Source organism: Antedon mediterranea, chromosome 1 (genome assembly GCF_964355755.1).
Source record: "Antedon mediterranea chromosome 1, ecAntMedi1.1, whole genome shotgun sequence".
NCBI lineage: Eukaryota > Metazoa > Echinodermata > Crinoidea > Comatulida > Antedonidae > Antedon > Antedon mediterranea.
Window position 1 is genome coordinate 34325515 of NC_092670.1, and position 144179 is coordinate 34469693.

Here is a 144179-nt window from a genome sequence, read left to right on the forward strand (position 1 = left end):
TAAATACGACTTTGGACAGTCCGAGTTTTATTGATTGAACGTCTTGATGCGCTCGATGATGGATGATGTCATTCAAATGCGCACGGACGTGCGTGGTGGTGCACAAGGAAGTAGGGCGTACCTCCGGCCATACTCTAACTGTAATCCAAACCATTTCAATTAACAATAGTGGGATTTTGTATCAATGAATAGAGTGATAAATAGTGTTATGCTTCACAAGTTTTTCGTAAGCCAAAATGAAAATGGATTTTAAAAATATACAATTCTGCATGATTCGGCAATTCAGGAGACAATGTTTTTGACATGAACACATAGGATGTATTGTACTATTAACGAGTAAGATCCAATATAATATGCAAAAGATTCATTAAACTCTGGAAGTCTGATAGGCCTATACCAATGTGTTACCTGAAATTGTAAGTATCCACGGAGGTTGGCACAGGCCCTAAAGTTAGTCGAATTATTTCTGTCTTCACCTGTAGGAGTCGCGTTCAGGTCAAAACAAAAAGATCAGAATGGCTTAGGTGTTATAGAAAGTCTGCTAGACCTACTGTTGGATTTGTTTTCATCAATGAAACACGAATGATTGGGTACGTATGTATTTGAATTAGACCTATGCTTGGTTCTATTAGACGCAAACGAAGTCATTTTTACGAAGCATCACACAAAGTAAAGTTCGATAATCATTATCTTTGCGTTGGAAATTCGAACCAAGCTTTTTACAATCACGGAAATGGTGGAAGGAACTGTTCCCTCCCCACACTAGTGTATCCCAAAAGGGACACCCCTGAGTTCATTCCATTTCACCTATTCCCTATCACCGCGCCTAAGTTATTGTTTGCTTGCGCAAAGGCTTAATGGAGGCCTTTTAGTCTCTATAGAAAACTTTAGGAAACATTAATTGTGTTTACAAACTTTGAGTTGGTCGTGTCAACCAAAGTTTGCTAGTGCAGAGCCTAGTCAGAGGAGCTTTAGCAAACTTCTTTTGATTGAAAGTTGGTAGTGATGCGACTTCTGCAAACTTGTTTTCTGCGGTTCGTTCCCAAAGTTTGTCAACTATTTAGTAAACTTTGGAAAACATTTCTTGTCAAACTTACCGTCACCAAAAATTTGCCAAGTACAATGAAAAAACTTTTCTTTTTTTTTTTACATAGAGATGTCTGAACTTGTTGTGGTCTTGGTGGTAGTTGGTAGCGCATCTGTGATTGCTACTATATTAGTCATTTTGTTCTTTAACAAATGTTGGTGGCCGTTTGTGAGGCAACGCCGCTGTGCAAGACCAGAACCACGTCAGGTTGGTAGAAATGTGTCTGTGCAGGACGACATAGTACTTGTACAAGATGTAAGGCTACACTCAGGTCATGGGATTTGGATAATGACATTGGATAATATATGTGATAGTAACGTAGTTGACTTACCATCTTTATCAGCCGAACAATCATTACATACAAATTCTAATTATATACAACACAATGGAGGCGTTGAATTCGATAGACAAGACATTGCTGGACCACCCAGTTACTCACCCTCAGTACCAGCCGAACAATCATTAGACCTATATACAAATCATAGTCAAAGCAGTGAAGAATTTGGGAGCCAAGATATTGCTGAACCCCCCAGTTTTACCGGTGATTCGTATGTTGAAAACTTACAGAGTGAAGATTCACCGTATGAAGGACCACCCCCTCCGTACACCCCACGTAATGTGCTTGCGCCGCCCCAAGATACATGGAGCATTTCGGTACCTACTTATGAAGAGTCGTTGCATCACACCATTCCATACAATAACGATTTTGTTTGAAACTTTTAAATATTCTATCACCATGGATTGTTTATGAATATATAATATATTAAGGAAAGTTGTAATTAAGTTGGCAGCCCAACAAATTCATAGGAACTTGTTTCTGACCCGAAGCAAGATTGCATTAGTCAAAAACAAAAGTTGTAATTTCTATATAAGGAAATAAAACAGTATATATAGTCTTGATTCAATTCCCGTCGATATAGGAGGCCTACCAGTGGTATCATGAGCGACTAAAAATGAAGTTATCGCGTCTAACAGCAAAGTTAATGTACTGTAGATAAAGCTTTTCTTCAAAAGCATTATGTCAACGCTTTACTACCGTACTATTCATCAAACTTTTCGGCCTGCACCACCAAAGTCCATACATTTTTTTTTAACGGAGAAAAATCACTGTTTTAACCAAAAAACTCCAAAATGTAGAGTTGTCTACAGTTGAATTATGGGAAGGGCTAATAAAATAATCAAGTTCAGCCCCTAAATGTGTACCAACAATTCGAGATAAATTATCTACCTGTGTAGTTTAGACCAAGTAACGCAAAAAAATGCCAACAAATTACCTGTAGTGTCAGACAATGGGTTTTAAATTTGAAGCCGTGAAATTGCTTATTCAAAGTCCGATTTTATTAACCTTTATTTCCATGTCTTTGAGGGATTGTAATTAAACATTACATCTTTAAAGATATTTTATCTCCTTAACAAAATGCCATTTTAATGTCACATAATAGTTATTTACCAAAACTGGATCGAAAAAAAAAATATTTACCTTGAAAAAAATGTAACTTTAAAGCAAAAAAATACTTAAATTGACAGACAATGGTTTTTGGTTAAAATTAAACGTTTATTTTGTCTTTTTATAGGCCTAAGTAAAATTTTCTTTTGTGTTTTTTGTTTACAGAAGTGACTCACTTTATTAAAACTGCAAAATGGCCAATTTAAAGTCTGATTTGATTAATCTACATTGAGCTCATTATATATGTGTTAACCACCAATAAATGGTGTACTTATATTATTATAGTTGTTGTCTGGCCGTTTATTACTCGTTCATGCTGTAGTCTGCACCCGTAACACCCGTTTTGCCGATTAATATGAGGTTGTCATATTACACATTCTATTCTACAGCTCACTATGTTGGTCAGTCGGTCGGTTGGTCGGTCGGTTGGTCGGTAAACACTAACTTTAGCGACTGCAGCCATGTATATGGCCTTGTTCCACATCAGCTTGACTGTAGTTTTTATTCTGTTAAATTAAAAATGTACAATTAGATTTTTTTTAACGGAAAGACAGGAAAACTTGAAGTAGAGTTACTAAGAATGTATTTTTAAAAAAACAATATTTGATATCAGTATACTCCGTTTTAATGAATTATTAAGTATTTTAAAAAAGGCTGTGGTACGAAATTGTTACATTATTATATAGGGCTATAACAATGGAATGAAAATTATAGCGTATTATTTCACTGAATCAAACACTTTCAAAATGTTGAGGAGGTCGATGATTAACGATTGCGAAATGTAGCCTCTATAGTCGGAGATAATTTTCGCAATTACAGTAGCTCATCATGAGAGAGAAGCCCAGAAATAAGTGCGCTTGTTGTCTTACCAGACACGCTTATTTCTTGGCTTCTCTCCAATTTCGAGTTATAACCATTTTGACTTACCCTCTGGATGCGCAGTAGTTTGTTAAAAAATGTAACTTTTGACAAATTAATTGTGATGTACGGCTGCAATGTGTCTTTTACAGTTTTTACTACACATTGCCTTTAGCTTCTGGATTTGTGTTTATTTGGTAATTTCCACAGGAATAATATAGGCCCTAATTATACATCGATATATTAAAAGGCAACCTTGAAATAGGAAAGATGTTTTGTGGCATCTGTGATGCAATGCATGTCTTAAATCGACAGACTAGGAAAAGGCAGTCTAATTTTCCTTTAAGCATGAAAAAACACCTGGTTTCGGGTATAACGGTACATCATGACATAATGTCACACAAAAAAAAGTGAAATATGAATATTATTTCGACCGGTAGGGCCTATACCGTAAAATCATCGATGATAGAATAGCCAGACTTTTTTTTTTCACGATATGCTATATTTTTTTAACCATTTATTGAAAGTAGGCCTCTAGCCTAGTCAGCGCTTGATTTCTAAATCACGCGACGTTCCCGAAAAACACTCTTGGAATAGGGCCTAGGATACTTTCATTTAACCATAAACAATGCATGCGCTTTTTAAATCATTTATTGAAAGTATAGTTCCCGAAAACGCTCTTTTTTTTTGGCTTTTGTCCATTATTTACTTTATTTCACCTTAGAGAGTATATGTTCAGACTCACGGCGTTAAGGTGGCGTTATGTAAGCGGCGTGCAAGTAGTAAGTAGTAAGAACAAATCAGTATATTTTGACTAGTTAACATTGTTAATAAAAATAGCAAAAAAACAACTTTAAGTAATGCGTTTGTCATGAATGTATGCATATAGTTCTATCTGCACTGTACGCCTTGCGTTGTAGATAACAAACCTAACGCCGTGAGTCTGAACATAGGCGCACCCTTAAACAAGTCATGCGCTTAAGTACGTTCACACGTACGGCGTAAGAGTGGTGTGGCTTACGCAAGCGGTAAGGTAATCCACGGATTAATGATCATGTTTTCACACGTACGGCGTTCGTTATATTAATGATTGGCGTTAAACAAAGAAGTTCAAGTACAACATTTACCTTTTTAAAAGTTAAACCCTTGTTTTTTTTTAAATAGATTTTACACTGTCTTGATGACAATCTTTTGTTTTTTTAAAAAAAAACCATTTCAGCACTTGATTTCTAAATCAATTCTTAGTCCCGAAAAACACACTGCTTTTGGCCATTTTTACTTTTATCCCTAAAAAGCATGCGCGTTAGATCGAAGAGTAGAGAGCAGCTAAATAGTTTGTTTTTATATTAGCAATACATTTACAGTAAAAAACAAGCATTAATTGGTAAATAGCTTGTTTTTATATCAGCAATAATGTACAGTAAATAACAAAATAACAAGCATTTTTGGTAAACTCGGCGATCGGGACGTGTTCACGTGAGTCCCGACCAATAAAAACCGATCAGGCCCGTGACAAAATTACTCTGATGTTCAATTATTTATCTGTAAGGTAAGGGTTTTTGGACATAAAATGAGAGGCGAGTGTAAAAAACCATAGAGTTTAGAGATAGGCCATGGTAAAACTAAAACGGCCGGAAAATCAAAATGGTCCGTTTAGTAGCCTACATAAATAGACTATGGTAGATAGTTTAGCTATCTACACTTTTGTGACTGTAGACCTGTATTTTTATTTAGTTTTAATTAACGAACAAATACAATTTTTATATTTTACCAGGGAAGAGTGAAATTAAATTTCACTCTTCCCTGATTTTACTGACAGGAATCAATATTGCCATTTATAAAAAAAAAGTAAATTATCTTATTAAAATGACGTATTAATTATATATTATTGTACTTCGTCCAGTGGCCTACATACTGTTGAATAAATGAATTAATTATTATTAATAATATTATAATTTATTGAGAAAGATAGTGGATATTATACCATTTAGTACTAATAGCATAGAGTTTCTCTTTCCTTTTAGTTTTGCTTTTCATCACATTATAAAAAAGAATGTCGCGGAAGAATATTTGATAAGTATTCAACTTATTCTTAAACGTTATACACTGATTGTAAAGGCTATTTATAACAAACACGTGACACATAGATTGTCTTATTTATTAATAGAGAATTTTAAATGTTTAGTTTTGATTAAATCCAACATATTTTCTTAAAATAGATCTACTTTTTCACTGCGTAATTGAGTGATTCACCTTATTTTGAAAGAGGGCAAATTGGGCGGGAAGTGAAAGGACGCCATCTTCTAGCGTCCAGAGAGCCTACGAAGCGAGATAAGTAGTTTCGTGAACGTACGGAATCTGTAAATTTGCACTTATTTTTACATGTATTTTGTGCATAGTTTGTACCAAACAAAATAGTATCGATAAAGGTTTGTGTTTTAGTTTTAATTTAGTAAATAATTACGTACAAAATGTGCTTTAAAAATCTGGTATTTGATTTGTTACGTAGGCTAACCAGGCTAGTCTCAACCTTCTGTCTGTGCTTTCTTTTTACTTCAAATGATGCGGTGATCACACTGTGCTAAAGGGGGCACTGTTCTTCCACTGTGAAAAGTGGATGGCGCTGGTCAAAATTGATTGTAATTAATTATTTATAATGTTCATATAAATATTTTATTTTTATGTAGGGCCTAGGCCTACCCTACCTAGGCCTAGGCCTATATATAAACCATGATTATTTACAATTAATGTAGGCCTAGACTATTAACAACTTAAAACAAGAAGTAGGCTAGGCTAAGAAAGCCAGTCATTTTTAACTGAGTGATCTGCTGTGTGTGTGGGTTGGGAAAAAGACCCAGCTTTGGCTACTTATACTAAAAAGTAATATATTATAGTATTTAGGCCCTAAGTACAAACATTCTGTTTCTTGTTATTGTAATATGTTCATTTTTAATGTAAAAAAACTGTCAAAATACCGATTAGGCCTAGGTTTATTCCGACACTTAAATGAAGACTTCTCAGTCTCTCCAACAAAACAGCAAATGAGTAAATTCGTGGACCCACTGTGTGAAAACTTGTTTCTGGAAAGAAACATATTTATTAAGTTAAATTTACCACTAGACTTGAGCATGTTAAAGACACCTTCCCTACAATTTGTGACGTTTTGTAAAAATAATATATATATATATTACTTTAAAAACATTAAACCAGGTCATTCCTTGTCATAAAGTTACGTTTTATGGTAAATTATGATAAAAAGTGAGAAACAGTGCACTACAGTATCTCACGGTGAATGACCTCTCGTGGAAGGTCTTTAGGCCTAGCTAGGCTGGCTGGTAAACATCGGTAACGTACGAACATTGTACGCTAGCTATATACCCAGCCGGACGTTGACATTGACATTAATTGTCTTTCTATTTTTGCTAGACTCCGGTAATACAAATTGGGGAAAACATGGTATTTTAGCTGAAAAGTTAGGAGTCTTTCATTTGTTTTGACCTCACGATTGATCGAAAAGTGGGTGAATTACAGAAGAAAAACAAAAATATCAATCTGCGCGCAATGCATTTTGGGATTTATAGCGGGCCACTATAATTATTAGAATCGACTTATTTTTAACCATTTAAAGACGGAAAAACTTATCGCAATAGGACCATATTATAGTATTAATTTTACATTAAATATAGTTTGTGAGCATAAATTAGATCTAAAAAATGTAGGGAAGGTGTCTTTAAATATCATTTTATATCATAAAACCCTAATAACGAGTGTAGATTAGTATGACCGCTAGCTAGTAGTCGCTACTACTAACCTACCCAGGGATGTCACCAGCTTTTTGGAGTGCCGGTCGGCAAATTTCCCGGGGGGTTTGTCGTTATTTCAGCGAAACATAAAGAATTATGAAAATAAATAACAACAAATTGCGTCAGGTTTAGGCCTAACCTTGTACCACCGGGGAGTCGCCGTTATTATTCGCGAAAACAAAAAAACGCTCACGAAATGAATAGCAATAGATCGCGTCAGGCTTAGGCCTAGCCTTGTAGACACTACGACCACTAGGCCTAGCCAAGGCTTATAGATAGATGCCCCAAAACCTGAATTCCACAAAAACGGGCGCTTCTTTATTTAGGCCTAATCCCTAATCAAATAATGTAGATAAATTATTAGCCTAGACCTTACTACTTGTTGCTCGATATAATGTTCGTGTTCTTTTGCGCGAGAGTTTTTTAGCGTATTCGCGAATTCCGGATTTTTTGTTTCGCAACTGTGCGGCAAGCATGTAGTGCATGGCCGGCAAGAACAGAGACACGTGTTTATGGGTTAACTGAAGTTCAGCAACCTGAAGTTATCCCAGGGACGTGTAATTATTGTACCATGCTCGGCGATCATAAACGAACGAACTTGCCCGGTCTCACTGAACCATGCGCATGTTTTTTTATTTTTTTTAATAGTTCGTAGAGTACAAAAATGTAAAACTAGTAACATAATATAATTAAAGCAGGGTGACAAAACATTCAGCAATTAAAAATGATTTTGTTTGGGTCTATGTAGTTATACATTTTTAATTACTGCGTACTTGTTTGTATTTTTAATCTGTGCAAAATAAAACGCTTGAATGGTCGCTATGTGAACTTTAAACTTGTACACTATGTGCTGTGTAGCACGTTGTTCGCCATGACTCACAAGCTGTAACAATGAATACCAGGGCAGGGTAGGCCTGGTAAAGTAACGTACGTAACCACGGAAACATTTGCTGTAGTCTTTTGTCTTATCTATATGAGGCTAGCTTGTCTGTTATTAACGATGTGCTAGGTAAAATGTTTTAGTACGAATTTTAGTTAGGCCTAGGCCTAATATAAATATCGTAATAATTAATAAATAATAGTGGTGGTCGGCAGCCTGTAAATCCTGGTCGGAAATGTTGAGTGCTGGTCGGGGCCGACCAGCGTGGTGACATCCCTGCCTACCCTACAGTAGTCCTACTCAAATCTTCTATGGCTAGCCAAATCATAAAGGGCCTAATTTTTGTATCTACCTTTCGTGTAATGACATTAAACAACTTTTATTTTAAATAATAAAATGTAATAAGGTATGCAAAAAACTTGTGACTGTTGATATTTCTAATTAGCCTCATTGTGCTACAGGAGCTAAAAATGGTATTTTAATGAATAAAAATAAACAAACTTGGTTCCATTCTTACATAGTGAGTACTATATAGTGTTATAATTACATATACAGTACAGTATGCTCTCCTCAATTTCCTATGCAATAATGAGACAATCAATTTTTTGCAGAGGGGAAACCTATAACCATCGACAACTATGTTTTATGCCCATTTTGTGTTGAGTAAGAAGGGGCCTTTGGCCCGTATCTGGTTGGCAGCTCATTGGGACAAGAAGCTGAGCAAGGCTCATGTCTTTGAAACTGATGTTGAAGACTGCTGTGATAGCATTATTCACCCGAAGGTATGATTTTTAATATAATTGTATTTTAACAGAAGTATAGTACTAATTTGCCATGTAGAATGATTATAAAGATATTATAGATTTTAAGCTATTCAGACTTAGTCATGTTTAGTTTTTTTATGTAAATTGTAAAAAAAAGTATTTGACTTTTAGGGGTGAAAAATGGATAGTTCAGTGCACCTGTTCCTAGTCTAGTAAAGAATTTATATGTTTTATCATCTTATTGTGTATACAAGCTAATCTTCAAATTGATAATGTTACTGTGTAGGTGAAAATGGCACTACGAACAACAGGCCATTTGCTTTTGGGTGTGGTACGAATTCATAGCAGAAAGGCCAAGTATTTGCTAGCTGATTGTAATGAAGCGTTTGTTAAGATCAAGATGGCGTTCAGGCCTGGTGTGGTTGATCTACCGGAAGAAAACAGAGAAGCGGCATTTGCTGCTATCACACTCCCAGAAGTCTTTCATGACTTTGATTCAGCAATGCCTGAAATAAAGTAAGTTATTTTTCCTTTGTAAACCTGGCCATCATAGAATACAATGTATTTCTTTTATTCTATAGTGATGTGATGTTTATTTAAAAGTTTGAAACATCAAGAAACACTCTTGTTAGTAGATAACAACCAAATCGTTTCTGGATCGACTGGACGTTTTAGTTTTAGAAGTTGGCCTAAGCCTATACTACTAATAATAGTTCATTGTGGTTCACCGTGTGATGACATCATCTACCGTGGCAAATTTCTATTTATTTATATATTTGCCGTCGATTAAATAAAATACACCATGAAGAAAACGATTATGATTAATAATATTTATTAATAAATGCTTCCGGGTAATTTACAACTTGGTCCTCCATCAGTCAAAATTGACTCATTAACTTTGCACACACATCACAAAAAACATTGTTATGCATTTTGTCTGACCTTATTATAAAATGCGTGGGTTTGGTGGAGTAGTCTGGTGACATCTGTTTGGGGACATCACACTTTCTTTTTGTCAAACTAGTTTGATAGTGTAGACAGAGCTTTACTGACAAGTTTAATTGTGCAGGTAAAGTAATTGTTCATATCTTTTGTTTTTAGTGATGCCGAAGTTCAGAAACAGTTTACATTGAACCAGAGTCGTGTTGAAGAAATTACAATGAAGGAAGACCTGGGTAATATAACGTTAGGTCATGACGATGGCTTTGGCATGGGTATGTATCTGATATGGGACGTACTTTGGTTAAAGCTACAAACTAGATATCAACTAGAACTATCAACTAAAAGTTTAATATGCCCAAATATGGTAGTGATACGTCATCATGTACGTATATGGGCACATCACATTTTTTATCACACAACTTAGTCCTCCATCAGTCAAAATTGACTCATTAATGCGTGGGTTTGGTGGAGTAGCCTGGTGACATCCCTGTTTGAGGACATCACATTTTTTGTCACATAAAGTTTGATATTGTAGACAGAGCTTAAGGATAGATTAGTGTGTTACACTTTCAATTAAAGATATATTGTCCCCTGAAAAAATAATTGAGGAAAATATGTTGAAGAGACAATTTTAATGCTAACATAATAAATAAAGTAGATAACAGTTTTTAAAGATAAAAAAGTCAACAAGAAGCTCATTTAGTTTCTGGTTAAATTTAACTTTTATTTTGTCCCTTTTATAAGCTAAATCATTATTTTTTATTCATCTTTATTTTTTGGGAGACAATGCACTTTAGCTAACTCAATTTTGCATACATACAGTAAATAATATATAGAAGAACTATAATCTTTTAAATACTTCAATGCCAAATGGTATTTAAAATAATAATTGTTATTTTAAAAAAAACATTTCTACTACTGAATTAAAAAAATAGAAAATGTTATTATGTAGGGGATCTTGGTTTTGATCATTCTGTTATGCGTGATGCTGGAAGCGGAGAAGACAGCCTGTACAAACATGGTCACGATAGCACATTGCTGGACGTCAGCAAGAAGGGCAGTGTTATTGACACATCCCTCGAAAAACAAATGGACATAGATCTTGATCAACCAATCAGATATGACGGATTTGGCGGACAAATTGGCACTGGGGATCCTCTCTTAGGTGAGAAACTTTCTATTGATTTGTTATATAAAGGTAAGATATTTCAACATGAGTGTTTTTTTATGTATTTATTTTTTTCTTTGTTTCCTTTAGCCAATACATAAGTATTAATTGTTCCATTTAATTTATTTCATTATTTGTTTTAAATCAATAGCGTTAATGAAATGATCATTGATTGCTATCTTTCATAAACCTAATACAAGCTTTCCTAATAATAAATTCATTCCATTGGAATTTTCCTAAACAATATCGTTATATAACAAGAGCAATCCGAGAGTTGTAACCTCCACCATAAGTTAAAGATCTGTCCTGTAGTTTTTATGTATGGCCTAAAATTACTATAATGAAAGTTGTCCAGAATTGAGATCGTTGTTCGGATTGTCTCCAATGGTCCTCCTGGTCGAAATTAAATTGAGAACCCACACCAATTTTGCATAATATTGAAAAGAATATTTATGTGGTTTTTCCTTTTTAAATTCACAGGAGATGGGTTCATGACAGGAGCCAGTGACCTTTTTGATGAGCAGCCTGAAATTCCTGCTCAAGAAATTTCACTTCGACCTGACGATGCGATGTCGACAACAAGCTCTGTTGGAAAAAGAGATGATGAACAAAAAGACAGAGAAGCAACCATTGCAGAAAGTATGTATCTTTCTATAATATCTATTTGTGATGATACTGTTCATAGGCTTTCACTCAATGCCAGACTTTCTGAAAACCATTTCCAAAAGGTCCCAAATTCTTTTTTACAATTAAAAACACTTACCAAATACCAGACATATTTGGCTAGCCCAAAGCTGTTTGGTATTGTAAGAGTTTTGTATTATATATGTTTTTATAAATCAATTTAATTTAATTTTTTAATTTTATTCAACGATTAAGTTGATGGAATATTGTGAAATATAAATCATCTACAATGATCTTGCACTAATAATAATATTTCTTTAGACTTCAAATTCTTTGCTGCTATTTTAAAATAAATATTGAAAATATTTTTGGACCAGTTAAAGGAACTGAGAGATTTTTCCTGTATATATTTTTGCTTTCTACTAATTATGATGAGGTATTTTTTACTTTAATAGTTGATAGTCAGGAGTCATCTGCAAACAAAGCTACTAGTGAAGAAACGGCTGAACAACATCAGCCAAATGCACCTGTAGATCAGACCACACTTGTTGCCAATGAGGAAGAAGCATTTGCGCTGGAACCTCTTGATGTTACAGGTATGTATAGTTAAATACATTGTTCAGCATTCTTCCTAAACATGTTAAAGAAATGCCATAGGGTTTGGCAACATCGCCACTCTTGATGTAATTTGTTAACCTGCCCTGTCAATGATAATAATGCGACATTTATATAGCGATATTTCGTAAAGATCAGAGCGGTTTCAATTAGGGATTATATTAAAATACGGATTAAGCTTAACTTTTTTTTCCAAGGATTCATCCTTTAGAGTAGGGTTCCCAATAGGATGCAAAGCAAAGACATAAGAGTGATGTAAGTTGACCAATAAAGATTTGACATATTATCCAAACTATTGCTTGTGATTGGTCAACTCATTTGCATTGTCTACATTATTGTGCCCAAGTGGAAACGAATGAATTGAGGCTGGATAATGTGTTCATAGACATTCTGTCCTCCAAATGTTTCCATTTTGAGGAAGGTTTAAAGTCAAAATTGTTATGTGAATTTTGATTTTTGATTTTTATAGGTGTTAAGGAAACAAGGCATAGAAGAAAACGAAAGTTAATTGTTGACGAAGTAAAAGAATTAGCTGGTGACATCATCAAAGCACAACTCAAGGACACGTCGGACATTGTCACCACTTTAGATTTAGCCCCACCCACCAAGAAGCTTATGTTATGGAAAGAGACAGGCGGAGCAGAGAAACTCTTTGTTCTACCTGGTAGATTACACGCTGTAGAAACTATATTGAGGGTAAGGCAACCATACAAAAGGGTCTTTCGCACTTGTTTCGGTCCGGCAAATCAACTCGAACCTCAAACCAGCTATGGGCATATAGATAGTGTGCATAGCCGTGTGGAGCGTTGTGAAAACGAAACATCAGCATTTGATTTGCCAGTGCCGGAACGAGTGTGAAAAAACCCTTAATACAGTCAACTCTCTTAATACGGGACACCTGTTGCTGGCATACTATGTCTGGTTTTGCTGGAAAGTCTGGTATTCGCAATGTTTTTAATGGTAGAAATGAAATTGGGACCTTTTGAGCCTCAAGTTTTCAGAGAGTTCGGTAATGGGAGAGTTGACTGTAACATATTTACCATGTGAATATGGTGTATAATTTCTTACATTTATAGTACAATCAAATATTTTGAATTACAATCTATGAAAGGCCTGTGCCACTGTAATTTTTTTATCCACATTGACACTAATGTGAGATCAAGTATTCTATAGTAAATAGAAAATATTTGTGTTTAAAAAAAAAAAAATTGATTATTATAAAATAACATAATATCAATAACAAATTCCAATTTGTTGCTAATGTTTTATGTTTTTCAATCGACTTTAGTGCTATACAAAAAATTTAACTGCTGAGATCCCGAAAGACTTGCCAAAGAGTGTAACTGATCAACACCATATGGACCTTGAAGAACCGCACATTCCTCGACAAAAGAGGAAACACAGTGAAATAGGTGAGTATATTATGCATTGATTTAAAGCCAATGACACGCGAGACCTCCATTTAAGATTTTTAAACTTGAACATTCTCTCAAATAGTGTCTCTCAAGCCTTATTTAGATTTGTTTTTTAAATTTAATTTAGGTATTATTGTAAATTAGTCATTTATTTTATTTTTTTTTATATATTTTATTATATTATATTTTTTTTGGCTATGATATAATCGGTATCCATTAAAATAAATCAGAATAACAATAATCTATGCTGTAAAGTAGACGGTCTCCAAATGTTTTCCCAAATGAGCGTAAAAACAGTACTAGATATGTCCAACTAGCGTTCATTTTACCAGCTGATCATGAAGAGGTTAATCTGTGGCTGCTAGAATTGACCCTACATCCTTCTAATATGAAAATAATGTTTAAAATGCTTCCCATTTTGTTTGTCCTCACCAGACATTGCACCCAGAGAATCCCTGCCACCTGCAGTAGAAATCATCGAACCACCACAGCCAGTACCAGAGCCTGAACTACCAAGCACATCGAACATGGGTGATCTGTCGTTTGCACATGGTAGGAGGCCGTCGTCTGACGATGACGATGGTGGATTCGGTTTTGGCGGTTACGAGGATGACGACGACGATGATGATGTGCCAGCGTTTGCGCCTTCGGTCCTACCACCAGTTACTCTTGTGGATGAAGCAGAATTACTAGAAGAGAAAGAAGAATCTTCATCAGACGAAGAGGTTAGTTTGACCTTCTGCTTTTGTTTATTAGCAACATTTATAATTTGGAGTATAAATCTGGCTGACTGGCTACTTTTCTTGAGTTGATACAAGTATATAGCAAAGTAAACAGAATGCTTACAATTATTCTAAAGCTTTGTCTACACTATCAAATGTGATCACTGCACCATGTTTGGGCATATATCGCCACCATATTTGGGAACATCAACATTTTTTTGTCAAACTAGTTTAATAGTGTAGACAAAGCAAACGATCACTCTATATTTAAACATATTTATCTATCTATATCAATTTAAATTGTTTATAATAATTATGTTAATGGTATATTATGGTATTTTAACTTGTTTCTCATAATGGTTTTTCTCATCTATGTATTGCTTGGATATATGGCGCATTATAAATGCATTTGTTATTATTATATACATCTAAACATTCTCATTGTCTCAACTAACAGTACTAGTAATTTTATCGTCACACCTGGTATTTACGCAAATTACTATGGACCATACCATTAAGCAGGATTACATAATCTGTGCCGTTGTACAGGGGATTAGAAAGATACACAGCAATTGTTCAACCCATTTTGGCATAAATTACTATCCAATCAAATTTAATAAAAAATAACCTACATTTTTAGGACGACGAAGAAACAACTGAAGAAAGGACGGAACGAAAATTAAACAAACGAGCAACACAGATGCTGAACACAATCAAGAAACAGCTTGAGAAAGAGGAATATTCATACTTTGGAGATCTTGTACGAAACAATAACAAAAAGCAAGTGGCTGCCAAGTTTTACTCATTACTAGTGTTAAAGAAACAACAAGATATTAGTGTTGAACAGATTGAACCTTTTGCAGATATCAGGATATCAAGAGGACCTGGATCACAACTAGTATTTTAAGAAAATGTTTTTATATATTATATAAAAGGTAAATTACTTGCAGCTGTTCCTGTAGCCCTCCGTGCATGAGTGGTCACGTGAACTTTGACACAATGGGAGAGTAATTGTCATGGGGTAGGCTTATAACCAAGTCAGTATGGTAAAGGCTTAACAACATCTATTTTTGTACATACTGTTGTGGTTTATACCTTGTTTGTACAATCTGGTCTATGATCCATGATGCCGATTCACACTGAATTCAAATTTAAACCAATTGGTGTTATGTTAAATTTTAATTTAGCACTGGTGTGAACCCAAACTTAGCCCTTACAGTTTGTTCACTAGCTTGATATTTGCACTGTTGCCTTATTTAACATTAACTCTATATTGGTTTTTTATAGACTTAAAATAACATTACAAAAATCAAATTGTATACAATGTTAAGATGTATTATAGTGGTGAACAATGAATGATTCGTACCACTAAATAGGCATAGTCTATTTCTTCCAGTATAGATTTTATATGTTTACATCATTAACAAAAATGTTATATAAAAAGCTGATGCTGATTCAAAAATTGCCAAAATTTGTCAGTTTCATAGCATTTTATTGTTAAAATGGAAAATACAGTATTTGTAAGTGTATTTGCAATGTTCATTATCTCATACCAGGTGCCCTGATAACTTAAAATTCTCTTCAAACAAAAAGATCCCAAATTACTGCTATTTAAATTTGACTCTGAAGAGTTCACTAAAAAGGTCTTCATGACATTTAAAATGAAATTAGAAGGATGTTTTTTTTATTCAGTAAAGTTAGGCCTACTGATAAGAAGTTGTGAGTGCCTTTTGATGGTACAGTATAAGGAACAGCTATTTGAGTGGATTGTAAAAAAGTATAAATTATTTAACAAGGTTTGTTATCCAAAGTAGTTGGTTTCTCTGTATTTCTGTAATGTAGATGTTTTATATTTTCCTTTTTGTTGTCTTGTTCCATGTTTAGGCTGGCCCAACTCAAGATATATGTTTTCTCGAGTATTACGCCCTTTTCCTTCTGAAGTTTACTTACAGTATAGTTCATTTTTTAATGCCATTTATTTCTCAGCAGAAAGGAAGTACGTAACATAAACGTTGATTGATTTGATAGTATATTTGTTATTGCATCGATAGTATTATAGTACTAAGTGTATAGCTTATCACGTTCCAAATGTACGGTGTAGATTTATCAATTTCTCTTTAGTTGGAGGTTACTCCAATTTGTGTGTGAGTGTACACTGTTAATGACTAAATACTCAAACAAGATATCCGTTTTTTTTTTCAAACCAGATATGTCTATTATTAAAGTATTAAGTGAGGGCTTAGTATAGTAATTGATATATTCAGGACGTCAAACTTGTACAGGTTAAAGAAACAATTTATTATGTTTTTAACATTAAAATGTTATTAAAAATTCCAGAAATGAAAGTTTCTTTACTTGTGCCATTAACCAAAGCCTGTTTATTACTTGCACCATTAAATTTCATTGGATTCTATCACTGTACATCCTCCAACAGAATTCTTATTATTGAACTAAAACTGTAAATGTGAACTCATAGAAGATAATTAATATTTGTACAAAATATATGTTAAAAATCGTAGAAATATATGCGAATTGATATAGCATTATCGTTAGGTATGTAACACATTTTCTGAAGTAAATACAACAATGCTGTTTTTGCTGCATTCATATCATTTATCTCAAAATTATTGCTTTTTAAAATTAATTATATATCACTATTTACAAACCACCTGATTATTTGAACTGTATCTCCACATGACATAATTTTGTCCAGTATTATAGGAAAAGTTTTTTTTTTATGCAGTGTTACATATCACAAGTGGTGCCTGTACTGTATTAAGGTTAGGCTTATTACCTAGGATACAGGCATATGTTGCACTGTATTTCAGAATTAGCCTAGGATACTGGGAAAATTATACATACATACAGTACAGAGAATCTGCTAAACAAACTAACCCAAATTATTTTAAACTGATTGATAAACTTTTTTTTCCAATGTGAACAAACTTTTTTGAAAAAAGTAATATACAAGTGCAATGTTTTTTATATAAATACAATTTTAAAACTACCATGCACTTTTATAATGGGTTATTTGTAAAAGAAATTATTTGTAGTTTACACTAGTTAATCATTTTAATATTTTGATCTAGTTATAATAATAAAACGGTTTGTGTTTTCTTCCTATGATTTAATACCTGGTCATTTAAAAATCTCAATTATTATTATAAATCAATTAAATGATAATTAAACTTTTAATCTCACAGTAGAACCTCTTAGGAACCCAATAAACTGTGCTCCTATTACTAATAGGGATTTAGCTTGAATAGGGGATGGTGGTAGTGTTACAACATAGTTCCCTTGTCAGGAGTGTCCCCTTAATAGAAGTATCCACTCACTAGAGGTTGACCATAGTGACATAGTTCCCCTTGTGTGTGTTTCACAGGAAAATGTCCCCTTAATAGGAGTATCTACTCAATAGGGTTGGTTATAATGTTAAATTTCCCTATGTTTATTTATGTTCCGGTAATAGTTTTACTGCCATTGTAAAATTCTATGACTTGATCTGTTAATTATCGACTTGATAATCCTGTATTAAACATGTATGTTTGCTTAGGGACCAAAAAAAATTATTAATATAGAAAATAAATGAACTAAAATATGTACAAAATTACATAAAATTTAAAAACTTTGTTGCACCCAAATGTTTAAGTTAGATTTTACTGTGCCTATGTGGAGGTTAAAGTTATAAATAAAAATGTACATAAAATTCCATTTATACTTTGCCAAGCCTGAACTATTTCAATGTACACACTGTTATCAATGTATACTTTTCATGCTCTAAATTTGAATTCTTCAAAATTCCATCAAACCTTAGCCAGTTATATTAATGTGCACATATTTTGTAGCCAAGGTTAATCATTTTTTTCTTTATTGAGATGTGTAAATAAAAGTCAGAAAATATTTACCACTCAGTATATGAGTGTGGATATTACCTAGAATTGATTGTCTTAATAAAATGTTTTATGGAAAATATTCTTTGTTAGTTGATTTTTTTGCAGTCTGTTTGTTAATACCAAAACATGACACAAAGAGCAAAATCAGTAAACAAAAATAGAAAAAAAATTGATTTTATTTTAAGATGTTATTATTCTTTTTAAATAATTAAACATAATATTTACTGGACACATAATTTTCAATAGTAAGTTGACCATGTACAAATTCAAGGCTCACAATTGTGTTTAAAAAAAAGTTTACTGTATAGAGAATAAGATCAAATACATTTCACAAACATCTGAAAAAGAAAACACACAATTTATACCAAATATATATCAAAGCTAAGCCTCTTTGCTTGGTCTAACAACCTTATTAACGATGTATTGTCCCTTGAAACACAAAAAATGAAGGTCAAAATATTCTAAATTTAAATTGGCCATATCAAAGAGCTAAATTAATTTGATTACATTTCGTCTGGATAATCGTCCCGAGCGAAAGTAAACAAAGATTTCAAACCATGAGTATACATTATGCATGATGCTAATTAGGATTGTTTACAACTCGTCACGGATGAGAAGGTGTTTTCACACAGATCGCGAGGAAGTTTTATGATTATGCATACAGAGTAGCCAAATAAGCGTGTTGCATTACGAGATATGTTTTGATAGAAAACTTTGACTGAAAGTCAAGTTATTTTTTGAACCAAAAAACGTCTGTATTTCATTGAAATCATTTTCGACTCATTTTTGGTGAAAATCAATTACTACAGGTATTATAATACTTCAAAATGACCCACTTTTTTCGAAATCTTTTTTTTTTTTTTTTTGGAATTTGACAAAGGGACAATACATCTTTAAGGCCCATTCACACTAGGACGATAACGATCGACGATAAATATATAAGCATGACTTTTTTTAACATAAAACAAAAGAAATTAGAAAGGGTTTCGTTCTAGGACTATAGGATAATCATTTATGCTGTCTTTGATAAAAATAATATTTTTTAAATTCCAATCAAATGACGTCATGATACATAAAAACAATAAAATCGTTGTATTGTCACGATATTATTGCTCTTACTAATCATGACGTCATTTGATTGGACGTGTGAAAATATAATTTTCATCAAAGGAAGCATAGATGGTTATTCTATAGTTCTAGAGTGAAAAGGTTTTATATTTCTTTTATTTTATGTATGAAAAATGCAAATTATTGTCTATTATCGTCGATCGTTATCGTCCTAGTGTGAATGGGCCTTTAAGCTTTGTACATTAATGGGTTACAACTACAAATTATTTCATCTGTAACTTTTGTAGTTATTCACAAAACATGTACAGTATTCCTACTGAATACACTGTACTGTGTTGTGTGAGATTATACTATAGTAGTACTGTACAATTTATATTCATGCTACCAAAACAAAAACACAGTTTATGTCCACTGCTGCTTTGACGAATTTCTATTTTAGACAATGTACAGTAGAAACTGTCCCGTAGAACCACCTTTACTTTCCTGTGAAACGAAACGAAGGGCAACCCCTATTCAGTGGAAAACGCTATTACTGTATTTTAAAATTAAATGTATATTTATTTTAATATATACATGCCCCACTGACATTACCAGAGCATCTTAATCTCAATTTAATTTATATATTGGCTCAATTTTGTCAAGGTATCTAAACAGGAATGTAAATATACTGTAATGAAAATATATTTCTTAATTATTTGCCATACTTTACTAAATATGGGTAGGCTTCTAAATTACAGTAAAAAATTATACACACAATTAAATCTTCTAAATAAAAATATGTATTCGTTTATAGAATCCACTATATTACAACAAATATTGTGAAACAAGGTATAAAATGGTTATTTAAAATGGGTTTAAATTCGTTAACAGTTAAACGCATAGAGCGTAATTACATAGCCATAACATTGGCAACGGTTCAATGCTCACTCGCTTCATGGTTCTGGTAGTAGAACAAATCTTCTCGGATAAGGACTATAAACCGTAGGTCCAGTGTACACATCTAGCTCAGGTGCACTTTAAAAAACCTAGTACATCCTTCGAGACGAGAGGGTTACCCTGGTGTAAGCTAGTACACTCACAGGCAATGTCACTCACACAGCTACTGATCATAACTGGCCCTCTGGAAGACCAGTCTTTGGCTGAAGAGGTCACCCAGTATAAATAAATAATAAAATAAATACACAACAAGAGGTATTACTCCACAATTACAGCTCAAAAACTGGACAGGGACCACCTCAATCTGTCAATCAGATATATATGCCAGTTTGATGATACGCCTACTTCTCAGTCACGCATCACTACATCTGCGTTTCTGCATGTTGAGCACATCAACACAAGCATATTTTTATCAGTGACCCAATGTATTGGACAATGTACAACTACTACAAAGTCATTGATTTCATTGCCATAATAACAAACTAGTTTCGATGTGGTTTTATTCTATCAAATCGACCACACCCACTCTTTGACGTTTATCACCTCTCATCGTCAGACGATTCTAGGTAAACCGTTGTCCATGCTTGAGTTGGGAATAGATTTTTAGCTGTGGAATTAATATCACTAACAGGTTAAAATCATATATAACATTAAAGATGTATTGTCCCCCTGAAAAAATAATTCTTAAAAAATCTTTTGTTGAATATGCCATTTTAATGCCACCTTATAGTTATCCACTTTGACCAAAAATTGGATCGAAGTTTTTTACGGAAGTGATTAACTTTATTAAAACTACAAAATAATATATTAAAAGTCTGATTTTATTAAAGGCCAGGTGTGGGCAAAAAATTTCTATTGATCATACATTCCAATAATTATCTATCTATAGTTTCCCCTATGTTTCATAATTTTTGGGATTTTATTTGTGTTACACAAGCTTGTTGAAAATAAGCACTTTCTTATCAGTGGTGGGATAGTTCAAATTACACAGTAAAATCTCTATTCTTTTGTACACAAATTTTGTAAATAGAGAGGCATTTTAAAAAGCTATGAAAAATAAACAGTGTGGTAAAAAATGTTATCAGATGACTAAATATAGGTAATATAACTTGAATATTACATTTCTGATATTTTTATTCAACTTCAGCTTTTTATTTTCATGCTATAGCAAAAATTATCCACTGTATATCCACCATTTTTTTTCACTGTCTAGGGAGTCACCAGACATAATATTACATTAGGTTAACTACCTAACTACTGTACTGAAAAAAAGTCTTTCTGTTTTTTATGGAAGAATTTTGCAAAATTTTGTATTTGACCATATTAAGGGAAATTCATGTTTTTTCGTCTCGATTTCTGTTACAAATATTTGATTTATGTACAATTAACCAAATATTATATTTAAAATTCATGCCTGTACCTGAGCTTTAATCTTTATTTTTTTGGGGGACAATATATCAAATAAACTCGCCCGGAGGAAGAGCTAGTGTTGCCCGAAAGCTCTGAAATTTATTTCTGGCTGTTTTATTTGACCATTTTGATTTAGCTTTTTGCTTATTTTATTTGTATCTTTATTGAGATCTAGCCACTGATACCCATAGCATTGTCATTTTTCAGTAATTTTCTTTTGGAATTAAATAAATGATACATACACACTGAGTGAATACTAGAATGAATTAAACAAGGAACTATATTGTAGGCTGTAGCAGGCATAGTGGTGCTTTTCAACGTCTCAATCAGTGTCTCCACCAACAAAATTATTTCTTTGTAAACTCTTTACATTTTGAGAGAATCTATGTAAAGCCTTGTCTACACTATCAAACTTTATGTGACAAAAAAGGTATATATATATATATAAATGGACATGATGATGTCATATCACTACCATTTGGGCACATCACACTTTTTTTGACAAACAAGTTTGATACCGTAGACAGAGTTTTTACATACCTGGCGGGTGCCTTTCTGTTCGTGTGACTGCCGTTGATGAAGGGACTGGCTTAATGATAGGTGCTGGTCTGCCTACACTAGTACTTAGATCAGTGGACTGGTAAGGGTTGGCTTCTGAGCTTCTTGCCCAATCTGGACGGCCATCAACGTCACTAACGTTCTGAAATGTAATGCAATCAATCTTACTAAATGGTCTAGCATATAAACTTTCTGTGACAATAAAATGTGATGTGCCCATATATGAAAATGATGATGTGATATCACTACCATATTTGGGTGCATCATACTTTTTTTGACAAACTAGTTTGATAGTGTAGACAGAGCTCTGGTGCAAGCCTTTTACAATCAATAACTCTACACTTACCGATGCTGATCTTGCTTTCTTTAATTTGTAGGACATGCTGGCAGACATTGGTCTAGCCTGCTGATGGTTAGCTGTTTGCTCCATGTCAGTAATTGACCCACTTTTCTTCAATCTTGTATTACCTCTCTTTTCCATCCTTTTCTGCCTATTAATACAATGATATCCTAGTTAATAATATTTAAACTCAGCACTCTTATATTTAACATTTTAAAAAGAAGTATATGTTATGAAAGTACGACAACTGTAGTACGTCCATATTCATAAATAAACTTTGAAAATTACGCAGAATTCAACAAAATATAACAACACAAGAGGACACTTTCCTTTGCTTTTACGTGCATTTCTTGTCGTCTATCGGTAAAACACATGTTTTCTGTTACAATACTTTTACGTTTGTGCACAGATTTGTTTGTTGGTCTTGTTTGTACATATCTTGGTACAGTATTACATAGTAATTGCATACTACCATTAAGCTATAAGCTCCATTGCATACTATTATATTACATAACATTTACACTAATTACACAGAGCTTCACAGTCACAGTATATTATTTTAATTTTATTCAATCGAAACCAACAGCGATAATTACCGCCACTAACCGATAGTTTGATTCAAACAAAGCCAGGACCTTGATTGGTCCTAACATTGATCAAGGGCTTCTCTCGTCCAGTGCCCACCTTGACCAGAGGAAAGGCATAAGCCAATACGTCTGAGTCAGATACTAGATGCAGGAGCTGCCATAAGAGCCAGCAGTGCTGATTTCAAATGCCTAACGGGACCCCAGCTTCATATACAGCACCCGATATTCCCAGATGGTCTCCTATCCAATCTCTAACCAGGCCCAACGTTGCTTAACTTCGGTGATCTGACGATAACCGGTGTTTCAACGTAGTAAAGCCGTATATACTGCATTAATTACCTTGCTTTTAGAATCTCATCTTCATTATCTAAGTAATTGTTCCTCATTGTGTCGGTGGTCTTTGGATCTGACCCCCTCCAGGGTTTATGCTCCAGCGGTTTTGATGAGGTTGCTGACCTAGGCCTTGGTGGCTTTCTGGCACTGGTTCCACTTTTAGCATGTTTTTGCTCACCGTTCACAGGGGAAGCAGAAGCAGTCTTTGGTGAAGGGGAATTCTAAATTGTTTGTAAAATATTGTTTAACACAGTAGTACAGTTTGGGTAGAATATTTAAATATTGTTTTAAATAGCAATATTGGATGTTAATAGAACACAGGTCAATATTTTTCATACATTTCAGCATTTACTTTTCCACCATGGGGTGCAACTGGATTGGAACAACTGGAGTTTTTTTCTAGGAAGTTATTATCATCAGCTTTTTCTTATTTAAATCTGTCGATCTCTCTCTATATTTTTTTCATTTTAAAGAGGGGACCCTAGGATATCAGCTTGCCTGCAGGTTCAGCTGAAAGGGTTACACTCTCTAAATAAAAGTTGAAATAAATAAATAAAAGAAATAAGAAATCTGTGTGGAGATCCTTTGTCTGAATAGCAAGTTTATAAAATATATTCTCTATACATCTCTTACTAGAGCTTAGTTGAGAGTGTACTCACAGTCTTGCTGGCCATAACATAGTAACACTATTAATTAAACCTACCTTTGGTGGTAAATAGTGTAAGCTCCTGACATTCTCAAGGTAAAGCCTTTTCCACACACCAGTTTCAAATGGGCTTGGTTGGAAAGTGAGATGCCAGTTCAGTTTCAAGGCCTTAGGCATCCACACCTGATCAGCCTCACATAAAAACTTCCAATACCAACATACCTGATGATAACAATTATCAAAATAATGCAAAATATTGTACAATACATATTCATATACTGTATGTATTTTGATGTTTAATTTGTTTTTTTATGACCTATAGCAGTACTTTTTAAAAAGTATTTTTAACCAATTTTATACATTTGTAAATTGAAACGAAATCAGCATTTTTGCTGCCATGTTTTAATCTTTTTTGAATAAATAATACAACAAACAGTTTATCTGATTTCCTTGCCCAGTAATTAATGATGATTAATTTTACAGTACAATTACAATACAAGCTATTTTTTATATTTTAAGGGTACAGTAACTGAAAGGGGCCTTAGTACAATATTTGGAGAGGTCCCATGGTATATTATACTCATATTGCTTTAAAGCTCAGGTACAGGCATGAATTTTAAATACAATATCTGGTTAATTGTACATAAATACAATATTTGTAACAGAAATCAAGACAGAAAAACATTTCCCTGAAAATGGTCAAATACAAAATTTGGCAAAATTCTGCTATAAAAACGATGAAGACTTTTTTCAGTAGTTTAACCTAATGTAAAAACATGTCTGGTGACTCCCTAGAAGGTGAAAAAAGATGGTGGATATACGGTGGATAATTTTTTTTTGCTATAGTATGAAAATAAAACTCTGAAGTTGAATAAAAAAAAACGTAAAATTCAAGTTATATTACCTATATTTAGTCATCCCCCCACTGATAAGAAAGTGCTTATTTTCAACAGGCTCGTGTAACACAAATAAAATCCAAAAAAATTATGAAACATAGGGGAAACTATAGATCGATAATTATTGGAATGCATGATCAATAGAAATTATTTTTTGTCCGCACCTGAATGAAATCATACCCAGTCACATACAGTATGAATATGAAACTAACCTGAGCGCACCGACATAGACTTCTGGGATCCAAAAAAGAAAAGATGTAAATAGATAATACACGTGGTAAGGCCCTCGTAAAGTCTTCTTTTCTTACAGGAACTTGCAGAGATACCACTCCTTTAACAAACTCAAGTTGATTGAGGTTACTTTGACCCAGAACATGCTCCAATGCTATTTTCTTCTGTGAGTTTGTCCATTTATCAAACTAGAAAAATGTAATTAAAATATAGTTATATAGTATAGTAAAGTTGAGTATAAACATTATCAATGAAATGAGCACTGAAACTGTCAGGTCAGTACCTAATTTTGGTTTGTCAAAATAGAATTTGTTGCATTTATAAAGAGTGATATCCGGGGTAGAGGCAACATGGTGGATATATTGTAGAGCACATGTGTTGATATCTGAATAAAGAATGTTGTTAATAATCATTGTCGTATGAAGTCTTCAATCATAATAATAATAATAATAATAATAAAAAAAAAATAAATAAAAAAAATAGAAATTGTGTTCATATTGAGATGTTATTTGGTTTATATTTATTTGTTACGAGTATAAGTTAACTCGCTTGTTTGGTCAGAGTTAAGAGAACATAACTTTTGTTTGTCTTTGAAATAAAGGAAAGATGTTGCGCATGTATAAAGAGTGATATCGCCCTCTATCCGGGGTAGAGGCAACATGGTGGATTATATTGTAGAGCACATGTGTTGATATCTGAATAAAGAATGTTGTTAATAATCATTGTCGTATGAAGTCTTCAATCATAAAAACAATACATAAAACAGAATTTAAAATAAATTATCTGTCCAGATACTAGAAAACAGAAGTTACTGTACATTCATTTGTGTCTGCACGTGTTTATAGTGGACATTTATAATTTACTGTTTGTAATTCAATTTTCAGGTGAAAATGTGAAAAGCAAATGTTTGTCAGACCAAGAAACAAGTAAAGACTAATGCGGAATGTTGGCATGTACAGTATGATGATCTATGATCATTTTATTTTATCAAATTACTTTTACTTTTATTGTTTTCTATTAATAGAATACATAATAATAATAATCAAATAAAACATTTAAATGAAATTATTATTATTACATTAATATAACTTAATTTTTTAAATAACTTAATTGTAATTGAATTTTCAATTTGTTTTGTGTACTTTATTTTTAGTTATTCAATTCATGTTTATTTCTGAACAAGTCCATATCAAAAAACAAACAATAAATAAATACAAAAATAATACTTGAAATAAATGGTTGCACAAAAAGATTAGATTACAAAAAGTTACATGTTTGCTCAAGAAGGATTCATTGGTTTCAGGGATCGGCTAAAAAAATTGGATAAGATTGAATATGATACAATGATACTTACAGTATAGAAGGAGATCCGTATAGAATAAATAGTATGCAAAACAACAGAATTAAAATTGGTTTTCTTACCCATTTGTGAAGAATTTCTAGTCTTTCTTCAAACACCTAAAAAAAATAATAAATTATTATCATTTATTATTAATTATACAATTAAAAGAGAGAGAGACGATAGAGAGGTGGCCAATCCCTCCTATCAAGCCCTGACCACCTGAAGAAGAAAGGCTAGCCTAGCTAGTAGTAAGCTCTAGGCTTAGCCTAGCCCTAGGTAGACTGGAAGGCGTACTACTACTAAGCCTCTCTACTAGCCTAGCTAGCTAGGCCTACTAGCTAGCTAGCCTACTAGCTAGGCTAGGCTGCCTTGCCTAGGGCCAGGCCTAGCCTAGTATATAGAAAATCTTACCTTATCATTTGTAGGTTGGTGGTTCATAGGCGTCCATGTGCTAAACCTTGCTTTTGAATCAAGATTTCTTCTTTTGTTATCTAAACGCTTTTGGTCGCCAGACCAAGCCATGTTTTTGTTGATTAAAATTTCAAAACATTGAAAAATTTTGGAGTAAATTCTATTTAGCCGTTATTGCGTTCATCGATTTAAAGACATGTATAACAGATTTCTACACAACCAAGGTTGTACAATATCCACGGCAGTCGTTTAATCAACAACATTGATGCAGGCATAACGAACAAATTGTCAATTATACTTTCATAATTAGCTTTTAAAATATATGTAATAAATTTTCTTTAAAAAAAAGTAACTGAAATATATAAAATAATTTAAAATAAAGTATATTTGAAAGCAAATTGTTATGAAGTTATGTTTGTTTAAGTTTATTTATAAAATGTGTGAGTTTTTTTATTTCGTCGGCAACAAATTATCATATGGCTATATAACCGACGAGGTGGGGAATCGAAAAAGGACAGCGTGACTTGATTCGAGGATATAAAAACTTCTGGCATTTTCTTTCGAGTTTGCCATTCCCAGCCTTCACAATTTCACTATAAACGAAGGTTAGGGAGTGCTGCACACTTGGTTACAAGGTTTTGATACCTAAACGTTAAAAGGTGAGTTTTTAAAATTGAAAAAATGAGATTGAAACAAAAGGCTTGACCCGGCCATCCTTCTTCTGATCCTCTCCTCCACCCTACCGTTCATTTAGTATAGCCGGTATTCGCATAGCCTACCATTCTTCTATATCTAGCCTAGCTAGGCCTAGGTAAAACTATCCATCAATTTAGACTAAATAACAAATCTTGTATACTCCATCCTTCGATGTGTAACATGATGTAGGTAGCCTAGGCCCTAGTCATTTGTTTATAACTTAGCGCCGTGAAGTTGGTTACTTATTCCTTATTCGACATTCGTCAATGGAAGTTGGTTCCTTATTCGACGTTCGACATTCGCTAGGCTAGGCCAAAATTTCGAAAATGATAATTTCCCAGCGGTAAATATGCCGTGCGCCACCAACCAATCTCCTGCTGTTACTTATTCCCTATTCGACATTCATTCGTGAAGTTGGTTCCTTATTCGACGTTCGCTAGGCCGCGGCCGACCGGCTGGCCCAAATTCGTACCAAAGTAGACCTAGTGTAGATGTACCTATTTTATCACAGATTTACATTTTTTAGTTCCGATATTACGACCATACCAACGCCTCGGGCCGGGTTCACAATAGTATAGATTGACGTAGTATGGTCCTGGAATTCCAGAAATGTGCCACTTGCCCCGACCCAGATGATCGGGCAAGTACGGATTTTAAAGCAATTTAAAATGCGTATTTTTAGCATTAATTTAGTAAACACCACTTTTAAAGTGGCCATATGACCACACACCGACGCCTCGCGTCGGGTACACAATAGTATAGATTGACGTAGTATGGTCCTGGCATTCCAGAAATGTGCCACCTGCCCCAGCCCAGTGCGGGCAAGTACGTGTTTTAAAGCAATTTCAAATGCGTATTTTAGCAATAATTTACTAAGAATTAATAGCACCACTTTTAAAGTGGCCATATGACCACACCCCGACGCCTCGGGCCGAGTACACAATAGTATAGATTGACGTAGTGTGGTCCTGACTTTCCAGAAATGTGCCACTTGCCCCGGCCCAGTGCGGGCAAGTACGGGTTTTAAAGCAATTTAAAATGCGTATTTTTAGTGTTATTTTACTAAGTATTAATAGCACCACTTTTAAAGTGGCAATATGACCACACCCCGACGCCTCGGGCCGGGTACACAATAGTATAGATTGACTTAGTATGGTCCTGGCTTTCCAGAAATGTGCCACTTGCCCCGGCCCAGTGCGGGCAAGTAAATGTTTAAAAGCAATTTCAAATGCGTATTTTTAGCATTAATTTACTAAGAATTAATAGCACCACATTTAAAGTGGCCATATGACCACACCCCGACGCCTCGGGCCGGGAACACAATAGTATAGATTGACGTAGTATGGTCCTAGCATTCCAGAAATATGCCACTTGCCCCGGCCCAGTGCGGGCAAGTACGGATTTTAAAGCAATTTAAAATGCGTATTTTTAGAATTAATTTAGTAAACACCACTTTTAAAGTGGCCATATGACCACACCCCGACGCCTCGGGCCGGGTACACAATAGTATAGATTGACGTAGTGTGGTCCTGACTTTCCAGAAATGTGCCACTTGCCCCGGCCCAGTGCGGGCAAGTACGTGTTTAAAAGCAATTTCAAATGCGTATTTTTAGCATTAATTTAGTAAACACCACTTTTAAAGTGGCCATATGACCACACCCCGACGCCTCGGGCCGGGTACACAATAGTATAGATTGACTTAGTATGGTCCTGGCTTTCCAGAAATGTGCCACTTGCCCCGGCCCAGTGCGGGCAAGTACGTGTTTAAAAGCAATTTCAAATGCGTATTTTTAGCATTAATTTACTAAGAATTAATAGCACCACATTTAAAGTGGCCATATGACCACACCCCGACGCCTCGGGCCGGGAACACAATAGTATAGATTAACGTAGTATGGTCCTGGCATTCCAGAAATATGCCACTTGCCCCGGCCCAGTGCGGGCAAGTACGGATTTTAAAGCAATTTAAAATGCGTATTTTTAGCATTAATTTAGTAAACACCACTTTTAAAGTGGCCATATGACCACACCCCGACGCCTCGGGCCGGGTACACAATAGTATGGATTGACGTAGAATGGTCCGGACATTCCAGAAATGTGCCACTTGCCCCGGCCCAGTGCGGGCAAGTACGTGTTTTAAAGCAATTTAAAATGTGTATTTTTAGTCTTATTTTACTAAGTATTAATAGCACCACTTTTAAAGTGGCCATATGACCACACCCCGACGCCTCGGGGCGGGTACACAATAATATAGATTGACGTAATTTGGTCCTGGCATTCCAGAAATGTGCCACTTGCCCAGGCCCAGTGCGGGCAAGTATGGGTTTTAAAGCAATTTAAAATGCGTATTTTTAGTGTTATTTTACTAAGTATTAAAAGCACCACTTTTAAAGTGGCAATATGACCACACACCGACGCCTCGGGTCGGGTTCACGATAGTATAGATTGACGTAGTATGGTCCTGGCATTCAAGAAATGTACCACTTGCCCCGGCCCAGTGCGGGCAAGTACGTGTTTTAAAGCAATTTAAAATGCGTATTTTTAGCATTAATTTAGTAAACACCACTTTCAAAGTGGCCATATGACCGCACCCCAACGCCTCAGGTCGGGTACACAATAGTATAGATTGACGTAGTATGGTCCTGGCATTCCAGAAATGTACCACTTGCCCCGGCCCAGTGCGGGCAAGTACGTGTTTAAAAGCAATTTCAAATGTGTATTTTTAGCATTAATTTACTAAGAATTAATAGCACCACTTTTAAAGTGGCCATATGATCACACCCCAACGCCTCGGGCCGGGAACACAATAGTATAGATTGACGTAGAATGGTCCTGGCATTCCAGAAATGTGCCACTTGCCCCGGCCCAGTGCGGGCAAGTACGGATTTTAAAGCAATTTAAAATGCGTATTTTTAGCATTAATTTAGTAAACACCATTTTTAAGTGGCCATATGACCACACCCCGACGCCTCGGGTCGGGTTCACAATAGTATAGATTGATGTAGAATGGTCCTGGCATTCCATAAATGTGCCACTTGCCCCGGCCCAGTGCGGGCAAGTACGTGTTTAAAAGCAATTTCAAATGCGTATTTTTAGCATTAATTTACTAAGAATTAATAGCACCACATTTAAAGTGGCCATATGACCACACCCCGACGCCTCGGGCCGGGAACACAATAGTATAGATTAACGTAGTATTGTCCTGGCATTCCAGAAATATGCCACTTGCCCCGGCCCAGTGCGGACAAGTACGGATTTTAAAGCAATTTAAAATGCGTATTTTTAGCATTAATTTAGTAAACACCACTTTTAAAGTGGCCATATGACCACACCCCGACGCCTCGGGCCGGGTACACAATAGTATAGATTGACGTAGTATGGTCCTGGCTTTCCAGAAATGTGCCACTTGCCCCGGCCCAGTGCGGGCAAGTACGGATTTTAAAGCAATTTAAAATGCGTGTTTTTAGTGTTATTTTACTAAGTATTAATAGCACCAATTTTAAAGTGGCAATATGACCACACCCCGACGCCTCGGGCCGGGTACACAATAGTATGGATTGACGTAGAATGGTCCGGACATTTCAGAAATGTGCCACTTGCCCCGGCCCAGTGCAGGCAAGTACGTGTTTTAAAGCAATTTAAAATGCGTATTTTTAGTGTTATTTTACTAAATATTAATAGCACCACATTTAAAGTGGCCATATGACCACACCCCGACGCCTCGGGCCGGGTACACAATAATATAGATTGACGTAGTATGGTCCTGGCATTCCAGAAATGTGCCACTTGCCCCGGCCCAGTGCGGGCAAGTACGGGTTTTAAAGCAATTTAAAATGCGTATTTTTAGCATTAATTTAGTAAACACCACTTTTAAAGTGGCCATATGACCACACCCCAACGCCTCAGGTCGGGTACACAATAGTATAGATTGACGTAGTATGGTCCTGGCATTCCAGAAATGTACCACTTGCCCCGGCCCAGTGCGGGCAAGTACGTGTTTAAAAGCAATTTCAAATGTGTATTTTTAGCATTAATTTACTAAGAATTAATAGCACCACTTTTAAAGTGGCCATATGACCACACCCCGACGCTTCGGGTCGGGTTCATAATAGTATAGATTGATGTAGAATGGTCCTGGCATTCCATAAATGTGCCACTTGCCCCGGCCCAGTACGGGCAAGTAAGTGTTTAAAAGCAATTTCAAATGCGTATTTTTAGCATTTATTTACTAAGAATTAATAGCACCACATTTAAAGTGGCCATATGACCACACCCCGACGCCTCGGGCCGGGAACACAATAGTATAGATTGACGTAGTATGGTCCTGGCATTCCAGAAATATGCCACTTGCCCCGGCCCAGTGCGAGCAAGGACGGATTTTAAAGCAATTTAAAATGCGTATTTTTAGCATTAATTTAGGAAACACCACTTATAAAGTGGCCATATGACCACACCCCGACGCCTCGGGCCGGGTACACAATAGTATAGATTGACTTAGTATGGTCTTGGCTTTCCAGAAATGTGCCACTTGCCCCGGCCCAGTGCGGGCAAGTACGTGTTTAAAAGCAATTTCAAATGCGTATTTTTAGCATTAATTTACTAAGAATTAATAGCACCACATTTAAAGTGGCCATATGACCAAACCCCGACGCCTCGGGCCGGGAACACAATAGTATAGATTAACGTAGTATGGTCCTGGCATTCCAGAAATATGCCGCTTGCCCCGGCCCAGTGCGGGCAAGTACGGATTTTAAAGCAATTTAAAATGCGTATTTTTAGCATTAATTTAGTAAACACGACTTTTAAAGTGGCCATATGACCACACCCCGACGCCTCGGGCCGGGTACACAATAGTATAGATTGACGTAGTATGGTCCTGGCTTTCCAGAAATGTGCCACTTGCCCCGGCCCAGTGCGGGCAAGTACGGATTTTAAAGCAATTTAAAATGCGTGTTTTTAGTGTTATTTTACTAAGTATTAATAGCACCAATTTTAAAGTGGCAATATGACCACACCCCGACGCCTCGGGCCGGGTACACAATAGTATGGATTGACGTAGAATGGTCCGGACATTTCAGAAATGTGCCACTTGCCCCGGCCCAGTGCGGGCAAGTACGTGTTTTAAAGCAATTTAAAATGCGTATTTTTAGTGTTATTTTACTAAATATTAATAGCACCACATTTAAAGTGGCCATATGACCACACCCCGACGCCTCGGGCCGGGTACACAATAATATAGATTGACGTAGTATGGTCCTGGCATTCCAGAAATGTGCCACTTGCCCCGGCCCAGTGCGGGCAAGTACGGGTTTTAAAGCAATTTAAAATGCGTATTTTTAGTGTTATTTTACTAAGTATTAATAGCACCACTTTTAAAGTGGCAATATGACCACACCCCGACGCCTCGGGCCGGGTACACAATAGTATAGATTGACGTAGTATGGTCCTGGCATTCCAGAAATGTGCCACTTGCCCCGGCCCAGTGCGGGCAAGTACGGGTTTTAAAGCAATTTAAAATGCGTATTTTTAGCATTAATTTAGTAAACACCACTTTTAAAGTGGCCATATGACCACACCCCAACGCCTCAGGTCGGGTACACAATAGTATAGATTGACGTAGTATGGTCCTGGCATTCAAGAAATGTACCACTTGCCCCGGCCCAGTGCGGGCAAGTACGTGTTTTAAAGCAATTTAAAATGCGTATTTTTAGCATTAATTTAGTAAACACCACTTTTAAAGTGGCCATATGACCACACCCCAACGCCTCAGGTCGGGTACACAATAGTATAGATTGACGTAGTATGGTCCTGGCATTCCAGAAATGTACCACTTGCCCCGGCCCAGTGCGGGCAAGTACGTGTTTAAAAGCAATTTCAAATGTGTATTTTTAGCATTAATTTACTAAGAATTAATAGCACCACTTTTAAAGTGGCCATATGACCACACCCCGACGCTTCGGGTCGGGTTCATAATAGTATAGATTGATGTAGAATGGTCCTGGCATTCCATAAATGTGCCACTTGCCCCGGCCCAGTACGGGCAAGTAAGTGTTTAAAAGCAATTTCAAATGCGTATTTTTAGCATTAATTTACTAAGAATTAATAGCACCACATTTAAAGTGGCCATATGACCACACCCCGACGCCTCGGGCCGGGAACACAATAGTATAGATTAACGTAGTATGGTCCTGGCATTCCAGAAATATGCCACTTGCCCCGGCCCAGTGCGGGCAAGTACGGATTTTAAAGCAATTTAAAATGCGTATTTTTAGCATTAATTTAGTAAACACGACTTTTAAAGTGGCCATATGACCAAACCCCGACGCCTCGGGCCGGGTACACAATAGTATAGATTGACGTAGTATGGCCCTGGCTTTCCAGAAATGTGCCACTTGCCCCGGCCCAGTGCGGGCAAGTGCGGATTTTAAAGCAATTTAAAATGCGTGTTTTTAGTGTTATTTTACTAAGTATTAATAGCACCAATTTTAAAGTGGCAATATGACCACACCCCGACGCCTCGGGCCGGGTACACAATAGTATGGATTGACGTAGAATGGTCCGGACATTTCAGAAATGTGCCACTTGCCCCGGCCCAGTGCGGGCAAGTACGTGTTTTAAAGCAATTTAAAATGCGTATTTTTAGTGTTATTTTACTAAATATTAATAGCACCACATTTAAAGTGGCCATACGACCACACCCCGACGCCTCGGGCCGGGAACACAATAGTATAGATTAACGTAGTATGGTCCTGGCATTCCAGAAATATGCCACTTGCCCCGGCCCAGTGCGGGCAAGTACGGATTTTAAAGCAATTTAAAATGCGTATTTTTAGCATTAATTTAGTAAACACGACTTTTAAAGTGGCCATATGACCACACCCCGACGCCTCGGGCCGGGTACACAATAGTATAGATTGACGTAGTATGATCCTGGCTTTCCAGAAATGTGCCACTTGCCCCGGCCCAGTGCGGGCAAGTGCGGATTTTAAAGCAATTTAAAATGCGTGTTTTTAGTGTTATTTTACTAAGTATTAATAGCACCAATTTTAAAGTGGCAATATGACCACACCCCGACGCCTCGGGCCGGGTACACAATAGTATGGATTGACGTAGAATGGTCCGGACATTTCAGAAATGTGCCACTTGCCCCGGCCCAGTGCGGGCAAGTACGTGTTTTAAAGCATTTTAAAATGCGTATTTTTAGTGTTATTTTACTAAATATTAATAGCACCACATTTAAAGTGGCCATATGACCACACCCCGACGCCTCGGGCCGGGTACACAATAATATAGATTGACGTAGTATGGTTCTGGCATTCCAGAAATGTGCCACTTGCCCCGGCCCAGTGCGGGCAAGTACGGGTTTTAAAGCAATTTAAAATGCGTATTTTTAGTGTTATTTTACTAAGTATTAATAGCACCACTTTTAAAGTGGCAATATGACCACACCCCGACGCCTCGGGCCGGGTACACAATAGTATAGATTGACGTAGTATGGTCCTGGCTTTCCAGAAATGTGCCACTTGCCCCGGCCCAGTGCGTGCAAGTACGTGTTTTAAAGCAATTTCAAATGCGTATTTTTAGCAAAAATTTACTAAGAATTAATAGCACCACTTTTAAAGTGGCCATATGACCACACCCCGACGCCTCGGGTCGGGTTCACAATAGTATAGATTGATGTAGAATGGTCCTGGCATTCCATAAATGTGCCACTTGCCCCGGCCCAGTACGGGCAAGTAAGTGTTTAAAAGCAATTTCAAATGCGTATTTTTAGCATTAATTTACTAAGAATTAATAGCACCACATTTAAAGTGGCCATATGACCACACCCCGACGCCTCGGGCCGGGAACACAATAGTATAGATTGACGTAGTATGGTCCTGGCATTTCAGAAATGTGCCACTTGCCCCGGCCCAGTGCGGGCAAGTACGGATTTTAAAGCAATTTAAAATGCGTATTTTTAGCATTAATTTAGTAAACATGACTTTTAAAGTGGCCATATGACCACACCCCGACGCCTCGGGCCGGGTACACAATAGTATAGATTGACGTAGTATGGTCCTGGCTTTCCAGAAATGTGCCACTTGCCCCGGCCCAGTGCGGGCAAGTACGGATTTTAAAGCAATTTAAAATGCGTGTTTTTAGTGTTATTTTACTAAGTATTAATAGCACCAATTTTAAAGTGGCAATATGACCACACCCCGACGCCTCGGGCCGGGTACACAATAGTATGGATTGACGTAGAATGGTCCGGACATTTCAGAAATGTGCCACTTGCCCCGGCCCAGTGCGGGCAAGTACGTGTTTTAAAGCAATTTAAAATGCGTATTTTTAGTGTTATTTTACTAAATATTAATAGCACCACATTTAAAGTGGCCATATGACCACACCCCGACGCCTCGGGCCGGGTACACAATAATATAGATTGACGTAGTATGGTCCTGGCATTCCAGAAATGTGCCACTTGCCCCGGCCCAGTGCGGGCAAGTACGGGTTTTAAAGCAATTTAAAATGCGTATTTTTAGTGTTATTTTACTAAGTATTAATAGCACCACTTTTAAAGTGGCAATATGACCACACCCCGACGCCTCGGGCCGGGTACACAATAGTATAGATTGACGTAGTATGGTCCTGGCATTCCAGAAATGTGCCACTTGCCCCGGCCCAGTGCGGGCAAGTACGGGTTTTAAAGCAATTTAAAATGCGTATTTTTAGCATTAATTTAGTAAACACCACTTTTAAAGTGGCCATATGACCACACCCCAACGCCTCAGGTCGGGTACACAATAGTATAGATTGACGTAGTATGGTCCTGGCATTCAAGAAATGTACCACTTGCCCCGGCCCAGTGCGGGCAAGTACGTGTTTTAAAGCAATTTAAAATGCGTATTTTTAGCATTAATTTAGTAAACACCACTTTTAAAGTGGCCATATGACCACACCCCAACGCCTCAGGTCGGGTACACAATAGTATAGATTGACGTAGTATGGTCCTGGCATTCCAGAAATGTACCACTTGCCCCGGCCCAGTGCGGGCAAGTACGTGTTTAAAAGCAATTTCAAATGTGTATTTTTAGCATTAATTTACTAAGAATTAATAGCACCACTTTTAAAGTGGCCATATGACCACACCCCGACGCTTCGGGTCGGGTTCATAATAGTATAGATTGATGTAGAATGGTCCTGGCATTCCATAAATGTGCCACTTGCCCCGGCCCAGTACGGGCAAGTAAGTGTTTAAAAGCAATTTCAAATGCGTATTTTTAGCATTAATTTACTAAGAATTAATAGCACCACATTTAAAGTGGCCATATGACCACACCCCGACACCTCGGGCCGGGAACACAATAGTATAGATTGACGTAGTATGGTCCTGGCATTCCAGAAATATGCCACTTGCCCCGGCCCAGTGCGAGCAAGTACGGATTTTAAAGCAATTTAAAATGCGTATTTTTAGCATTAATTTAGTAAACATCACTTTTAAAGTGGCCATATGACCACACCCCGACGCCTCGGGCCGGGTACACAATAGTATAGATTGACTTAGTATGGTCCTGGCTTTCCAGAAATGTGCCACTTGCCCCGGCCCAGTGCGGGCAAGTACGTGTTTAAAAGCAATTTCAAATGCGTATTTTTAGCATTAAATTTACTAAGAATTAATAGCACCACATTTAAAGTGGCCATATGACCACACCCCGACGCCTCGGGCCGGGAACACAATAGTATAGATTAACGTAGTATGGTCCTGGCATTCCAGAAATATGCCACTTGCCCCGGCCCAGTGCGGGCAAGTACGGATTTTAAAGCAATTTAAAATGCGTATTTTTAGCATTAATTTAGTAAACACGACTTTTAAAGTGGCCATATGACCACACCCCGACGCCTCGGGCCGGGTACACAATAGTATAGATTGACGTAGTATGGTCCCGGCTTTCCAGAAATGTGCCACTTGCCCCGGCCCAGTGCGGGCAAGTACGGATTTTAAAGCAATTTAAAATGCGTGTTTTTAGTGTTATTTTACTAAGTATTAATAGCACCAATTTTAAAGTGGCAATATGACCACACCCCGACGCCTCGGGCCGGGTACACAATAGTATGGATTGACGTAGAATGGTCCGGACATTTCAGAAATGTGCCACTTGCCCCGGCCCAGTGCGGGCAAGTACGTGTTTTAAAGCAATTTAAAATGCGTATTTTTAGTGTTATTTTACTAAATATTAATAGCACCACATTTAAAGTGGCCATATGACCACACCCCGACGCCTCGGGCCGGGAACACAATAGTATAGATTAACGTAGTATGGTCCTGGCATTCCAGAAATATGCCACTTGCCCCGGCCCAGTGCGGGCAAGTACGGATTTTAAAGCAATTTAAAATGCGTATTTTTAGCATTAATTTAGTAAACACGACTTTTAAAGTGGCCATATGACCACACCCCGACGCCTCGGGCCGGGTACACAATAGTATAGATTGACGTAGTATGGTCCTGGCTTTCCAGAAATGTGCCACTTGCCCCGGCCCAGTGCGGGCAAGTGCGGATTTTAAAGCAATTTAAAATGCGTGTTTTTAGTGTTATTTTACTAAGTATTAATAGCACCAATTTTAAAGTGGCAATATGACCACACCCCGACGCCTCGGGCCGGGTACACAATAGTATGGATTGACGTAGAATGGTCCGGAAATTTCAGAAATGTGCCACTTGCCCCGGCCCAGTGCGGGCAAGTACGTGTTTTAAAGCAATTTAAAATGCGTATTTTTAGTGTTATTTTACTAAATATTAATAGCACCACATTTAAAGTGGCCATATGACCACACCCCGACGCCTCAGGCCGGGTACACAATAATATAGATTGACGTAGTATGGTCCTGGCATTCCAGAAATGTGCCACTTGCCCCGGCCCAGTGCGGGCAAGTACGGGTTTTAAAGCAATTTAAAATGCGTATTTTTAGTGTTATTTTACTAAGTATTAATAGCACCACTTTTAAAGTGGCAATATGACCACACCCCGACGCCTCGGGCCGGGTACACAATAGTATAGATTGACGTAGTATGGTCCTGGCTTTCCAGAAATGTGCCACTTGCCCCGGCCCAGTGCGTGCAAGTACGTGTTTTAAGCAATTTTTTAATGCGTATTTTTAGCAAAAATTTACTAAGAATTAATAGCACCACTTTTAAAGTGGCCATATGACCACACCCCGACGCCTCGGGTCGGGTTCACAATAGTATAGATTGATGTAGAATGGTCCTGGCATTCCATAAATGTGCCACTTGCCCCGGCCCAGTACGGGCAAGTAAGTGTTTAAAAGCAATTTCAAATGCGTATTTTTAGCATTAATTTACTAAGAATTAATAGCACCACATTTAAAGTGGCCATATGACCACACCCCGACGCCTCGGGCCGGGAACACAATAGTATAGATTGACGTAGTATGGTCCTGGCATTCCAGAAATATGCCACTTGCCCCGGCCCAGTGCGAGCAAGTACGGATTTTAAAGGAATTTAAAATGCGTATTTTTAGCATTAATTTAGTAAACACCACTTTTAAAGTGGCCATATGACCACACCCCGACGCCTCGGGCCGGGTACACAATAGTATAGATTGACGTAGTATGGTCCTGGCTTTCCAGAAATGTGCCACTTGCCCCGGCCCAGTGCGGGCAAGTACGTGTTTAAAAGCAATTTCAAATGCGTATTTTTAGCATTAATTTACTAAGAATTAATAGCACCACATTTAAAGTGGCCATATGACCACACCCCGACGCCTCGGGCCGGGAACACAATAGTATAGATTGACGTAGTATGGTCCTGGCATTCCAGAAATATGCCACTTGCCCCGGCCCAGTGCGGGCAAGTACGGATTTTAAAGCAATTTAAAATGCGTATTTTTAGCATTAATTTAGTAAACACCACTTTTAAAGTGGCCATATGACCACACCCCGACGCCTCGGGCCGGGTACACAATAGTATAGATTGACGTCGTATGGTCCTGGCTTTCCAGAAATGTGCCACTTGGCCCGGCCCAGTGCGGGCAAGTACGGATTTTAAAGCAATATAAAATGCGTATTTTTAGTGTTATTTTACTAAGTATTAATAGCACCACTTTTAAAGTGGCAATATGACCACACCCCGACGCCTCGGGCCGGGTTCACAATAGTATGGATTGACGTAGAAAGGTCCAGACTTTCTAGAAATGTGCCACTTGCCTCGGCCCAGTGCGGGCAAGTACGGATTTTAAAGCAATTTAAAATGCGTATTTTTAGTGTTATTTTACTAAGTATTAATAGCACCACTTTTAAAGTGCAATATGACCACACCCCGACGCCTCGGGCCGGGTTCACAATAGTATGGATTGACGTAGAAAGGTCCAGACTTTCTAGAAATGTGCCACTTGCCCCGGCCCAGTGCGGGCAAGTACGTGTTTTAAAGCAATTTAAAATGTGTATTTTTAGTCTTATTTTACTAAGTATTAATAGCACCACTTTTAAAGTGGCCATATGACCACACCCCGACGCCTCGGGCCAGGTACACAATAATATAGATTGACGTAATTTGGTCCTGGCATTCCAGAAATGTGCCACTTGCCCCGGCCCAGTGCGGGCAAGTACGGGTTTTAAAGCAATTTAAAATGCGTATTTTTAGTGTTATTTTACTAAGTATTAAAAGCACCACTTTTAAAGTGGCAATATGACCACACACCGACGCCTCGGGTCGGGTTCACGATAGTATAGATTGACGTAGTATGGTCCTGGCATTCAAGAAATGTACCACTTGCCCCGGCCCAGTGCGGGCAAGTACGTGTTTTAAAGCAATTTAAAATGCGTATTTTTAGCATTAATTTAGTAAACACCACTTTTAAAGTGGCCATATGACCACACCCCAACGCCTCAGGTCGGGTACACAATAGTATAGATTGACGTAGTATGGTCCTGGCATTCCAGAAATGTACCACTTGCCCCGGCCCAGTGCGGGCAAGTACGGATTTTAAAGCAATTTAAAATGCGTATTTTTAGCATTAATTTAGTAAACACCACTTTTAAAGTGGCCATATGACCACACCCCGACGCCTCGGGCCGGGTACACAATAGTATAGATTGACGTCGTATGGTCCTGGCTTTCCAGAAATGTGCCACTTGGCCCGGCCCAGTGCGGGCAAGTACGGATTTTAAAGCAATATAAAATGCGTATTTTTAGTGTTATTTTACTAAGTATTAATAGCACCACTTTTAAAGTGGCAATATGACCACACCCCGACGCCTCGGGCCGGGTTCACAATAGTATGGATTGACGTAGAAAGGTCCAGACTTTCTAGAAATGTGCCACTTGCCCCGGCCCAGTGCGGGCAAGTACGTGTTTTAAAGCAATTTAAAATGTGTATTTTTAGTCTTATTTTACTAAGTATTAATAGCACCACTTTTATAGTGGCCATATGACCACACCCCGACGCCTCGGGCCGGGTACACAATAGTATAGATTGACGTCGTATGGTCCTGGCTTTCCAGAAATGTGCCACTTGCCTCGGCCCAGTGCGGGCAAGTACGGATTTTAAAGCAATTTAAAATGCGTATTTTTAGTGTTATTTTACTAAGTATTAATAGCACCACTTTTAAAGTGCAATATGACCACACCCCGACGCCTCGGGCCGGGTTCACAATAGTATGGATTGACGTAGAAAGGTCCAGACTTTCTAGAAATGTGCCACTTGCCCCGGCCCAGTGCGGGCAAGTACGTGTTTTAAAGCAATTTAAAATGTGTATTTTTAGTCTTATTTTACTAAGTATTAATAGCACCACTTTTAAAGTGGCCATATGACCACACCCCGACGCCTCGGGCCGGGTACACAATAATATAGATTGACGTAATTTGGTCCTGGCATTCCAGAAATGTGCCACTTGCCCCGGCCCAGTGCGGGCAAGTACGGGTTTTAAAGCAATTTAAAATGCGTATTTTTAGTGTTATTTTACTAAGTATTAAAAGCACCACTTTTAAAGTGGCAATATGACCACACACCGACGCCTCGGGTCGGGTTCACGATAGTATAGATTGACGTAGTATGGTCCTGGCATTCAAGAAATGTACCACTTGCCCCGGCCCAGTGCGGGCAAGTACGTGTTTTAAAGCAATTTAAAATGCGTATTTTTAGCATTAATTTAGTAAACACCACTTTCAAAGTGGCCATATGACCACACCCCAACGCCTCAGGTCGGGTACACAATAGTATAGATTGACGTAGTATGGTCCTGGCATTCCAGAAATGTACCACTTGCCCCGGCCCAGTGCGGGCAAGTACGTGTTTAAAAGCAATTTCAAATGTGTATTTTTAGCATTAATTTACTAAGAATTAATAGCACCACTTTTAAAGTGGCCATATGATCACACCCCAACGCCTCGGGCCGGGAACACAATAGTATAGATTGACGTAGTATGGTCCTGGCATTCCAGAAATATGCCACTTGCCCCGGCCCAGTGCGGGCAAGTACGGATTTTAAAGCAATTTAAAATGCGTATTTTTAGCATTAATTTAGTAAACACCACTTTTAAAGTGGCCATATGACCACACCCCGACGCCTCGGGCCGGGTACACAATAGTATAGATTGACGTCGTATGGTCCTGGCTTTCCAGAAATGTGCCACTTGGCCCGGCCCAGTGCGGGCAAGTACGGATTTTAAAGCAATATAAAATGCGTATTTTTAGTGTTATTTTACTAAGTATTAATAGCACCACTTTTAAAGTGGCAATATGACCACACCCCGACGCCTCGGGCCGGGTTCACAATAGTATGGATTGACGTAGAAAGGTCCAGACTTTCTAGAAATGTGCCACTTGCCCCGGCCCAGTGCGGGCAAGTACGTGTTTTAAAGCAATTTAAAATGTGTATTTTTAGTCTTATTTTACTAAGTATTAATAGCACCACTTTTAAAGTGGCCATATGACCACACCCCGACGCCTCGGGCCGGGTACACAATAGTATAGATTGACGTCGTATGGTCCTGGCTTTCCAGAAATGTGCCACTTGCCCCGGCCCAGTGCGGGCAAGTACGGGTTTTAAAGCAATTTAAAATGCGTATTTTTAGTGTTATTTTACTAAGTATTAAAAGCACCACTTTTAAAGTGGCAATATGACCACACACCGACGCCTCGGGTCGGGTTAGGGATAGTATAGATTGACGTAGTATGGTCCTGGCATTCAAGAAATGTACCACTTGCTCCGGCCCAGTGCGGGCAAGTACGTGTTTTAAAGCAATTTAAAATGCGTATTTTTAGCATTAATTTAGTAAACACCACTTTTAAAGTGGCCATATGACCACACCCCAACGCCTCAGGTCGGGTACACAATAGTATAGATTGACGTAGTATGGTCCTGGCATTCCAGAAATGTACCACTTGCCCCGGCCCAGTGCGGGCAAGTACGTGTTTAAAAGCAATTTCAAATGTGTATTTTTAGCATTAATTTACTAAGAATTAATAGCACCACATTTAAAGTGGCCATATGACCACACCCCGACGCCTCGGGCCGGGTACACAATAGTATAGATTGACGTAGTATGGTCCTGGCTTTCCAGAAATGTGCCACTTGCCCCGGCCCAGTGCGGGCAAGTACGGATTTTAAAGCAATTTAAAATGCGTATTTTTAGCATTAATTTAGTAAACACCACTTTTAAAGTGGCCATATGACCACACCCCGACGCCTCAGGTCGGGTTCACAATAGTATAGATTGATGTAGAATGGTCCTGGCATTCCATAAATGTTCCACTTGCCCCGGCCCAGTGCGGGCAAGTACGTGTTTAAAAGCAATTTCAAATGCGTATTTTTAGCATTAATTTACTAAGAATTAATAGCACCACATTTAAAGTGGCCATATGACCACACCCCGACGCCTCGGGCCGGGAACACAATAGTATAGATTGACGTAGTATGGTCCTGGCATTCCAGAAATATGCCACTTGACCCGGCCCAGTGCGGGCAAGTACGGATTTTAAAGCAATTTAAAATGCGTATTTTTAGCATTAATTTAGTAAACACCACTTTTAAAGTGGCCATATGACCACACCCCGACGCCTCGGGCCGGGTACACAATAGTATAGATTGACGTCGTATGGTCCTGGCTTTCCAGAAATGTGCCACTTGCCCCGGCCCAGTGCGGGCAAGTACGGATTTTAAAGCAATTTAAAATGCGTATTTTTTGTGTTATTTTACTAAGTATTAATAGCACCACTTTTAAAGTGGCAATATGACCACACCCCGACGCCTCGGGCCGGGTTCACAATAGTATGGATTGACGTAGAAAGGTCCAGACTTTCTAGAAATGTGCCACTTGGTCATATGGCCACTTTAAAAGTGGTGTTTACTAAATTAATGCTAAAAATACGCATTTTAAATTGCTTTAAAACACGTACTTGCCCGCACTGGGCCGGGGCAAGTGGCACATTTCTGGAATGTCAGGACCATTCTACGTCAATCCATACTATTGTGAACCCGGCCGCCCGAGGCGTCGGGGTGTGGTCATATGGCCACTTTAAAAGTGGTGTTTACTAAATTAATGCTAAAAATACGCATTTTAAATTGCTTTAAAACACGTACTTGCCCGCACTGAGCCGAGGCAAGTGGAACATTTCTGGAATGCCAGGACCATTCTACGTCAATCTATACTATCGTGAACCCGGCCCGAGGCGTCGGGGTGTGGTCATATTGCCACTTTGAAAGTGGTGCTATTAATACTTAGAAAAAAAAAACTAAATATACGCATTTTAAATTGCTTTAAAACACGTACTTGCCCGCACTTGGCCGGGGCAAGTAGCACATTTATGGAATGCCAGGACCATACTACGTCAATCTATACTATTGTGTACCCGGCCCGAGGCGTCGGGGTGTGGTCATATGGCCACTTTAAAAGTGGTGTTTACTAAATTAATGCTAAAAATTCGCATTTTAAATTGCTTTAAAATCCGTACTTGCCCGCACTGGGCCGGGGCAAGTGGCATATTTCTGGAATGCCAGGACCATACTACGTCAATCTATACTATTGTGTTCCCGGCCCGAGGCGTCGGGGTGTGGTCATATGGCCACTTTAAAAGTGGTGTTTACTAAATTAATGCTAAAAATACGCATTTTAAATTGCTTTAAAACACGTACTTGCCCGCACTGGTCCGGGGCAAGTGGCACATTTCTGGAATGTCAGGACCATTCTACGTCAATCCATACTATTGTGAACCCGGCCCGAGGCGTCGGGGTGTGGTCATATTGCAACTTTAAAAGTAGTGCTGTTAATACTTAGTAAAAAAACACTAAATATACGCATTTTAAATGGCTTTAAAACACGTACTTGCCCGAACTGGGCCGGGGCAATTGGCACATTTCTGGAATGCCAGGACAATACTACGTCAATCTATACTATTGTGTACCCGGCCCGAGGCGTCGGGGTGTGGTCATATGGCCACTTTAAAAGTGGTGTTTACTAAATTAATGCTAAAAATACGCATTTTAAATTGCTTTAAAACACGTACTTGCCCGCACTGGGCCGGGGCAAGTGGCATATTTCTGGAATGCCAGGACCATTCTACGTCAATCTATACTATCGTGAACCCGGCCCGAGGCGTCGGGGTGTGGTCATATGGCCACTTTAAAAGTGGTGCTATTAATTCTTAGGAAATTATTGGTAAAAATACTCTTTGAAATTGCTTTAAAACACGTACTTGCCCGCACTGCTGGGCCGTGGCAGGTGGCACATTTATGGTATGTCAGGACCATTCTACATCAATCTATACTATTGTGAACCCGGCCCGAGGCGTCGGGGTGTGGTCATATTTCCACTTTAAAAGTGGTGCTATTAATACTTAGTAAAAAACACTAAAAATACGCATTTTAAATTGCTTTAAAATCCGTACTTGCCCGCACTGGGCCGGGGCAAGTGGCACATTTCTGGAATGCCAGGAAGCGTTGGTATGGTCGTAATATCGGAACTAAAAAATTGTAAATCTGTGATAAAATAGGTACATCTACACTAGGTCTACTTTGGTACGAATTTGGGCCAGCCGGTCGGCCGCGGCCTAGCGAACGTCGAATAAGGAACCAACTTCACGAATGAATGTCGAATAGGGAATAAGTGAATAAGTAACAGCAGGAGATTGGTTGGTGGCGCACGGCATATTTACCGCTGGGAAATTATCATTTTCGAAATTTTGGCCTAGCCTAGCGAATGTCGAACGTCGAATAAGGAACCAACTTCCATTGACGAATGTCGAATAAGGAATAAGTAACCAACTTCACGGCGCTTTATAACTTAATAATATTATTAATGATAATATTGATGGTTTTTTTTTTATTAATTTTTAATTTTATGCACATTTAATTTATGTATTTTTTGTTAAAATGACAGTTTTTCTCTGTAATATGGTTCATTCAGTGTTGTATGTTATTGCGTTTTTAAGCATCCGGAAACCAAATGTCATGTTTGCCTATGCTTGTGTTCATGACAATAAAGAATTTATCTTAATTTTATTTGTAGTGAATAGAGAAATAATGTCTCAATTCCTTGGAACCAAGCAGACAAGCCAGGCAATACACCATGTTAATAACAGCATAATGTTGTCCAATCATACAACACCTGCTACTGTTAACACAGTGTTGCCAGGACAGGCAACACCAGACAACAACAGTTCAGTGTTGCAAGGTCCGACCGAGATGGCTGCGGCAGCCACTCGGCCTGCTGCGAGTCCAACAAGTTTGAGCACCAACCTCACAGAAGCAAGCAAAGATGTTGTTGTTAGTTTCTTTTATTTAAAAAATTCCAAATTAGGCTTCAAACAATTTAAAGTGCTTTTTACATTATATAAATACTGGATTTAAGAATATTTGTTATTTTGCACAGTTGAATTGCAATAGAATCTATGTTTTTTTTTACATGGACTCTCGCATTGTTTTAAATTAGTTTTCATGCTTTTTTTATAGGTTCCAACTGAGATGGGTCCTCAGATGGCAAACCCCAAAGAGAAGACGCCTATGTGCCTTCTAAACGAACTAGCCCGCTTTAACCGGCTTCAACCAAAGTACGAACTAACAGACCAAACAGGACCTCCACACTTAAAAGTCTTCAGAGTACAACTATGTCTTGGTGATAAGAAATATGAAGCCACTGGTTCAAGTATTAAAAAAGCTCAGCACGAAGCAGCCAAACAAGCTTTGATGGAATCAACTCTTCCGAAACCATTGCCCAGACCGCCTTCCTCGCGCCCTCACAAGTTCAATCCAAACCCGGATGCGTTGACTGCCACCGTGTTACTGAATGGATACAGCATGAAGAAAGGTGTACCCATTAATTATTCAACTGTGCCATCCACGCAAATCGATGGCGGTGGCGGTGTTCAATCACATGTCTATCCATATACACCTTCGCATCATCAGCAGCAGGTGTACTATTCCAGCTATCGTCATCCACATCCACGCGGTGTATACAGGTACGGCAGAATTTTATTGATTTATTTGACCAATACTTAATAACAGAACAAATAAAAACAAAAGGTCAAGGAAAAAAAGTGACAAAGGTAACTATATAAGCAGGGTTTTTGTTAGCGATTATTGAAGACCATTTGGTTCCCACCGTATAAGAAAGTCTCTACCCTAGGCCCAGTTTTAACACAGCACCTACCTAAGAAACTTCTAAATACCTGACAAAATTGTTTTTTCCACCCCACTTTTTACTTTGTGAGATCAAAACCCAATTCTCTTATTACATCCCTAGCTGCTTAAATGACAAATTATCTTTTTGTGTTTTTGTGGTAAATGTATAATTTTTATTCATAAATTATATCAGTTTCTATGAAATTATTTAAAATAAAATTTTCAGGCATCCTCCACGCACATTTAGCGTTGTTTTAAACATAGCCAGTAAAGAATATACTGGAGAGGGCCGAAACATGAAAGAAGCCAAACAGAATGCTGCTACCAAGGCCTTGCATGACCTTAAAGAAGCTGGAGAAGATGTCACAACTCTTACTAAAGACCAGGTAATTGATATGAATTCTGGGCCCATTGTCATGGCTGTTACAGTGGCGTGGGGAAACTAAGAGTGTAGGCAGCAACAACCTCTTCCTAAAGCTCTGTCTACACCATCAAACTGTATGTGACAAATAAATGTTATATGGCAATAATGGACATGATGACGTCATAACACTACCATATTTGGGCTTTACGTACATACGTCCAGTTTTGGAATGTGCGTGTCCCTTGTGGCATAGCTCATTAACCAATATCCAATGTTTTAGAATTTAAAAGGTACAGAAGAGAGCTCTAAGATGTATTTACGGTGCTAATTACATCAGTTATGAAAATGTTTTATCCATGTCTGGATTATGTTCCCTTGAAGCCAGAAGAGATAACCTGATGATGAAGTTTGGGAATGGGCTACTACTCTCTAAACTGTTTTTATGAATAAATACCTACATATATATCACTACCATATTTGGGCATATCACACTAGTTTGATAGTGTAGACAGCTTAACAGGCTTTTACATGAAAGGACAACATCTAGCCAAGTAGCACTCCAACTTACCTAATGTTGTTTATCATGTTTTATAGGCTACAAGCACGGCATCCTGTGATGTGCAGACTGAAACAGCTGTTGGTAAGACTATGTCAACTTAGTAAAACAATGTAGATAAATAGTGAGGAGCCTAGTACAAAAGAATTTTAACGTACCACAAATGGCGAAACTTGTTATTACCATTGTAGTAGTTAAGGAGCAGACACAGTGTATTTGAAACAAATTGTGGGAGCCACTCAATTAATTTCACCTCAAACTATATAACATGTCCACATACTGCTGAATTTATTGATTGTGGCCACAGCATGTAAAGTCACATAAATGAATAGCTGTATATACTGAGCATCTGACCAATTATGGTATTAATTATAAATTCCAATCACTCAACCTGTAGCCAAGGAGTTTGTAGGGTTCGAAAAAAAATCCCTTTTGCTTTAATTAAGTGCCATTTTCAAACTAGAGACGAGCAGTGAAAGTTTTAGTAAATAGGCCTAACTTATGACAATGTTATGGCCAATTCTACCTAGCCAGCCGGCAAATTATATCCATCTACTAGGTGTAGGCCTAAATATCTTTCCCCTTTTTGTGTAAAAACGGGCTACAGGCTTGTTACTGTGATAAATTTTTATCCTTTTTAGAATTAATGTTACTTTTGGTGTTTTTTTTTTTTAGCTTCATGTGAAGTAGCTGAACCAGGGAAGTCTGAGATCAGTCTAGTCTATGAACTTGCTCACCCACATAATCTCAATGTACAGTTTGAAGTAAGTTATCATTGTTGACATATTTAAACATTTATTGGAATAGCCACCCTAGGGGGTTTATTGTTCGAAAGGGTTTTAGGATGGGAATTGGCTCACAGTAATTGAAAGCTCTTGGTTTGACAATAAGAGTTCATTCAGACTTTACAATTTACACATGTAAAGGTCACGTGTGGTGTAAATTTTAAGATAAATCAGCTGTTGCAAAAACCTAACTCATGAGGTGGATTTTTCAATTAACACCTTAAACCGCCAGCTGATAAGGAGCAATTTGACCTTATTCGTGTAATAAGGTGCACGAAATATGACCTAGCTACTGCTAGGTAAATTTGTTTACATTTGTAAATTTGTTGTAGTTCAAACAGTTCGTCTGGTTAGCCCTAAGTGTAATTTAGTTACACATGTAATTTAGTTTAAAGTTCGAACACAGCCCAAGTGTAATATTTATGTTTTCCATTGTTACAGGTACTTGACGAGTCTGGTCCCGCACACATGAAAAAGTTTAGGATGAAGTGTACCTGCGGTGATTTTGTATGTGAAGGAGAAGGGCTGTCAAAGAAACAGGCCAAGCACATTGCAGCAAATGCTATGCTAAAGAAGCTATGCACTCTACCAAGGGTAACAACTCTGTACAGGCCTAGGCCACGCTTTCCAAAGAAAAGCAAGAAAACCAAGTCTATTTCTAAAGTTAGTATATATTTTTTCCTTAATTATTTTTTATTTTTCCAAAATTATTCTGCTGCATTACTGCAGTAACTCATTAACCTTCTTATCCAATTAATTAGCAAGCGCTTTTTTCAACTAATACCTCATACATACTGTTTATTGCAGTAACATCTACATTGAAACAAAAATCAAAAGGTGTATTTACTTGGCCCCAAATTATGGGAACAACTACCAATTCAGCTGAAATCCAAGATGTCCGTAGCCAGTTTTAAAATCACCTACAGTATAAGCAATCACTAATTAACAACTACATTTCCTAATTTATCTTTTTTGAGATCTGTTTTGTTGATTTTACAGTAAATAACCACTTATTAGTTAGTTTTAACTTTTTTGGCATAATTACTTGATAATATTCAATGTTTTTTATATATTTTTTTCCTTATAATATTTTTTTGTCGCCAATTATTTAGATTTATTAGTTTTCTTGTCATGTCGACAACTGTTCAGGTGGTCAATGCTTAAAGTAATTTTTACTTATTTTGATCTCCTTTCACACATTGTCTTCTTTTTTCTTTTCTTATAGTTCATATATCTGTTCCTTTTGTTCAATGTGTGGAAAATAAATAAATGAAACAAACAAACAAACTGCAGTAACTGCAGTAGAAATAGGTCGAAATAATCCCTTAAATAAACAAACAACAAAGTGGCATGAGAATGTAATAGAGTGGATGGTAGTGAAGTAGTTCATATGCTTGCTTATATTATTAGTACCAAATATGATAGTGATATGTCTACATTTTTTAGTGATATAAATAACATCATCATGTCCATATATAGGCACATTCACATGTTGTCTTTCTACACTATCAAACTTTATGTGAAAAAAAAATGCGCTGTGCCCATATATGGACATGATGATGCCATATCACTACCATATTCAGGCACATCACACTATTTTTGTCAAACTAGTTTGATAGTGTAGAGAGAGCTTTAGACTGCTATTTGATGTACTATAAAAAATAAATATTGTACAATATTCAATATTTTGTATATTCTATCAATAGGCTGCTGCTACAAGTCCTGAGCTAAATGCTGCCCTCAATCCCATCAGCCGACTTGTCCAGATTCTTCAGAAACAAGAGAAGAAAGTAGAGGCCATGTTTTCAGTGATTCAAGAAAAAAAGTTGCCTGTTAGAAGACGAGAGTTCACAATTCAGGTAGAAATTCAATCCGTGCTGCCACCCTCTATTCCATCACCACCCTCATTCTTCCTCCGACCCTTCCCCCTTCCCCTCTTTTTTTCACCACCATTTTCTTTACAATTACTGACGTACAGAAATCGAGATAAATAATACAGATATACAAACTATGCAAAATTATGATTTGACATAATAGTATACGAAACCCACAGCAAAACGCAATAGACAAATAAATGACTATGTTCGTAAAGGTTTCAAAACACAGCATGGTTAGCCTTTCGTTTCATGACACACACGAAACTACAAAACTAATAATAATGAAATACTTTTTATAAAGACTACTGAAATTAATTATGGCAAATTGAGAAGTAATTTTTCTTCTCCCCTCCTCTTGTATATATTCCTTACACAATTATTAATTCCAGTAATTTGTCCTAATATAGTGTATGGCTGGCCCTCACAAGTGCACAGGTGTGGGACCAACCAAAAAAACAGCCAAGAAAGCTGCGGCAGAGGAAATGCTGAGACTTATGGGATACGAAAGCGAACAAGTGCCAAGTGTCCGGCCAGCACTGAAGAAGGCATCAGCAGAAACAGGGGTAAAGACCTTTTTCTTAATTTCTAAATACCTTAATACACCTTTCCAATTCTAAAGGCAAAAAGCAGTTATTGTTATCGTTGTTTACAAAACCTTGATAGTATAACATTTCATGACCTATGACCTAAATCTACAATTGATGTATTATCTGCCTTATTGGATTTTTGTCAGAGGAGTAAAGTTATAAAAAACTAGATTTGAATAAATGTTTGCTTGCATTGTTAAATTTTGTGAGAAATTGGTTTTAGGAAATTTATTATTATTATGAACCCTGTAGAATATATTGTATTTATTGAATTGGAAGGTCAACTCATAAAATGTATTGATGTATCATTCTATTTTAGACAAAAGATGAAAAAGCAGACAGGAAAGTTACATTTGCTGCAGATGCAAAAGGTATTTTAAAACCACCATAGAATTGTGTTTTGTATAAATGTTAATTATATGATAGTTAAAATGTGATTTTTACCATTATAGCTTATTAAGCTCTGTCTACACTATCACACTTTATGTGACAAAAATGTCCCATAATGGACACAATGACATCATATAATACCATATATGGGCACATCACACTTTTTTGTCCAAAATAGTTTGATAGTGTAAACAGAGCTTCTACACTATCAAACTTTATGTGAAAAAAAAATTGTAATGGACACAATGACACCATATAATACAATATTTGGAAACATCAAATTTTTTTGGTCAAAATAGTTTGATAGTGTAGACAGAGCTTTATCCCAAAATCCAAATTGCACTAGAAAAAAAAATCTTCATAATGGTAAATCTTGCATATTTAGTATTATGCTTGTTTGTTTTTGTTAACCTTTATTCAATTGATTATTTCGTTGTTATTTGTATACAGCAGGACGATCCCATGGGCTTGTACCAGGACTGCTTCCAATGTTACCTGGAATGACCTCGCCAGGATTTGCAGGTATACGCTTATAGTACAGTAGTAATCAAACTTTATGTGACAACAAAATGTGATGTGCCCTTATATGGACACGATGATGTCATATCACTACCATATTTGGGCAAATTTTTTCACATAACGTTTGATAGTATAGACATAGTTTTAGAGTGTATACTTAGAGGTTCTCAACAGTGTTGTATTGTAGGCAAGTTTGTAATTTACAAAATAATCTTGTGAGCCAGATATAGAGCATTAAACCTTAAGTTCTGTCTACGCTATCAAACTAGTTTCACAAAAAAAGTGTGATTTGCCCAAATTTGGTAGTAATATGACATCATCATATGGGCACATCACATATTTTTGTCACATAAAGTTTGATAGTGTAGACTAAATTCTTTTTTCCTTGAGTGTCAATATATGCCAAAAATGTTTTTTAAGATTATATAAAAAAAAACAATTAAACATTTTTTTAGGTATTAACCGTGTACCGCCAGTATCATCCAACAACAAGCAGTCGCAGACGACCGCAGTGATCGCACGTGAACTGCTGACAAACGGACACTCTGAGACGGCGGCAGAACTAATCAAAGCTGGTAAATCACATACTATAGGCTTAGATGAAGACGCAAAGTTGGTGCGCCCTAAAACTCAGCTAGAATATTTAGGTCAACTTCAAGGACTAGGCGTTCACTTTCAAGACTTTCCAAAGGTATTTAAAATTGTGTTTACTGCAGTACTTGATGCTTTACTGCAGTAACAAAGGTCATATATTTTACCCAAAAATATTTTTTTCAAATTACATAAATATCTTGTTTCTCTCATTTTTGTATGAGTTAATTTTTTTTTACTCACTGTTGCTAAACAACATTTTTTATATTGCAGAGCAACAAATCTGAGTTTATGTCACTTGTGTCCGTCACCACTAGCCCAAAACTAGTTGCCCACGGATCCGGCCCGACCACTGAGGCATCACACGACGCAGCGTCAATGACTGCCCTGAAGTTGCTTTCTGAAATGGACAAACAGCACGAAATGCCATAAAAGAGTTTTCCAGTGAAATTTAGTAACATGTTCTCAAAGTTGAAATTGGTGCATGCTTGCTTGTTTCATTCATTACATATAATATATCAAAATATGACCATACTATTGTAATTAACCTTTGACCTTGTAGTAAAGTAGAAACACACGTACAGGATGTTTACTAACATGTAAATAGTTTGTCAACATACGTAAGTTGAAAAAGTAAATTTGAAGATTCTGATAGATTAGAAACAAACTATAACACAGGTGTTCTCAACAGAGATAACCTTTGGGTCAAGTTCAGCCTACGAGTGAAATTCATATGGCCCGCAAAGAGCAACTGCTAATTAATATCCCTAAACCCATGAGATTCCAGTTCGTAACGCACAGGCCTGATGCCCCTAGTTTAGGAACCCCAAGTGGCCCTCCAACGCTAGAGGCCTCGGATGCTTTTAGCCTTTTTCTACATATTTTAATGCCCGTTTTTTCTACTTGGCACTGCTCAGGGACCCCTATAAGCTCCGGGGCCCCTGGGTTTAGCCAGTGAGCGCTCATAGCCACTGTCCTCGCCCCATGTGACCCTACACTCTACAGTACAGTATATCTAGCCTGCAAGATTATTTGTATATTACAATCTGGTCCACGATAGAAACTGTTGAGAACACCTGCTATAGTATCCGCTATGAAAGAAAGAACAGAATAAAATTACCATTCTTTGAATGATAACCAATGATTCAATCATTTTTAATTAGAAATTTATCAATTGTAAGATTATTTGTTTAAGAATTATTTATTTGCAATTGAATTGTTTTACTCTTATTATTTTAATACAAACCTGCTTTATTACTTTAAGAATACATTTTATTATAAGCAATTATATTTGAAGGTTACTATAGCATGTTACAAATGTAAAAATAAAGTCAGAAATTGTCGTCAGGCATGCATGTCGGAAACTTGTACAGGTTTTTATTTTAGTTTGTCATTTCATTTATTTATTCGACCCCAAAAGCAACAGAGTCACCATAACATATGATGTCTGGGGGCTCGGAGGCATTTTTTCCCCTATGCAGTTAAGGCAAAAATCATGAATAATTCATTAGAATAATTAAGACGTAATATGGGACATTATAGAAGGCGCTATATAAGCATGGAGAGAAAAAATAATATGTGTAAACAGCGTTTGCCAACCGAAATGTTTGGTCTAGTGGTAAAGGCTTTATTTAACCTATTACACTGGAGGTACAAGATTAATAGTTGAGAGAGATTAATTAGATGGTTAGGTGTAGTTTATTTAGTAAGTAGATCAGCTATCTTGCAATTTCTTATAATAGAAAATAATTAACATTATTCATGATTTTTTCCTTAACTTCATAGGAAAAAAATGCGGAGTTTTGTCTTAATATTAGTAAAAAGATAAATATTTTGAATATCAAACAATCAATTTGTTTAAAGGTTTTTGTTAAGATAATAACGAAATCATAAATGTATATATGGCTCTGTACTGAGGGTTCTCGGCTTAACATAACACCAGCAGAGTCTTTGAAATGTCCATCATCCAGGCTGCGGCAAAAAATCGCTTCTCGTCGTTTTCACGTCGTGGCTCGCGCCAATCTGTTTTAATCGACGCGCGTATCGTGTGGGTCTACACAATCCGGTAAAAGAAAGCCGGTTTTTTTTGCATTGTGGTCCTGTTAAATACAAAATAAATCTTGGGGAAAAAAAATAGTTTTGTGAAAAAAAATATGATCGAAATCTAGCTTTGAATAAAGCAATTGTTGGAGAATTTTTAATTTCAGTACGGTAGGTTATTCCATATTTTAGCGACTGCAACTTTGACGACGAGCTCATCTTACCAAAGAAATTATTATTATATAGTTCTTTGATCTTACTAAGGCATACAGTAGTAGGGTATTGTAATTAGAAAAGAAAATGAAGATCCTACAAAAATTCTTACTTTTCACACAACACAAAGTAAACGAAGAGGTCGGAAAATACCATCAGTACTTGATAAAGTTGTACAACAAAGTCAACTTACTAGATGCAACTTCATTGGAAATTTATAATTCCCAGCAATGTGTTAACTGTATATATGAACTGTTTTATAAGTTGTTTTGTGACTGTGCAATTTGGTAGTAGTCACTCTCATACTGTACATTTAAAAGTAACACATCCAATGCCAACTTTAAGTCAATGGCTACCAGATGTCTCTGTGAGACGTTTATTTGAATTACCAGTACCAGTACCAGTTATAATACTGCTGCTGGACCTTATTTTGGCGCATTCTTTTTGGGGAAATACAGGAAAAGCGCGTCATTATTTGCGCGCCCGAAGATATAGCACGCATTGCGCGTACATAGAAACATGTATCCCCGTGAAACAATTCACCACAACAAATAATCATACCTACGAATTCGCTTAGTTGAGAAGTACACGTACTTACAAACTACGCTATTAAATTGCCTGTTTTCTTAAAGCACGGTTTGTCAACCAAACATTGGTAAGCAATACAAATAAGTTTTTTTTTTAAATCATCGGTAACCTATCGGTAACCTTTTTTTTTTTTAATTGCTGTAAAATCGGAATACGTATTATAGCCTAGTGAAAAGGTTCATCTAGGCCTAGATGTCTTGTTACAATTTTTATAGACCTAGTAGTAGCCTAATGGGTTACGTAGTAGAAGTTTAGTTAGACTGATGATGTCATCTACAAAATTTTGTTGATTTTTCTTTTATTTTTTTAAAAGCAATTCAATAAAATAATCAAATAAATGTTACTTTTTTTTTCCATCATTGAGATTTCAATTCAGATATTATTTATTTAATTCTATCATATATGTTTTCAGCTTTCTTTTTTACCAAGGATGGGTAGAAAAAAGAAAAATAAAGTTCACCCTGACGCCAATAAGGCCGCTGGATCAAGGTAAGCCCAAAATGTAGCCCGCAGTCTGCTGACATAAGCCTTTTGATAATTTGGCAGTTTCTTTCTTTGAACACGTCATTCAACATCTATAGTACATGTCAAAATTATTCTACTGCAGTAACTATATATTTCATGAAGTAACACATTATTTTAGTTTGCTTCAAAGTCTACGAGACAGTCACTACAATAAAGAGTTTGATTACACCCCACTCAAGCACCTCACACGAAGATGCTTTTAAAAAAAAATAATTGCATAAACAATGAACAAAGTGTAGATACTGCAGTAGCTGCAGTACAATTTTGGTTTAAAAAAAAATATATATAAATACAACATTTTCTTTAAAATAATGAAAATCTTTCATTGTGGATTTTAATTCTAATAATTTTATTGTAGGGAGGATAATGCATCATTTGCAAGCCGCTTCACAACCTTCATCTTTGGAATGTGCATGCTGAGGCAAGCGCCAACAACTGGCAGCTATGAGAAAGTTCCGAAAAAAGAACAAGGTTGTCAGACTTCCGGTGTCCAGAATCAGCAGGAGGCGACCACAAAGAAAGACGCTTGGTGCCAATACTCTTACGCAGATGGCAAGTCAACTCGAAATGCATCTGTTCAAACCCGTTCCAAGCGAAAAGGGAAAAAGACGATTGTCATGAAAGATGCCTCGTGCCAATACTCCCAACCGGATCCCAAGATAATCTGCCATGCATCTGTTCAGACTGAGGAAAACCAGAAAAAGACGGTTATGAAAGATGCCTCATGCCAACCGGATCGCAAGACAGCCTGTCATGCATCAGTTCAGACTCTACCCAAAGAGTTAAAGAGTACATCAACGACAACTTTACCAATGAACGACGGATTATGCCAAGTCAATGATGCAAGTACCATGACCTCTATGTTGTGTCAATGTGGTGACGGACTCCTGCCTCCTGCCAAGAACCCAGGTGTAACTGCAGCAGAAGCTACATCATCTGTATCTAGCTGCTCTAGTAGATCCTCCATTCAACCAGATAGTGAATCTGAAAATGAAGAAGACATCTGTAAATACACAAGTCTGATCCGAAAAGTTGCCCAGTGGAAAAAGGGGGTAAATTACAGACTGAAGGATCTAGAAGCACGTCTATCATTTGACCTTCCGACTTGTAATGATATTATCAAACCTGTCTTATGCAGAGGTAAAGAAATAATTATTGGGAATGGAACATCTGGTTTAATGAAACTAGCAGAGAAAATATCAGAAAGTGGTTCAGCAACGATGATTGCAGTGAAGTCCATCGATCCGACATCTGTCCTGGAGGAAAAACCAATGTTAATTTATGAAAAGAATTATTACATTAGGAAAGGTTTTATTGAGGCCAAAATACTGTCAAAATTATCAGATTGTGTACTCTTCCCAAAGATTTATGGCATACATCATGATCCAGATGAGCATATATTGGACATTTATATGGAACTCTTTAGCATAGGTGGTTATCATAATGCTTCACTTCAGGAGTACCTTCAAGAAAACAAAGGCATCAAGAATGAACATTCTCTACTACTATGGCTTCTCATTGCTTATGACATCACATCTGGAATCCAGGTCTTGCACATTAACGGATATCTGCACAACAACATTGCATCGCGCAACATTGTTTTGACAAATACGAAGGAACGAGTGTGTGGAAGAATCGTCGACCTTGGTTCCGTATCACTTGCATCTACACAACAACCAAGACTTTACCAAGAAGACTTCAGTAAGGAGGAGGAAAGAGAAAGATTTTCTACTATTTGGCCGGAAGTTGCTCCAGAATTCATAACTGGTGACTTTTTTTTTTTTTTTTTTTTTTTATTTTTTTTTTTTTTCATTTTTTTTTTATTCATTTCAAAAAATACAACCATAACACAAATCACTTAAATATAAAGTAATAGGTATCAAAAAGATATGAACGTTTAAATAAAGTAACTTACAGTGATCAAACAATATTAAAAACTATAAATTATTAATTCCATTTTTTTTTAAAAGTAAATAATTAATTAATTTGGTAAATGCTGTGTTTTCCACAATTATGTAACTAATCTAACTAAATATAATTGTATTAATCAAATTAGCCAGAGATATACATTTACTAACATATTAATTTTTTTTTTTGTCTTTACATAGCAATAATAAATAATACTCATATTTATACATACACATACATACACACAAATATATCTTAATCTGTACTATTACCAAGGAACTATAATATATTTGTGTTAATTAAAATCAGATACATACATTTAACAACATAACCATTTTTGTTTCTTTAAAATAATACATATATATTAATAAAATACATATTTTTAATTATCTGTATTGTAACCAAGGAACTAATAGTATGCCTATAATAAATACTTAAATATATCTAACAAGTGCAAATAATAATTTCTGGTTTACATTTTAATTTAATACAATAATAAAGAGCAAGCGTAATAATAATAATAATACACAAAAGTAAGTCATTTCCTCGAGAAACAGTATCGTTAAGTTATCAAATATAATCTTCTATTAATCTCCACTTTTGTCTGAAATTATACAATGTACTTCTTTTAGAAGCAATGTTTTTCTCTACGTTATAATTAAATTTTAACCGATTAAAGAAAACCTGGAAGACTGGCTTTTTGTGAGTTAATTTGTAACTAAATATAATTTTCTTAATCAACAAAATACATAGATTTAATAACATATCAGGATTTTCTGTATTGTAACCAAATAATATGGAGGTTTTATCAAGGTAAATCTTTGTTTTTGAAATGTTTGGTTGCAATGTTACATTCAACCAAAAGATGGGTCATAGTTTCACTATTTGATTCACAATAGGAACACATATTACTCGGCACAATATTCATTTTATGTAGTCTACTATTAGTTGACAAGCAATTCACATTAATTTTATACTGAAATATTCTGGTTCTTACCTCCTGAGAACATTTAAATGGTAATACATAGATATTTTCCCATTTATCGCTATCTACACCTAATTTATCCTGCAATTTACTTTGAGATGTTGGTATTTTAAAGATTTTTTTAATTAAGGCTCTGTATATATTTTTTGTACTCATACTTTCTAATTCTTTCTCTTCATTCTTTACTTCCACTATAAACCCTCTCTTTTTATAATTTGTTCGTAAAAACCCTAGCTTCATGTTTGCTTTCCACTGTGGGGGTATTGCAGATATCGTCATTCTCCAGTGCATGAAATTACTTGTCGATAAGCCTCTCTTTATCCACGTATTAAAGGGAATGATATTACCGTTTTCATAAAAAAGGTCGCTTACTAAACATATCCCAACATCTCTGAGGCTCTTGTAATAAAATGGCTTGCCATGTATATGCATGTGCCTATTAAACCATATATATTGGGACCCTTCGTTTACTGTATCAGGATGTATTAATTCGAAATAAGCGTTTAACATATCCTTATAAAACAATGGAATATTTTTCCAACTACGGACACAGTCCGCGCTTACATTACAATAAAAAATAGTGTCGCCTCCTTGCTTATTTAGGAACCTATGTAGTAGAGATCTCCATGCTGCATTGACATTTATGTTATATCGTTGTATCCATTTTATTTTTAATGCCTTAAACATACTTTTGATATCTACCATTTTTAAGCCGCCTTCTTCAATATTCCCAATTAATGTTGTTCTTTTTATCATACCTTTACCACCGTTCCATAAGAAATTAAATAGAATTGTTTCAATTGATTTAACTACATGGGGCGGTATATGTATGACAGATGCTAAATATATAAATTGGGATATTGCGAATGTTTTAATTAAAATTATTTTTCCTGCTAAGGTTAGTTGTCTGGTTCTCCATATGTTTAATATTGTTTTTAGTTGTTTAATTTTCGTTTCGAAATTACATTTTTCCCGTTGTCTTTCATTATAAGAAAAGTAAACTCCTAATGCTTTTACTGGTTGTTGTGGCCATTGCATATGTATTGGTTTGTTTTTACATCGCCTATTTGAACCAAGCCATATAGCCTGCGATTTGCTTATATTTAATTTCAAGCCCGATATTTTTGAAAATTTCTCTATTAAGTTAATTATATTTTTTGCTGACACTTCATCTTTCAAAAAGCATGTGGAGTCGTCTGCATATTGAGTTATTTTAATTTCTCTATTATTTACTGCAATCCCCTTAATAGTTTTATCGTCTCGTATGGCACATGCTAGTAATTCTATTGATAGGATAAATAAGTAAGGGCTGAGGGGGTCACCCTGTCGTACACCCCTTCCAACTAGAAAATAACTTGATGACTGCCCATTATTTATCACGCAACTACTGGTGACTTGGTCGAGACAACGGCTACCGACATCTATGCTCTAGGAGTTTTGTTTAAAGAGCTCTATGACCACATTAATTTACCAGAACTTCAGATTTTGAGCCGCGATATGACAGCAGAGGATCCTAGCCAACGCCCATCCGTTAAAGATGTTTTAAATAAACTTCACAAGTATATTTGTACAGAGAAGGCAGCACTTGGATTTGGAGATGTCAAATTTGTTTAAAGCTCATTCAATAATTCTAATATTCAATGTAAAAAAATCAATAATCTCAGAAAATTAATTTATTATATGGCAGTCGCTAATAATTTGTATTCATCACCTGGAATAAAGTTGATTTTAAGGAAATAAATCCATAAATAATTTAATACTTTGTATGTATTCAGTTTCTCTTCACAATGCTTTTACTAAATTTCTCAACCTAATGGAATAAAATATGTCAACTAATGATTACTTATTACGCCAAAATGATAACTATGGCAATGTACTGCTGCATCCATCTTAGATCATTGACGAAGGCTAGGCCAGAAATCTAGGCTATTCAAAAAGGCAATGCTCTAAATTCGAACGCAGAGTAGAACCTGAAGCAAACTACAGTATCTGTACGAGGAGGGCAACTAATCTTCCAGTCTTAGTTCTTTTCGCTCAAAAATCCAAACATGCAAGTCAAAACAGCCCTTACGGTAGCCTAATCTAGAACATTTTAATGCAAAAAGTATGTCCATATGACTGTCCGTTAATGAGTTATGAATGTTTAAGTAACTTTAAGAAAATAATATGGCCGTTATTTGGCTACGCTTTGCACATATTTTTATTGTTATCTTCGATATCGTGACATAAAAAAGGCGTATTTCCAGTGGAACTATTCGCAACTCCGGTGGTTACCGTACGTTCCTGGCCTTCCTATGTGCTTTCATCTCATTAATTAACCCACTTAGCTTTAATAATGTTTAGAAAAAAATGTGGTTCCATGTGATTTTGTTTTCTTCAGTGCTGAATAACTGGCACACTTCTAAGTAAACAGTATATAGCGATTGCTTTGCTCTACCAATTTTTAAAGGCAAAATTCAGGGGCGGATCCAGGATTTTGTGAAAAAGGGGACGCACCTTTAGAGCGTCCACACCAACTCAGCCCCACCACGGTGGGATGGGGGTGGGAGGGGGGTGAGTTGAGACGATTTTGAAAATATAACACCTCTAGATGGTCGGAAATGGCACTCTTACTTTATTATAAATGTATTAACAATTGATATTTTAAATATGAAAAACTGAGGTACTAGCCTATGGATGGCATTTTCCCCACAGGCCTATTTTGAGTCAGCGTTTGCACATGGCGCGGAAAAGGTGCTTGCAGGACCGTCGACAGGACCTGTGGCGATCGAATTGAACTTTGTTAAATGACCCCCAGATGGCCGGAAATGGTACTCTTGCACATAAAATTCATGATAAATGGCACCACCTCTAATTTGCAGGAAAAGACACTCTCATATGTAGCATGCTACCAATGAGCAAAACGATCATACCTTTCCCTCCAATAAACACACGTGACTAATTACAGGACGATATAAAATAACATTTTATTGCCGATTTCATTCACTCCTCAGTAGGCCTATTTTGTGTTGATTGCGTTGCGTTCAAGTTCAATGCGAACGTACATCTAGGTAGAAGGGAAGGCCCGAAAAAACCGCAAAATTTAATGCTAATTATAGCTCAATATTTATTTACATCAATTTGTTGAAGAAATTAAATATATAAATATAAATAGATATTGATACAGTTGGGTGGGTGGCCTAGAAAAAAAAGTCGGTTTCCATAATGTATACTACAGTACACAGTTACCCCAGTTAGTGTACTATTATTATTATTAACATATCCTCTATGATGATGATCTGGTAACCACGGCGTTCCATTTTTGACGTATATACAGTTTTATTTATGCGGTTGTATGTCATTTTTGTATGAATCGTTCGTGCCCCGAGTAGGCCTATAGGTACGATACACGCATCAATATCATGTTACATCCGGGGACCAAAAGCGTTTATTTTTCAGGTGAAAATAGGCAATTCATTTCGCAACTCTTAGAAATTTACAGACAGCAACAGCAATGGTGACCTCTAATAAAAGTAAATTAGCACGGCGCTGAAACAATGTGTTTTAATCAAAAGTGAAAGTACTTTACTCTTTTTTACGCTTCTTTTTCCCAATTTTTTTTCCTTATGGTAGGATAATTTTGTTCTCTCGAGATTTATAGGGGGCGTGCGGAGGGCGCGCCCCTCTGGATCCGCCACTGACTGATGGTGCTGGTGGTCCAATGTAATTGTTAAGAAACCCAGTGCATCTTTCGTAAGAGCAAGATATTATTACCCTATATCTATATGATACTGGCCCATCGCTGTCGAAATAAGAATTAGATCCGTGTAGTAAGAATATAAACATCTATGTTTTTATTTACTAGTAGAAGGATATGTTAAAAAGCAGAAATTGTGCTATTTTGGCCACATTAAGCGGCAAGATGGAATGGAGACGAGAGTGTTGGAGGCTTATATTCCAGGGAAGAGAAGAAGAGGAAGACCAAGATGGAAAAAGACTATAACAGATGTGTTTGACTCTATGGAGCAAGCAAGTAGGATCACAGAAGACAGGAGATGGTTTCAGAATACTGTTAGAGAAGCCACGTTCAGCGTTTGCTTTGACGACGACGACGAGTATAAGGAACTTTTACGAGAAATTGAAACTATGAAGGAGGGTGCACGGGGTCATTAAAAAAATGTCTGTCGTTCTTTCTTTTAAAGCTCATGTACAGGCATGAATTTTAAATATAATATTTGGTTAATTGTACATAAATCAAATATTTGAAACAGAAATCAAGACGAAAAAACATGAATTCCTCTTAATATGGTCAAATACAAAATTTGGCAAAATGTTGCCATAAAAACCAGGAAGAATTTTTTTCAGTAGTTAGGTAGTTTAACCTAATGTAATAACATGTCTGGTGACTCCCTAGAAGGTGAAAAAAGATGGTGGATATACGGTGGATAATTTTTGCTATAGCATGAAAATAAAAATCTGAAGTTGAATAAAAATACCAGAAATGTAAAATTAAATTTATATTACCTATATTTAGTCATCTATTAACATTTTTTACCACCCCGTTTATTTTTCATAGCTTTTTAAAATGCCTCTCTATTTACAAAATGTGTTTACAAAAGAATAGAGATTTTACTGTGTAATTTGAACTATCCCCCCACTGAGAAGAAATTTTCAACAAGCTCATGTAACTCAAATAAATCCAAAAAAATTATGAAACCTAGGGGAAACTATAGATCGATAATTATTGGAATGTATGATCAATAGAAATTTTTTGCCCGTATCTGGCCTTTAAGTGGTGTTCATCGGTTCTGCAGTCACAGACATTACAGATTCCAAAACTGTATAAAACTGTATTTGATTTTAAAGCTATATGTCTAAACTTTTTGAGAAAACGTGTGATGTGCCCAAATGACATTATCATGTCCATATAATGGGCACATAACATTTTTTCTCATATAAAGTTTGATAGTGTAGACTAGACTTAACTTGTTCTTGTACTTTTTCTTGCATAACCTTTGTTGAAATTGATTTTGAAAAATGAATGAAAGAATGTAGGTTAAGTTCGCAAGGATTCTTTTATATTTTAATAATATGAATTGTTAAATCTGGTGTAAGATTAATATGAATTTCGATACTACTAAACTCATAAGAGGGCGCTCTTGGTTGTGGTAACAGTGTGTTTTCATAGTTGGTTAAGTATTAAATTTAAATCTCTAAAAATCACTTTAATCCTTCTAAATTGTAACACTATCTGTAAGAGATATTAATAATTACCTAATACTAGAGCTATACTTTACTGTTTAACAAAATGAATAGTTTAAGAGATAACAGGCAAAAATGGCTCAAGTGCATAATTAATGTGCACATATTGCTACAATAGCGATATTTAAATGGACATAAGTTTTATACTGAAACCCCTAGAACATCACAACTTGTTATCTTAGCAAAACTTTTGATCCTGAATCCATTTTTACAATCAATGAAGTAACAAAATCAATAGTTTTAAAGATACATTTGCTAAAAAATGGCCCTAGAGTGAATGCACACAGCAACAATTGCAAATATGTATATGGGCAATTAATTCCAGCAAAATGTCACCCAGTGCAACAAAAATTTAAATTGACATTGAAAAATCATAAATGGTGTCATTTTAAAGATTATTAGTTGAACTTTTATTAATTATAATTGTTTTTTTATATAATAATCAGAAAAAACAAATATTTTGTCTGTTGAATATGTACGTACATTTTGAAAAATGTTTTTTTCCCATTTTTTTTCTGAATTTTGCTAAAAATTCAATTTACAAACATAATAACATAATAACATAACATAATTATTAAAAATTTTCCCTAGAAATTAAAAAATTCTGGCCGTGCAAAATTTGTAAATTTTAGGTGTGACGTGTACGTCCATATAACAAAATTACAACAAATCATTTTTTCTTAGTTGCGTAATTGCATATTGATATGGATTTTTTTTAGCTGAACTATCATTTTTTAGCCTTTATGATTAAAAAATAATTCATAAATCATGAACATTTCATTTAATTTTCTTTTCTTTTTGTTGTTAATTATAATATGGACGTACATTTTTATGTATGTCCATACAGTACGTCCATAACGTTAGTTGAACGGGCTCTGAGATGATAAATTTCCTAACAAAATGTATACATCAATGTTAATATAGGTAGTGGTGTTCCCTCTCAAATATAGTAATCTTTTTATAAAAGTACTTATGATAAAGAATGGAACATTGGAGGAAAAATACTTGAAAGATCAGAAGAAAATATGGCCTGGACGTACGTCTATGTAAAATTCATGAACATCCAAGAAGCGCACCAGCAGTCTAATGAAAACTATTCATTTTGTTACTTTGAATGAAGCAGAAATGGATTCAGGATCAAAAGTTTTGCTGGTGATAACAAGTTGTGAGGTTTCAGTATAAAACTTATGTCCATTTAAATATCGCGATGGTAGCTAGCAATATGTGCACACTATTTATACACTTGAGCCATTTTTGACCACGTATATCTTTTAAACTATTCATTTTGTTACTTTGAATGTTGCAGAAATGGATTCGGGGCCAAAAATTGTCTAAAATTGAATGTATTGAAAGCACTAGGAAATAAAATACTGAAATTATGATCTTCCGAAAATTGACGATAGCACGTTTTACATTGAAATTGCTACAAATATACACAAAACGCCTTCATTTCATAGTCATATTTCGACATGAAGGAATAAAGACATCAAACTGGTATTTGGAACATAGCTGAATCATGCATTGATGAACTTATATGATGAGTTTCAACTTTGGGAATAATTGCCCACAAGGTCAAAGTTCAAAACGAAAAAGTAATGATTTTTTGTATTTTGTGTCCCGAGTGACTTTTTGACACGCAGTGTACCCCTAGGATGAATTTTTAATATGATAAACTTTTTTGTATGGATACATTTAGCACCATATATTAACATTGTATAGAAAAAAATCAATTAAAAAATGTATTTTCATATTTAAATAAAGGGTAAAAATTGCCGAAACTGTTTGCAACAAAATAAATTGGGGTCTCTAGGGACAAAAATCTCGGAAAATAATTGAGATACAGCCATTTTTTTATATATTTTTAATCTATGATCAAAATTATGTCAGTCTATCAATATTCAACTTATTAGCTCTGATAGTTTTTAAAATAATGGCTAATTAAAAATGCAACTTTACAAAAAGGTAATTTATTAAGACCAAAAATTCTACAGACGACACATTTTCAAATGGCCATAACTTTTTAACGACTTGGAGTTGGCAACTGAAATGTTTGGTGCGTACGCGTTCGTGAGACATAGTTGCATATTTTATGAAAGTTTCAAGAAAATCTGAGGGGGTACCCAGCCATGATTTTCAGAAAATTTGTTGAGTTGGCATGGAATGACCCATAGTAAATGCATCCTCTATCAATAATTTTAAAACCCACCTTGAAACACACTGGAAAACCCACAACCTAAAGTTTGAGCCATATAACCAAGATGTTCAAAGAGGGACTCACAAACCTTAACAGGTTTATAGTCTAAAGGTCAAGGTAAATCAAGGTAAAATCATGAACTTTTAACAATTGAAATGTCAATTATTATCCATAAATAGGTAGGTTTGTATAGACATATCCTATAGCTTTTGTTAAGTATTGTGTGCTTTTAAATCCACCATTCCAACACAGATCAGTGAGTTTTATTGTCAACGCATGATAACAAATAACCCAGGCCTATCTTCAGCTACAGGCCAACCATCCATTCGTTATGGTTAGAAAATGATTAGAAGGCATGGCCAAATATAGAATAATGAAGCTCCCGACCGAATGAAATTTTGTAGCTGTTAGGCCTATATTTTATATAAAAAAACAAATTATGATAATATTTTGATAAATATTTCTGTTATCTGCAAACATTTTGTTTACTTTTTTAAAACCCGTTTTGTCATATCGTTTTTATTTAGGCATGATTGCCATGCATGGCATGTTTGTCCGACGTTAAACAAAAGTGTTCAAATTGAGTCATCCTTTTCCATTTTTTAACGCCCTTCTTTTAGCTATTTTTGCGACACATTTTTTTAATTTCCTTAAAAAGACCATTAAACTGTTCCGCCATGATACAAGAAAAGAAAGTGTATGGATTATTATCAGGTTATTATTTATTCAGGTAAAATAAGGAATAATTGATCTTTCGGTTGACGACTTTTTTCTAATACTGATAGCTTGCCGATTGCATTTTAAGTCTCCCAGTACAAGGTTCCTTCATTACATACAGGAGTATTTAGGCTACGTTTATCATCAGTTAGGCCTAGCATAATAATTAGATCTAATTACGGTAATTAAAATTAGAATTATAGAAAATTATTTTACAAGAGTTAGAATTATGTTCTTTATAAATTCTTATCTTTATGAATCATAGGCTCTTTCTTATGATACTTACCGTACACACTAAAAAAAAAAGGTGCAAATCTCTACCTAAAAAGGTGCAAACCGATGCAACAATAGCAGCTTCCTTTAAGGTGCACAACTGCACCTTTGACGGAAGGTGCAATTTTGAACCCTGATAAAGGGTGCTATAATGCTCCTTTGGAGTTCACATTTGCACCATATAAGGTGTAATTTTCTACCCTAAAAGGTGCAAACTAAATGCAACAATAGCAGCTCCCCAAAGGAGCAAAATTCAACCTCTAAATAAAGGTGCAACTTTACACCCTAATAAAAGGTTCAATAATGCTCCTCTAAGATTCAAATTTCTGTTAAAAAGGTGCACAAATAAAAATCACTAAAATACAAAAAATATTGATTAAGCTTTGTATAATTTTATTCAACTTTAAAACATTACATTATTCAATTCAACTGCTGAATTAATGGATGGCAATTACCAGTCTCTGCACCTTAAATAGAGTGTGGCCATCTCTTCTCAAACCAACAATAGGCCTATTGTTAAAATTATCTAATGATGACATCTTTGGCAGTATTTTCTTCTTATCCCCATATATCTGAAACAGTGTTCTTGATGTCTGGTTCACCTTTTCCGAACATTTTCACCTGATTATGTACTTTCCTAAAAAGCATGAAATAGGAAGGGAAACAATTATATTAATATTATCATTAATATGACAACATCATACAATACATTATTGACATTGTTCTGATTTTTAAAGTCAAATTACCTTGACCACATGCTTCACATACTTTAAAGTATGTTCCTCTCCCTTTCCTCAGCTCGTAGTATAGTAGGCCCTATATACTAGAGTATTACAGTACATGTGGTCACATTTCTTTCTCCTTTTCTGAACATCTTTATTGCTGCTGATTAGAGCAGAGGTGCTCTTTCATGTTTTAAACTTATTTTATCCCTCCATGACATCATGGCATGTAGGCTGTAACTATAATTAAAAATAATGATAATGTGTATAAAAGAATTTAATATAGGCCTAGGCCTAGGCCTAATAATACCCAGCTACTGTAATAACTAATATTAATAACTAGGCCCCTGGCCTGCCTAGCTAGGCCTATTATTAATTATAGGCCTAGCCGGCTAGCTAGGCCTCGGACTGTAAATAAGTTTAAGGTCTAGGCCTAGGCCTACCTAGTGAACCTAGGCCTAGGCATAGCTAGCCTATTATGCCTAACCTACTAGCTAGACCCAGGTAAGTAGGCTAGGCCTGGTCTAGGACTAGCCCCCGCCCGAAAGGCTACTGTAGGCTAAGTAGGCCTCTAGACTGCCTACTTTAGGCTTAACCTAGCCTAGGCCTAATAGAGGCCGCCTAGAGGCCCTAGATAGGCTAGGTAGGAGGCCTCTAGCTAGCCATATTTATTTATTTAGCTATCATTTTTAAGTTTTAGGCCTAGCCTAGGCTTATAGGCCTATACAATAATTAATCTAATAAAAACAACCAAACTACATGCCTATAAAGCTTCGTTACTTACTTTTAACAGCTATCCTACACTGGAGAGGTGTGGGAGCTAGGGCCTAGGCCTAGGCCTAGGCCTAGGCCTAGTTTAATTTTATAGCCTGATTTTTTGGGCGCAAACTCCTCAATTCAAACTGCATGTTTAACAACCGCACGCGCTTAAAATTATTGTTCAATTCCTGTTTCAAATAAATTTAGAACAGATGCCTACATTATGATATTAGATATTCTAATAATATTGTTAAATATGAAAGAAAAGTTTACTTATTCTAGACAAACCAGAGTAAATAACCTCTGAAATTCAATATTTTAACAATTGTTTACAGACATCTTGCGTGCGCATACGGTACGAAAATTGTACAAAAATGGTACAAAAAGGTGCTATTATGCACCTTTTAACTGATGTTAAACCTTATAGGGTGCCCAGTTGAACCTTTGAATTTATCATGTTAAAGGTATTAAACTTTAATTTTCAGTTACAAGCCAGCGACTTTCTAATGTTCCGTAAAAAAAAGATTTGTTCGAATTCCGATAGCTGTCCCCACAAACCTATCTATATTATTATTAATCTTTCTTATTTTTGTTTTAACTTACCACAATAATGTCATTCTAAAAAAATTGTCCTTATCATCACCTTTTAAGCTTTTAGAAGCCCTAAGTTAAACATATCAAGAAGCGTTCATTAATTTAATAGGTCTTATTTGTCACACAGTCACCATGGCCTACTTGGGCCTTTGCGGTGCAGTTCTGCACCTTTTTATACTTGTCTGCATTTTCGATATAGAAGGTGCAAAAAATAAACCTTTTATGAACTCTGCACCATTTTATGAGAAAAAGGCGCAAATTAGCACCCTTTTATAGGTTTGCACCTTTTATTGCACCTTTAGTTTTAAGTGTGTACATCAACATTTGTAAACTTAAATTTATATTTGGAGGTGGATTTTCCAACTTTTGGCAGAGTATTATTAAATGATTGCGCCATCTTAACTCCAATGTTGACTAGTGGCAAAGGTAAAGGAACAGCAACACTATAAAAACAGATAAAACTAGAATTCCCCAGGTAGGGGGCAGAAGTTGGCGCAGCTCGCAAAACAATCGGTCCCAGCGTTTAAAAGCCTTTGCCAAAAAAGATGTGGCTCCAGGCCCACTTTATGAGAAAATCGCTTCAGACATAGAACCCAGTCAGTTTGAGCTGACTGGGTAATATTACTTGAAACTATAGGCATTGCCAGCGGCTTACCCGATACCCGTTTTAAAACTATTAATAGTCTTAGCAGGAACAACCGATTCAGGTAAATTAGGTCTAGTGTAAAAATAAATACCCAAATTAAAAACAATATAGAATAGATAAAATGTGTTCAAGGAAATTTTCATAGACCGTTTTAGTTTTAATAGTTATTCACACACAAATAATAATTTCACTTTAAAAAGTAATAAAGTATAAAATACAACAAATACAAAAATAAAATTTGACCTTTGCCCTCCTCAGGTAAATTCCTTTCTTTTTATAGAATGCAATCAAAAATTACGTTTTGTTCAAATTCTCGACTTTACATTTTATTGAATGGTTATTTTGAACTGTTCAACTGGCGAATCGTAGGCATAGCGTGACCATTTGACTATAAGCCTTATAATCATGGATCAATACATTATTAATCTTCACTAATAAAAAGCATAGATGCGGAGCGAGTTTTAATTCTCTTTTTATCAAATAATAGGAGAATAGAAAAACAAGTCTTTACAACCACAATTAGGACTATGCCGTTTTTTGGCTGGATTGTTTAGGCCTAACAAATTGGAAGTTTCTAGCCTAGACTAGACCTACGATTGATGGTAATGGGTGTGTCTAGAGTGTTTACTATAGGCCTAGGTCTATAGTGGATTTACCAAGCGACCATCTATATAATATTATAATATTATTATTATTAAGTCTTTATGTAGCCTAGAGTAAAAACTATAGTTTAGTGATAGGGGCTATTATTAACTTGGTCTGTCTTATATGATGTGGCATTGCGTTACGGTACACGAAATGTATGGGCCCTCCTTGTTAATATTATCACACACCACAGCACTTGCCTCTACCAGAAATCAGATCCAACGGGGTGGGGGGTTGACAAGTCCATAAGATCTACCCACAAATTCTTCCATTGTATTATGCGGATTAACACATCGAAAATATAAATGATTGTGTTGCTGGTCAGAGATTTGATTGTGAACAAATTCCGAATCTTGAGAGAGGCTAAACTTAAAAGTTGAATTGAGGCCGTCGCGGATTCCTGAAACAAAAGCTTTTTTATTTTGTTTTTTTTTATTTGGATTTAGATAGTTTAAGTGGATTTTTGGTTGTAAACGATCGTAAAATAGAAAAATACTTTCTATTTTTATTTCGCCGTCCATATGCGGTCAACTTCCACCAGTCTAATCTCATATTGGATTTAGTAAGATTAATAGACTTATTCGTTTGTGTAAATTATATCCTAATGAGCCGACCAATATTGATAATTTAATCTCAATAACTCAAAAATATTTGACACAAAACTAGGATAAACTATTAAGACAGATATTACGCCGTCCGTCTACAGACAATCTTTCCCTAATCTAATCTCATATTGGATTCATATTGGAGACAGAAGAGCTGGTGACTGACTGTAGTATGCAATTTTAAGTGAAACCTTACTCGGAAGGAGACTTCATCTCAGTTCGACTCCAGTACGTGACAATATTACAGAGTTACGAAGATCAGAATTTATTATTATTCCAGTAATCGTGTTCTTTAATGAGAAGGACCCGTATGACATCTTAACTTCTGTAATGTTTAATAATGTCAAAGTTCTACAACATAAATGTTTAATGCATTCCAATATTCGTCGGAAAGTGTACACTCGAGTAACAAGCACGTAGACATAAAGAGCTATCATTCTAATTTGTTAACAGAAAATCGGCATTTATTTTCTTTTATTCGAAGCGGAATTCTCAAAATCGTTTTTAGAATACTGATAGTATATATTATATCTTCATCAGCAGTACACATGGGGTATTTCTTGAACACAGAATCTTGGTAAATTCAGGGACGGGTAGGCCTACGTAAAAAATAGAACATTTAGAATTTTTTCTGCGAAGTGTTTTTTTCCAGGCCCAACCAAATTCAATTTCCCATTGACTGATAAACAAAAAACACACAAATATACTGTACTTAGTTAAAAAAATATTTATTTTAGAAAAACACAAAACATATTTGAGGGCCACCGATACATCGAGGGAAAGCAGGCTGACGTCATGCAGATAGCACATGATTACAAGCCAATGCTTCCCTTCTATCAGCCTAAAATGTTGAAGTCTAATTGTAAACAGGTAATTCAAGGGAATAATTAATTGCTTTGGATGATAAAAGAAACTTATATAAAATGGATTTTAAAAACTCCATTTAATGACAACTTAACAACATGTACAGCTTTCTTGTAGAAAATATAGCTTCAGTGCATGATTTTTGTTAAATTAAAATTTCCCCTATCAAAAACATTTATTTAATATTCGTAAATTGTGTAATCTGTGAATAAATTAATAACGATGTGACGTCGTTGCTGTTATGGCATCGTCTAAAAGGATGATAGACGCACGAAAACAGCCGCAACTATCAGTGTCATTACCGACATTGTAGACATGCTGGCGACGCTAGGGTCTGTGTAATATGACTTGTAGAGAACCCTGTCGAGACGTGGCTGTGGTGGACGCCAGTTGTCAGAGAGGGTATGTCCATCGTTATCGTCAAGAGCTCGAAATATTTCCATCTGTATACATAAAGAAGCAAATATATCTTGGTAAAAGACATTCCATTTAAAGCAATGTAATCAAGATATAGACATGTCGGTATTTTCGATTTTCAAATAGATGTTCTCTTTATTAAAAAAGCTTGGCTGCTTGCTACCTTAAGCCACATTCACATTAGCCCTAATTGTTACGTTTTCTATTATTTAACAAACGTATTCAGGTGAATATAACTTTAGTTCGACGTAAAAAATTTGCCCGGGTCCTCGCTAGCCTAGCTAAGCCCAAGGCTTTTTAATTATAGTTGATGATTGTCATTTATTATTTCATTAGACATAGAAAATGTCTAAATAGAATAGGCTATTGGCGTTTTCTACTTTGTCGATAGTCCAAGGAGATTCAAACGGTGAACAGACTTACCTGTTCTGATGAAAGTACAATGGATTTCTCAAAGACAGTCCATATTACAGCTTCGTTACACGAAGGCGTAGTTAGCGACCCATCGTATCGGTAGAAGTGGTCGGTGGAATCGGGTAGAAGATGCGACAAGATAATTGTACTGTTGAGCGTAGCCACTTCTGCAAAAACGACAATTAAATGCTTATTATTACTAATTGCTGCGTGGCAGCTACATTCTCCATTCCCGCTTAAAGGCTTCCGAACTCCATCTTTAAAATATGTAACGTTTTTGCAAATAACTTACCGTTGTCTTTAAGCTGCTGAACGGCAGCCAATATCGGCACGAAATCCTCATTATCAACATCTCCTACCTGACAATCAAACAAAAATGAATGAGTAATATTATGTCTCATTGATAATTGATGTAATCGGTAATCGGTGCATGCGTTGCAATTGCGGTAATCATTCGCGCCGTAAGCTTGGTTCTCACTAGGATGCAACGTAAGGACGTAGGCCGCACGTCAACGAATTAACCCATCACAAGCAACAGATGGAATAAGCCTAGCTTTCGATTGGCCAATTCGCTTGCGTTGCGGCTTACGTCTTGCGTTACGTTCTAGTGGGAACCAAGCTTTAAGCGTGGTTCTCACTAGAGCCGCAACGTAACGCAATCTACGCAACGCAAGAAAATGCCCTTCCAATAATTGTGTTTGCCCCCGCCTGCGTGAAATCAAACCTGTGATGTTTGCAGCATTGTCGCGTCGTCGGTTCCCGGTTGTGATAACGCAATACAGCACTTTGCGTCGATACGTCGCTGCGTTACGCTACGTTGCGTTCTAGTGGGAACCACGCTTTACTGAGCAAATGTATTCAACTCACCTCAATATGAACGCCAAGAACGGCAAGACCAATCGGATCATTAACAGCATCAGCAAGTTCCATACCATCTTTCACGTGCACAATGTGCATCTGTTTAGAAAAATAATACTTCTTTATAAACGTTTACTATGCGATTGTTTTTTTAATTACTATTTTTTGGTCGGTCTATTGTAGAATATCGAAAAATCGAGATCAGTAGCCTATACACTATAGGATGTGTGCAAACTTCAAGTTAGCAAACTACTTTACTTGTGTTGACTTATATAAACTTGTTTTCTGCACTTTGCCGAAGTTAGTCAACAGCTGAACAAAGTTAGCTCAAGTTTGCAAACAATCGTTACAGGCTATGCTATAATACTGATAAAATCAAGTCACATCATCAGATGATTTCGACTAATTCGACCATCAGATGATTTCGACCATATGATTTCGAAAACCTTTTAGTTTAGTTGTGTAGGGGTTGTAACCTAATATTATTGCAAATGGCAGCGGCCTATACTACACTTGAGCAAGTCAACGGAAATCTTTTGGTGTCTCTACCAAATCATCATAATCTTATCTGGACTTACCTCAGCCGGATAATGTTGTCCATCAACTGTGTGCTCAGAGCCTTGACTATCAATCGAGCCCCAATGAAAGTGAATTTGAGCTGCGTGGTACGCATCCGGTAGGCCACCACCACTGATATTATAGTCGCCTTCGAAAGCCAGTTGGACTGAAGTAGGTTTTTAATAATAGAAACAAAAAAGAAGAATAGGTATTATTAGTAACTATATCCAGAACATGAAGATTATTCGGTTACTATTGCACAATTGAAAGACACCATTCCACATACTAATTTCATTATTTCAAGAGGATTTAGTGAATATAAGATTCTATGAATATAAAGTATCTTTAGGCCTACATACGTAAGACTTTCCTTCGATGACAGTGTTTATAAAGTGTCATTCAAACCTCCTTCCGGAGTGGTACTTCAAGATGTTATTATAGGCCTAGTATGCACTAATTTACAATTTACTCTGATAAGCTGTCAGTTCTGTTTATCTTTTTTTACTATTCGTGGTACTAGACGACCATTTATATATACAGTATATATTATACAGTATTTCTTTTACAAGAATATTTCTATAAGTATAATAAATCATAATGAACGGAAAACGTAGCCTATTTGATACAAAACCGGTTTGCAATGAGCCGAAGCTCTTAAACACATTACCCTATAATACCGTATCTAATTAGCAAATAAAACAATAAAAGTACAAATAAAAAGTAACAAAAGTGAACCCTACATGAGTGATTATTTATTTATTAATAGTTGTATTTCCTTTTTAAAATTTCCAATTTTAGTTTCACACTTTTTGTTTTCAAGCAAACGGTTCCAAATATTTGCCCCTCTTTTTAGAGCAATACGGAAATCACTCTTCTTCCTCGTACCATACACGTATACAAATTCCATTTTTGTAAAATGGAACTGGTAAATTGCCCATACGGAATTGAAACATAAATACAGCAGTGTACTGATAAAAAAGTCAAAAATAGGTTTTTGTTATAAAATAAATTTGCTGATGTATGCTGATAATGCACTTTACATATAATTCTGATCGCTCATTTTGAAGTATGTATATTCGCTGTAACTTCGTTTCCCCCGAAACGCCCCAAATAGGTATTGCAAATATTATAAGGTAAAATTAACGAGTTGTACATTATTAACAGAACATGTGAATATATTTAGGCTTGTGCAATACACCAATGACCCTTGCAGTTTTCATAGTAATGGTATCTATAGGGGTCCGGGACCGCGACAGAATGACAACGGATGGGGACCCTCCAAAGAAATTGCATTTTATTTGCCAGGAATTTGTATGATTTATTTCTTTTTTATTTTTAAATGCGCCTTGAGCACTCTGGAGTGGTATGTGCGCTATAAAAATCTTATTATTATTATTATTATTATTATATGATCATGGAATGTTATAAACTCATCAATAATGACACCTATAAGAACTTGAGTTTACTAACTCCGACTTTCAATTTCAACATCATTAATGAATAAAGTATAGTTATTGGTATCTTTTTTCTTATACATGCTTCTAAATCCAACACAACTTGGTGTCTTCTTTGTATTCAGACTCAATTTTTTTGCAGTAAACCAATCACTTAATTTACTTAATTCTATATTTAAAGTGTTAATTAAAAGATTTATATCAGCAAAAATGACAAATTCTAAATATTTACTACTTTCAAAAATGTCATTTTGTACAGATTATAAATAGTAACGGCCCAAGAATTGAGCCCTGTGGTACTCGACCATATTCAATCAGTTTTAATTCTGATTTACAGTTTCCCATGTGAACATATTGTTGTCTTATATATAAGTAGCTCTTAAACCTTTCAAGAACAATGCCCCAAATACCATAAAATTTGAGTTTTTGTAAGACTCTCACGATCTATCGTTAAGGATCGGTAAGCAGTATTTCAAAGAAGAAGAAGAAATGCCTTAAAAAGGGTTTAGGAAGACGTCGATACTTGTGTGTTCATCTATTGCTGAAGTAATTTTTTGTATTGTTTGTGAAAGTGTATGGCTCGTAGAGTGGTGTTTTTTGCGAAAACCAAACCGTGATTTATTAGGCCTAATGAGGTTAAGTTTGTCAAGTTATTGAGTCGTTCGATCATACACAACCCTTTCATAAATGTTTAAAAGGTACACTACAGGTATGTCATTTTTATCGCAATCGTTAATTCATCTTAAGGGTGAATTCCCCTTGCACATGGCCTAGCAAAACTTAGGACGTGTCGGCATCACGTTTTAGGTTATGTAAAGGGAGTGCTATATATGGAGGGTCTTGCCACTGTGGCTGATCAGGTTTCAAGATCTAGCCACCACTCTTTTAACAGGACACGCACTCATTCTATTTACTACTACATCATAGATTCTCCTAACGCACGTAACCACCCCCCCCCCCCCCCCCCCCTCATCAGCCAGTTTTCCCCACCCTTCTCGTGACTTACCTGTGTGACCATTGTTAACCAAGGTTTGTGCAACAGATTCATCATCGTATCCAGCTATAACAAACTCGTCAAATGCTTTATACTCTGCTTCGTCAGATTCGACATCAATGGGAGATTGCCGTGAGCCAGCACAGCTTTCCGGAAATAATGTCGGCCACTCATTAACTAAAATGTAAAAAAAATATACATATCCGATTAACCTACGTCAATACTGAACAAGATTATAGTCTAATGGTCGGGTGAAAAATCATATATTGGAAGATAAAGTCGTTCACTATTCAGGATATCATACATTGTGCGATTGAAAAACACAGCTCGGTGTTTTCTCCGGCGGCCATCGGACAGAATTTAAGCTCAATGGGAACTTTTTACTGGGGAGGATGTACAGCTTTTTTACTGTGGTAAAAGTATATCAAGTAAAAGACTTACCGTTATCATATGTGTATACAGCTGTGAAATATAAAAGAGAAAAGAAGAAAATTAAACAAATTTAAGTAGACTACATTTATTGTTATGTTTGTATTTTTTCTTTGGATAAACCATAAAAATATACTGATTTTTAATTTTTGCTACGTTTCCGCTACTAGCATCCTTGTTTACGCGAGAAAAGTCTGTCTACACTATATCAAACTAGTTTGACAAAAAAAAATGTGAAAATACATACATAAAGGTTGATAGTATAGACAAGGCTTTGTGTTGATGTATTTTCACACACACAAACATATTTGAAACCAGATGAATTGTTCGAGTATTTTATTGTCCGTCAGTATAAAGAATACATATCTATCTATCTATTTGGTCGATTAAACGACGAGGCGTACAGTCGTCAGGAGAGGCCAAATTGTAGGCGTATCACTGATATCAACCTTAGGCCTACTTGTAGGCGTTGTTAATCACTGGTATCAACCTTAATCATTTGCTTTAAAAATAAATATAAAGTAATTTAATCCGAGATTATAATTGGATTTGATGTATTTTACGTGTTTTTTGTGACCGGGAAGTAATGAATTCAGTTAACCATATCCAGATTACTGTATTGCCTATTGTGTACGAATTTTGTCCTTTCTATTATTGTACTTTCACATTTACGCTCTGTAGGTGAAGCCTGCAGGTTATTAGGATAGGGGTGCCGCTAACCGTAGTCATAAGGTTCAAGGCCCTCCTTGACCACTGATGATGCCGGTGGTCCAGTGTATTTTATAAAGAACCCATGTGTATCCTTCGTAATGGCATAGACCTATTTATAGGTCCTTAGTAAGAGCAGGGGATATTGTGAATAAGAATTAGTTCTAGTAAAGAATATAAACATCTATCTAGTTATTGGAACTTGTAAGAAAAATTTAAATAATGAGGGAGTATGTAGAGGTCATTTAAAAATAGTTTGTATTCTTTTATATCGTGTCAAAATACAATTATTCTATTTTTCATCGGTCTAGCAGCCACCGACAGCAAAGATTCCATAAACGGTACTGTATTTATTAACTCGTGCATTGCTTAATTGTATCTTGTACTTGTACTTTTTCTTGCATTGTTCTGGTGGAATTTGATTTTGACAATGAAAGAAAGAATATACATCTCGAAAAAAAACCCACCTACTTAAAAATTGTATTTTTGTCACAAATATGGCAGGTAATGTTTAAAAAAAATTTAAGTAATCTTGCCCATCTCGAAAAGAAACTCATCTTCAAAAGAAGCCCACCCAAGAATACTAAATACTAAAAAAAGAAGCTCATGGGCTTCTTTTCTAGGCTTACGGTATGCCTATTATAGTATCTTCCTTACAGTACCGTATAATATACGGCCTACCATTCTTTCAGTTTTGATATCGTTATGACAAATACTAATAGAATAATAAGCTCTTTATCTTTATCTCTTTATCAAAACGATAACTTTTCTCATCAAATTATGCATCTCAATTTCATAATCTGCCAGTCTGCCAGTATAAATAAAATATTTTATTTCATATTTCATTTCACATTTTTACCGTCCGACTGTAAAAAACAAAGTGGCCAAACTTGGTCATCCTTTTCCATTTTTAAACTACAGTACTTTCTTTTAGCTTTTGTTGTGAAACATTCATTATAATTTCTTACCAGCTGTTTTAAACTAGTCTTTCAATATTAATTCCTTTTAATTTTAGATTAAAAACATATTCTATCGCAAATTGTTATAATGTAATGTATTTTGTATATGTATATTTTATTTTGTATTTAAATTAGTTAATAGATGTTTATATTTATCATTTTATAGAGATCAGCTGGCGCGGCCTGCGTTATTGATAGGCCTAAACCAGTTACTTAACCAGCGCTCTCTTGCTAATTCTCAACTTCATTATCAACCAGGAAGCCACTAGTGTCTTTACACTAGCAGGTCTGAAAATAACACTAAAGTGGTCCAGAATTGGAACCGTGGCCCGGATTCCTCCAATGGAGTGGTCCTAACAAACAAACAAACCTCCTTACATACCTCTTCGGTGGAGGTAAATTAATCAGTATAGTACTGTATTAAAACATAATTTATCCTCACAACATATTAGTCCTATAAGACAAAAACCTTTGATTTTTTTATTCCATGAAAGACAAATGAATTGAATAGAAGAATAGGTTTACTAAAATTAGCATAATACAATTGGTGGTTGAAGTCGGTGGAGACGTTTTGTTAATACTGTACCACAATGGGAATTAGATTACAAACCAGAGTTTTAAAAAAAGACCATTGAAACGTTATATCACTGTTCCGCCGGCCATGATACAAGAAAAGAGTATGGATTAATTGTTATTTATTCAGGTAAAATCTTAATTATGTAGATAAGGAATAATTGATCTTTCGCTTGACGAGTTGTTTCGAATACTGTAATATGCATTAGGTCTCCCAGACTATTTAGCCTACTTTGTATCATCGGTAGGCCTAGCATTAGACCTAATTATAGTGAATCTAAATCTAATTTAGTAAAACTAAACTCAAAACTCATCTCTTCAGAGAAGCATAATCACACGCTACTACTTGCACAGATCTTGGAAAACACAGCGCTTTGAAACCTTTGTCTCTTGCGCTTTATAAATGTTATTTATTATTATTATTATTTATTATTTAAATAAAAGGGTTAGAATTTAATTATGTAATGAACCTTTATAAACTCTTTCTTTGTATGAACCCGGATGTACTTGATCTATCGTGGTTATTTGACAAAACCATAATGGTTTTGATTGATTTATGACATTTATTACAATTCAGTGGGAGGCTTAGGTTAATTTTTCAGCAGACAAGGTGTAATCGTCGGTGCAGACAGGGGTTGTTAACTTATTTTATACTATTATATTGTTATTTAAAATTGGTGACAAGGTTAAAATACATCATAATTCATTATTAACGTTTAACGCACTGCTAATTTTGTTCCGGTTGACTTAATGAACATGTGGAGTCTGGTCCTACTTATTTTAACATGAAATCCCCAACGACTGTCTTTTCATGATCGGTCTATACCTACTCAGACACTGAATTTGATGGATACCGCAGGCCTAGGCTACTATACTTCTGAAACTCATGCACATTAGATAGACCAAATGTTATTCACCTCCTCGAATTTTTAAGCCGCAGATTTCAGTTACCATTTTTGTAGTCGAACGACGGTCATAAGTGTCAAAAATCAAATAAAACAAAATCGATAAATTGTCAAGCTTTCGTGATCATCAAGGTAAACCGCCATGACATGATCATATAATTCCTCACGAAAAACAAATTTCAAAATGTTTGGCTAATTTAAAGATGTATTGTCCCTTTGAGTAATTCCGCCCCCCCCCCCCCCAATTTTTTTTTAATATTTCGAAAAAAAGTGTCTCATTTTGAAGTATCATGATAGTTATTAACTTTCACCAAAAATTTGTTGAAAACAAAATAATTTAACCGAAATACTGACGACGTTTTTTTGTTCAAACTTTGACTTCCAGTCAAAGTTTTTGATCAAAACATATTCATAATGCAATGCGCTTGTTTGGCTATACTCTGTATGCATAATCATAAAACTTTCTCGCGATCTGTGTGAAAACACCTTCTCAACCGCGACGAGTTGTAAACAATCCTAATTAGCATCATGCATAATGCATACTCGTGGTTTGAAATCTTTGTTTACTTTCGCTCGTGACGATTTTCCAGATGAAATGTAATCAAATTTATTTACCTATTAATTACGCAAACTTGTTGTTTTTGCCTCGAATTTTCGACTTAAAGTGAATAACTTTAATATTACTTTGATATGGCCAATTTAAATTTAGAATAATTTTTTTTCCATTTTTTGTGTTTCAAGGGACAATACATCTTTAATTGATATAGGCTACTCATTTGCGCTTCTTTTTTAAAATGATACGTTGTTCTTTCTCCTACATAGTACGCTCTTTGGAATGCGAAACCAGATGTCGATATAAATGTTGCGGTACACCACGTATATTAGTTTTGAGGCGGATCAAAGCACATTGATCGAAACGTCAAGAATCTCAACAGTTCTTCTCAGAACCAATATACGTGGTGTACCGCAAAATTCATATCAAATTATAGTAATCTTTCTGTTGATCGAGTTTGTTCCGTAATAGACCGTAAATATATAGAGTTATATAGCTCACTTGCCAGCCCACCCTACCGAAATGAGTCCTCCTATTTGCATAACAACGCATGGCTTACCAATCTGTGTCGTACACAACTACGATGATATATACATTCTCTAAACACGTAACGAAGAGAATTATCAAATCTCATCTAAGTCCCCAAACCCCATACAACAACAAACGAAAACAAAATATTTGTTTTAAATATTTATCATGTTTATCTTGGACGGTGGCCCGGCAGCGATTTTTGTTTTCGTACATAAGTTGGGGACCCCCTCATGAAACGTCACAAAATAAACATGAATAATTCATCAGTTAAATTTTCTTGTTCCGTGTGCACCCAAGCGTATAGCAACAAGAAGTGATTACACGAACAACTGCGATACGATTCTTTCTACAGTAGGCCTAGGATTCTAGGTCAATTCACGTGATTGCCTTCGCGCACTATTCTTCACACAAAATGTGTCGAGTCGAGGCTAATCGACAGCTAGGCAAGACATTAAACTAAGTAGTAATTCATTGGACATAGCCCAAAAATAAAGAATGTGTATAATTTGTGTACTGTATTTTTTTAATTCTGCTATTTTATTATCAAACAATATGCATGAACTCAAAGGAACTTTAAAAATGCGCGTATATGAACACATGAGATGGGAAGATTAGACCCACGAGAATAAAACATGTATTTTTGTGTAATGTTTAATTTTGCTGACTTATTACTCGGATTGTGTCATACCTAACACACACACGTCACACACATACACACCGTACCCACACAGCTACTACTAGAATAGACATGGGTTTAGAGACTAAAATTAGGCCTATAGTATTAATAGAAACTATAATTTTAACACGTAATTCTTTAGTAATAAATTATATTAAAAACACCATAAACAAAGGCTGATTATTTCGACAATCCACACAAAACGCCGCTATTCTTCTATGAAATCGCACGCCGCAACAACAGCGGAGATAGGCCTAGAATCGTACCGCACTAATTGTGTAATCACTTCTTGTTGGTATACGCTTGGGTGCACACGGAACAAGAAAATTTAACTGATGAATTATTCATGTTTATTTTGTGACGTTTCATGAGGGGGTCCCCAACTTATGTACGAAAAAAAAAATCGCGGCCCGGCAACACACGCCCGACGCTTCGGAGGTAGTTTTGTTCGTCGGGCGTGTTTTGTTCGACGGTTCGTCGGGCATCGTCGTACAACGCTATCCGAGTTGATAAAATACATTAAAAAAATACTCACAACTGCCGGCAAACACACTGTTGAAAAGAAGGCACACAGTGACTAAATTTAAATACAGCTTCATTTTATCTGTATGTGTTTGCAAGTTTCCTTCTTAGAGAGTACAGAAAGCCTTTCTGATTCTACCGCTGTACTTCAATGAAGGAATGAATTGTGCTAAACGGTGAACGATGTGCTTATATATATGCAAATTGAAAGCGTTTCAAAAACCGCTGATTGGTTAATAGTTGTTTCTTATCTCGTTCCCTTTTTTTGTATTGAACGATGTAACAATAAACCATTCACAGCCTTATATATGGCAATGCGGTGCGGTTACTATACAATGATACACAATTCAAGAAATTTCTTAAAATCTTTATGACATATAGATCAGAAAAAAAAGTACGTTGTTTATTGATCGCATTCGTAAAGGTTACTGAAAGTGAAATGTTTACCTTAATAATAATAATAATAATAATAATAATAATAATAATAATAATAATAATAATAATAATAATAATAATAATAATAATAATAATAATAATAATAATAATAATAATAATGGTGACATTACTGTAATTTGTTTTATATTTAAGTTACGTATATCCAGTAACTAATTTACTTTAATATTTATTATAATTATAAATCAATCTAAGAACGAGATATAAAAGCTCATTTGAACTTTGAAGCATTGTGGTACAGGAGAAAAACAAGACTATAGATAAAGATCCATATCTCATCATACTGTGAAGGGTTCACAGTATAGTGATAATTATATTATCTGTAAAAATTTCGAGGAAGCGATATCGAGCTTTGTAATATCGATAGAGGGCGATTTTTTTTAGTCACCGAATTGCACCGAGCTACGTAAACATCCAAAAAACAAGGCACTTTTTTGTAGTAGGCCTAAGTCTATGCCCAGTGTTTTTAGATTGTTTTATGTGAATTTTGGGTTAATAGCATGGTGAATCAAGAAAGATAATTTTAAGGTAACTTCCTTTGTGTTTTAATTGTACTGCTTCTATTGAATTGGAGATAAGATCGCATTTTCTGGCTGCAGTGTAGTGTTGTTCGTGTGGTGTGGTTTAGCTAGGCCTGCCCATTCTATTCATCGGTTTTCTTTACTGGTGGTAGAACGCGCGCGCACGAGGTATCCACCTTTCAGCGGGTCTAGGCCTTGGCCTACTGTATGTGTCGTCGCCTAGTGCAGGTAATACAGTGAATATGATAGAGGTTTAGGCCTAATCAGGTATACGAAAAAGCTCTGATTTTAATATTATCTCATCATACTTAATTAATTGTAGGGCCTAGAGGCCTAATATATGATGATACAATTTGTGGTGTCTGTGTGTGACACTTCTTTACAGTTATTAATTTGAAACAATATTAATATTAATAAATAGTGTATAAAATAAGGCCTAGAATATGAAATGAATTTACAGTATTGATTAGCCCTAGCCTAGTACTACTACTAGGCCTAGTAGACCTAGCCTACTCTAAGTTATTATATAATATAGAGACTAAATGCATGTCAATTGTATGACCCACTATATGACCACCGGGAAAGGTGAGACATTTCCAAATAATTGTTGGGTGCATAAAAAAACTCACTACAGTAGACTAGACATTGCTCCGGTTGCCTAATAAATAACCCATCTTCAACTCTCAATTGCTAATCTATAGCTAAAAATTTCTCTACATACCATGTCACACAGCCTACACTTCCATTACTTTGAAATAAAATATTAATTCAATTCAATATTCATGGAATCTGTTCCATGGAAAATATATATTATATACTTATAATAATATTACCTTTAAATTAATACAAATTTAAAAGAAAGTATGAGACTGAGTGTATTTATTATTGTATTGTATGGTTTTTATTTTGATTATAATGGAATAAAAATGTCGATTATTGAAGCAAACATGCTCTCATCTCAGATGCTATTCCATATGGAGAGCATCTTTGACTCATATAAGGTAATTGTCAATCAACTATACATTATATATATATACAGTATATTATAATGTAAATTTTTCGTTTTTTTTAAATAAAAGTACAATTGTATTTTCCAAAATTGTGTATATATTTTAAGATTCTTAATATTTTAAATTTTAGTGAATAATTGTGAAATTTTGTAATTGTATATTCCGAATTTATTTTTGTAGTTTTTATAGATTTCATTTCAATATTTTTTATTGTAATACAAACGTTATTAGCTATGTGCTATTGTTTTTGTAATTTTATATACTGTATACCGTAATAAATAAATAAATAAATAAATAAATAAATATTATCAATGGTATACAGTACAAACAAAAATATGCTAATATAAAATGAAAAAATACCGGTAATTAAACTCGATGTAAAACATGCGCAGTCGATCATGTGACGACAAGCAATAGCTTAGCGCTTCATGTACGTGGTACGCGGTAAAGTGTTTGCTGGAGAAATACAGACAACTTAACCGGCGGTAAAGACGTGTCTGGAAATACAGACACTCTATCGAATACGGCGCCTAAACAAGGGGGGAAGGCCAACTCAGACAGCGTCGTACGACGCTGACTCAGACAGCGTCGTACGACGCTGTCTGAGTTGGCCTCATCATGAAAGCGTTAAGTTCTGGTGTCCATCGTTCAACTAGCCCAAGCCACAACAGAGAGTCTTAAATCAGTCTTTAGAACGTCAAATAAGGCAAATTTTGGATCCTGACCGGGGGCCCTTGGCGGCCCCCTGGCCCCCAGCCATTGTTGCTCGCTTTGCTCGCACCCCCCCCCCCCCCATTATAAATGCTGCATACGGGCCTGATGCTAGAGTATAAACGTAACTATGAAATGATGAATATAAGTATGCTTTATTGTAATATCGAGAATTGTTTAATCACAGAAAATGGAAGAAAACAAAGAAATAGCACCAGATGGAGAGGCAGACTCTGCTGCCATTGCAGAGGTTGTCATCAGCGAATCAAAAAATGTTGTTGTACAGCGCTTGAGTATTGGCACCCCTATTTGGAATCTAACCGGAAGTTCAAGTGAAAGCTTAATCGAGGTAGGGAATGAAAAAGCTGTTATCATCGATACATCTGGATGGCCTTGGGTTTGTGACCTTATGTCCTTATCTAAAACTGTTCAAAATCTTTCACTTTTTTCATTTTAAAGTTTAGTTTTTATAAACTGTCTTTTAACATTTCAAATTTGTACAGTATTCTTTTCGAAATCAAATTTTCGTTTTTCGTGAAGGTGAAAATAAACGTTGAAACTTACCAACGTTTCGTGTGTTAGCATCGCACTTTTTCAAGGTAGTGGTAAGTTTCAACGTTTATTTTCACCTTCATGAAAAACAAAAATTTGATTTCAAAAATATTTTGGGAAGGAAATGAATTTTTTCAATAGTATTCTTTTCTTTTTGCTAATTCATACTAAATAGTAGACGAGACTAAATAACAGAGTTAAGAAAATTGTTGTAAATTAATTGAATGGCCTACTCTGGTACAGGTTAGTTAGTACTTTTCGAGTCCATTGGATACTATGATTTTGGTGTTAGAACAAGTATAAGGACTTAAAATTAAAAACATCTGGCTTGTGTGTAAAGATCCTAGTGCATCTTTCGGAAGAGTAGGGAGTTTTCCGATGTACCGGTCCATTCCAGCCCCCTCTCATTGTCAACAGACAAATCAGCACTTGACACAACATTCTTCTATGAGTTGAATATTCCTTCTGATGTTTGTTACAAGTTTTAAAAATGGATCATAACAAGATTAAAACAATTTATACTTTTCCTTACGTTTTATGTTTGTTTTTTGTTCTATTTATTGAATTTAATTATTTTAAAATAAATTTTCAGTATCATGACATTTAAAGGTCACTTTTTTTATTACTAATTGTTTAGTTCAAATGTGTTTTTTTATTGCCATAAATAAGTAGTGGAAAAAATAATTGATTCATGCAATCGGATTTCAACACCAGATTCCCATGAAACAGGAATTTGATTTAATCATTTGTAATGTAAGACAAATTTATTTCATATTCTCACTCTTAATAAGTGTACAGTAATTTCTCAACCAAAAAAAAACAAAAACAAATAATTTTTTTTTTGATGAAATAGTTTAATGGCATGTAAATTATTAAATGAATTTTGAAAAACAAATTTTAGATTAGAATAGTTACAGTAACTTCTATTTATCTTTTTTCTTATACCGGTATTAATTGAATAGCTAATATTTTTAATTTATTCTTTGTGTTTATAATTCTTTTTAAACCTGTTTATTATTTGCAAATTCTTTTTTGTTGTTTGTGTTTTTTTAATTAAAATAAAGTACAGTAACTTTTTTTGTGATATTTTTAGGAAGGAGTTGCTAATATGAGTGCTCTCGGTAGCCAAACTCTTTTATCAGACGCTCAGCTAGAAGCTATCGGTAAAGCTATGTCATCTGATGAAATGGACCAAGTGTTGATTGTGCAAGCACCCTACCAATCACAATCAATTACATCAGAAGGAGAAGAGTTCTGCCTTGGTGATGATCTCTACATTGATGGAAAACCCATGACTTTGGAAACGGATCCTTTCATAAACACATCAGCTACAGTTGAAGTCAGCTCTACAGATGAGTCTGCTAACCTTTCAAATGCTCTTAGTGGTGAGAGCAGGATACCTCATTCAGCAAGCAGCCAGCTTGTACCAACCAGTGATGATGCTGATGTGTCGAACAATGAAAGCAAGGACCCTAAGCAGCTTGGAAGAAAACACATGGCAAGACGCTCATCTCGTTTAGCAAGGAACCTTAGCCTAAAGTCAGAAGATTCCACTGAATCAGAGAAAGATGAAAGATCTTCTAAAGAAAAAAAAGATGTAAAGAAGGATGTTGTTAATAAAAAGCATAAAGAAAAACATGATGCTGCTGAAATACAAAAGATGTTTAAGAGTATTTACAATGAGAAAGCTGCAGGTATTAAGAAAGAGGAATCTGATCCAGAAGAAGGAGTGAAGAAGCATAAGTTGAAGAAGGAAGAGCAGGATGAGATCAGACGACAGATTCTGCAACATGGTTTACGAAAAGTCAGAGAATCAACCAAAACTAACTCTCCATTACCAAATCTAAAAGAAAAAGCTTTAGTTAACAAACCAAAGCCTGAAAAAGCACAGAAGTCATATAAAAGAGAGTCTTCAGAAGAGGTTGTGCAGCAGTACATCGTCACTGTAAGGAAAGATGCTAAAGGCCAGACCAAAAAGGTCAAGGTTGATGTTGAAAAATTTTATGCAGCTCAGTTATTAGATTCCAAAGTACAGGCATCTAAGAAATTAAAATCTGAGCACATAGAGGAAGGTACTCAGAAACTTGGCAAAGAGAAGTTAATGGCAGATATAAAGAAAGAAAAACAAAGAGAACGCTTAGACCGGGTTAAACAATGGAAACAGAGTATTAACAATAATGAACAAAAGGTGGACTTAACCAGCTTAAAAGACAAACAGAAATCTGAAGGAGAATTGAAAGAGCTGTCTGAAAAGATGGAAATTGGGGAACAAAGAGAAAAAAGAGTTCGTAAAGAGAGAAAATTTTCCACTAATAGCGAAGGTTTGTTTGTTTCAATAACACTTTGATTAACATTTACGTTTAAGATGATCATGGTTTTTCTTTTACAAAATAACAAATCTTCATTTGATCGCAAATTTTAGAATTTAGTGACCAATCGGACGATCTAATAGAGGATGAAGATGATAACATCAGCTGGACAAGCAGTGATGACCCGGACCGCCTCTGGTGTATCTGTCAGAAACCCCATGGCAACAGGTTTGTATTAAAGTTGATTGGGTTTCTCTATATTTTCTTTTCTGGTATCTGAAAGGTTACTTCTAGGGAACTACACTTTATAGTCAGTGTGCAGATTTAGTATGGTCTCTTCAAAGACATTTCTACAAGACTCCTCTAAATTCAATAATACTTAATGATGTTATACTAACTGCCAGTGACTGATATGACTGAACAGCTTTGTGTGAACAATTGGACAAATCTTTCTTTTTCGAGAAGATTGCAGTTTTGGCATTTTTAAAAAACCTTGTCAAATTACTCAACATTGAAAAAAATCGTTAATTGGTCAATTCAATGGAGATGGTATCAGTAGTGTGTACAGTAGTTTGTTTCTTTCATTAAAAATGTTATTTATAAAAGCTCTGTCAAAATGTATGTCAGATATATGTATTGCAGATGTAGAACAGCATAATCTTTCCTCAGATGTCTTGTATCTTTCTATAAGGAACACTTTCTATGTTTAAAGATAGCACAACAACTATGCAGCTCTGACAAAAAAAAAGAAAAAGTGCAATTTAATACATGATCAAAATATTTGTACAACTTTCATATCAAAGTAGTTTGGTGGAGTTTGAGTTGCACTAACCAAACATCGCGGTAAATGATGTACGACTGAAGACTTCTGCATTTCGATTTTTTTTAAACGGTCTTGCCTATTTTATTGTTTTTATGGTACTTTTTTTTAAAGTCCATAATATAGTGCAATTAACGGCAATAAACATCGTCTACCTTCTACTTTGGACAAATAGTATTTAAACGGAATTTAAAGTAGGGGCCTACAATTAATATACAGTACTTGCTTTTTTTAAACCTGGACATTTATCATCTACTTCGATGATCTTTCTATTGATGATTTGTTTATGATGATTGGTAAATCGCAAACGGAAATAGTAGGCTACTACAAAAGTGAAAAGGTAATTAAAAAGTTAGGCTACTGTCAATCAAGATACCTAACAATGGCAAGTTCCCTCATAACTATTCTGGTCTGGTAGAATAGTATTTATAAATGATTTTTTTTCATCGAGATTAATCGAAAACAAGTATTCAAAACGTACTCTGACATTATATTATAGAAGGGCAGCTGAGGGTTGCTTCCTACCAATAGTAATTTGTTTTTAAACTTTTATAGCCTCATGCCTCATACTGAGTGGATTAACTTTTAGGTGGAGTTGTTGTCATTAGAGAGGTTTCGCAATCTTACGAATACGAAAACGGATACGTCACGCACACGTATTCGTTTTCGTAAGCCAATAGGGAGGTTTCGCAACCTTACGAAAACGGATAAAGTAATTTACTAAAATGCCAGGTCAATTTTGATAAATAGCAGTTTTTAAAGTCCTCACTCGCTTTATGTTACGCTAGGCCTAGGCAGCCAAGCACCAAGCAACACGTACCTGCGCTTCACTCAAATTTACCGCATAACGTTTAACGTCATATTTAGGACGCGCCTCAATATTTCGTTGCCATGCGATTGCGAAACAGATTTTTACTGGATTGCGAAAAACGAATACGTGTGCGCGACGTATCCGTTTTCGTTATCGTATTCGTAAGATTGCGAAACTTCTCTATAAAAAAATCTGTCATGACAACGAAATGTCGAGGCGCGTCTAAAATATGACTGCGGTAAATTTGAGCGAAGCGCAGGTACGTGTTGCTTGGTGCTTGGCCAGCTGCCTAGGCCTAGCGTAACATAAAAGCGAGTGAGGACTTTAATAACTGCTATTTATCTAAATTGACCTGGCATTTTAGTAAATTACTTTAGTATTACTTTCAATAAATCTATAATTATATTATAATCATGAATCATTCCTAATTCAAATGCAAAATAGATCAAAAACTATACTCGTTTTGTAGTTACGAATATGACTGGTGATATTCGTCAACACGAATACGCTTTACGAATATGAAATGGGGATCAGCTCAAAAGTTTCGCAAATGTGTGACGTATCCGTTTTCGTTATCGTATTCGTATGGTTGCGAAACCTCCATAATAATGCATGACTACGCATGGAATAGCTAATAATTAATTTTCTAAACTAATAAAATTGATCACGTCTTTTTATGGGCCTACATCGCCATAAGGACATGCCACGTGGTGGTACAGTACCTGGCCTACAGTACTTACTGGTAGGCCTACGGACTATATAGTCTCTGTCTATAAATTATTAATTAAATCAATGTATAAGGAATACATGCGTTTCTATTAGTTTGTAAGCAAAAGATTGAGTTATTGGTACAATTCTAATATCGGTTTTTTTTTAAAAAGTGATACAATCTGTAGGCCTAATTTGCATGTGGTTGACTATATAGAGGGCGGGCTGTAAGTAAATAAAATAAATCCCCAGCACAGTAAGTTCGTGAGAGCTGAGCACGTACCAGAACAATAACAATCTGTGCAAAGATTGCTGCTAGAAAATCAAACTTTCCGATTAATAATGGTAAGAATATTGTCTTGGTTTAGCATTTAGTTTAGGTAGTCATACATTTCAACTTTCACGTGATTCTATCATAGTAGGAGCTATATAGTGCACTTCTTGCTTCACAGATAGGATTATGCCTAACCATACCATGCTCGGAGGGTCACACAGTCAACAATGAATGGGGCTTATAATTGCCGATTTATTCTGTTGTTTATGCTGTATATGTATACAAATTGTTTAATAGACTAGAGTAATTCATCTCAATTTAAATATTACAATATACGAAATCAAAATAGACCAGTTTACTCTGAATTACAATAAAATTTAAAATACTTGCCTCTTTCATAAAAATACTATTGTACTAGTTGTGGTGTTGAAAAACGTGTGCGAGTTACAGGTTCATGTCCTATTGAAAGTCTACATGATATAGATTTCGTATTGAAAGTTAGTGGTTCAGATTTACGACTACTCTAAATTGGGCGTGTCAGTACAAAATGCCCTTATATATATATGCCCAATAGGCCTATGTCTATATTATTGTACGTCAATGATATATGCCTAGATTAGTATGATGCACATTTATTAGATATGTTATATATTTTATTTGTTTTCTCCAACAAATTGGAGAAGGGGTGGCTATTACCATATAGTAGTAGGAGGTGCGGGTGGCGGCATATATAAAACAGTAATTTCATGCACACAGAATTGTTTTTGGATGCTGCTAGCTGTCTTATAATTAGACTGAAAATATTAAAGGTTGTGTCATCGTCCACCCTCGCCACAATTACATTCATGTTATCGTGTTGAATTGTGAATGATGTCAGTCGAAATATGCATGAATTGCGGTGGCATTCTGTGGTATTTGCTCTTTTTACTTACAGTATTTTGATTTTTTCAGGTTTATGATAAGCTGTGATACATGTAGCGATTGGTTTCATGGGACCTGTGTAGGCGTTACGAAAAAGGAAAGTGAATCGCTTGAGACCTGGTTTTGTCCTCCTTGTTCAGGTAACAATATTAGAACACGCAATCACTGCTTACAATTGAACTTACCTATTTTAAAATCTTATCTTTAAAATGCTGTTGTGGTAAAGCTAAAATGTACCGTGCCCAAGTATTGTAGTGATATGCTTAAATATCATAGTGGTATGCTTAAATATGGTAGTGATATGCTTTTTTTTAACCATATTTTAATGAGCGTTATCCATCCAGAAATTGCTGATCATTAGGGACCCTCAGAGGTTCACAAGACAAACATATACACAAGATGCTCTACATAAACAAAGTCTTATTACATTACAAGTCTTTGGGAGTGGAGTTGTAATTTTGTAAATCCTGGCATGTGACGGGACTTGAACCAAGGACCCTTGGAGTGGTAGCCAAGCATCATAACCACCAAGCCACAACTCCACTCCATGCTTAAATATGGTAGTGATATGACATCATCATGTTCATTTATGAGCACATCATATTTTGTTGTCACATAAAGTTTGATAGTGTAGACATAGCTTAAGTGAAGGCAGGGTTCTGAGGTTTGCCTGTGCCATTCCTTGTGAGTGGATTTATTTTGTCCACACCTAAACCCCCTAAATAATCTATTCAACACAACAGAATTGTTTTACGAGTTGTAGACAATGGATAACAGTTGAGGACAAAATTTACTACAGGTATTTGCCAAAGAATAAGTGTATACTTGTTATGCTGCCGTGGACCACGCCTACCAAAATCTTACTGTTTTTCTAGACTAACTGTAATATGTGTTATGATTAAGATTCGATTATGATTTTGTTTTATTCAGAAAACGAGAAGAACGGAGTTAGTAAGAGTCAAAGTGAAAAGGAGGAAAAGGTCGCAAACAGTAGGGTTGTTGCACGGGAGAAAATGGCAGAGTTTATAAAGGTTAGTTAGTTACAGGTGCAGCTCATTGAAAAATTACTATAATCGGATAATTTCAAATCATTTGGAATATTCATTTCGACATCGTCATAGTTTGAATGTATTTTATTTTTATTTTTGTACTAAGATAATACAGATAAATACACCATTTTCTAGTTCAGAATATTTACCATACTTTCACTGCTGATCTGTAGTATGATACGGACAAAAAAGGGATGGGGTTCGTTTGTTCGTTCCTGGCTATGGGCTCGTATTGAAGATGAGGGCCTCGGTACACTGTGTGTAAAAACCGTTTTCTGGAGAAATAAAGACAAAATATTTAGAATTCTATAAGTCTGTATTTCATTACTAGCATATATACGCCACTTTTAAACAAAATTGTATGGAATTTTTTTTTCCTCTTTGGTGAGTTTGTACATTTATTCTTTTCATAAAATACATAAAGTTCTTAGTACACAATTTGTGACCTGACCTGACCATTGCCTTTACCTGTTCCGATCTCTCCCGATAAAATGTAAGGTCATTTTGGTTTTACAGGGAATGAGAAAGAGAAAGGACAGCAAGTCGGAAGCTCCGACAAGCCCAACTAAGAAGACTTACACTACAGTCAAAGTAAAACCTACTGACAAAAAGTGTTGCCAAAGTTTTCTGTTAATTAACATTAATCACCAAAATAATCCTATTTAATGCACATTTTTCCTTTTAATATCGAATGCATAATTGTTTTTAAAAAATGTCACAATTCAACTGAATCTGGAATCGATTTCTTTGTTACCTTCTCTTAAAATGTATCGTGAAAATTAAACCGATCTCAGTTTTATTGGGTTGCCAATGGTACTTGGTTGGTTGTTGTATAAAACACCAACATTGGAAAATTGCGTAAAGAAAATTATGATTCATTTGTTAAGTATTTTACTACCATAAGAGTATTTTGGCAGCATGTGATGAATGATTGTTTGTATTCTAGCATGGGTTGTTGTTTAATGCATATTATGGCATGTAACACGTGTACCATATGGTAAACTATTTGTATTGTAGCTGTATTCCATTCAATAACACAATTATCATTTTGAAATGTTCCAACTCTATCTTGACCCACCTCCGCTCTACTCTGTCTTACTTCCTCCCTAGTCTGTGTGTCCTACTTCCACTTTACCCTGTCCTACTTCCACCTTGCTCTGTCCTACTTCCATTTTACTCTGCCCTACTTCCACCTCACTCTATCCTACTTCCACATTCCTCGGTCCTACTTCCACCTTACTCTGTCCTACTTCCACCTTGCTCTGTCCTACTTTCACCTTAATCTGTCCTACTTCTACCTTAATCTGTCCTACTTCTACCTTAATCTGTCTTACTTCCACTTTACTCTGTCCTACTTCCACCTTGCTCAAACCTACTTCCACCTTGCTCTGTCCTACTTCCACCTTACTCTGTCCTACTTCCACCTTAATCTGTCCTACTTTCACCTTAATCTGCCCTACTTCCACCTTAATCTGTCCTACTTCCAGCTTACACTTGTCCTACGTCCACCCAACTCTGTCCTTCTTACACCTTGCTCTGTCCTACTTTCACCTTAATCTATCCTACTTCCACCTTACTCTGTCCTACTTCCACCTTACTCTGTCCTACTTCCACCCTACTCTGTCCTACGTCCATCTTAATCTGTCCTACTTCCAGCTTACTCTGTCCTTCATCCACTTTACTCTGCCCTACTTCCTCCACAATCTGCCCTACGCCCACTTTACTCAGATATCCTTCCACCCTCTGTCCTATGTTCAGCTTAATCTGTCCTACTTTCCAACCTACTCTGCCCTATTTCCACCCTCCTAACTGTCCTACTTTCTCCCTAGTCTGTCCTACTTCCACCCTTCTCTGTCTGTCCTACTTCCACCCTACTCTGTCCTATTTCCACCTACCACTGGCCTACCAGCTGCACCCTCATCTTTATTGAACCAGCTTTAAACCTACATCCCGTAATTGTCCAAACAAATAATGATGTTTGCATTCCGTAATTCATCACATTGTATGATTATTTACTTTTTATTAAACATCTATATTATTAATGCATTTATTAGTTATTTTAGTTTTCCATAAATTGTATCATTTTTATATTATTGGAGTGGATTTTGTCTTTCTGTCATACTATCCTTATTCTTCACTTTTTATTAAAGTATGTAATATTCAGGTGTTTATGCAAATAAGTTTGCATATATTCAAATTATAAATGTATGTATATCTCACAAAGTAGTGTTTGTATCCCGTATGCAAATTACTAAGTACACATATAATCATTTCTTATGGAATCTATTGCTTAAATTCGGCAGGTGCTCAAATATAGTATGTAGATATTGTATGCAAATTAATAACAGTCAAATGTAGCATGCAAATTGGTATTGCTCGTCTGTATGCATAGTAACTGTTGTAAATATTGGAATAAATAGTAATGTAGATATTATTTTTGCTCATATATTTTTGGATACTTTTCTACTAGTGTAGTTTAATATTCAGTTAAAATATTAATGTCATTGCATAAACCACGTCAATTTTTAATAATTCTTAATCTTTTTAATTTTCATATTGTTAGCTACCACCACCACCCAAACAAGCCTGCGTAAACTCAACGTGTGACAGAACAGCAAAACCTGGTACAGTTTACTGCAGTAACGAATGCATCGTTGAACACGCAAAAGAATCTATGCGTCTAATACGCCATGAACGTAATCGTGCAGGGTTAAAGGTCAAATCAGAATCTCCAGGTTCTTCAAAATCATCAGTGAGTTTATTTTCTAAATGATAATTATGTTTACAGACCTGTTGTATATAATGCACTGGTATTTTAAAGTTAAAAATCACTACTAATTCTGTTGATTGTTTTTTTTATTTTTTTATTCGACTTCTCACTAACTCAGTTAGTGAAGGATCTGGACCAACAGGTGGTAAACACCTCTAAAACGGTCCAGTCCCAATTTGCACAGTGGCTGTGTGTGACAGTGGCTGTGTTTGTGTGGACTAGTACACCGGGGCAACCCCCTACTCGTCTCGAAAGATGTACTAGGTTCTTTAAAGTGCGCATGAGCTATGTGTACACTGGACCTACGGTTTATAGTCCTTATCCGAGAAGACTCGTTTACCACCAGAACCATGGAGCGAGTGAGCCACGAACCCTTGCCGATGTTATGGCTACGTAATTATGGTTCCACTGTCTTGATGATATATGTATACTGATTTGTGTTTGTGAAATTGGTCTATTTTACATACTGGATTGATGTTAAGTTGGGATATAAGACAATACATTTTGGCTAAGAAATGGTTTCACCCAGACGTAGGGAGGTAAATTAGTAAATATATAATTGAGTCCAAGGTTTATTTGTTAAGCTCTGTCTACACTATCACTTTATGTGACAAATAAATGATGTGCCGATATATGGACATTATGATTTCATATCACTACCATGGGCACATCACACTATTTTTCATTATGTGTCAATTGTTTTGTGTACATTTCAGCACGACTCGGAAGATTCTAGCTCTAAGGATCGCATTCCAGTTATTGAAAAGCACACTGGTAGAATAAGGAAGGGTGAGACTGCACCAAATAACAACAACCTGTTGGAATGGCTCACCAAACATCCAACATATGAGGTGATCAAACCAAAGGTCAGAAGTCATTCATCAGGCTCATTTTACAAGAAGTCCCTTGAAGGTAAGGAGTGATTACAACACTACTTATGTCACACGCATTAATAATTAGAATAATAACAATAGTAGTCTATAGCGATAAGATTTTCTAATATAACCAAAAAAAAAAGAGGAATGGCAGAAGAACCATTTACACCGCTCCATTCTCCAGCACTTTGAAGCTCCCATATGAGAACTCGCCTCAACAGTATTCACAGGAGCTCGAGTGAAAAAGGCATCTGTCTATCCTATCCTACCAGAGTCATGGCATGAAATACTGCAACCCACTGAGGTCTAACCCAATCATCTTCATTTTTTCCTGGTTGACTAGTTTAAATGTAATTGGATAACCTATTCAAATTACCAGAAGATTCTGTTTGACTAGAATAGTTTAAACTCAATTACATGGTGATATTACAGTACAAGAATTTCATTGATAGTAATTTTGTAAATGTAAATTTTTGATGTGTGATTTCGACTAAATTGAGCTCAGAGTATGCTATCTTCCAAAATCATTCTGTTAACCATAGTGCTTTTCTTTCTACAGAAATGACTAAAGAGACAGCTAAGATAGTCCCTAAAGAGGCACCAAAACCAACACCAAAACCAACACCAAAACCAACCCCAAAAGATCAGAAGCAGCCGGTCAAGAAGGGACCACCAAAACCGAGTGAAGATGAACTAAGACTAAGTGTCCGCAAAGCTTTACTCGATGCATTTCTTACAAGGTAATTTTCTCTCTTCTAATTCTGTTATTCTTTTTTTTTCTCTCTTTCAATTCTCTAATTTGTTCTTTCTTTCAATTCTCTAATTTTCTCTAATTTGTTCTCTCTTTTAATTCTCTAATTTGTTCTTTCAACGTTATTCAAACCGTTAAATTATTTGGATGTATACAGATCCAATTGGGAGGGGATCTTTTAATGATTGGTCATAGGGTCACAAAATAGAAAGCTACCTATTATTTACTGTCAATATGATTCACATTCACAAACCTCTCAAAACTCCCAGAAAATTCCCAAACCAGATTATTTCTTTTTCTTAACACTTTCACCGCCAAAGACGGAAATCTCCGTCTTCCGATGCCCAGCGCCAGACCGCCAAAGACGGAAATTTCCGTCTTTGGCTTTTTATTGCAGAATTTGTTAGATCAGGTATATATGGACCGCATGTAGAAATTTCAACATCCAAATCGATCTGGACCGCAAATATTTTGATACTTTATTAACCCCGTCTTTGGCTTTTTATTGCAGAATTTGTTAGATCAGGTATATATGGACCGCATGTAGAAATTTCAACATCCAAATCGATCTGGACCGCAAATATTTTGATACTTTATTAACCCCTAGTGCCATTGACCCAGCTGGTCTACATCGTGTCCTATCTGTAAACAACATAAAGTGCTTACTGCGGACGAAGCAATTGCAGAAATATTTGCCAACTCTGACTCTGAAAATGAGTATTTATTATCCCCAGATGATGAAGGTATATTTGTACCTAAATCTGGTTTATAAAATGTAATAAATAATTGGAGATAATTTAGCTAGCCTGGCCTAGGCTAGTTTGTAGAATAGGTTGAGAATCGTGACACTGACAGACGGTGCAGCCAGGCTAAAAACCTCATTATCTCTGCTTTGTTCTCCGATTGAGCCTAAAGTACATTGAGTAATGTGGTATTACAGTTTTATTTCAATAAAGTGTTTGGTACCATTGGAAAGTTTATTTCTATCTCATTATTTGAGTGTATATTGCATGTTATTCTGATTACAAACACCTTTGCTATGAGCTTTGAAAAACAGGTAAATTTATCTAAAATGGCTGGCGGTGAGGGGTACTTCCTTTATTGAATGCCTGGCGGTGAAAGTGTTAATAATGTCAATTGAGATTAATTTTAAATTGTTAAGAAATGTACCAAATAAATAATATAATATTTAATGATCCATTTGCCTATCTTCCAAATTTAACTTAATGTTTTTTGGGGGTTTTTTTTCAGGTTGGCTGAAGCTAAAGATCTTCCATATGATAAATCATATGTGAAGAAAACGTGTGTAAAGATTGAGGAAAACTTATTCAAAGTACACAGAGATGTAAGCACAAAGTATAAAACCAAATACCGCACATTGGTGTTCAACATCAAAGACTCCAAAAACCAGGTATGTTCTAACCCTTATTTGAACTGAAAAGACAACTACTTTTTCCTTTATAGTTCAATAATTCATTGGTACAATTACTTATGTTGTTATATAAATTTTGCGGTACACCACATATATTTAGTTCTGCAAAGAACTGTTGAGGTTCTTGACGTTTCGATCAATATGCTTTGAAGAGTGAGAATTTAGAAAGTCCAGCCAACTGGGAATATAATTTATATTGTTTGAAGGTTTTGCATGGCGAAATCAAATGTTGATATAAAGTTTGTGGTTTTGAAAAGTTTCTCTCTTGGTGTATCCAAATTTTTTATCAATAATTAAAATTGTTGAAATTGGGAGTGTGAAAGCTAAAACAATAGCAAGGTTCACAGTGGGAGGGATTGAAACTAGCTATAGAAGAGCATTGTTTCTCATGAACAATGGTGAATGGAAACTAGCATAGAATAGCATTGTTTCTGGGAGGTGTGAACAGCCAAGTGAGACAAGCTAAATAGCCTACTGTAGGTATAGTTTATTTAAACCTTGGTGTCTTTTTTTCTGTAGGGACTGTTTCGTAGGATTCTCAACAAAGACTTGACCGCTAAGAAGCTAGTGACAATGACGTCAGAAGAGTTAGCCTCGAAAGAATTGTTGGAATGGAGGGAACGAGAAAGTAAACATGTAAGCAATGTATTGAGGGTAATTTCTGGATTGTGGATGAATAAATTTGACCTTTCACCTTTACCAAATGAATTGTTCTTTTTCTTCCTCAGACATTGGATATGATAAAGCAAGAAGAAGAATCAAGAAAGTCTGCTCCACAGTTGACCAAGAAAACACACAAAGGAGAGGTAGAGATAGAGGATGAGAATTACACTGCACTGGAGGTGAGTTTAATGACCTTAGAGACCAATTTTTAGGTTGAAAAGGATCATCGCAATTTTTTTCTAATACATTCTGTATATAGCAGTACATTTACTCATGTCATGTACAGTAAACTAATATGAATCCTCTTGTTTTTCCATCCTAAATGTAAATTATCAAACTTCATGTGACAACAAAAATGTGATGTGCCCATATATGGATATATTTGGGCACATCACACTTCTTTTGTCAAACTAGTTGATAGTATAGACAGAGCTTTACATAACCTTTACCTAATTGTCACTTTTATTTTTATATCTTACTGTCTATCTGTCTTATTGTAACAAATGTGAATTACAAATTAAATGGGTTTGCTTTTCTAAATTTTTTCTCTGTATAACAATACTCAGTAAGCATGTGTTGTTATACTGACAAAAAATATGTAACATGTTAATTTTTTTTTAAGTCAACAATTGAAAAATCATCACCAAAAACCAAAAAAGAAACCATCGTTAAAGAAACAGAGACGTTTGACCCCCTATCTACTTTACTCGACGACACAACATCGCAGCACAGGGCCCATCTGTTTGATTCTAACTGTAAGATATGTACCGGTAAAATGGCGCCCCCTAAAGAAGAAGTGTCGCCTGTGAAAAAGACTAAAGTTGTACATCGAAAGAGCTCCGAGGACAGGCAGCATACGGTGCAGAGTGATAGTTCATACGATGAAGAAATTCTGGAGAAACTGGCTGAAAGAACGAACAAGTCAAAAGAGAAAGAAAAAGAAGAGATGATGGAAGATGAGGAATATGATCCGACAGAAACAAGGTATATGCAATAAATGGCTCTGAAACCAGCCGATGGATTAAAATCACACTTTGTTCATTTTGTTTCCATTCTTAAGGCCCTTTTTTTGTTCACCATAACTACCCCTGTGAGATGTTATTTATTTCATATTCATTAATCAAATTAATCAAATTAAACCTTCAGTGAGTCTATTGAATCAATGTCCAGTTGCTCTACTAAAAAATTGTTTTGGTTCCAATTGTTTAATTTAACTCAACAAACATTTATTTCTTCCAATACCATAATAATTCAGAGCATAAATCCTTGTCTATACTATCAAGCTTTATGTGACAAAAAAAATGTGATATGCCCATATATGGACATAATGATGTCATATCACTATTATTATTATTATTTATTGCCAAAAACCAGTTACAAACAAAAACACAGAAACTAAGGGAGTAGGCAGGAACCTAAAAGTGAACCTAATCACTATAACAAGAGTTCAGGTTCCGTACTCCCAAAGTAACAACAATGATATATAATAAACTATATAAAAATATTTAAATAACAAATAGACGAATCAACAGTGTCAATATAAAATAAACGGATAAATACCATATTTGGGCATATCACCACCATATTTGTGCACATCACACTTTTTTTGTCAAACTAGTTTTATAGTGTAAACAGCTTTGAATGAGGACCAACCTCAAGGTAAACTTGTCTCAGTTGGCCCTTCAACATGGATGCAAAATATGAAGTAATAATACATAATAAGAAATTGATAAAAATGTTTGATTTCTTTTATAATAATAGGAAGCTTGTTCCATTGTTGTAATAATATGAAAGAATAATCTGTATTAATAACAACTGTATTCAAATCTTTTAGTAGTTTTTCACCTTCAACCAGTAAAGTCCCTGACCCAGTTAGTGCTGCACCAGCACCTGTACCAAAACCAACGCATGTTTGGAAGGGTAGTGTCTTTATGCCAGATGTTGCAAAGTTCAACTCTGCTGCCTTCCAGGTTTCAGGAAACACCAAACATTTATCAGGCGTAAGATGTTGGTTTATTATATTTTAGATGGCTTTAGCATGAGTGGCCGAGCGGTTAAGACAATGGAACCGTAATTACATAGCCATAACATTGGCAAGGGTCCGAGGCTCACTCGCTCCATGGTTCTGGTGGTAGAATGAATCTTCTCGGATAAGGACTATAAACAGTACGTCCAGTGTACATCAAAACAACATTTATGCAACATCAACAGATAGTTTACATAATTTATGGTCAAGACACACAGAAATCAAAGTGGCTTGTCTTTGTAGTCCCTGAGCATAAAACATAAATCATAGACGGACGCATTACTATTACAAATAATGAAAAAAAAAAAATATGTATATACAAAGTAAGATCAAGCTTAATAGAAATATAAAGCATAGCTCATGTGCACTTAAGAACCTAGTACATCTTTCGAGACGAGTAGGGGGGTTACCCTGGTGTACTAGAACATCGCAGCCACTGATCACAACTGGGCTCTCTGGGAGAGACCAGTTTTTGACTGAAGAGGTCACCCAGTATAAATAATACTGAAATGCTTTATTTGTCCATCATCATCATAAAATAAAAACATAAATTCTTCTTGAAGATTGACAATTATTAGTACAATAATAAATAGATATACAACATAATATATTATATACACACACATAATTGCACAAAAAATATAAGTTATGAAACACGGTGTAAAAATGACTAGGTATTAATATTGAATAGGATTCAGGAGATTAAAATAGTTTAAAACAGCTTTAAAAGGATTAAAAACAGCTTTAAAAGGATTCAAACCATTAGAATGTTCCTAAAACCTTTACAATTTATAAGTTGCTAAAATTTCAAATAGATAGAAATAAATAATAACAAACAATAATACATATTTTTTTAAGATGATTTGATTTAATACATTTACACATTTAATCGGAGAGCTTATTGTTAGGATTGAAATTGCAAACCATCTATTTTCTTTACAGAGTCTTGGAAATCAAATTCACATTTGTGGTCGGATACCAAAAGAAGCAGTTTGGGATTATTTCAAGAAACTGAGTATGGCCAGCACGACAGAACTTATCGTCATACGATTACACGTCGCTGATGACAATGACAAATCCGGGTACATAGCCTTATACCAGTACTTTCAGACTCGTAACCGTATCGGCGTGGTTGGTAGTGCAAAATCACCGGTTAAGGATATGTATATTTTACCGTTGCCATCGACGGAGGAGTTGCACTCATCGATTGGGAAACTATCTTCACCTGGTGAGTATAAAAAGATGAGCTGATAACTGATCAATCGAGAAAAAGTACTATTAAACGACCACTTTTTTAAATAACTCTAAACATTTTGTTTTGTAGGTTTGGAGAAAATAAGGCCACATCTTCTTCTAGGACTTGTAGTACGTTACAGAGAATCACCACAATGGGGCCCAAGTTCTTCATCTTCTGGCAAAGTCCGTCCTAGTCGTCAAACAATGTCGTCATCTCAGCGCCGTTCAATAGACGGTTACCAAGGTAGCGTGTCGAGGAAAGAGCGCAGATCTGTTAAGGAAGGACCAGAAGAAAAAAAAGCCAAAAGGTCGATGTCGTTACCAGATTCAGATTATTTTATACAGGGCAAGCAAATGGAAGATCCCATCGTGGCAGAATATACCTGCGCTGATCGGTCCAAACTTCTTGAGGATGTCATGGAAGCTTATTCACCGTCGCAAGAGGAACGAGAGGCACCGTACGATCCTTCAGACGTACTTGATGACATTCCTCAACCGGTTTCTAAAACCGTTCCTGAAGCATCGACAAGTGGAAAGGTCGATGCAGGTAAGCTGACCTCGCTCCTTCAGAACGTTTCGCAAACCATACCACAAATTGGCACTGTAGATGATGTGCCATCGGAAGTGAAATCAAATTTATTAAAGACATTTGACTCTGATTCTACAATGACTGAACAACAGCAACTTTTAATAATGTTAACTAAACAGGTTGAGGACGCAAAGAAAGCTCTTCTGGATAAGCAGATCGAGTCTTTACAATCAAAGATAAATAATACGGTGTCTGAAGCTACCGAAGACGAGGCGTATGATCCTACGGCAGTTACTCCTTCACATATGACTCCGTCTTCTAGTGATGCCAAGACGGTAATGCAGGCATCCCCAGATTCCACTGTTACTCAACCCAAGTACAGTTACACGCCAGAGTATCAAGTTGGTAAAGGACCATACAAAGATCGTAATCTAGAATATGTTGAAAACACGCACAAGTACACGCCATCTCCGGTGTCTTCCCCAAGACCGCCAGCCCAGAGGTCATCTCCAGCCCAATCGAACCAAGATCCAAGAGATGCTAATAGATATACACAGGGTAACTACACAGAAAATGCTCCCTATCAACCTTCTCACCAAAGGTACCCGGACCACCATCCTTCTTCGCACCGACGTCAGTTCAGGGAGGAACCATATGCGAGAGATCGTGATTACAGACGAGATCAGTGGCAAGATTCATACAGAGGACAGGGTTATAGGGGTCAGCGAGGTCGTCCGCAATACAAATGAGCAATCGTATCTTCATATAGAACCATTCAGTAATTTTTAACTTTTTTTTAAAATCATGACCATGCCTACATTTGCTGTTACAATAAAACCCCTCCATTTGGTCCCCTCTATTTGGGGACACCCCTATTAAGACACCCCTATTAAGACACTTTCCCATGAAATGGGAATATAGGTTTTAACACAATGACTAACTGTAATTCAGGGACACCATGATATGGACTAGGGACACTACAACAAACTTCTAATCCTGGAGCACCCTATTAAAATGGGGGTGGCAGAAACACCCTATTAAAATGGGGAGAAACACCCTATTAAAATTGGGGAGGGAGAAACAGCCTATTAAAATGGGAGAAGGAGAAACACCCTATTAAAATGGAGGAGGGAGAAACATCCTATTAAAATAGGGGAGGGAGAAACACCCTATTAAAATAGGGGAGGGAGAAACACCCTATTAAAATAGGGGAGGGAGAAACACCCTATTAAAATGGGGGAGGGAGAAACACCCTATTAAAATGGGGGAGGGAGAAACACTCTATTGTGTTCTACTGTTTTGGTATAAGTGTCTGTGTATATTAGTACCACAAATGATCAGAGAAGTATGTAGGCAATAACAGTGTTATGGACATTGTTTTTTTATATAGCACTGCAACACAAATCTAGTCATTTATGGTAAATCAATATTGTGCTGAGATACTTTTAAACCGAATGTGACTTATTTCATTATTGTAATGGTTCTATTTTCTGTTTATTTATATATGAAGTATATATATAAAATTTGAAATTAAAGTATATATATATTGGGGCGACTTTTTCTCATTCTCACAGATTTCCTCATCTTTATCGTTTCAAATTAATTAATTAAATTTCAGTATATCACCGGGCGGTTTAGAATTAATGTTCATTGCCTGATGTGTTTATATATATGTATATATTCTGTACTTACAAACTGAACATAGATGTATGGAATTAACTTGCTTTTCGCATGCTTGTTCTATTATATGAATTTAAATGGTTTTATTTAAGGTTTAATATACATTTTTTTGCATTGTTTTAGAAATGCATGCATGTCATATCCAGTGAGTCAATCATTTTAAATATTCAGTGTGTTAAGAACTAGTGCCGTTCCACTGTACGACATTGAAAGATCCATTTAGTAGCAAACTCAGTTTTAACTAATATAAATTATGTTGTCAGTATAATTCCTATAAAACAATAGTCGCTTGCCTGAAATGACTGCTTGTCTCAGAATGTAACCATTTAAAAAGAAAAACAATTCTGATTTTGTAAGAGCTTTCAACATTCTGGGGAGTTTTCAGATTAGTAGAAATCAGGGTTTCACTCCTTGTTAGGCCTAGCAACGATCGTTTTATGATTTTAGTCCGTAAGAGTACAGTTTGTGTATCTTATCTCCAAATGATATTTTAATTTATTTTACATGAAAATGACAAATTAAATGTTGTGTTTAACATTAAAATATTTTTTATGTAATGTATATTACTAATTGTATGATGTACTGTAATATTGCGTTTTTGTTATGCTATTCTGCACATGTCACATGATTATAATATAGTAATGACACTTGGCTATTTCTCGTAAATTCCTTGTACTATAGTACAGGAATTTTTTTTCGAAAAATTACCGAAATATTTCCTTTTTAAGATATGTTGAGGTACCGTAAATCTTCTAATTGTAACCGTGGGTTATTATTCTTTGATTGTTTTTTAGGGTGGGTTACTATTAGAGTAGTTGGTTTTATTACTAATCTTAAATTAGGCACCTGAAAATAGTAACCCACCGCAACTTTTCCGGTCAGAAAATCATAGCAAAATAATAAAACAGTTTAAGAAAACACTCAATCCTCCCCACTCCTGAGATCAACATGCATTATCTCCTTCTTTTCAAAATACATCATAAACGACCAATCTTCATAAATGTCATTTTGTCAATAGTTTTTGTGACTCTAATATTAACCCCCATGGGTTATTACTGTATTATAGATTATCATTGACTTATAAGGTGGTTACTATTAGAAGGAGGGGGAGTTAATATTAGAAGGGGAGTTAATATTAGAAGGGGAGTTACTATTAGAAGGGGGAGTTACTATTAGAAGGGGGAGTTACTATTAGAAGGGGGAGTTACTATTAGAAGGGGGAGTTACTATTAGAGGGGGAGTTACTATTAGAGGGGGGAGTTACTATTTGAAGGGTGGGGGATTACTATTAGAAGGGGATGGTTACTATTAGAAGGGGGTGGTTACTATTAGAAGGGGGAGTTACTATTAGAAGGGGAGTTACTATTAGAAGGGGAGTTACTATTAGAAGGGGGGGGGGGGGGTTACTATTAGAAGGGGGGGGGGGGTTACTATTAGAAGGGGTGGTTACTATTAGAAGGGGGTGGTTACTATTAGAAGGGGGTTACTATTAGAAGGCGGGGGGGGGGGGTTACTATTAGAAGGGGTGGTTACTATTAGAAGGGGGTTACTATTAGAAGGGTGGGTGGTTACTATTAGAAGGGGGTGGTTACTATTAGAAGGAGGGGGAGTTACTATTAGAAGGGGGTTACTATTAGAAGGGGGTTACTATTAGAAGGGGGTTATTATTAGAAGGGGTTACTATTAGAAGGGGGTGGTTACTATTAGAAGGGGGGGGGGTGTTACTATTAGAAGGGGGGGGGTTACTATTAGAAGGGGGAGTGGTTACTATTAGAAGGGGGAGTGGTTACTATTAGAAGGGGGAGTGGTTACTATTAGAAGGGGTTTACTATTAGAAGAGGGGGGGGGGTACTATTAGAAGGGTTTACTATTAGAAGGGTGGGTGGTTACTATTAGAAGGGGGTGGTTACTATTAGAAGGGGGTTTACTATTAGAAGGTGGTGGGGGTGACTATTAGAAGGGAGGTGGGGGGTTACTATTAGAGTGTGGGTTAATATTAGAAGATTTACGGTAACATGCCCAGACCACATTATGTGGTTCTGCGCATGACATTATATCAAAAAAGGGTCGAAAAATGGCCAAAATATCCACTTTTTAAAATAAGTTGAGGTAACATGCGCAGACGACATTATGTGTGATTCTGCGCATTCCAGTAAGTAAATAAACAAAAGGGTCGAAATTTGGATATTTATCGTTAATTGCCCAAGTTTCCAAGTTCCCAAAATAATTAATTAATTTCCCTGTACTATGGTACTGTACAGGGATTTTTTCTAAAAGTTGACAAAATATCGACTTTCTAAAATAAGTTAGGGTAACATTCTCAGACAAAATTATGTGATTCTGCGCATTCCAGTAAGTCAATAATCAAAATGGTCCAAATTTGGATATTTATCGTTAATTGCCCAAGTTTCCAAGTTCCCAAAATAATTAATTAATTTTCCTGTACTATGGTACAGAGTTTTTTTTTTTATAAAAATTACCAAAATATCTACTTTTAGAAATAATAGGAGGTAACATGCGCAGACGACATTATGTGTAATTCTGCGCATTCCAGTAAGTAAATAAACAAAATGGTCAACATTTGGCTAAATTTTCCTGTACAGGAACTTTTTCGAAAAATGGCCAAAATATCCACTTTTTAAAATAAGTTAAGGTAACATGCGGAGACAACACTATGTGATTCTGCGCATTCCAGTAAGTCAATAAACAAAGGAGGTCGAAATTTGGCTATTTTTCGTAATTTCCCTGTACTATAATAGTACAGGGATTTTTTCTAAAAGTTGCCAAAATATTGATAGTCCATGGGCTGGAGGGGGTTACCGTGCACCCCCCCCCCCCCCCTCCACAGTTAAACTTCTTTGGTATCATTTTCTTCCCACGGACAATAAATATAGGGATGCATTGTATGTACTTGCGTCATTTGTAATGATCATCAGTGTTTTATCTTCAAATATTTTTTGGGGTAGGGGGTAACATTTATCCTAATAACCCAAGAATTCAACATCTAATTAGTATTATCTTAGTAACATTGTGTAGCATACATCTTTTAAAATCTTTTAAAATTTAAATAAAATTAATCGGAAGATTATTAAGGTCAGTAGAGGTCAAAAGGTCATTGACCTTTGGCAAAATGCAAATTTTTCCCAAAATATAGATAAATTTCAATATCGTATCTACAATTTTCAATATTTTGTATCTTAATTGTGTTTTACTTGTGCTTACTGACAAATTGAATAAGAAAATATATGTTAACAAGATAAAAATTGCAGTTCATTATATACAAATTGTTATTTTTTATTGTTAAAAATTGTAATAAAAATACATTTTTTGGGGTAGGGGGTAATAATAATAGCAATAACCCAAGAATCAAACATCTAATTAGTATGGTCTTGGTGTCGTTGTGTAGTATTCGTGTTTTTTAATCATATGGAATTTTAATACAATTAATTGAACCATTTTTAAGGTCAGTAGAGGTCAAATAGGTCACTGACCTTTTGCAAAATTGAAAATATTTGCCATAATGAGATACATTTCAATATCAAATCTCTAATTTTTTCAATACTTTTCATTTTAATTGTGTTTTACTTGTGTTTACTGACATTGAATAACAAAATATGTGTTAACATGAAAAAAATTGCAGTGCATTAATACCATTGTCATGTAATTTTATTATTCTTCAAAATTGCAATAAAAAGACATTTTTGGGGTAGCGGGATTTTTTCTAAAAATTGCCAAAATATCATTTTAATAATAGGAGGTAACATGCGCAGACCACATTATGTGATTCTGCGCATTCCAGTAAGTCAATAAACAAAAGGGTCGAAATTTTGCTATTTTTGTTAATTTCCCTGTACTATGGTACAGGGATTTTTTTCTAAAAATTGCCAAAATATCTACTTTTTAAAATAAGTTAAGGTAATATGCTCAGACGTAAAATAAGTCAATAATCAAAAGGGTCAAAATTTGGATATTTATCGTTAATTTATAGTACAGGGATTTTTTTTCTAAAAGTTGCCAAAATATCGACTTTTAAAAATAAGTTGAGGTAACATGCGAAGACCACATTATGTGATTCTGCGCATTCCAGTAAAGTCAGTAAACAATAGGGTCGAAATTTGGCTATATTTCGTTAATTTCCAAAATATCGACTTTTAAAAATAAGTTGAGGTAACATGCGCAGACCACATTATGTAATTCTGCGCATGCGATTATGTAAACAAATATGGGTTGAAAAAAAATCCAAAATCGTATATTTAATGTGAATCTTGAAGGCAATGTTATGTTCAAAATGTCTTTATTTATCAATGTAAAACTATTACATTTTTATCACAGTATTTAGATAAACCACAATCTTATAATACAATATATCATTTTATCATAGGCCTACCTAATATCAATTTTTAATGCAAAATGTTAATCTTTATACCGTTTTAGGCTCTGTAATATATATTTTCTCTGTATACTTAATTGTTTTATCATATTTATATTTTAACATATTTTATATAATCTATTATGTATTGAAGTAACATGCGCAGACCGCATTATGTTATTCTGCGCATATCATGTGTTTTATATAACACCTAAATAAATTCCTGTCATTTGATTAGACGATTGTGGGTCATATGGCGTGCAATAGTATACAAATAATGAATGTTTATGAGTGTAATGGTACAAATAATGGCATGAGGTGAATGATAAGAGGTTATATTAACCAATTATGTCAAAAAACAACAACAAAGTTGAAATGTGAATTGTGATAATTTCCCACTACTGTACAGGGATTTTTTTCGAAAAAATTCCAAAATATTTTTACTGTAATTAGATAAATTGTGCAGACCATATAATGTGATTCTACGCATGTCACATCATGATATGGTAACCAGTTATGTAAACAGATATTTATTAATTTTATTTCTAATAAAATTGCCAATTTTTTGACAATATATTATATTATATTATATATAATGCGCATATAAATTAGATGCAAGAATTATAATGATAAAGAAATTATAACGAAATAAAATTATCGAAATTTGCTATTTTTTTACAAAATCTCAATATACAGTAATCCATAGAATCATAATTGTTAATCATGGTTACTTACATACTCATAAACATTATTATTGTCATTTGCAGGTCTACTATATATTCTATTACTATCTATCATCTGCGGTGGTCCGATGGGCTGAATATAGTCCGACTTCTTTTCATTTTGTTCGGATTCATTGGTCAAATTGAAGCTACTGTAGCAATCATTTGTAAATAGCTCAATATGTTCCGTTTTATTTGTATGCATACTATCTAGGCCTACATTTTGTGAGAGAGGTTTCTTATCTGCTTTCTTTGCTCCCAATGCCTCTATTTGTATTCTTGTGGAAGGCTGATCTTCATCTTTAATGCCGTCTTTTCGTTGTTTGTCTGTTTTGTCATTTTTCATTTCAGTTTTTGACTTATAAACGTGGAATCTTGTCAGTACATACAGCAATACAATAATAACAACTAGCAACAGGATTCCAAGTGTTATGATGCTTAAATCTTTAAAATCTTGATTGTAGTTAAGGTTCAGCTGTTGAGATACATCGTTTGATGAAATACATTTTGTTGGTCCAGTATATGTTCGATAATTGCTGGTTACCGTTTTCTGTGTTGACATACGAAGCTCGGCAGAGCTCATTTTTGTTGGCACTTAGACCTACTTGAAATGTTACTAAATCGGAAGTATGCTAATTTCTTTTACTTAACCAACCACTTGGATGCTACAATTAGTGTATCTTACTGTAAAAACTCACAATGTTTCTTTTCCAATTAACATCCAATAAGTCTTGATCAACTCCAACGAAACACACAATAATTATGTTAAACTCATGATTACATTGGATCATATCTATCAAATTGTTATGCAGAGTCACAGTCCACAGCCGATGTACATGAGCTTGCATTCAGTTTTAAATTCCTCTTCTAAATTCTCTACACATACTATCCCAATCAAGGTACTGTATGTAACACAATATTCTTCTTCCGTATATGTGTAACAGGGTAACAGGTATGCTTATACCCAAATACTTGAATGATTTATCTGCTGAATCTGACTTGAATCTGAGAAACCTTGTGGGACCCATTAAAGTAAAAGCTGGAATGATAAGTGACCATGCTATAAATAGATGAGTCACCTCATCCAAGTGGCGGGAAAATGGTCATGAATATTTAGTGTATAATGTTTCAGTATGGGTCAGTTCATAAATGGACAAGGGATTTTGTTAATTGATTTGCATTTTTAATAGTTTCTTTTTTTGTATAACCGAACTTTAAATTGATAATTACATGTGTATGACTCGAGTTACAATACAATCGTTCTGTAAACTATGAAATAACGTTATGGTAAATGTATGTACCATCGGTTAAAAATTGTCATAGTACCCAACTGGGAATGGATGACACTTACTAGTGCCTAGCCCAAAGTGAAGGTTTTCATCTCCTTCCGACTGGTTACTAGGTAAGCATCTATATTTTTATCTCTCTTAATTTTAGAATTGTTTTACTATAGTTAATATAGTTGATTAGTTATTTGATGTTATACTATAGTTAATATAGTTGATTAGTTAATTGATTGTTACACTAGACACAACGCAATAGTAGCCTATACTGTCGTTAATGATACGATCACTGATGTTATCTTAAATAGTAACACTGTTTTTGTTATATCTCCTTCCGACTGGTTACTAGCTTCAATAAAAGAATTTAACTTTTCCAAACCAAGAACTGTCTCTGTGGATGATTTTATTGTGTTTGTGCCAGTGCTGCAGCTCCTGAAAATACTACGCGATAAAGCTACGACGCTAGTAGTACGAACCTGTTACATTTGGTGCCGTGACCAGGATTTGCTGTTCAGCCAGGAAGGGATCACTCTCAAGAAAGACTACGATAAGTGCTGATTAGTCTTTTCTTGAGTTTTAACCAGCCATTTGGAAAGATGTGGATCTTACTCAACCTTACGTCCCTGAAGCTGCAGTACCAGAATCTGCTAATACAATATCCATAGAACAATAAGAAACACCATCTATCAACCCTGCTTCTGCCCAGGCATCTGTGGAACCGTCAGAAACTTCTCCTTCAACTGAGCATGATATCACTCCCGTCGCAGTCGTCATGGATCATACTGATGATGATAACTCCTCAGGAGAAACACGTTCAGAACCAACCTTAAGTCTCCGACGTTCGAAACGTGTAATTAAACCGCCAGACCGATACGGCTTTATTTCTAAGTGGCTCTGGGGAACCCCTGCACTAACATTCCATGTGGGTTGTTTAGATGTTTGATTGTTTAAACTGTATTAATTTTGCTTGACACTTAACTTGTTTTTTTATATAATTATGTCTGAGAGAAGACAATTTTACTTGATTTTAATTTTAATCTCAATAGTTTAATTTGTTACCTTTATTGTATACTGTATCTTTTGTATGATCATGTTTTTTTAACATACTTGTTTGCCATGTGTATGGCTTGTGTTATGTTGGTACATCACCTTGTGTTGGGTGGGATTGAACCTTCGAGTAGTAATCGCAGGATTTCGAGAAACTTGTGAAGTGTAAACGGGCACTTCTGTACACCGACTATTGTGGGGATGGCCATCCTTCAATAGTTTATCCATTTGGATAAATTTTTATTGGTTGTTTCTAATAATTCTGCATAACTTCTCTCATTGGTTCAATCAGGTACAGGTATGCTGTTGTGATACAACAGTTTGGTTTTTTTTATAAATGCCATTTAGTTAAGTTTTTTTATTTTTAGTTTTTTTATGTAATTCCCTATGATGTCATTTTCATTGTATAAATCGTGACTAATGTACCAAGGTATTTAGGTTTAGGTTAATGAATTTGTATATCACTGAGATTTAGCAGATAAATGGGGGGTGAGTGTAACAGGGTAACAGGTATGCTTATACCCAAATACTTGAATGATTTATCTGCTGAATCTGACTTGAATCTGAGAAACCTTGTGGGACCCATTAAAGTAAAAGCTGGAATGATAAGTGACCATGCTATAAATAGATGAGTCACCTCATCCAAGTGGCGGGAAAATGGTCATGAATATTTAGTGTATAATGTTTCAGTATGGGTCAGTTCATAAATGGACAAGGGATTTTGTTAATTGATTTGCATTTTTAATAGTTTCTTTTTTTTGTATAACCGAACTTTAAATTGATAATTACATGTGTATGACTCGAGTTACAATACAATCGTTCTGTAAACTATGAAATAACGTTATGGTAAATGTATGTACCATCGGTTAAAAATTGTCATAGTACCCAACTGGGAATGGATGACACTTACTAGTGCCTAGCCCAAAGTGAAGGTTTTCATCTCCTTCCGACTGGTTACTAGGTAAGCATCTATATTTTTATCTCTCTTAATTTTAGAATTGTTTTACTATAGTTAATATAGTTGATTAGTTATTTGATGTTATACTATAGTTAATATAGTTGATTAGTTAATTGATTGTTACACTAGACACAACGCAATAGTAGCCTATACTGTCGTTAATGATACGATCACTGATGTTATCTTAAATAGTAACACTGTTTTTGTTATATCTCCTTCCGACTGGTTACTAGCTTCAATAAAAGAATTTAACTTTTCCAAACCAAGAACTGTCTCTGTGGATGATTTTATTGTGTTTGTGCCAGTGCTGCAGCTCCTGAAAATACTACGCGATAAAGCTACGACGCTAGTAGTACGAACCTGTTACATATGACACCACATAAAATCATAAGTGGTAATTAAAATAAAATTAGCTTTTCCTTCCTATTGTTCTTATAAGATAACTTTCTACTTTTGGGGGTTTTTGTATTCAGAAACATACTTCTTTGTATCTGTTGTTGCACTGGTTCTCGGGTTTTTTTCTAAGAGATGTTGCAACACTTTTCCAGCATTCGTCTTAAGTGCATCTCCTCCATCCATTTTTTATCTTCTTTTTTTAAAAATTGTATTGTATTGTGTAATGGTATTGGTGCGGAGCTAACAGCATTTATATCTTAAAACTGTGTACGTTATATTATAGATGATATATTATGTACTACATTGCTGCTCACAGGTGATCATACGTAAAACACGTCATACTATTTGTAGAATCATTAATATTTATTTCTTAATAGCTTTTAAAATAAATTTGCTGTTGTTAAGAAAACATTAATTTAGCAATACATAGTAATTCCTTGGCTCCATAGTATCAGAAATAGTACATATAGAAAAGTTTTGTTTTTACAGAATTAGTTATGATTTTAAAAGTCATTTGTAGAGGCATTACTATTTCTTTTAGTAGTTTTAAAAACTAAACTTATGACAAACAAAATCATACACTACTTACTTTTAACCATTTATTATGTTATTTTAAAAGTGAAAACATTATTTTTTTTCGGTTTTTCCCCTATGGCAATGAATAACCTATTCAAAATCTGATTTAATCAATCTTCATTTTCCATGTTTTTGGGGGACAATACATCTTTAAGACAAGCTGTTCTAAAATTCACTGTGTTCATCAACGTCATAAGTATTTAAAACAAGTATAGAAAAATGGGTAGCTTTAAGAAATACTATTATGCTAATATAATTTCTAATTTGATACGATTTATCAGAAAAGGAATTACTGTGATACGAGTTACAGGTGGTACTGATCTATTATGATTTTTATTTCGTTTTATCTTGTATATAAATACATTGTATAATTCGAGTTGTAAAATGAAAACAAACAAATGAAAATGAAAATCTCACAAATCCTTTACATATAAATATTTTAAAACGAGATAGATGATAATGATGATCATTGTCAAGTGTATAGAAAAATATAAGAAAATTAATGAAAAAAGAAGGTGACACGGAATTCATAAATGTAAAAATGTTACTGATGAATTATAATGACATTTAGAATTAACAAAAATGTGTTAAATTATATTATTTTATGTAATGACATGAGATAATATGAATGTGAATAAAAGTGGTGTTTGCGCCACAAAAAAGAGAAAAAAAAAGTATTAAAATAAAACAGTTTCAAAAAGTGGAGAGTGGAGTATTAAAACATTTATATAATAAAGATGACATTTTATAGCTTAGAGGTCTTTTTTATGTCTCCAAATATTAATACTTCATTTGGGTTATTGACAATTTTATAATTATCTAAGGAAACCTAATTTGGCTACCTAAATTAAATACATTGTTACATGCAGTTTATAATTCAGAAACTATTTTTAGTTTGTTATGTAACCCAATATGTTCTTCCGTATATGACAAATAAAGCACTCATATGTACGAAAGCAGGCCTACTAGAAATCATAAACGTTAATTACCATCATCCATTTCCGTCATTATTTTCATTGTAACATAACTCTAGATTTTTGTGTTTGTGTAAAGTTTTATTCAGAAATAATTTCCTTGGATAATTGTATTAAAATCATATTTTAGTCAATAATACTACTAATAATTAGTTTATTGATTTATTATATACATTACCGTTTTGTAATATGCGTTTTTCAATAATTGAAAATATATTGAATAAGTTCAAATTCAAATTCAAATTCAAAAAGACATTTATTTTCCTCCATAGCAATACAATACAAAATAATAAACAGAAATGGTAAGGTATATTAAAAATGAAATAGATGATTGTTGGATATACAAAAGAAAAGTGAATTTAGATCCATTGATTTGTTAAAAGTCCTATTTTCAACAGTTTATAGACTTGTCCCAAGTCTGTATTTAATTTGTCTTTTTTATATTAGTTCACCAGTCGATGTTTCGATTTTTGTCTGAAAAATATACAGCTCGGGTATTATCGTATGAAACGCCATGTGGGTCAAAATATTTATCTTTTTTCTAATTTTATATTAAAATACAGTCTAGAAACTATACTGGGGATAAAGTACGGTACTAATTAAAGGATTCTGGTTCAGAATAGAAACGAACTAGGAATGCCTAGGTAGGCAGGCCTACAAGACGCATTTCTACATTCTAGCTATGAGTTTATTATCATTATGTTATAATATATCGGTATATCTTTATTCAAATGACACAAATAGCCAATGGCTGAAACCGTAGTCGTACAATATTAAAAACAATCATGATAAAAACAGGTAAAAAAAAATAAAAATAAAGCAGATAATCAAAATAACATTACAAAACATTATTTAACAGTCTAGCCATAGTAGGAACAGGTGATTTCTTAAATCGCTCAGTTCTGCCAAACGGAATACGAAGGAGGGGGCGAGACCGAAGGCCGACACCGAAGGCCGACATCATATTCGCGACAATGAGGGAACATATTCCGAAATATGTCAGCAGAGGCAAGAAGTTTCTCACCAAAAGACAACACCAGACCCACCCTCCTCGTCACAAGCGATGGGAGACCGACGATCTCGCACGCCTCTTCATACATGTGATCAGTCCCTAGTATAATTCGAAGAGCTCGTTTCTGGATTCTCTCAATAGCACGAGACTTCTCCCCAGTTAGGTAACCATGCCACACAGGACAAGCATATTCTAACAAAGGTCTAATATAAGCTAAGTAAACATTAATAAGGTCATTCATTGGTGCATTGGCCTTTTTTAGAATGCATAATGTGAACAATTTTCTTGAAGCCCTACGTACGATATCATTAACATGGAGATTCCATCTTAAGTCATTACTAATAGTAACACCTAGGAGTTTCATATGACCAACCACCTCAAGATCAACACCATTGATGGAGAAATTGGGAGGAGGAACATCACGACGAAGGAAACTAATTTGCATAGAATTGCACTTAGGTAACATGTTATTATTGTTACTCCATTCGTTAAAGTCATCTAGTAAAGACTGCATATTTGAATTATCACCAATTCTATTCATCTCACTTAAAGTTAAATCATCCACTTATTTCCACCGTCTGCAGCTTTCTAAACAAGCATCATTAATCAGGACTAGATGCCCTCTATTTTATTGGTTTACATAGCGACGATCTTAAGAATCATTTTAATTGACTAGATGGTTCTCGAATACATAATAATTTCAGCGTTAAAAAAACTGGCGATTTCAAATGTACGTACCGCAGGACAATAATACATGTCGTTTACAGGAACGAATAAATAGACAGTGATTTATGTACTCAACTAAAATTAGCACCCTGGGAATTACTTTCGAAAGAGAAACTTGTCACAAAATGAGACCAATTGTTTAAGTCAAATTTAAACAAACTTAATTTGTGTTTTGTATGTAATATTAGGGTTGAGGGATGGGGAAGAGGATGGGTGCAAAGAGGAACAATTTTTAAATATATTCTTTATCCATTTAGTAACGAAATATTAATTGTTTTCATGTTTTACAAATAATATACCACTAAACACAGTAAAACATTGCGATGTAATACTTTGTTGAAACTATCACCGTCCAAGTCGATTGAAATAGTACAGTACATGTAACGATACATCACTACGACGTGTATATGTTTATATAATGTAAAACAATTTGTGAAAACCACCTCTATTCGGGGAAAATCATAAATTCGATTTAATCGTCAATAAATATTAAATTATCTAACTCAACTTAATTAGTAGGCCTAATGGTTTTCAATTGTTTCTTAGAGCCAATTCATACTTAAGTTGGTTCCTACCCTACCCACCAAAGTTGTTCTGCGTTTAGGGCATGTGATGTACCGTAGGCCTATTCTCTACTGGTTTTACAACCTTGAGGGAAGGGTGATGATGTGGGTGGTTTAACTGCAATAATAAAGATTTGTACATAATATACGGCGAGTGAAAACGCTAACTCATTATTCGTTTAAAAAAAATTATATCCAACCTCTGCAGCACAGATTGAAAACAAAAATTGATCGAATTTCGAGTATACAGTACTGTACTTGCCTTTACGACGCCTGAGGGAATAGACACTTGTGGAACAGAGATTGGAATGTTCCATTCATCGCAAATCAATAAATTTGTATAAACGTATATTAAATCTATCAAAATAGTATTTTTTAAAGAAAATCGGCCTGTCTTCAACATTATGATGCTGTACTCGAGCTGTTCAACCGGTTTTCAGCCATTAAAAACAATTATCGTAGGAGGAGATAGGAAAATGCGAAGCATCCTCGTATATTGTCTGCGGGTATTTTTCAAGACGGACATCCATTAGACAGTGTATACCACGATCGAAAAACACCCCTATTTGGGGCAAATCGTTGAACCTAAATTCGTTTTAATCGTCAATAACTAATTATCTAACTTAATTTAATTAGTAAACAGGGTTACCATCAGGTGGTTAAAATCAGTACCGAAAGTAGGAACCAACTTTATATACCATCGAGTACAAATTCTAGAAGTAAGGCGCGATTTACCGAATTTTGCCCTTACGTAAATTTATATATAGATGAGGAAAAGAATAGGGCCTAATTTAGTTCCTTGAGGGACGCCGCAAGTAATTTGGGCAATAGAAGAAACTGAATTGTCGTGCTTGGTGTTGATAGTACGGTTAGTAAGAAAGCTGCAGACGGTGGGAATAATGGATCGTCTAACACCAATATCTATCATTTTACGAATAAGTACAGAATGATCTACATGATCGAAAGCCTTAGTGAAGTCGATGGTGCAAAGATTAACATACTTATTGCCCCCTCAAGGTCTTTAACAATCGAGTCAATCATGCTGACCAAGTAGTGGGTCGTTGATGCACCTTTTCTACTTCCAAACTGTTTTGAATCCAGTTTACCACTGGTATCTTCAACGATCCATTTCACAAGAAACGATTCGAAAACGCGTGCAAAAATGGGGGTCAATGAGATAGGTCTTAAATTATTACAACTACTAGCAGATTTAGTCTTAGGTAAAGGGATAATCGTCGCAGTCTTCCATGGGTCTGGGAATAATCCTTCTTTCAAAGCGAAATTAAATACACTGGTTAAAGGTGGAGCAATCTCAAATGCAAACTGTTTGATGAGCCTCAACGGTAAGTCATCTGGGTGTCCTGACTTACTAACAATCAACTTGTTGAGTTCTGCTTGCACTTGACCAACATAAATAATTGAAGGTTCGGCTGATGGTAAATATGCAGGTAGAGTTTTCCTGTCAAGGGATGAAAGTTGACGACAAACACTGGCAAAGTGAGCGTTGATTTCCTCCACTGTATCACGTGGTCCAAGACCAGGTATCTTAAATTGTGGTTTAGGTTTAAGATTACATAATTTCTGGATTGCACGATGCCAGCCAGACGGGTTATTACTTTTCAGGTTAGCAATCGAGCTCTCATAAAAATTAACTTTCGAACTTGTAGGCCTAATTGCTCTTTGTGCAGCATTGCGAAGTGGTATCCATTCATCATTTTTTCCATACTTAATAAATACTTCTTGACGCTTGTCCAGGACGTTCTTAACACTCTGTGTTGTTAACCACGACGGTTCAGATACTCTCCTGCGCTTAGTAGAGGTCGGGAACGCTTTCGAAAATTCACCTTTAAGTATGGAGTGAAGTTCGTCGGCTTTACTAGAACAATCATCCGCATTATACACTTGGAGCCAATCATACTGTGTGATCCATTCACCAAACTTCCTAACAGACGATTCTTTAAAGGGTCTCGTGGTAATTTTGTAATGCGTTTTTTGTGGCAAACAAATCCGAGGTTCTAATAAAACAGAATCGTGGTCACTACGTCCCAGAGGCGGTAAACGCTTAGGCTCGTGGAACAAATCAAGGTAATTCACAAACACTTTATCCAATATAGCATCATCGCGTGTAGCAAAATTGACGACTTGGGTCATTCCCAGTAAAATGGTAAAATCCTCAGTTTGTAAATCATTAAAATCTCCAAGTACCAATATAGGCGCAGTAGGCTTAATAGTGCGTATTGAGTCAATAGTATCAACTATGTGAGCTAAAAGATCACCACTGCCTGCAGCGGAAGGTGGGTAGTAAATAGCCCCAACATAGAGTACCGGATATTTACATACACAAGGCATTGTAATCCTTGTCCACAAACATTCAAAACAACACGGTCTATGCTTGATTGGCACTTGCGTTGTGAGATGCTCATTTACATAAATCGCGACACCTCCGCCTCGTCTATCAGTTCTGTTCTTAGCAATACATGTAAATCTGGGAATCTGTGCTATGCATTCATTGATCTCATTAAGCCACGATTCAGTTATCACAGCTATGTCAACACGATGTTTTAAAATTGTAGCTTGAAATTCATTAATTTTATTAACAATTGACCGAGCATTACTGAGAAAAAATTTAGGAAGTCCCGTGCTACTATAATATTGCACCGAGTACTTGTATTTATCAAGTTATCAGCGTTAATCCCGCGTCCAATTGAAACACCATTAGTGTTCCTGTGCCTACTGCTAATACGTACAGAAATATTCCTTCTAAGTTTCTTGCCCGCTCGTTTACCACGGCGTCTTTTTTTTACTTTAAAGTTATCAATACAGCACGGCTGATTACAATTTAAATCATACTCACTAAGACATGTAAAATATGCCTTCGTTGTATCATAATCGACCATACGTGGTTGGGTCAATCGCGGGTAGAACCCTGGATCTCATCGCGAGCACCGAGTCACAATCGATCCAAAACGGCCTACGATTATGTTCAATCAAAAAGACATCAAAACACCTCAGAAACACAAAAGTTATCAAAATTCCACTAAACATGTATACAAACAGCAGAACAGTTCCCCAAAAAAAGCACAAAACTGAACAAAATCCGGTAAAATCAGCAATTAAGCGGGACAAATCCGCGAGGTCCAGCAGGTGTACGTCTGCGCCTCCTAATATGTTCTGCATGTTACTTTATTTCTAAGCAACCATATCCAATGTCAGCGGTACTCTGTATTACACTGCTATTATACGTGCGCTTTAGTAATAGGCTGGAGATAGTCGTCCACTCTATCGTCCGATATTACATTCAAGCTACGGCCATAACATTCATTTGAAAATAGTTCAACATGTTCCATTTTAGTTATAGGCTTATTAGGTTTCTTATCTTGGTTTGCCCTTACTGTTGCACCGTGCCTACTTGTGGAAGGTTGGGCACAATAATCTTCAATGTCATGGTATACATGTTCAACTTGTTGCATGTTTGTACTCTTCTTCATAGATTGTGACAAGTTATTATCAGTTTGTTTGGCTCTCTCTACTTTCGTCTGTCTACCCGTAGGTGGTTTTACAAGTGTATTTTTCTTGCAAGATTCATCTGCTGACTTTGGTTTCACTGACTCTGGTTGTTTTTTTGTTGAATGTTGATCTGCATCATTGATAGACTGTTTTCTTTTAAGTTCATACAACAACAAAAGAAGAACAAATAGCAGCAGGATTCCAGTTGTAGTTGCAAGGATTATAATGACCAAATGTGATGTGTTCCATTTCGTTGGTAGATCATCCTTTAAAATTATTGCAGAACATATTTTTTCTGAAAGATTGGAATCATATGTGGGATATAAAAAACAATAAAAGAATATACCATCTCCTGATTGAAAGCCTATAAAACTTTGATTAAAACTCATTGTGACCGAGGAATTAGGCAAATAGTAAGAACGTGTAATGTTATGTGATCCTTGAATCCATCCAATTGTGATTTCAGTTGCAAAGTTGTTGTCGTCCACACGATTTGAACTATAATATTGCAGCTTACATGGGATTGTTATTTTTTGTCCCTCTATAATGTTATCAACAAAGTCTTCACAGAGAAAATCCCATCCACTGTGAACCGTGTGTGTTCCATACACGCTACCTGAAGTAATCATGAAGTGTTGATTATCCTCGTCCTGACATGTGAATATTCCTGAATCATTGTTATTATTGAAAGATAGAAAGTATTGACAGTCTGCTTGAAAGTTTTGTACATAAACTGTTTTGTAGAAATATGATAGACCTACTGTAGAGCTTTCGGCGATGTTTCTTAAAACATTTAAGCTGTACGTTTTATGTGATTCTATGATGTATATTGGTTGTCTGTCTCTCACAAAGTCCGTAAAGAAAAAATCAAACTCAACAAACTGTTCTTTTGCAGTTACATACCTGATACACATCAAACTGATCACAATAAGACACAGATTAAAACACGGCATAGTGCGAACCATTACACTTCTGAGCAGTATCTGAAAAACTTATAAAATGAGACCTACATACGTAATTGTTACGAAAGCTGGTAATAAATCAAACAACAGGCTCTCCCGATAGAATGAAGTGTGAAAACAGTAAGATTGTAATTTTACATTGGATCTATCCAATTGTTATGCACAGTCACAGTCCACAGCCGATGTACATGAGCTTGCGTTCAGTTTTAAATTCTCTACACATACTATCCCAATCAAGGTACTATATGTAACACAATATTCTTCTTCCGTATGACACCACATAAAATCATAAGTGCTAATTAAAATAAAATTAGCCTTTCCTTCCCTTCCTATTGTTTTTATAAGATAACTTTCTATTTTGGGGGGTTTTGTATTCCGAAACTTGCTTCTTTGTATCTGTTGTTTATTGTAAAAGATGTTGCAACACTTCTTCAGCATTCGCCTTAAGTGCATCTCCTCCATTCATTTTCTGTTTAATTTTTTAAAATTTTATTGTATTGTGTAATGGTATTAGTGCGGAGCTAACAGCATGTATATCTTAAAACTGTGTACGTTGTATTATAAATGGTATATTATGTAATACATTGCTGTTCACGCGTGATCATACACACATTAAAACACGTCATACTATTTGTAGAATCATTAATATTTATTTCTTAACAGCTTTTAAAATAAATTTGCTGTTGTTAAGAAAACATTCATTAAGCAATATATAGTAATTCCCTGGTATCTGAAAAAGTACGTATAAAAGTTTTGTTTTTACAGAATTAGTTATTATTTTAGAACTATATTGTTTGTAGAGACATTACTATTTCTTTTAGTAGTTTTTAAAACTAAACTTATGATAACAAAATCATACACTACGTACTGTCATTACAAAAGTTTGTAATAATACATAATACTTTCTTGGCTCCAGTCTATCAGAAAAACGAAGTGTAGAAGTTTTGTTTTTACAAATTTAGTTTAGTGATTTTAAACGGTACATATTGTTTGTAGAAGCACTGTTACAAATCTAGTTAATTTTTTTTTTTTACATTTCCATTATACAATACAAACTATTATTACATTCGTTCTATACATTAGATTGATTATTAAACAGGAATAGAAACATATTTTCACTAAATTATCAGAAAGAGATAATATTAATTATCAGAAAGTGGTAACATTATCAAATATCAAATCAATATTTTAAAACATATTAGTGGACGATCAAGTCCAACAACAAACACGTTGTACACCATACAATAACACGTACACAACAAATAAAAATACACAATTTGTGTTACATGTATTTGCAAAAACCTAAATAGAATAAATATATTATTTTAAGTAATACTAATACATGTTATATATTATATTGCCATAAGTTAACTTAGCTATATTGTCCCCCTTAAAAAATGTTTTCTTACATTTTTTTTAATGTCACATAATAGTCATTCACTTTGACCAAAAATTGGATCGAACAAAAAAGTTCTTAAAAAAAACCTGTAATTTAAAGCAAAAAAATAGTTTAATTGCCAATGGGTTTTTGGTTAATTTTAACCATTTATTTTATCATTTTATAAGTGAAAAAATTAATAATTTCCATTTTTTTCTTATGGAAGTGATTAAAACTACAAAATAATCTATTCAAAGTCTGATTTTATTAATCTTTATTTTTCATGTTTTTGGGGGACAATACATCTTTAATAGTTCGGATGTGCTTGCAAATCTTTTAAACGTTTAAACATTATGACATTATGACATTTGTTTGAATTGTCTTATACAATATCCAATTTTGTATTCGATTTTAATTAATCTAGTCAATATTTCTTGTACTGTATCCATGAACACTTTTCTTTTCAGTGTAGATATTAAGTATCAATGACATATAAGTTTTAAGTTTCATATCAGATCGTAAACATACTTTTAAGTATGTTTACAAATTTTGTTTTAAACAAGTTAATTTTGATTGATTTAATATAATAATAATGGCATTAGAAGAAATATAATTTGGCATATGTCACTGTACAGTATATGATTCATGCGAATATTAAGGGTTGTTTTTTTATTGTTTTTTTTAATGCTTTTGGGTCATTTTCTTTTATTTACCAAGATTATATGATTGCAGCTCTAACGATACAAGCATATTTTGTCTGTTTACATTTATTAAATTATGCATTTTAAATTTCCAATGCAATCACTATTTTTAAGATATTATTTCTAAGTAACCATCGTCATTTTCATCGGCACTGTATATTTTATTGCTGTGCAACTGTGTTGTTTTAATGGGCTGAAGGCAGTCGTCCACTGTCGGATTTCTTTTTTTCATTGGTCATGTTGTTAAAGTTATAGCCATAACATTCATTTGTAAAAAGCTCCTTTATATTTGTAGGCCTAATATTTACCTTTTGTGGTTCCGTATCTGCTTGCTTCGCTCTAACAACTACTTTCCCTTGTCTACTTGTTTCAAGTTGTTTTACTGTTGTGTTCCATTTCGTAAATTTAGACAATTCTTCGTCTGGACTCACAGCTGCTACCTGTCTTCTCCTGGGACGATGATCATGATCCAGTTTAATACTATAATATATATCCTCAGGTTGTTCCACTTTTGTATCTTTCTTTGTAGATTTGGAGGATTCATTTTCTGCTGACTTTAGCTTCATATTCTCAGTCTGTCTACTCCGGGGTCTACTCACAGAAGGTTGATCGTCGTTAATGCTGTAATATATGTCTTCAAATTGTGTTACTTTTGTATTTTTCTTCGTAGATTTGAATGGTTCATTATCTGCTGACTTTTCTCTCATTTCTTCTACCTTTCTACTTGTTGAAGGTTGGTCATCTTTAATGTCATGTACGTCAGGTGTTTTCTCATTTTGAATTACAGTGTTTGACATTTTTGACCTTTTATGTATGTAAAGTAATAAAAATGCAGCAAACAGAAAGAGAATTCCAGTTGTAGTTGCAAGAATTTGAATGATTACATCTTTATCGTAGTTGACTTGGTTGTAATTTCTCGGTACAGCATCTGTTTGGTCGTTGAAAATGACTGTTTTATCCAGTGGCACATCATTTACTGTGAATTCTACAGACTCTGAGGTATGTTGATTGTCACTACTCACCAGACATTGCACAGTGTAATGACCAGCGGACAATCCTTTAAAGCACATCTCAGTGCCAGTAGCATCCATGTTACCCTTTCCATTCAATTTCCAGTTGTAAGTCTTTTTACCAACTCCAACCGTAGCTAAACAATAAAAACAGTGTTCGTCATCAGTATCATTGTTCAAAGTCTTGATTTTTGCCATTAATTGTGGGTAAACCTTTAGAATTATAGCACTGCACTCATTTCTATAATACCACATTCCCACTCGAAAAATACAATAAAAGAAAATACCATCTCCCGATTGGAAGCCTTCTAATGTGTAGTTTAACCTTACGGTCTCTGAGGCATTGTATACATAATAATACTGTGTAATTTTGTGTGATCCTTGGATCCATCCACTTGTTATTTCATGTGCGTTGTCGTCGTACGACCACGACCACGTACGTATCAGCGTACACGCAGTTATTACTTCTTCGCCCTCTATAATATACGGTTTTAAATCTTCACAGGCAATTTCCCAGTTGAGAAATTCTTGAGATGTACCTCCATATTTGTCACTTGAAGTAATCATAAAGTGTTGATTATCCTTATTTTGACATGTGTATATTCCTTCATCATTTTTCTTATTGAAAGATAGAAAGTACTGACAGTTTACTGTCAAGTTTTGTTCGTGAAATAGTTTGTAGTAATATGCTGATGTATAGCTACTAACGATGTAATTTAAAACGTGTCCAGTTAAGTTGTACGTTATTTGTGATGGTATTATATTTAGTACATGTTGCGGATGACTATAAGATGAAATGTAAAAATCAAACTTAATAATCTCTTCTTCTGCAGTTACATATTTCAATATTAGCATACAGATCGCAGGAAGACACAGATTAAAACACGACATAGTTTGGACAACCATTACAACTTATAAGTAGAAACTAAACTTGTGAAAAACATACGTACTGTTGTTACGAAAGCTTGTTTTGGCTCCATGGTGTCAGAAAAAGAAAAAGAAAGTAAATAAGTTTTGTTTTTAGGCTACACATTCAGTTTTGAATTTTGATTTTTTTTCAACTTCTATAATCAATGCCGTCACTCACAGCCAATCAGACTGGTTGTTAAACAAGTAGGCTCATTGTATAAGCTTATACATTTTACTCTTGGATTAATATAGTAATGGGTATAAGAAAAACAGCCACTATTGACCAAATATCTTTTTAAAGAAGTTTTCTTTTAAGTACATTTGTCAGTTATTAGAGTAAGATACATCTTATTACTCGAACTGATTACAAAAAATCAGTAATGCATATATATATATATATATATAGTCTTACTATAGCACCACATTTTTCTAAATATCAATGCGTCGAAATTTATATTTTAAAAAGCGCAACAATATTCTTATATTTTTTCACATAATGTAACATATGAAATGCAATGGGGACTTCATCAATATTCAGGGTATGTAATTTGAATCAAGCTTTAAAAATGCCAACTCACCCACCGAGATACGGTAGTTTGCTCAAAACAAACTTTTGGGTGATAACACAAATTTAATTATGATTCCTTCCAACTCATACGCACAAATATTTATTTAAAAAAAGAAAAATAACAATGCTACTAACCATACATTATAGTGACCAATGCAATTGTCATCGGCACTTTATATCTTATTGCAATATAATCGTGTTGCTTTGATGGGCTGGAGATAATCATCCACTTCTGATTTTTCATCTTCTGATATTATTTCTAAGTAACCATCATAATTGTCATTAGCTTTATATATTTTATCGCTATATAGCTGTACTGTTTTGATATGCTGGAGGTAATCATCCACCTTATCTTCTAGTTTCTCTGTTCCATGTGTTTGGGATTCATTGATCACATTGAAGCTACACCCATAGCATTCATTTGTAAACATCTCACTGTGCTGTGTGTTATTTGTATGCCTATCATATACTGTGGATATGTGATGTTCGTTTTGTAGGCCTACTTGCTTTGCTCTCACTATTCTCATAAGTCTCCTGGTTAAAGGTTTATTCACATCGTCTTCAATGCTATGATATACGTCTTCCGGTTGTCCAACGTTTGCAATTTTCTTCGTAGACTGAAATGGTTTTGTATCTGTTTGCTTAGACCTCACCACTTCCATTTGTATACTTGTTGATGCTTTTCCATTTTTCTTTTCAAATTTGCATGGTTCATCTCTTGTCTTAGTAGGTCTCACGTCCTCTCCATCTCTAATTGTTGAACGTTGATCATCTGTAATTTCATGTACATTTACTGTTCTTTCATTTTTCATTACAGTTTTTGACAGTTTACCTCTGATTGTTTTCAGTATATAAAACAATAAAAGTAAAACAAATATCAGCATCATTCCAGTTGTAGTTGCAAGTATCATAATGATTAAATCTTTATCGTGGTTGGCTTTTTTGAACTTCTGAGATGTATCCAGTGTTGAATTTGTTGGTACAGCATCTATTCGATCGTTTTCCGTTGTCGCTTCGTCTGTTGTTGGTATACCGTTATCACAGGAACTCGTGTTTGTCTCTGTTGGAATGATAACATGTACTTCAAATTCTACAGAATCTGAGGTATGTTGATTGTCACTACTCACCAGACATTGCACAGTGTAATTACCAGCGGACAATCCATTAAAGCACATCTCAGTCCCAGTATCATCCATGTTGCTTTTCCCATTCAGTGTTCCAGTTGTAAGTCTTTTTACCAACTCCAACTGTAGCTACACAATAAAAACATTGTTGTTCTCCACCAGTATCTTTTTTCGAAGTCTTGAGTGTTGCTTTTAATTTTGGATAAACCTTCAAAATGATTGTATAGCACTCACTTTTAATTGAACTAGGATATTCAATATCGGCAAAACAATAAATGAATATACCATCTCTTGGTTGAAAACCTTTAAAAGTTTGTTTATGATACATTGTTGTCACAGTGGTATTGAGATTATAAGACTGTGTGATCTTGTGTGACCCTTGGATCCATCCAAATGTTATTTCATATGAAGAGTCGTCAAAGGAATACCTACGTTTCAGTTTGCATGTAGTTATGTTTTCATCTCCCTCTATAATGTACTCTGCTAAATTTTCACAACCAATTTCTATATTGTTAGTTAAATAATTGGGTGTAATTACATGTATATCACCTGAAGTAATCATAAAATGTTGATTATCCTTATCTTGACATGTGTATATTCCTTCATCATTGTTGTTATTGAAAGATAGAAAGTAATGACAGTCTACGGCTTTTTGATCGGAAATTCGTTTGTAGTAATATGATAATGTTTGGGTATTAACGATATAGCTTAAAACTTGTCCAGTTAGGCTGCAAGTTTTGTTTGATAGTATGATATTTAGAGGTTGATCCCCAGAATCCCAAAAATGTAAATCAAACACAACAAGATTTTCTTCAGTAATAAAATTTCTGACAATCAGCAAACTGATAATCACAAGATAAAGATTCAAACACAACATCGTGTTCGTAGAACAATTACAACGTATGAGCAGTTTATATTTTAAAAACTTGGATAAACATACGTACTGTTACGAAAGCTTTTAATATACAATAATTTCTTGGCTTCATGGTATCAGAAATAGAAAGTACAGCAGTTTTGTTTTTACAAATTTGGTTATTATTTTACACATAAAGCCTGTTTGCTTGGGTCTCACTACTATTACGGCCATAACTGCGTTGAAACATCGGTTCTCGTAAAAGCACCGAAGTTAAGCTTGGACCCGGTTGCGTTCTGGATGGGAGACCGTCTGGGAATCGCGGCGGGTGCTGTATATACCACAGAGTTATGGTATAATGATAATATCGGACAAGCATACCAAAACTATCAATATGCCTATAATCCGAAATTCCTCAGTTTCCAGTTAAGCTTGAGGACCAGAATAAACACATTTTTTTTAACTACTTTCGTCAGTATACTTTCATTAATACTGGTATATACATCTTCAGTCTGTTCTATATTAAGTTCTATCGGAAATTATGACTTTGGTGTAACAGCTTTTGCCTTTTTATTTGTTAAAGGTTGTCACAGATGTTTTTTTATGGTTAGTTAATTTTGTATATTCTATCGCATATGGTACACTACTGGTCAGTTTATACTCTCGTCTCGTATATTTTATTGCTATAAAGCATTGTTGTTTTGATGGGCTGGATGTAGTCATCCACTCTACAGTCGGATTTCTCATGTTCGCATAATTGAGATTCATTTGTTATATTGCCACAGCCATGAAATTCACTTTTAAGTAGCTCATGTTTCCGGATTTTATTTTTACTAGTTACTTTTTGCAGGTTAGGTCGCTCATCTGATACCGTAGCCACTTTGCAACATGGTTGATCATCTTCATATTTAATGCTGTAATTGTATACGTGTTCAAGTTGTTCTACTTTTATATTTTTCTTCGTATATTTAGACGATTCAATATTTGCTAGGTCGTCCATTACCACTTCCGTCTGCCTACTTGTTGAACATTCATAACTCTCGTCCTCGTCTTCAGATTCTATGTTTGTATTTATCTTGTGAAATGTGGATGATTTGTTAATTGGCTTCAGCCTCACAGTCTGTCTAAATTTTGAATTTTCATCATCTTCAATGCTGTAATAGATTTCTTCGTGTTCTACTACTTTCAAATTTTTCTTCGTAGATTTAGACGAATCATTATTCGCTTGTTTTGGTTTTACAACCTCTCCTTGTCTAATTGATGATGTCTGATTATCATCATCTTTAATGCTATAATATATATCTTCACATTCTTCTATTTTAGTATTTTCCGTCGTAGACTCATTATCTGATGAGCTTAGCCTCATATCCAGTCTACTCGATGAATGTTCATTATCTGTTTGATTAGTTCTCACGAATTTCGCTTGTCTATTTGTTGAACGATGATGATCATCATCATCTTTAATGGCATGTAGTACGTTTGTGTGTTGATTTACCTTTGTTTTGTCATTTTGCATTACAGCGATTGACTTTTCCTCATGAAATCGTTTCAGTACAAAAAGTAATACACACAAAACAGATAGCAACAAGATTCCAAGAATTATGATGCTTAAATCTTTTAAATAGTGATCACAATTGACTTCGCTGAAATGCCGAGATGTATCCGTTCGATGGTTAACAGTTATCGTTTTGTCTGTTGCCATACCGTCATCTCCAGAGCTCGTTTGTGTCTTTGTTGTATCCCTTACTTCATCTTCCACAGTATTTGATGTACGGTGGTTGCCAGTTTCGGTTTTTGTTGTTGCTATACCGTAATTCCTAAAGCTCGTTGGTTTTCTTGTTATATCATTTACTCGAACTTCCACAGTATTCGTTGTGTGCGAATTTGAAGTACGATGCTTGTCTGTTGCTGTTTCCTCTGTTGCCATTGCATAATCCCATGAAGTAGTTGTTCTCTCTGTTTGTATAATATTATTGGTTACTTTAAATTCTACAAACTCAGATGTATGATGATTTGCAGTAATCGCAAGACATGTAACAATGTAATTACCAGGAGACAGTCCATTAAAGCACATTTTGGTGCCAGTATTATCCACTATGCCCTTTCCATTTAAAGTCCAGATATACGTTGGTCTATTTTGGCCAACTCTAACCGTTGCTACACACGAAAAGCATTGTTCGTCGCCGGTGTCCAAAGACTTGATATTTACGACTAATTGTGGGTAAACCTTTAAAATTATTGCATAGCACTTTTTACTTGTACGGTACTTGGATGAAGGATAACAATAAAAGAATATACCATCTCCAGATCGAAAGCCTATAAAACTTTGATTAAAACTCACTGTGACCGAGGTATTATGCAAATAGTAAGAACGTGTAATGTTATGTGATCCTTGAATCCATCCAATTGTGATTTCAGTTGCAAGGTTGTTGTCGTTCACACGATATGAACTATAATATTGCAGCTTACATGTGATTGTTATTTTTTGTCCCTCTATAATGTTATCAACAAAGTCTTCACAGAGAATTTCCCATTCATTGTGAATCAAATTTATTGTTCCATACACGTTACCTAAAGTAATCATAAAGTGTTGATTATCCTCATTCTGACATGTGTATATTCCTTTATCATTGTTATTATTGAAAGATATAAAGTATTGACAGTCTACAGCTTGAAAGTTTTCTTCATAAAATGTTTTGTAGAAATATAATAGGCCTTCTGTATAACTTTTAACGATATAGCTTAAAACTTGTCCATTTAAGCTGTACGTTTTATGTGATTGTATGATATTTATTCGTCTGTCTATTCCAGAGTTCATAAAATGCAAATCAAACTTAACAAGCTGTTCTTTGGAAGTTACATACTCGATACACATTAAACTGATCACAAGAAGACACAAATTAAAATACGACATGGTTCGAATCATTATAACTCGTTAGCCGTTCCAAAAAATTGTTACCAAAGCTTACGTGATGATTCCTTTTCGTGTTCATCGTTAGATATGAAAGTACGCTTCTAAACTACTTTAACTATATTGGCTTAAATTTCACATGATAAGCAATCAGAAATAGAAAGTAGTCATGTTTACAGATCTTTTATCTTTATTCATATACTGTTATTGTCTTAAATCAAAATAAAAAATCTACTAAATTATACAGTATTATCATATGTATATAGATAACTGTACAGGTGGCGCTATATTGTGTTCAAAATAGAGAAACAATCTGTAGAGAGAAATTCGGATTTGTCCAAACTGTAAAAAATTCTGTCCAGGATGCCATAGTAAACTTAAACAGTCATGTAAATACAAAAGGATCGATATTTGCAAATTCTTTTGACAAAATCACTGGCCAAAACATTACTTTTTTAAAATTCGATTATTATCGTCAAAAAGAATAAGTTCGAAGTGTGTCCATTTTTTGACAAAATATTGATTGTTATGCGCTAACATTGCATCATCAATTTATGATGCCATAGTAACTAATTGCTATAACCTAGAAGGTGGGATAAGGTGTGTAGTTCAGATAGATTATACTGTACATGATTACTAAATATCCAGAGAGGTTTAGGACAATTCTTAGGGGAGGGGGAAATAGCAATTGTATACACATGCCTGGATGATGGTAATCAGCACTTATTAACATTCAGTGTTACATACGGTACATGATTACTAAATATCCAGAGAAGTTTAGGAACATTCTTAGGGGAGGAGGAAATAGCAATTGTATACAAACCGTAGAATGTAAGAGTTTGTGTACCATACTGGTGAATCATTCTAAAGGTTTACCAACAATTTGAAACTTTGAAAAGACACTGATGGTAGCGAACATTGCAGTGTGGCGGTTAGAGAATTTGATAAAAGACGTCTAATTTGAATGGAAATGGAAATGAAAAGATACGTTATAGTGTCTGATGAATTTGTACAACTTTTAATAAACTTAATTTCTTTCGAATTTTAAAAGTAAAAACAACAATGAACTCTAGTGATGTTGGCGTGTCAACAGAGAACATGGTGACCGGCACTTATCGAACAAAATGTAACTCGTCAAACGATATATTGAGCATATTCAATTACGATGAATATTTAAAAGATGTTGTCATTATAATACTTGGAATCCTGTTGCTGGTTGTTATTATTGTATTGCTTGGTGTACTGAAAATATTCTACAATAATAAATCAAAAATGGGAATCAAGAACAAAACAAAAGTCAAACACCGAAGAGACGGCTTTACAGCAGATGATGAAGATCAACCTTCTCTAAGGAAACATAGGCCTACAGAAGCATTGCGATTAAAGCAAACAAATAAGAAACCTCTCTCACAGAAAGTAGGCCTAAATAGTAGGCATATAAATCAAACAGAACAAGTTGAGCTATTTACAAATGATTGTTACGGCCACAGAGGCGCAGCCAGCAAAGAATTAAAGGGGGGGTCAACCAAATATGTGAGTATTTTGCGAGCGAAGCGAGCAACCATGGGCTGGGGGCCAGGGGGCCGCCAAGGGCCCCCGGTCGGGGTCCAGGGTCCAAGCTTTGGCGGTCTAGCGCAATCTAGATCATTTGAATCGGTTTACGCACACACAAATATGACAATGTTAACACTAATAAACTGAAACAAAGAAAACAAAAAACAACTCTCATTTTCATTACAGAAAATTTTTATATTCCAGGCTGCCACAGACAAACACTTTTTTTCTTGCTTGTTTGTTGATTTGTGTAGAGAGGCTGTAAACTCAGAGGAGGAATTATTTGAATTCCTCCCTTTTCACCATACAAAAGTTGCATGAAATGAACGTAGAGTTACAAAAGTTTGAAAAAATAAATTAGAATGATAGCATGGAGTGATATTATTAAATGAGAACCGTAAGTTTAGAGTTCATACACTGTGCAAGTCCAAGAAGCTATCTTGGCTCCGTGTGTATGTGAGACGCTTATCATACCCAGTACATACAATATTTTGTTTAAAAATATACCTATTTTGTTCGAATGTATAGTATAGGTGATAGCTTATACATAATTGTAATAACTAACTTCTAAATTATTATCATACATTTTACGTTAGTTACTATAACGGCGCTCTAGACATCGCGTGATGCATCTTTAAACACATAAGTTTGGAACATTCTTCTTGGCTTGGAGACAGAATTCGCGAATGACATTCTCTGTATTAATGTTCATGTTAAAGTGTATGTTCATGAGGCACAGTCCCGAAAGCTGCTCATAAGACATGTGATTTCGCAAACAGGTTTTCGTTCTCCACAACGTCGAAAAACTCCACTCAGCTTCAGCAGACGTTACGGGCATAGGCCTACGCGATTAGAAGAAGTGCACGCACATTCGGGAACACATCTGGATCCGCTAATTTTACACAGTCGCTTCCATCACTGAAGCTCGGAATGAAGATGTTCGTGTCTTGGCAGATCATCGTACCAAATTCAAGTTCCTTGAAGACTTCTTCAACATTACACTTCACGATAGACTCGGGTGCTACGCCAAATATTTTAAAGCATGGCCTGTTATCGGCAGAAAAACGGGTTTTTAACTCGGTTTGTAAATGATCAAGAAGTTGATTTGGTAATACTGCTCGGTAGTAATCTTCCACAGTATCTCCAGGATGATTTGATCTGTATTGTTGTCTCATGTTTTTATTTATTTTTTTCTTTAAAAAAAGGGAGGGTCAGGACCCCGTGACCCCCCCCCCCCCTCCCCCCACTTGCTGCGCCCCTGGGCCACACTAGTTTCAATGTAACCAATGAATCTCAAATAAATGAAAAGGAGTCGGACTACATGCAACACATTGAAAGAACGCAGAGAAATAACAATATAATATATAGTACAGATGACAACAACGATGATGATTATGATTATGTAAATATAAATATGGCCTAATCATGATTATGGTATGCAGTCTATCTATTATATTTGAAAGTGAATTAGCACATCTTTTAAGAGTAGGCATCGGCGAAGATAATTCTCGCAAGTGCAAGAAAAATAGTAGATTCAATTGTATACTTTCACATTAAACTAAACAATACAACAATTTGTGAAGTTCTTTAATTAATCGCTATATAAACCATTCTCAATTTTGACGCAAGAAATCGTTTAAAATATATAATATAAATAATATTACGTCAGTATTATTTTGATACATATTACATTTTTATATTTCATACAGTAAACGTAAACAATGAAGATTGTGTTTTTAGCTTTAACAATAGCTGTATTGTCTATTGGTACTGAGTCATATCCAGTAGGTTTATGTCCCCCATTCTGGACTCATTTTCAAAGCAGTTGCTATCGAATCTTCGGGACCAAGCTAACATGGTCTGAAGCAGACAAAAGCTGTAACACTAGTAGTAATATATACAGGTACAGCCCCCGTAGAGGGCGTTTGAGGGGATGACATTAGTTAATCCTATTATAATTAATACAATGGTAAACAATGGTAAGGAAGTAAAACAATGGAGATGTTATTTAATTTGAAAAAGACAATGGTTAACGATGCTAAGGAAGTAAGACAATAGAGTTGTTTGGTTTTGGAAGTTAATCAATGACAACAATAAAAAGACAAGAATATAATGAAGTGATATTTAAGTATGTCTTGATTGAACTATACCAACATGTACTTAATTTCTTCCGGAATTTTAACAATGGAGCTTCGCAATGAAAGATTGGTGTAACGTGAAGCAAGATGTTAAGTTTCACTATTTTTCAAAAAATGCAACAATAATAATAATAATAATAATAACACTAATAATAATAATAATAATAAGCTTTATTTAATCACCGATACTTAACTCAACTAAAAGTTGTTTTTCAGTAAGACCGTGCTCAAAGGAAAACACCAACAATAATAAATGTAAAAAGCAGATATCAAATCAAATAATAAAACAATTACAGAAGCAAAAAACAAAAGCAGATAATAAAACAATTACAATGAAATAAAATGAAACAAGGATATGACAATGACAATTGGCTGAAAAAAATTGAGTAAATGCCGAATGTAATCCTTTGACTGTATATAACTCTCGAATATTTTGTCATCTTTACCTCATTCCACAACGCTACAGCCTGACAGACTTAGCATATTCAACCAAAAACCAACAACTAGTTACTATGGGTTCCGTGATTGATCTTACTATGGACTGTGTGGGGAAGCTACTTAATGAAACAAAAGATACACGGCGCTTCGACACAATGTTCCGACAGGAAATACAACAATGACAATTGGCTGAAACAAATTCAGTAAATGCCGAATGTAATCCTTTGACTGTATATAACTCTCGAATATTTTGTCATCTTTACCTCATTCCACAACGCTACAGCCTGACAGACTTAGCATATTCAACCAAAAACCAACAACTAGTTACTATGGGTTCCGTGATTGAAATCATTGATCTTACTATGGACTCTGATGTCGAAGAAGAAGTTATAGATATAACCAATGATTCAGAATCTGAAGACGAAGACATACCAGCTATGACTGGTGCCTATTTTACAGCAGAGGAGGAGGAAGAGATGGAGGATATGACGTGTTTACTGACGATTCAACCCCCACCTCCAATGAACGTTGATTTAAATAATGTATCTATTATGTATACTGAAGAAGACGATCATTATAGATCGAGAATAATTTCTGACGAGGAGAGGATTGTATATGGTGACACGTCATCGGTAGGTGACTACCACCTATTTTTGGCAAGAAAAGCAGATGTAAAAGATGAGGTAGAAGATGAGGTGTTTAAGGAAGAGTACCTGAACCCTGTGCTGGAGGCGGAAATTAAGAAAGAAACTATACTACCGAACTTAAGTACAAAGAAATAATGAGAACAATTGAGGTTTTCATAGAAGAATTAATATTCATTCTGAATGACATGGTTGAATGTTATAACTTTCACGGCTCAAGATATGAGCAACTCCTAACATTTTTTCGACCAATTCTGGCATTGAAACTTGTGGACAATAGCGCTACCCATTTTGAATTGGCGCTAAACTACTTTCATTTACGTTGTATCAATGTTGATGCGTTCGATAAAGCCATAAAGTTGATTACAAATGATTCAGAACTGTTTAATAAGATTCTTAACCAATTGTAATTTGTACAAATTTAAATATTATCTTAACACTTTTAATTAATGTTATATATTTTTATAATTCTTATTTCTTTTTTGGTAAATTTATTATTATTATGGTTGTAAAATATATTGAAATAGAATGTGTGTTAAAATAAAGGTTGTGTTTTTTTTTAAAGCAACAACGAAAATGAAATTTGATCTTTACGTGTTATTTAAGTATTTGATTTATTTTTTTAAATTTTCATTTGGGTGAATGAGGGTAATGAGTATGGATGAGTACATAAGAAAAGTATATTACGATCCTAAACATCCTGATAGTTTTGGTGGTGTGGACCGACTTTATCAAAATGTAAAAGACGATTTAAATATTACCAAGAGACAAGTTCAAGACTGACTGAACAAGCAAGATACATATACATTACACAAATCCATTCAACGTAAATTCAAACGAAACTGGGTACTTGTAAGTGCTATTGATGAACAATGAGAACTGGATTTGGAAAAATAACGTGTATAAATTTTGATTCAGACAAACTGTTTGCAAAATCAAAGGTTTGACTTTAAATTTCCCAAAATCAAAGGAAGTCAATTTTGAAATAGTTGGTAGCATGGTACGAGGAATCGGACTGGAAAAAATAACAACTAATCCTAACAAAATAACCCGTAAACCAAAATCTCGCTTAATATTTATTTTATATTATAAATTTGTTAAAGTAGTTACCCTATTTTAATTCATGGTAAATTTATTTTTCGAATTAATTTAATTTGTTTTCTTTTCTGTTGAATTTTTATTATTATTATTATGTTTTGTAAAGTGTATTACAATAGAATGTGTATTTCAATACATTTTGTTTTTAACATCAACAACAAAAATGAAATTTTATCTTTGCGTGTTGTTTAATTTGTGTATGATGTTTTTCTAATTTATTTATACAAAAAAAAATATTGACTTTAAATTTCAAAAATTCAAAGGAAGTCAATTTTGAAATAGTTAGTAGCATAGTACAATGAATCGGCACGGAAAAAATAACAACAACTAATTTAATTTAATTCTTCTTTTCTGTTGAATTATTATTATTATTATGTTTGTGAAGTGTATTGCAATAGATTTGTTTAATGAAATAAGTTAATTATGTTTTGACTTATTTTATGTCAGTGTAAATTTGTAAAAGTAGTTTTCCTATTTTAATTCATGGTAAATTTATTTCTTGACTTAATTTAATTAGTTTTCTTTTCTGTTGAAATATTATTATGTTTTGTAAAGTGTAGTGCAATAGAATGTGTATTGAAATAAATTTTGTTTTTAACAGCAACAATAAAAATGAAATTTGATCTTTGCGTGTTATTTAACTCCTGTATGATGTTTTTCTAATTTATTTCTACAAAAAGAAAACAAGTTTTTGAATTTGTTAAATGTAATTGCAAACACACATAATAAATGATTGTGATTAAAAATATTCTGTTTACTTCTTTTTATTTTAAACAGTAGGTCTATAATGTAAAGTTATATTTTATATATAATAAATAATATTACAAAAATAAACATACACAATGTATAAAGCATATATTTATTAAATTTAAATACAATTTTTTTATTTCAAAATGAATTTCATATTCTACGTGATTTCAATTTTAAATCTTTTAAGAAAGACACAATACGTACTGCTAAAAAAAAACACGCACACAAAAGAGAACAAATTTGAGACGCACGATGTGCAACGACGCTTTCAATAAGAAGGCATATTATAAATGTATTTTACAAAATTTATAAAGTGAAGGTAATATTGAGAAATATACATTTTAGATAAATTATAACACATCTAAAATTAATTAGAGAGATCAATACAATATGGTGATTATATTAATTTGTTTTGATGACTAGAAGAAACATATGAAGACATTCAACGAAATGCAAGCGTTAACACCATACTAGTAACTAAGAATGCTACTACTCTGAAAAAAGCATCTCCCTTCCTACACAGAAACAAAATAAAATTAATTAGTAAACGAAACACGCGCATTATTAATAAAATAAATAATTTAAGAATATTTGTTCAACTACCCACGAACAAAAAAAAGAAACATACTAACCGATTCATCGTCATTACGAAGTTCAAATAACGAAAACTTTTCCTTGAAAAATCCACAGGAGACACGTTTTACATTTTCTAACTGCAATTCAGTGTCACATTGTGTCGCAACACATGTACATAAAAGAGTCCTGTCACAAGTCTACCGACGTTTATATTTCTATCGCTCATCATTTGTTCTAATACATAATACAGCGTTTCCGAAGAAATATCTTTACACAAATCTAACACATTAAAATTGTTTTCCAACTCTTTACAAGCACGAATAGTACTCTGGAGGATGGGTGAATCCAAAACAACTAACCCCGTCAATCTATATATAAATTTACGTAAGGGCAAAATTCGGTAAATCGTGCCTTACTTTTAGAATGTTTACTCGATGGTATATAAAGTTGGTTCGTACTTTCGGTACTGATTTTAACCACCTGATTTAACCCTATTTACTAATTAAATTAAGTTAGATAATTAGTTATTGACGATTAAAACGAATTTAGGTTCAACGATTTGCCCCAAAGAGGGGTGTTTTCCGATCGTGGTATACACTGTATAATGGATGTCCATCTTGAAAAATACCCACCACAAAAATGCGAGGAGGCTTCGCATTTTCCTATCTCCTCCTACGATAATTGTTTTTAATAGCTGAAAACCGGTTGAACAGCTAGAGTACAGCATCATAATGTTGAAGACAGGCCGATTTTCTTTAAAAAATACTATTTTGATAGATTTAATATACGTTTATACAAATGTATTGATTTACGATGAATGGAACATTCCAATCTCTTTTCCACAAATGTCTATTCCCTCAGGCGTCGTAAAGGTAAGTACTGTATACTCATAACAGAAATTTGATCCATTTTTTTTTCAATCTGTGCTGCAGAGGTTGGATATACATTTTTTTTAAATGGATAATGAGCTAGCGTTTTCAGTCGCCGTATATTATGTACAAATCTTTATTATTGCAGTTAAACCACCCACATCATCACCCTTCCCTCACTGGCATGAGTAGCGTTGTAAAGCCAGTAGGCCTAGGATAGGCCTACGGTGCATCGCATGCCCTAAACGCAGAACAACTTTGGTGGGTAGGGTAGGAACCAACTTAAGTATGAATTGGCTCTAAGAAACAATTGAAAACCATTAGGCCTACTAATTAAGTTGAGTTAGATAATTTAATATTTTCCCCGAATAGAGGTGGTTTTCACAAATTGTTTTACATTATATAAACATACACGTCGTAGTTATGTATCGTTACATGTACTGTACTATTTCAATCAACTAGGACGGTGATAGTTTCAACAAAGTATTACATCGCAATGTTTTACTGTGTTTAGTGGTATATTTGTAGAACATGAAAACAATATTTCGTTACTAAATGGATAAAGAATATATTTAAAAATTGTTCCTCTTTTGACCCATCCTCTTCCCCATCCCTCAGCCCTAATGTTACATACAAAACACAAATTAGGTTTGTTTTAATTTAACTTAAACAATTGGTCTTATTTTGTGACAAGTTTCTCTTTCGGAAGTAATTCCCAGGGTGCTAATTTTAGTTGAGTACATACATCAGTGTCTATTTATTCGTTCCTGTAAACGACATGTATTATTGTACGTAGGCCTACATTTGAAATCGCCAGTTTTTTAACGCTGAAATTATTATGTATTCGAGAACCATCTGTGGGCACGATCTAGATGGTACGCGAGCGAAGCGAGCGTACCATCTAGTTTATATTCAATGTATGCTAAAACTACTTCCTCTAAATCAACCATAACGCTCGACAAAACAAATGATAATGGATGTAATTACCAAGAAAGTTCAACTTAAAACATTTATTTTTGTTTTTAAAAAGAAGTTGTAACATAGAAACTAATTTTGTCAAGATAGTTGTCAAAAATAAATAAATTATATTATACTGAATTTACTTTGTACATTTATTTAATTTAGGCCGTAATTAGGTTTGTTGTTCATTTATGATTGTGAAAAGAAAATACATACGAATAAAACAGCTATATAAAAAAAAAATTTAAAAAAATAATGATTCAGTGTTATAATTTTATTTACCTGTCATTATGTTAATAAAACATATTCTAAATTTAATTTATATCATGTTAGATATATTTTCAAGGACATTTTTTACATAAAAATAAATTTGTAAAGAAATTTGTTACATAAGATAAATTTGTTAAGAAGCTTGTTTCATAAACATATTTGTGTAGATAAATTTGTTACATAAAAATAATTTTGTAAAGAAATTCGTTACATAAATTTATTTTTTACAAGAAGTTTGTAACAGAAAATTATTTTGCAAAGAATTAGTTGCATCAATTGATTTTATCAAACGTATGTAACATAAAAAATTATGTTGTTGAAAAAAATAGTTTGTAATTCAGTCCATTTACTCAGTAGTTTGTTTAAGTTGTTATGTCTTGTTTGTGTAATATTCTTGTAAATAAAAGAATTTATTTTTAACCTTTGTAACTATTTTGTAAATATCATTTATAAATTTGTTGTTGTTGTAAATAATTGAATTTATTTATACTTTCTGTATGGAAATAATTATACTAATTTTAAATATCATTATTTGTTTATAAATTTAATTGTGATTTTAGATTTCTTCTTTATTTATTATGTCGATTAATTCAGAAACATGTTACACAAGAAACAAAAATTGTCATGAAATTCGTTACATAAAAAATAATTTATCAAGAATCTTTGTTTACATACATTTAATGTTATCATTAAATTTGTTATAAAATTTATTTTTGTCATTAAATTTGTTACATAAAAAATAATTGTTTCATGATTCTTGTTACATTTTTTCCTTTTGTTCAACTACTTATATGAAAATTCAAGTTAAGAACGCAATGACATTGACTGGGCGTTTAGTGTGATTTCCGGACCGCTTTCCTCCGGTAAATTGGTATTTGTTAACAATCTTTTAGAGAATAATTACTTTGACAAGTCGTTTGATGATATGACATAGTGTTATGACAAATATCAAACTTACTTTACGGAACTAATTACTGCAACATCTGACATAAGTTTTACGAAGGGTATACTTATACATTGGATGTTTTCGATGTTAGTAAATAACACAATAGTGAATAACTAGATGTTTATTTACACCTTCACTGCTATAATTACAGTTAGAATGTCATAAAGGGTAAATCGGTATTCTTTAAAGAATTAGGCCTATAAAACAATTAACTTGTCGAGTTGCTTGACGTTAGAGAAGTAAATGTTGTTTGTGTTTACATGTGTGTTATAGTAGAGAATGAATTATAAAATCATTACATTGTCGAGTTTCTTGACGTTAGAGAAGTAAATGCTGTTTGTGTTTACATGTGTGTCATAGTAGAGTTTGTAATTACGTTTTTTTTACACAACTATCGACAAATACATTTATATTGAAAAAAAACCCCGTAAATATTGTGTCTAAGTGTGATTGGATAGTGTTGTCGGTAGATTGTTGGAGTAAGTTTATGTTATAGTCTCCCACAAGGTAAGCTTTCTTTTTTTCTAGATTAATCATTTGCATTACACATGTTAATTCATCATCAAACTTTTGCAAGGAACGTGAGGGTGGTCTATAAACTATACCACAAATAACATTATTTCCTGATTCTAACTCAATCTCAATAAAAATAGTCTCTGCTTCAGTCATACAAGATGACAGATCATTTCTAATAATGTATGTTAGTTTGTTGGTAACATAGAACGCTACCCCACCACCTCTCTTATCTTTCCTATCATTGTGAATCAAACTGTAGCCTGGTAACTGGTATAGATTAATATTATCTTTTTCGGTTAACCAGGTTTCACTGAAGGCAATGACGGAGAAGGCATGTACGAGTGAGTCTAAATAGTTTGAGATTAAGTCAAACTTATTAACAACACTACGACAGTTTAGTCCAAATATAGAAAAGTTTGATGATAAATTAGAATGTTCAAGTAAAGAAATTAAGTTATCTTCGTTAAAATATTCTGTGCTCACATTTACATTATCAAAAAGGTCACATTCAAACATTTAAATTAGACAGAAAAGGAAATGACAAATGAATAAAATTGAGCAAGCTGCTTACAGCAGAGAATAGTTAATATAACACTATATAGCCTAAGTTAACAAGTATGTACAATAAATTACAATATATACAATGTAATATGAATTGTTTTATCATGACATACCAACAACAACTAAACGACAGGCAGTGAAACAATAATGATGATTATGGACTTAACAACTTAAACAAACTACTGAGTAAATGGACTGAATTACAAACTTTTTTTTTCAACAACATAATTTTTTATGTTACATACGTTTGATAAAATCAATTGATGCAACTGATTCTTTGCAAAATAATTTTCTGTTACAAACTTCTTGTAAAAAATAAATTTATGTAACGAATTTCTTTAAAAAATTATTTTTATGTAACAAATTTATCTACACAAATATGTTTATGAAACAAGCTTCTTAACAAATTTATCTTATGTAACAAATTTTTTTACAAATTTATTTTTATGTAAAAAATGTCCTTGAAAATATATCTAACATGATATAAATTAAATTTAGAATATGTTTTATTAACATAATGACAGGTAAATAAAATTATAACACTGAATCATTATTTTTTTATATTTTTTTTTATATAGCTGTTTTATTCGTATGTATTTTTTTTTCACAATCATAAATGAACAACAAACCTAATTACGGCCTAAATTAAATAAATGTACAAAGTAAATTCAGTATAATATAATTTATTTATTTTTGACAACTATCTTGACAAAATTTAATTCTGTTATACGGTATTTACTCTATTCAAACTGTGTCATCCTTTGTAAATGTCATTAGCTTCTGTCGAAACAATGGGTTTTTTCTTTTCTTTGATCATGTGGATTTCCAATTTCAATCCATTTCTATGTCTAATCTGCAATCATTAATTTCCGTTCGCTCCTTTTTTGTTTATAAAATCTCTCATTATACTAAGGATTAAAAATTACAATCGGCTCCGTATATTCACATTTTTTGACCAAATTAAATGTTAATGTTGTAACTTTCTAAACACAAATAAATCACATAAATAATAAAAACACATTTCCTGACAAAATTAGTTTCTATGTTACAACTTCTTTTTAAAAACAAAAATAAATGTTTTAAGTTGTAACTTTCTTGGTAATTACATCCATTATCATTTGTTTTGTCGAGCGTTATGGTTGATTTAGAGGAAGTAGTTTTAGCATACATTGAATATAA

At 35.0% G+C, this 144179-nt stretch overlaps 5 protein-coding genes, 1 long non-coding RNA gene and 1 pseudogene across 10 annotated transcripts; 3 read left to right on the forward strand and 4 right to left on the reverse strand.

Annotated features, from left to right (window-relative positions):
• The first annotated feature begins 4918 nt into the window (after nt 1-4918).
• Nucleotides 4919-16135, forward strand: LOC140062193 (double-strand-break repair protein rad21 homolog). Its single transcript, XM_072108685.1, has 12 exons — nt 4919-4936; nt 5612-5821; nt 8687-8857; nt 9126-9355; nt 9941-10053; nt 10734-10946; nt 11430-11588; nt 12029-12169; nt 12658-12884; nt 13477-13600; nt 14039-14328; nt 14966-16135. The coding sequence occupies exons 3-12, from the start codon at nt 8714-8716 to the stop codon at nt 15230-15232; spliced, it is 1908 nt and encodes a 635-aa protein (XP_071964786.1). The 5' UTR covers nt 4919-4936; nt 5612-5821; nt 8687-8713; the 3' UTR covers nt 15233-16135.
• LOC140063030 (F-box only protein 16-like) lies at nt 14237-27206 on the reverse strand. Of its 2 annotated transcripts, none has more exons than XM_072109884.1 (8): nt 26977-27206; nt 26646-26681; nt 25205-25411; nt 24154-24318; nt 23457-23671; nt 22537-22681; nt 22173-22332; nt 14237-14292 (listed from the first exon to the last, which is right to left on the reverse strand). In XM_072109884.1, the coding sequence occupies exons 1-8, from the start codon at nt 27085-27087 to the stop codon at nt 14267-14269; spliced, it is 1065 nt and encodes a 354-aa protein (XP_071965985.1). In that variant the 5' UTR covers nt 27088-27206; the 3' UTR covers nt 14237-14266. The 2 variants fall into 2 exon arrangements, with proteins under 2 accessions (XP_071965985.1, XP_071965917.1); XM_072109816.1 differs by lacking the exon at nt 14237-14292 and adding an exon at nt 18447-20829 and having other exon boundaries at nt 26977-27202.
• Nucleotides 23325-23442, reverse strand: LOC140063731 (5S ribosomal RNA; annotated as a pseudogene).
• A 251-nt stretch (nt 27207-27457) lies between the features above and the next one.
• Nucleotides 27458-54446, forward strand: LOC140060524 (double-stranded RNA-binding protein Staufen homolog 2-like). Of its 2 annotated transcripts, none has more exons than XM_072107883.1 (13): nt 27458-27635; nt 46180-46436; nt 46623-47128; nt 47518-47677; nt 48250-48295; nt 48887-48975; nt 49438-49659; nt 50703-50855; nt 51281-51436; nt 51780-51831; nt 52304-52372; nt 52825-53060; nt 53234-54446. In XM_072107883.1, exons 2-13 carry the CDS (start codon nt 46194-46196, stop codon nt 53390-53392), a joined length of 2091 nt encoding a protein of 696 aa, XP_071963984.1. In that variant the 5' UTR covers nt 27458-27635; nt 46180-46193; the 3' UTR covers nt 53393-54446. The 2 variants fall into 2 exon arrangements, with proteins under 2 accessions (XP_071963984.1, XP_071963267.1); XM_072107166.1 differs by having other exon boundaries at nt 52301-52372; nt 53234-54442.
• Nucleotides 54447-67750: 13304 nt separating this feature from the next.
• On the reverse strand, nt 67751-69217 carry LOC140049488 (uncharacterized). Its single transcript, XR_011845277.1, has 3 exons — nt 69151-69217; nt 68391-68606; nt 67751-68281 (listed from the first exon to the last, which is right to left on the reverse strand). It is a non-coding gene; the product is annotated as an uncharacterized lncRNA (long non-coding RNA).
• Nucleotides 69218-72320: 3103 nt separating this feature from the next.
• LOC140049495 (putative carbonic anhydrase 3) lies at nt 72321-83207 on the reverse strand. The gene is made up of 8 exons (XM_072094396.1): nt 83044-83207; nt 77616-77636; nt 77187-77351; nt 74747-74892; nt 74178-74267; nt 73603-73669; nt 73320-73477; nt 72321-72922 (listed from the first exon to the last, which is right to left on the reverse strand). Exons 1-8 carry the CDS (start codon nt 83105-83107, stop codon nt 72731-72733), a joined length of 903 nt encoding a protein of 300 aa, XP_071950497.1. The 5' UTR covers nt 83108-83207; the 3' UTR covers nt 72321-72730.
• A 677-nt stretch (nt 83208-83884) lies between these two features.
• LOC140063577 (uncharacterized) lies at nt 83885-106049 on the forward strand. 3 transcript variants are annotated; one of them, XM_072110006.1, is made up of 17 exons: nt 83885-84011; nt 85913-86074; nt 87371-88598; nt 88700-88814; nt 92151-92260; nt 93051-93151; nt 93686-93760; nt 95733-95921; nt 96656-96851; nt 97374-97554; nt 98817-98976; nt 99517-99633; nt 99726-99839; nt 100283-100644; nt 101495-101660; nt 102629-102914; nt 103011-106049. In XM_072110006.1, exons 2-17 carry the CDS (start codon nt 85916-85918, stop codon nt 104198-104200), a joined length of 4749 nt encoding a protein of 1582 aa, XP_071966107.1. In that variant the 5' UTR covers nt 83885-84011; nt 85913-85915; the 3' UTR covers nt 104201-106049. The 3 variants fall into 3 exon arrangements, with proteins under 3 accessions (XP_071966107.1, XP_071966185.1, XP_071966272.1); XM_072110084.1 differs by having other exon boundaries at nt 101498-101660; XM_072110171.1 differs by lacking the exon at nt 93686-93760.
• The last annotated feature ends 38130 nt before the right edge of the window (nt 106050-144179 follow it).

Bases quoted from the DNA above. Each gene is read 5' to 3' on its own strand.
- LOC140062193 (XM_072108685.1), top strand. From the start codon at position 8,714: ATGTTTTATGCCCATTTTGTGTTGAGTAAGAAGGGGCCTTTGGCCCGT. The intron at 12,170-12,657 runs GTATGTATAGTT...TGATTTTTATAG, and splicing joins GGAACCTCTTGATGTTACAG to GTGTTAAGGAAACAAGGCAT. The intron at 14,329-14,965 runs GTTAGTTTGACC...CTACATTTTTAG, and splicing joins AATCTTCATCAGACGAAGAG to GACGACGAAGAAACAACTGA.
- LOC140063030 (XM_072109816.1), bottom strand. From the start codon at position 27,087: ATGGCTTGGTCTGGCGACCAAAAGCGTTTAGATAACAAAAGAAGAAAT. The intron at 24,319-25,204 runs GTTAGTTTCATA...TGTTATCATCAG, and splicing joins GTCTATGTCGGTGCGCTCAG to GTATGTTGGTATTGGAAGTT. The intron at 22,682-23,456 runs GTAATTAATGCA...TTGTATTAATAG, and splicing joins GATGAGATTCTAAAAGCAAG to GCAGAAAAGGATGGAAAAGA.
- LOC140060524 (XM_072107166.1), top strand. From the start codon at position 46,194: ATGTCTCAATTCCTTGGAACCAAGCAGACAAGCCAGGCAATACACCAT. The intron at 48,296-48,886 runs GTAAGACTATGT...TTTTTTTTTTAG, and splicing joins GCAGACTGAAACAGCTGTTG to CTTCATGTGAAGTAGCTGAA. The intron at 51,437-51,779 runs GTAAAGACCTTT...ATTCTATTTTAG, and splicing joins AGGCATCAGCAGAAACAGGG to ACAAAAGATGAAAAAGCAGA.
- LOC140049495 (XM_072094396.1), bottom strand. From the start codon at position 83,107: ATGAAGCTGTATTTAAATTTAGTCACTGTGTGCCTTCTTTTCAACAGT. The intron at 73,670-74,177 runs GTGAGTTGAATA...TTTGATTGTCAG, and splicing joins TTCTTGGCGTTCATATTGAG to GTAGGAGATGTTGATAATGA. The intron at 73,478-73,602 runs GTAAGTTATTTG...TCGTTTTTGCAG, and splicing joins TCAGCAGCTTAAAGACAACG to AAGTGGCTACGCTCAACAGT.
- LOC140063577 (XM_072110006.1), top strand. From the start codon at position 85,916: ATGGAAGAAAACAAAGAAATAGCACCAGATGGAGAGGCAGACTCTGCT. The intron at 92,261-93,050 runs GTAACAATATTA...TGTTTTATTCAG, and splicing joins GTTTTGTCCTCCTTGTTCAG to AAAACGAGAAGAACGGAGTT. The intron at 100,645-101,494 runs GTATATGCAATA...CAAATCTTTTAG, and splicing joins TATGATCCGACAGAAACAAG to TAGTTTTTCACCTTCAACCA.